General features: G+C 37.1%; 3 protein-coding genes and 1 pseudogene across 5 annotated transcripts; 1 reads left to right on the top strand and 3 right to left on the bottom strand.

The window, feature by feature from the left end:
- Positions 1 to 16,021: 16,021 nt before the first annotated feature.
- Positions 16,022 to 28,596, bottom strand: LOC110618036 (putative glucose-6-phosphate 1-epimerase). Of its 2 annotated transcripts, XM_043957526.1 has the most exons (9): positions 28,301 to 28,596; positions 26,271 to 26,345; positions 22,920 to 22,976; positions 22,680 to 22,840; positions 22,396 to 22,536; positions 17,826 to 17,928; positions 17,645 to 17,744; positions 16,351 to 16,568; positions 16,022 to 16,259 (listed from the first exon to the last, which is right to left on the bottom strand). In XM_043957526.1, exons 1-8 carry the CDS (start codon positions 28,397 to 28,399, stop codon positions 16,354 to 16,356), a joined length of 951 nt encoding a protein of 316 aa, XP_043813461.1. In that variant the 5' UTR covers positions 28,400 to 28,596; the 3' UTR covers positions 16,022 to 16,259; positions 16,351 to 16,353. The 2 variants fall into 2 exon arrangements, with proteins under 2 accessions (XP_043813461.1, XP_021616738.1); XM_021761046.2 differs by having other exon boundaries at positions 16,022 to 16,568.
- A 27,790-nt stretch (positions 28,597 to 56,386) lies between these two features.
- LOC110617366 lies at positions 56,387 to 57,713 on the bottom strand (annotated as a pseudogene).
- Positions 57,714 to 64,153: 6,440 nt separating this feature from the next.
- Positions 64,154 to 97,748, bottom strand: LOC110616976 (villin-4). 2 transcript variants are annotated; one of them, XM_021759527.2, is made up of 23 exons: positions 97,525 to 97,748; positions 95,557 to 95,678; positions 95,251 to 95,350; positions 87,177 to 87,245; positions 86,847 to 87,083; positions 86,566 to 86,743; positions 86,340 to 86,472; positions 86,008 to 86,170; positions 85,752 to 85,899; positions 85,484 to 85,584; positions 82,151 to 82,306; positions 80,609 to 80,677; positions 80,449 to 80,517; positions 80,149 to 80,286; positions 68,902 to 69,030; positions 67,229 to 67,376; positions 67,078 to 67,088; positions 66,680 to 66,820; positions 66,292 to 66,417; positions 66,145 to 66,210; positions 65,209 to 65,536; positions 64,896 to 65,113; positions 64,154 to 64,811 (listed from the first exon to the last, which is right to left on the bottom strand). In XM_021759527.2, the coding sequence occupies exons 2-23, from the start codon at positions 95,610 to 95,612 to the stop codon at positions 64,698 to 64,700; spliced, it is 2,898 nt and encodes a 965-aa protein (XP_021615219.1). In that variant the 5' UTR covers positions 95,613 to 95,678; positions 97,525 to 97,748; the 3' UTR covers positions 64,154 to 64,697. The 2 variants fall into 2 exon arrangements, with proteins under 2 accessions (XP_021615219.1, XP_021615218.1); XM_021759526.2 differs by having other exon boundaries at positions 95,557 to 95,689; positions 97,525 to 97,747.
- Positions 97,749 to 105,037: 7,289 nt separating this feature from the next.
- On the top strand, positions 105,038 to 111,590 carry LOC122723818. Its single transcript, XM_043957471.1, has 5 exons — positions 105,038 to 105,097; positions 106,529 to 106,773; positions 110,312 to 110,411; positions 110,482 to 111,303; positions 111,415 to 111,590. The coding sequence occupies exons 1-4, from the start codon at positions 105,038 to 105,040 to the stop codon at positions 111,295 to 111,297; spliced, it is 1,221 nt and encodes a 406-aa protein (XP_043813406.1). The 3' UTR covers positions 111,298 to 111,303; positions 111,415 to 111,590.
- Positions 111,591 to 144,179: the final 32,589 nt, after the last annotated feature.

Genomic DNA, 144,179 nt, shown 5'->3' with positions numbered 1-144,179 from the left:
ACATCATGTTCATAACACAAAAGGCCTCTTATACAACCATTAAGGAATAAATTTAAAAAAATTTAGAGAATTTTAGGTACTTACCTTCAATTTTTCTAAAAATATGCTCAAGAACTATCTCCTTCAAGTCTCCTTTTCCTTTCTTTTGGAAGACTCAACACCCAAATTTTTTGAACTTTGAAACAATAATACAATGTAAAGAAAACAACTTATTAATTCAAAAACATATTATTTAAATTGGAAGAAGGAAGAAAGAAATAGCTTTCTTAAACTATTTTTATGTTTTCCCTAACCATTTTCTCTCACTAGAAATTTTCTATTCATTTACCTTCCAATTCACAATTCATTGATTTTTCACCTTCTTTCTTCTATATCTAACTTAGGAGGGGTTTTGGGCGAAGAGGAAAATTGATTTAAGGTGGAAGATGATTGGAAGCAAAAGAAAATTTTTTATCCCTATGTCAATAGGAGTATCCGTCAAGAAAGAAAGATAGGAGGGCTTTTTGTCCTTTCCTCAAATTTTTTCTCATTTTAAACCTCTAATTCTATTTTTTTTTCACCACTATTTCTTCTTATTTTATCTTCATTATTATGTTACTATAATTTTATGTAATTCAAAAATTTATCTCTCTATTATTTCTGCATATATATTGTTAATTCTTGTCTAATAAAATTTTATCTCCATATTAAATTTTTACCCAAATCAATATTTATCTCTTTCAAGAGTTACTATTCATTTTTTTTTCTTCAAAATATGGATTAAGTCCGTATTCTGATTTTTTATTTCAGATTTTTCACTCGCCAAAATAATTATTTTTACTCAAATCAATATTCATCTCTTTAGGATTCTCTTGACCTTTACTTCATAGGTTAAACACTATTAATAAATTCCTTAGTGGCACTATTCATTATCAAAAAATTTGAGATGTTACAATATAGATAAGAAATTATAACAATAGGCATAGTGTAATACCCGGCTCGAGTCCGGCATCGGAATTCCTGTAGTCCGGTGGAATCTTGGGTGTCGGAACCCTCGAGAAGGGTAATGCATATGTTTTCCAAGGTATTTTCACTTGTTTTCATGTTTTGAAGTGTGAAAAGCATTGAGTTTTGAAAGAAAAGCAACAAGGGAGAAATGTAAAGGTTCGGCCGCCGAAGGTCACTTTCGGCCGCCGAACATTGCATGGTTGCGGCTTCACGTTCGGCTGCCGAAGGTGGTCTGGCCAGCCACCTATAAAAGGGCCAAAGGTCGGTGAGAGGAGGGTATTTTCTCCTCCACTTGCAGCCAGAGGTGAGTTTCAGCCTCTCCACGTTGACTTTCATGTTTTTCATGATTTTCATCAAATCTTTCAAGAGTTTTAAGAGTTTTGGTGATTTATGAAGGGTTTGAGAAAAAGAAACAAGTTTTGAAGCTTGGAGCTTTGGAAGAGCTTTTCTTCATATCTCCACGTTAGGACCCTTCATCCTTACGTTGTGTAAGAGGTAAGTGAAGATCCTGAGCTTCTTTGATGATTTTGCAAGGTTTTATAAAGTTTGTATGGGTAGTATGCATGTTTAGGTTTAGGTGAGGTTTTGGTGATTTGTGGTGTTCCAGCATGTGTAAGTGTTATGTGCTATGTTTGTTTGGGGTTTTAGGGTAGTTTGAGACCCCTTTGGGCATATCTATGTGTATATGCTAGTTGGGAGTAGTTGCTATGCATGTTTGTAGGTTTTTGGGCAAAGTTTGCATGAAACAGAGCAGGGTTCTGTCCTTCGGGCAAAACCAGGTTCGGCCGCCGAAGGAAGGTTCGGCCGCCGAACCCTTTGTGGAGGCAGTTCGGCTGCCAAAGGTTGCCCCCGAAAGCAAGGCTTTCGGTTTAGAAAGAGCCTTTCGGCCGCCGAAAGAGGGAGTTCGGCCGCCGAAAGTGTGTGAGTTTCGTCTCTGGACGAGACCTTCGGCCGCCGAAGGTGCCGCCGAACATGCATGAGTTTCGTCTCTGGAGTGGGGTTTCGGCCGCCGAACCTGCCGCCGAAAGTGCCCTGTCCAGCTTTCTTTTGCATGTTTTATGTGATGGTTTTAGGATTGTTTAGAGGGGTTTTGGGGCGTTTCTTAGAGATGTTCTTGAGTGAGTTTGGTCCCTCATTTGAGTCCACCTGTGTAGGTACGGACCAGAGGAATCAGGGAAATCAGCAGTGAGTCCAGTGTCAGAACCTGCAGTGTCAGTGCAAAGATAACCAGAGGTGAGTGGAATTTAACGTAATGTTTTAATATGATATGATAACTGATATTTTCTCATGCTTCATGCATCATGACTATGCTATAGGGTGAGTGCATTAGTGTACACAAAGATGATGCATTGCATTTATCCTTGTACTTGGCATTGCTCCTTGTACATTGCTTATGTGAGACGGCACGGACTTCGTGAGGATTCATTAGCCCTCAGAGGAAGACCTGGAACAGCCCTACGGGGACCAGGCACAACAGAAAAACCTGGAACAGCCCTACGGGGACCAGGCACATGGTACTTAGGTACCCCAGATTAGATAGAGGGATTTTTGATCCGTCCGGCCGAGGTGATGTGCTTATATGTTGCATTCCATGAGAGCATGTTTTATCACCTGTTATTTTATTATTCTACTCACTGGGCTATCGTAGCTCATCCCTCTCCCCTAACTCCAGTTGTGCAGGTTCAGAGGTCAGAAAGAACTCAGCAGGGTACAGGAAGAGTACAGAGTTTTGTAATAGCTAGCGTGGACATGTCATTGTATAGAGATAGTGTATATGTATAGAATGGTGTTTGATTTATAAGACTTGTAATCCCTTTGTAGCGTCACATGATCAGTTTATGTATGTTTCTTTATTGTTGTATGTTTATGAGCAAAACCAGGCTTAACATGATGAGTTTGATCCGCCTAGGGCCATGAGGAGCTCTAGTAGGGATTAGTAGAGAATAGAAAGATTGCATGCACATGTTAAGCCTTGGAATGAAGAAAAGTTTTATGTTTTTACAGCAAATGTATGATCATGTATGGGATTTCACAGGTATACAGACAGAATAGCAGGCTTACTACGGGTCCCGGCGACCTTAAGTCGATCTGGATCCTAGTGCCGGTGGCAGTTCGGTTTTCGGGCTGTTACAGATTGGTATCAGAGCCCTAGGTTCACATGGTCGGACCTATAGAGAGAGAGTTGGGCTCATAGAGAGGTTTAGTAGGTCAAGCACCATAGGAAAAACATGTCCACTAGGATAGGATGTTAGTCCTGTCTATATGCTGATGTGCCATGCCCTGAGTTATGCATGTGCATGTTTTTGATGTGTTGCTGATGTGTTATGTGATTTGTTGTTTGCCAGAGAGTGAAGATGCGAGGAACTCGTCGATCCGCGAGATTGACTGGAGTCCCACCTGTAAGTGAGGGTACAGCTGCTCGTCCACCTGCCTTGCCCTTGGCAAGATCTCACAGGTCAAGCAGGGAAGGAACGTCACGAGACCCTAGAAGGTCTTCTGACGAGAGCAGGAGAGGAGTAAACAGAGGGGGAAGGTCAGTAGAAGAAAGAGGTGTGATGGAAGAGGGTCAGAGTAGAGATGTAAGCATGGGTGTAGGAAGGTCAGAAGAAGGTATGGGGGAATCCCAGGGAGGCATGCAGGCCTCAGGATTTGGCTATCCACCCTTTCCACAGGGCCCAGAGTATCCGATGGGAGGCACGTCGGATTACTCCAGCTTTGCTCCATATCCACCCTACATGCCATATATGCCCTATCCTTCCTTTTATCCACCATATCACATGTATCCACCCCCACCTGTTCATCCAAGTCCAGTACAGCCTGAAGTGAGGGAACCAGTTCCTCCACCACCACCTCCTGAACCAGTAGCCACTGTTGTGGAAGCACAGCAACCCAGTTCTTCAGGGGGAAGTAAGGTGAAGATGACTGAGTACTTAAAGTTGGATGCTCCTAAATTCAATACAGGAGATGATCCCTTTGAGTATCTCAGTGCAGTGAGAATGATAACAAGTGAGTTGGGAGCAGATGATGGTAGAGCCATTGAGATGGCAGGGTTCACGTTAAAGTGTAAGAAAGCAAGAGAATGGTACAAGAACTATGTGGACCCGAGACTTGAGAGTATGACATGGGAAGAGTTCGCCAACGAATTTGCTGGATGGGCTTTTCCTGACAGTTCTAGGGAACTAAAGGTTGTGGAGTTTGAGCAGTTGCGACAGACGGAGGAGATGAGCGTTGATGCATATACAGATAAGTTCCTGGAATTGTTGCCATATGTCGGTCAGGCATATGAGACAGATCAGAAGAAGGCAAAGAGATATGCCACAAGGCTTCATCCCAGGTATTTCTCTTTGATTCTTCATGCGGAGAAGGAAAGTTTCCACTCTATTGTGGATGCTGCTAGAAAGATGGAGGCTAGTGCCATAAGTCAAGGTGTAGTCACGGCACAGTCTTCTGGTGTTAAACCAGGTTCCTCCTCACAGAGTACAGTAAGTGCAAGTAAGAAGAGATGGGAGAAATTCAGAGGAAAGAGAGGCAAGGTCTGGAACAGGCTTAAGTCGGGTCTGGGAATGAGTAGTAGTTTCAGTTCTGGCACAGAGTTTCCAGTATGCAAGAGGTGTGGCAAACAGCATAGAGGAGCTTGTCAGTTGGGATCCACAGCCTGCTATAGATGTGGGCAGGAGGGACATTATGCACGAGAATGTCCTCAGGCGACTTTGGTTGCACCATCCCAGCAGATGAGTACGGGCAGTGTAGTCCAGCCCGTAGTTTCAGCCATACCACCAAGCAGTGGTAGAGGAAGAGGAAGAGGGGCAGCCTCTTCATCAGGGATGGGTTCCCGAGGTGCAGGTCCGTCAGCCCCAGCACGGATTTTCACCCTGACTCAGCAGGAGGCAGACACGTCGAACACGGTGGTGTCAGGTAATCTCATCATTGGGTGTTCCGAGGTGTATGCTTTAATGGACCCCGGTGCTTCTCACTCTTTCATTTCTTCTAGAGCTGCAGAGAGGTTGGGTCTGATAGTGTCTGAGTTAGAGTGTCCTCTATGGGTCAGTGGACCCAAATGTGATCCATCTTTGGCAGAGTCAGTCTGTCGGTTCAGTCCCGTGTGCATAGAGGGTAGATACCTTCCAGCTGACCTGGTGGTTCTAGAGTTGACAGATTTTGATGTCATTCTAGGGATGGATTGGTTATCTACGTATGATGCTACCCTGAACTGTAGAGATAAGGTAGTCAGTGTCAGAGACCAGGATGGGTCAGAGTGTGTCTTCAGAGGAGACAGGAGAGGGACACCTAGGGGTTTGATATCAGCCCTCCAGGCTCGTAGAATGTTAAGGAAGGGGTGTCAGGGGTTCCTAGCTTATGTGAGAGAGCTAGACAGTCAGGTTAGGGAACCATCCTCAGTACCAGTTGTTAGAGACTTCCCAGATTTGTTTCCTGAAGAGCTTCCAGGACTACCGCCGGATAGGGAAATAGAGTTCGAGATTGAGTTGATGCCCAATGCCAGACCGATCTCTATTCCTCCCTATAGGATGGCACCAGCAGAGTTGCGAGAGTTGAAAGAACAGTTACAGGATTTGGTAGCTAAGGGTTTCATCCGCCCGAATACCTCACCCTGGGGTGCTCCAGTATTATTTGTCAGAAAGAAGGATGGACCTCTGAGACTTTGTGTCGACTACAGACAGTTGAACAAAGTCACTATCAAAAATAAGTATCCATTACCCAGGATCGATGATCTATTCGACCAGCTGGCAGGAGCAGGTTGTTTTTCAAAAATAGATCTGAGATCTGGATACCACCAGTTGAAGATCAGGGAAGGAGATGTATCCAAGACTGCTTTCAGAACCAGATATGGGCATTATGAGTTCCTTGTGATGCCGTTCGGGTTGACTAACGCCCCTGCAGCATTCATGGATCTCATGAACAGAGTTTTCAGGGAGTACTTGGATCGTTTTGTGATCGTCTTTATTGATGATATCTTGGTGTACTCCAGGAATGCAGAGGACCATGCCCAGCATCTGCGGATAGTGCTGCAAACCTTGAGAGAGCATGGCTTGTATGCCAAGTTCTCCAAGTGCGAGTTCTGGCTAAGGAGCATTTCCTTTTTGGGACATGTTGTATCAGAGGACGGTATATCAGTAGATCCCAAAAAGGTAGAGGCAGTAGCCAACTGGCCTACACCCACTACAGTGACAGAGATCAAGAGTTTTCTGGGTTTGGCAGGCTACTATCGGAGGTTCGTTCAGGACTTCTCGAAGATAGCTGCTCCTATGACCAGACTGACCAGAAAGAATCAGAAATTTGTGTGGTCAGAGGAATGTGATGAGAGTTTTGCGGAGTTGAAGCGACGGTTAACTTCAGCACCGGTGTTAGCTCTGCCGATCAGTGATGAAGATTTCACAGTGTTCTGTGATGCATCCCGAGTGGGATTAGGTTGTGTGTTGATGCAGAATGACCGAGTGATAGCTTATGCTTCTAGACAGCTGAAGAAGCACGAGCTGAATTACCCGACACACGATCTTGAGATGGCAGCTGTGATCTTTGCACTTAAGATGTGGAGGCATTACCTCTATGGGGTAAAATGTGAGATCTATACGGATCATAAGAGCCTGCAGCACATCTTAAGTCAGAGAGAGTTAAACTTGAGGCAGAGACGGTGGGTAGAATTGCTCAGTGATTATGATTGTAAAATCCAGTATCATCCGGGCAAGGCTAATGTTGTAGCTGATGCATTAAGCCGAAAGTCACTTGGCAGTTTATCCCACATTGCAGTAGAGAGAAGACCGGTGGTGAAGGATTTTTACAAGCTCGTGGAAGAAGGGTTACAGTTGCAGTTATCTGGTACAGGTGCGTTGATCGCACAGATGAGAGTAACACCAGTGTTTCTAGAGCAAGTGGCTCTGAAACAGCACGAAGACCCCGAGTTAGTAAAGATTGCCAGGACTGTTCAGTCGGGCAATAGTGCAGAGTTTAGATTTGACGGAGAGGGGATTCTTCGGCACGGTAAGAGGTTATGTGTACCAGATGATAGCAGTTTGAAAGCCGACATTATGAGGGAAGCTCATAATACGCGGTATAGTATTCACCCGGGAGCCACCAAGATGTATCAAGATCTGAGAAGGGTGTATTGGTGGCCAGCAATGAAGAGAGAAGTGGCACAGTTTGTGTCAGCCTGCGAGTCATGTCAAAGGGTGAAGCTAGAGCACCAGAAGCCGGCTGGAATGCTTAACCCACTGCCAATTCCAGAATGGAAATGGGAGAACATAGCTATGGATTTTGTAGTGGGGTTACCGGCGACGTCTAACAGACTAGACTCCATATGGGTGATTGTGGATAGACTCACTAAATCTGCTCACTTCATTCCAGTCAGGAGTAACTACTCTGTAAACAAGTTGGCGCAGGTGTATGTAGACGAGATAGTAAGGTTGCATGGAGTTCCAGTGTCGATAGTATCAGATCGAGGACCTCAGTTCACCTCCAAGTTTTGGCGGAGTCTGCAGAACGAAATGGGCACAAGGTTGGATTTCAGCACTGCTTTCCATCCACAGACAGACGGTCAGTCAGAGAGGACCATCCAGACCATTGAAGATATGCTGAGAATGTGTGTGTTAGACTTTGGCGGTTCTTGGAGGCAGCATCTACCTCTGGTGGAGTTTGCCTACAACAACAGCCATCATGCTAGCATAGGGATGGCTCCTTATGAAGCTTTGTATGGGAGGAAGTGCCGAACACCTGTTTGCTGGGAAGAGGTAGGAGAGAAAACTCTTGCAGGGCCAGAGTTAGTTGAGATAACCAGCAAGTTAGTGCCTATCATCAGAGAGAGGATCAGAACAGCTGTAAGCAGACAGAAAAGCTATGCAGACATCCGTAGGAAGCAGATAGAGTTCCAGGAGGGGGATATGGTATTGCTTAAGGTGTCTCCGATGAAGGGAGTGGTTCGCTTTGGAAGGAAGGGTAAGCTAGCCCCACGATACATTGGTCCCTTTGAGATCTTGCAGAGGATCGGGCCTGTATCGTATAAGCTAGATTTACCGGCTTCTATGGAAAGAATTCACCCGGTATTCCATGTTTCTCTGTTGCGAAAGTTTGTGTCAGATCCAGAGAAAGTTCTTAGTGAACCTGAGGTGGAAATCTTAAGTGATCTCACCTATGTAGAGCAGCCAGTGCGGATCCTTGACACCCAGATCAGAAAGCTGAGAAACAAGGAGATACCAATGGTGAAAGTTCTGTGGAACCACCACAACCTAGAAGAGTGCACTTGGGAGACTCGGGAGTCCATGCTCCAGCAATACCCATATCTGTTTTAAGGTTAGTTTTTCCCCTTTTCTATGTGTTTATGTTGTGTTAGGGACATTCGGGGACGAATGTTCTTAAGGGGGGGAGAATGTAATACCCGGCTCGAGTCCGGCATCGGAATTCCTGTAGTCCGGTGGAATCTTGGGTGTCGGAACCCTCGAGAAGGGTAATGCATATGTTTTCCAAGGTATTTTCACTTGTTTTCATGTTTTGAAGTGTGAAAAGCATTGAGTTTTGAAAGAAAAGCAACAAGGGAGAAATGTAAAGGTTCGGCCGCCGAAGGTCACTTTCGGCCGCCGAACATTGCATGGTTGCGGCTTCACGTTCGGCTGCCGAAGGTGGTCTGGCCAGCCACCTATAAAAGGGCCAAAGGTCGGTGAGAGGAGGGTATTTTCTCCTCCACTTGCAGCCAGAGGTGAGTTTCAGCCTCTCCACGTTGACTTTCATGTTTTTCATGATTTTCATCAAATCTTTCAAGAGTTTTAAGAGTTTTGGTGATTTATGAAGGGTTTGAGAAAAAGAAACAAGTTTTGAAGCTTGGAGCTTTGGAAGAGCTTTTCTTCATATCTCCACGTTAGGACCCTTCATCCTTACGTTGTGTAAGAGGTAAGTGAAGATCCTGAGCTTCTTTGATGATTTTGCAAGGTTTTATAAAGTTTGTATGGGTAGTATGCATGTTTAGGTTTAGGTGAGGTTTTGGTGATTTGTGGTGTTCCAGCATGTGTAAGTGTTATGTGCTATGTTTGTTTGGGGTTTTAGGGTAGTTTGAGACCCCTTTGGGCATATCTATGTGTATATGCTAGTTGGGAGTAGTTGCTATGCATGTTTGTAGGTTTTTGGGCAAAGTTTGCATGAAACAGAGCAGGGTTCTGTCCTTCGGGCAAAACCAGGTTCGGCCGCCGAAGGAAGGTTCGGCCGCCGAACCCTTTGTGGAGGCAGTTCGGCTGCCAAAGGTTGCCCCCGAAAGCAAGGCTTTCGGTTTAGAAAGAGCCTTTCGGCCGCCGAAAGAGGGAGTTCGGCCGCCGAAAGTGTGTGAGTTTCGTCTCTGGACGAGACCTTCGGCCGCCGAAGGTGCCGCCGAACATGCATGAGTTTCGTCTCTGGAGTGGGGTTTCGGCCGCCGAACCTGCCGCCGAAAGTGCCCTGTCCAGCTTTCTTTTGCATGTTTTATGTGATGGTTTTAGGATTGTTTAGAGGGGTTTTGGGGCGTTTCTTAGAGATGTTCTTGAGTGAGTTTGGTCCCTCATTTGAGTCCACCTGTGTAGGTACGGACCAGAGGAATCAGGGAAATCAGCAGTGAGTCCAGTGTCAGAACCTGCAGTGTCAGTGCAAAGATAACCAGAGGTGAGTGGAATTTAACGTAATGTTTTAATATGATATGATAACTGATATTTTCTCATGCTTCATGCATCATGACTATGCTATAGGGTGAGTGCATTAGTGTACACAAAGATGATGCATTGCATTTATCCTTGTACTTGGCATTGCTCCTTGTACATTGCTTATGTGAGACGGCACGGACTTCGTGAGGATTCATTAGCCCTCAGAGGAAGACCTGGAACAGCCCTACGGGGACCAGGCACAACAGAAAAACCTGGAACAGCCCTACGGGGACCAGGCACATGGTACTTAGGTACCCCAGATTAGATAGAGGGATTTTTGATCCGTCCGGCCGAGGTGATGTGCTTATATGTTGCATTCCATGAGAGCATGTTTTATCACCTGTTATTTTATTATTCTACTCACTGGGCTATCGTAGCTCATCCCTCTCCCCTAACTCCAGTTGTGCAGGTTCAGAGGTCAGAAAGAACTCAGCAGGGTACAGGAAGAGTACAGAGTTTTGTAATAGCTAGCGTGGACATGTCATTGTATAGAGATAGTGTATATGTATAGAATGGTGTTTGATTTATAAGACTTGTAATCCCTTTGTAGCGTCACATGATCAGTTTATGTATGTTTCTTTATTGTTGTATGTTTATGAGCAAAACCAGGCTTAACATGATGAGTTTGATCCGCCTAGGGCCATGAGGAGCTCTAGTAGGGATTAGTAGAGAATAGAAAGATTGCATGCACATGTTAAGCCTTGGAATGAAGAAAAGTTTTATGTTTTTACAGCAAATGTATGATCATGTATGGGATTTCACAGGTATACAGACAGAATAGCAGGCTTACTACGGGTCCCGGCGACCTTAAGTCGATCTGGATCCTAGTGCCGGTGGCAGTTCGGTTTTCGGGCTGTTACACATAGGGTACCAAATGAATACTTCATTAGGTTAAACAATATTAATAAATTCCTTAGTGGCACTATTCATTACCAAAAGATTTGAGATGTTACAATATAGATAAGAAATTATAACAGTAGGCATAGGGTACCAAATGAAAGGCTTGAAGACCAAAACTGTGTTTGCTCTATTGTAGTGCCTATAACGTACCTGATATATAATCTCATATATAAATTATGTACTGTGAACTCTGTATATATATATGGTATGTTATATCCTTAAACTAACATCGACTCCTATTAATTTTATCAGGGCCAAGTATCTTTAATTCAATAAATTAAATTCTTTAAAGTAAATACACTTATCATTTGAATCTATTTCAAGTCATTTCCTAAATACATATATTATATATCAATGTTAACAAGATGAGAAATTCATAGCAAATAGTGTACAATTTTATCGACTTAGCGTTTCAAATAATGTATCAAATTAATTTGGCTTTTACATTTCATATCACTAACAGGTATATAATAGTAAGTTTTATTCACCTCATAATGGACAATAAGTTTGGTTGGAAAACAAGTACATGTGTAAAGCAAGTACATCAAGTAAGCACACGCATAATTTTTTCCGAGTAAGCAAGCATGTTAATTTTCATTCATTCTACTTCAAAAGGGGTTGTATTCTACCCAATTTTGTATCAAATTTTCAAGTACCTTATAAAAAAAAAAATTAGACTTAAGTTTCTTAATAAAAAAATGTGTATTTCCAACAAGGCAAAATTCATACAATTCTAGTCATCTTAGCTCAAGTTATAAATTTTTCTTTACAAGCTGCTCAAAGTTGTTGTTAACAATCCATCTCAGGTTTCTAACTTTTAAATCTTTCAAATAATTAATTATGCATATAAATGAATATAGAATTAGATTTTTTATCCTTCTACAAAGCTTTACCCGTATTTCTCAAGGTTACTTTGGCATTGGTGTTACCTCATTTTATTAAATATACAATTAGTTATGACTTAAAAATTGCAAGTTGTTTAGGATGTACCTTCTCTGCATCAGTTTTATATTTCTATAAATTTTACACTAAATTAAGTTTAAAATCATAATTTGGTCTCCTTATAAAAGTTTTAGTATTATATTTTAGCTTTCATGGGTTTGTCAGTTTACATGACACAGTTGCCTGGTTTTGTTTATGCATCCAAACCGCATCATATATATATAAGTTTTATTGTTCTCTTTATGGGCTAAAACAAGTGCTATGAGAATGGCATAATTGTTTGAAAGATTCTCTCCTTTTATTTGGCTTCACTCAATCCAAGTTAGATCACTCACTGTTCATTTTTCGCTCAAATGAATATAGCCTATGTAGATGATCTTATCTTAACATGCAAGAGTTCTGATTTGGCGACATCCTTTTTGCTAAAGAACTTAGGGAAGTTTTGATACTTTCTTGGAATTCAAGGGCACTGGTCGAAAGATACTTTACTGATCACACAAACTAAGTATATTTTAGACTTATTGAAACGTGTCAACATGCATGCGTCCAAGCCAATTTCAACCCCAATTGCTTTACAAAAATCTAGTCTCAGTAAATTCAGTAAACTTGCTAATGTTACATTGTATCGTAGCACTATCGGCAGTCTTCAGTACCTATTCTTTATAAGGCCTGAAATTTCTTATTCGGTTAACAAGTTAGCATAGTATATGAAAGAACCAACTGAAGACTACTAGTCAGAGATCAAGTGTATTCTTCATTACTTGCAAGGGACTTCTACTTATGGACTACTGCTCAAACCAACAAACCCATCTCATATCTCGGCTTATAGTGGTGCGAATTGGGCTAGAAGTGTAGAGGATAAAAAATTCACTACTGGTTTTGCAATTTACCTTGGTTGTAATATTGTTTCTTAGAGTTTGAAAAAGCAAAATACAGTTTCTCGGTCCTCCACAGAGACAAAATATCATGTTGTAGCAAATACAACTGATATACTTTGGCTTCGTAATTTGTTGTGTGAGTTAGGTGTAAAACCAATAATTCCAGTTTTATGGTGTGATAATTTGGGAGCTAGGTCTCTTATAGTCAATCCAGTCTATCACAGTCTATAAAGCATGTACATATTGATCTTCAATTCGTGAGAAAGTTATAGCCAATGAAATTTAAGTTTGCTATATATCTACGAAAGATCATATTACAAACGTTCTTACCAAGCGCTTAACACGATACGGTTTCACGATCTCATAGACAAGTTGACTATCTTTCCTCTAGATAGTTCAACTTAATGGGAAATAATATGATAACTATTATATTTTAAATATAGTTAGTTTATTGTAAATAGAACTCTATACAGCTAAGAATCTTATCATCTATAAAGGTTATCTTATTATCTGTAAAGGTTATCTAACCTCTTTTAATACGTTTAATACAGTATGCTTCATCAGAGCTTTCAAATAAGAAGTAATGGTCGAAATTTTTTTGGATGAATTTGTAAATTTATCCTAAGAATAGACTGGATTATCTGCTATAAGATCATGTGACTACCAAATCTCTTTATTGCCGTGTTGATGCCAATAATAATCTACCTATATTGGTACCCACATCTATAAAAAAACATAATTGGAAAATCGTGCAAGACATGATACATTAGGATAGTAAAGTAAAACCAAGTAGATTTGTTTTTCTTGTCCAGTCTTATTCGTAAAAAGAATAAAATGGATTATGGCAATTTTATATGGACTCTTAGGAATTAAATGTTAAAACACAAAGGATGAATTTTCAATTTCAATAGTTTATAAATTACTAAATAAATTACACATATAAAATATTTACTAAATTAGATCTCAAATCCGATTATCATCAATTTTATATGGATGCAAAAACTTACACTTAGAACTCATTATAGACATTTTGAATTTCACATCATGCCCTTAGGCTTATCAAATGCTCCATCCACTTCGCAGGCTTTAATGTAGAAGGTTTTTTATTCCTATCTTCATAAATTTACCCTTATAAGATATAGTTGTTTATAGCAGGTCATGAAAAGAACACTTAAATGATATGTTATTGTTTTCTCCATTCTAGGATCTCATCAAGGATTTCCCAGAAAATCTAAATGGTCCATTATTCAAGTAATATAAGAATATCTTAGTGTCGTCCATCTACTTTAAAGTATATTATAGAACTCTATAAAATTTTAATTTGTATATTATTGAAGTCTATAAAACATGTTATCATTGATATAACACTTAATTGGGGTAAATAGTATTCGATTCAAAACGAAAAAATCGATCGAACCGAATTAATTTGAAAATTCAATTAAATTTTTTATTCGATTAAGTTTTTTATTCATTTTAGTTCGGTTTGGTTTTTACTTTTAAAATTTTCAGTTATTTCAGTTTGGTTCGATTTTAATAAAAAATTAAAAAAAATTGAACTGAACCGATTAGTGATAATAATATATTATTTTCAATAATATAGAGATTAGATCATATTAAGGTTAAAATATTCTAATTAAATTTTAAAATACTAAAAATAAAAAATTTATTTAAAATTCAAACCGATCAAACTGAACCGAATCAAATAGAATCAGATCGGTTCGATTTAATTTGATTTTTGACCAAAATTGATTTGGTTCGATTTTCATAAATACTAAAATTTCGATTTTCAATTTATTCGATTTGATTCGATTTTGAACCGAACTAACCCAATACTCACACCTACCGAGTTAATATATAACAAAATTACACTACTTATCTTTCAACTTAAATAATTATACTAAGAGCGTTCCTCAACTTTAACTTTATCATAAAAATTATAATATTTCAATATATAAATAATTTTTATACAAAATGCTTAAAAATAATATAAGATTTGATAAATTACTTCACTAATATAATTAAAAAATATAAATACAATATCAACCTATAAAAATCAACCATTAGATAGCATTTAAATATAATTAAAATAAAGTAAAATAGAATATTTTTATTTAAAACATAATCAATAAAATTAAAATTAATAATAAAAAGTATATAATTTCAATAAAAAATAAGATTATGGAATTTTAAGTTAGCTATAAATTTAAATAAATAAATAAATAAATTTTAATTTTAATTTCAAGGTAACTATAAGATTTGGAAAGAAAATTACATTATCATAATTTATAATTTATTATGAATATCTTATAAAAATTTTAAAGAAATATAAATTAAATTGAAATTTAAACATTGTTGTTATACAAATTAAATTTCAACGACAGCTATGATATTTATATATTTAAATTTAAACAGTAATTAAAATTTAGATATAAGTTCATCTATAAATCAATTCTTGTTATCCAAATAAAAATTAAGGAACAATTGTAATATGTACATTTAAATTTAGAAACAATTTTTAAATCAATAATAATAAGCCACACGAATTTTTATTATATAAATTAAAATCGACGTAACGATCTATACTGAGAGATGATAGTATAATTAATCCATCTTCTTGAGGTCCCTAATACAATCTTGTATTTTTTTTAAAAAAAATAAAATTTTAGTATTTATAAAAATTAAATTTAATTAATTTTAAATAAAAATTAAATTAAATAAAATCAATTTAATTTAACTCAATTTGATTAGATTGAATTTTAATAAATTTTTTATTTTTACAGTTTATTTTTAATATTTTAAAATTTAATTAAAATATTTCAATAAATATTTTATTTTTTATACTTTATTTTTAACATTTTAAAATTTAATTAAAATATTTTAATTTTAATTATAGTTTTATCTATCTATATTATAAAAAATAATATATTATTACCACTATATTAATTTATTTATTTTTTTAAAAAAAATTAAATTAAATTAAATTAATTAAAATTTTTAAAATTAAAAATCAAACTATAATAAATAAAAAATTTAACTGAATTTTTAAATTAATTTAATTTAACCATTTTTTTTTTTGAAATACTGGTCTCCCAAACACCCCACAGTTCAAGACTTTTGAACTGTGACAGTGATGAAAGGGTAGAAAATAGTCGATTCTTGAACTGTGGAAGTGATGAAAGGGTAGAAAACAGTCGAACCCACAAACAAGGGAATACCCCAATTGATTTCAATTAGTGACAAAATCAATACAATGAATTACCTTAAATTTTTAGAACTTAATAGAATATTCATAATCATTAATTACGTTGAAAATCCTTTTCATTCATTGATCTGTTAATAAGTTTTAATCCATTTACCAGAAATAAATAAATAAAAGTGCTAATAATGACAAAATTTAAAACCCAAATAACAAATAGATTTTAACTTATGTAATATGATGTATATACTTGTAAAATTAATGTAAAAACTAAGATGTCAAACAGAATCAGAACTTAAGAACATTTAATGAATTTTCAAAATACAAAAGTAAAAAAATTGGCAAAACTCAAGGACCATTTTGTAAATCACCATCCAAATCAATATTAGTGAAATAGTAATCCACTCCACATTAAAGAGAAAAAAATAAAAATAAAAAAAGTAAAATCATTCACAACTGATATTACATAGCTTTACTTATTATAATAATTAAAATAAGATTCATATGTTCACATATCCGCCATTAATACAACCCCACCACTCATGAAATAAACATCCCTTGAATACAAGGAAGGAACCCTTTCTTTTCACAATATTGTTGTATAAAAATTACAATATTCAATCTTACAACATCTTCTCAAGCAAAGCATACTTGAAACATCAACCAACAAGTGAAATTCCAATACTGAAATAAGGAATCCAAATATTTATGCCGTTTAATTTAAACTTCCAGCCAATGTAGCTGTACAGTACAGAATGTAGACCAAAATACTGACCTCTCAGCTGCTCAGAAGAACCTTCTGAGGATCAAGTTGGCCACTACAGTAACTGGAAGGAACAGCTGAGAGTTCAAGTCTTCCTCTCCATTCTTCACCAGGTTTTAACGTAATAGACTTTTCGACAGCAGCAGCTTCCACACACAACATATGCTTGTATTCATCATCTCCAAAATCCACCATAGCCTTTGCCTTCTTATCCCATGGATTCCACACCACTGCTCACAAGGGAACGTGGAAGTATATGTAACAATCTACAAATTGTAGTTCTTTTAAACAACTCTAAAGAAGAGATATTTACGGCTGAGTTATAGAAGCGAAAGTCACTTTGTTCCCAAGCTTAGTCCCACTTCCTATGAAGCATCATTTTTCTATATCCCATTTCTCTAAAAGGTGATCTTAAGTCATCAAATCTGCTTCAATAGGCAAGGAACTCCATGTTTCACCTTTTTTACCGCTTACGGGTAATAAAATTGCTTTTTATTTCATATGAATGGAAGGGTCAAATGTTTACCTTATCACAAAAGCTACATAGGGCTCTAAATGCAATGGACAATATGAGTAATATTAGCAATATTATACCAGGGCTTAAATTCTACAAGCACTGCAAGTGTTCTGGATACACAATCCCAACTATGCTGTACAGTGTGGAAATTGTGAAAGCCAAAAATTGAATTTAAAGGGTTTTATATATGACTTCTAACAGACATAAAATGTGCTACTATATAATTTGTGAAAAGAACAGACAGGTTGCTCTGATCGTTTGTGGTCCAACCACGAACGCCTACCACCCTGTCCCATACTTATTGCAGGAAATATAGGAGCTTAACCCTCAAGTAGCAAAAATTGTTCCCAAAACAAAGTGACTCTTGTGCAAACAAAAAGAAGAGAGAATTACTATCAAGTTTCTTAATTTTTGGAAAATTTACTAGTTCGTCCTATTTTAAAATTACCCAATTAAAATATCCCTCTATTTATAAAATCAAACATTTTAACCCTTTTGTCAAAGAAATTGTTAGCTGCCTTAAATATTTATATTGCTTAACCCTTGTAATTTTAACTGTACTATTATTTAGTCATGTAATTTTAAATATTTATATTATTTAATCAAAGGCTAAAATAAGTTGGCTAACTGAATTTTTGACGAAATGGACTAAACAAATTGACTTTACAAAATACATGGGGATTTTAACCTAGTGATTTTGAAATAGGAATGAACTAGTAAATTTTCTAAAAATTTAGAAACCTAATAATAATTCTCCCTAGAAAGAACAAAGAGAAATGTCAATCTCACCAGCATCTGGAAGTCCATCCTTGCGTAGAACAAATGTTCTCTTCTTTTCATGATCCAGAATTGCTATCTTAGTAGGAGTGCTGAGGTATATCTTGTCAATCTGTATGATGGTAAAAGAATAGATTAAAACAACACACCACATTACTAAAAATAAAGGGGGGGAATTCTATCCTTGACTCACTTCTGATTCAAAAGTAATAGCATCCCCTTGCTCAGTAAAACGCTCCTTATTCTGTAGGTTGTCAAGATAATCCAGTGTCTCCAAGCCTTCAACCCGAACTTCACTGCAAAATAAGCAACTAAGCGAATTTAAAACCAATTTAAACCCATAAATGCCAAGGTAATATGTCACTCCAAAATCAAGTGGCATAATTAAAGAATAACTATAACCAGTTTTCCCCTATAAAATAGCATCATAGTAAAAGAAAAGATAGACAAAGATCTATCACAAAATTGTAGGCTAGACATATCTCTACAACTGGTAAATTCATAAGCTTAATCATAATGGACTGTAAACATCACAAATTTCAACCAGTCTAATTTTCAGTGTTCTATTTCAGATCTGGCAAGTGATCTTTGATGTCTCATTGATTAGCTGCACATGAGAGCACCATCTAGGCCACCAAGGTCAAGACATTAAAGGATTTGAAAAGGGGAAAAATTAGAAGGAAAGGGATTTCGTTGTGAATTTAGCATCAGATATAAGTTGGACAATTTCACTTGAGAAAACCACAGTAGGAGATTTATTCAATATGCCATGAAAACATAAATTTGTAATAAGGAAACCGTAATCCACAAAAAATAAATAATGAGGAAACCATAAAACAATGGAAACCTTGCTTAAATAAAGCTGCTAATAGATGAAACTTCTAAAGTTCAGATAGTACCACACTCAAGCCGACAACATATATGCAGATGCCACAAACATAAATAACAAATTCATAATGAAATGTAAATTTTAACTTCCAAAATGAGTCTAAACCACTCAAGATAACAAAATAAACACTTGAAACAAAATCCATGATTTCAGGAACTATTTTAGTACACAAATGTACTGCTAAATTATTTATAACCGGACCACACTATAATATTCCTAAAACTCCACCATGAATTTAATGTTTATTCCTAGATCAGTTCTCATGTCCAATAGATCCTCCTCAAGCTCCATGTTGATTCTCCATGAGCTACCAGACTTTGAAGCAATAATATCTGTAATTCCCTATTTAGTTGTCTAATTTGAGACATCTCAGGACGTCATATAGCAACCTCAATTTCATCGTGATAAATCTTGCACAATAAATGCACACATGCAATTGTTCCTCTTTGTCCAACACTTGAGGATATATAAGTTCCTGATAACTGGTCCCCCGTTGTAACAAGTAGGCCATTTTTTATTGTCATAATTTGAGCTAACACCTCAACTAAATTTGAGTGTATTTGTTTCATTCTATTCATCAACATTTTCTTTGAAAAACAATGGGCATTGCACTTGTTAGGAATAAAAGATAAAATTGGTGCACCTAACAAAGTTATTCAACCACAACAGTGAAATTAGCTGGCTTTCTCTGAGTATGATAACTCTTACACACCTTATACAGCATCATTACTCAATTCTCAAAACACATCTCTTGATGCAAGATCACATGCAAATTCTCGGTGACATCCATCATATCTCCCTCAGTGGTCAACATTGACATTCCAATTCTTTTTTTTTTTTTTTAATAATTGGCCTTTGTATACTCAAGACTATGAGCTTATGCTTGTTGATTCTGATTTTAAATTCCTTGTTATTTTTATGGATAGTTACTTTCTTGAGAATATTCATGGCAATTTTAACTTTATTCCAAAAGAATAAAAAGGATATTTTTGTATTTTGTCCCACATTGGAAACAAGAGAGAGCCGTCGTACAAGCTCAATCACCTAAGCATGATCTGAGATGTTCAATTCACATTAGCTGCTTCATTACATGGTTTTCAATAACATGACAGCATTAAAGGAACTTAAGGCAGGTGTTATTGACACCACTGTTAAAGGATTTTTTTAAATCGCAACTATGAAGGTCGTTAATGGCCGTTGCCATTCTATTTTTGGTTGAGAATCTTTGACCATTTTTCAATACATTTTTATGAAGCTAAGGGGAGCAAAAGGAATATTTTCAAGGGCAAAAAGTGTATTGGTTTATTCATTAAGCTCTTCTTCATTTTATCTCCAGGCATTTTGCCATTTTCTTTCAACTTTCTCCACAACTAAGTGAAATCCACCATTTTCGGACAAATTTTGAGCTTTTTTTTGTAAGAACTGCAAATATTATATATTTACCGAGAGATGATCAATAGACAAGGTGGTTTTGAAGTGAAGGAAAACATGGGGCAATTTCTTTTTGTTTTTCAATTTTTTCTAGCTATATTTTGAATCATTTTAGGTAAATACATTTAGAAAATAATATCAAAGAAAGTTTAGCCTTTAATATATATTTGTTAGCACAACTTTTGGCTTTTGCAAGATAAAATTCAAAGAAAAAAGTTGAGATTAACTCTTGATATTAACTCTTCATTAAGTTAAATAGTATGTTTAAAACCTAATTTTGAATTAACAATGGGATCTAAGAACAATGGACTTAAAATTCTTATTTGATATGTTTATGCTTATAATCTAGTTGTATATCTTAGTTTTCATTAAATATTTTAATATACATTTGTTTTATGAACATTGCTGATTTTTTACAAAAAATTGTGTAGCAACAAGCTATAACCATTACATTACCGCTGTTACAAGCTTATTTCCGTTACTCATGACCATGGCTATGCATGCGACTGTAACCCTGATTTAATACCATGGTTCCACACTTGCATGATCAATTTTGGTTCCAGTTAATTGTGTAGCAACATGGGCTGAATGAAGTGGACTAAAACCATATTGCAAGTCAAAACCGGACCACATAGGCTGGTCAACCAAAATTTTCAGTTCAGTTTTTTGGTTTCTTGAGCTCACCCCTTACTTGTATCCCAACAGAAAAACAATCATCATCCCAAGAAAGTGATTATACTGCTTTTTTCAGACCATATTCTTGCAGATGAGCCTGACGATGAGATAGTACACTGATGCAACTGATTTGTCTCGGAGGAGGGAGGGGTAAGCATTATCCATAATAACCAACACTTAGTTACAAGACCCCACAAGGCCACAACAAATTACAAAACGTCAACTTGGATATTAAAACTACCACTTTCTAGCCTAAGGAGATGCATTACAGAAACTAGCAAAGAAAAAACAAGCACAAGGACATCATAAGCATAGTTGTCAAATCAAGATTTGAATTGAAAACTAAAATTTTTCATTTTGAAAACCGAGAATAAAATCGATTATAAGATATCATAAAAAAAAATCTCAAAATTAATTAAAAATTATATACCTTTTTAAAAATAAGAAAAGCAATTTCGATCACACATTTTGATAAATATAGAATTATCATTTAGCTAATTAGAAGCATATTTTATAATGAAATAATACTCCCTCCATTCCATAATTTTTATTCACTTTGCTTTTTCACACATATTAAGAAAAATAATTTTTCTATTAACTTTCTAATTATACTCCTCTTAAAAATATTAAATTTTATTAAATACTATGAGATTTTTTTTAGTACACATTTAGAAAAATAACAATTAATGAGAGGTTATTTTGAAAATAAGATAAAATTGAAATAGGATTATAATAGTCAATTTATATGTTAACCATAAAGTAAAAAGAGTAAGTAGACAATAATTTTAGGATAACTTAAAAAAGAAATATAGACAAAAATTATGGGACGGAGGGAGTAAGTTCTTATTAGGTTATATAGTTTCAAATTATAAATTATAAACTCTATCAATATGCATGCGCTGAAACTCCCATTTAAAATCTATCAAATAACTAAACAATAAAAAAGGTAACAAGTTAAAGTGAAAAGTCAAAATATGCTAATACAAAATGTCATAATCTTGACAGCTATAATTAAAGAAGCAAATTAGTAACCAAAACAAAAAGAAAAATAAATAGGGAGAGTAAACAGAATGGAAGTGGAAGAAAAATAGACCGGTAAAAATAAAGTGAAATCTTAAATTTCGAAATTATAGGATCCAACAACCCTAAAAAAACCCGACTCAATCATATGATTCAATTCGATTTGAATCGATTCATTTCACCCAATTTACTATTGATTCTTCCTATTTAGTCACAAGTAAGTGCTTTGGCAATTCACCCCACAGATATGAATTCCTAAGATGGGGAATTAAATCAAATAATACGATTCAAACACAAAATCGTGCAATTCTATAATAGTGGTCATGACTACTCTATGAGCAACTTAGGAAGCAAACCAAGAACATGCACTACATTCAGAAGCTTCATATGCAAGAACCAAAATCTCCTATCGCCAGAAACAAACAAGAGTAGTACATCCACAGCAGTTTCAGATTCCATGAACTTACACAAGCAAATTAAATATATAACCATCCAGATATTTTGAGAATCATTACCAAGAAAAATATTCTGGAGATATTATGAAATGTTTTTTAGCCAACCAATTTCCTATAGTTAGAAGAACTGACAGCTAAAGGCCTATAATATTTATTACTGACACACTGATGTAAGGATATCATGAATCCCACATAAAAGAAAATGCATGGATAAACAACATAAGGGTAATGCTAAAACTGAACAGCAAATTACTCACAGCAAAACAGAATAGACCAAGATAATTTTTTTTTACCTGATATCTGAAACAGAGAAGTAAGTATGGTATGCAAATGTGAATGAAAATGGCTTTCCATCAGCATTGGTATTCCTGATGCGTGATGTCAGCATCAGATCTCCACCAGGTCCCAAAGCCACCCTCAAACGGAATTCGAAACTATAAGAGGAGAGAGAGATGATTAGAGGGGGGGAAAAGAGTATTAAGCAAGTTCATCCCACATAAAAAATTGTTATGAAGATTCAACAAGCTTTGATAATAAATAAAGTGATGAAAGAGATACAAGATATCTGGTACTTCACCTGTGAGGCCAGATCTTCAAATCTTCTTCAGTGGGCTTAAGGATCAAATCAATAAAAGCCTTATTAGAAGAAACTGTTGGAAAAGGAGGTGGGTCTGTGTCAATGCTCCAAAATCTATTCCTTGCAAAGCCATGCTGCTCAAGACCACCATGACTCCCGAACTGCATGCATAGACCAAGCTCTCTTCACAAAGATGAACTTGATCAAAATAAGCAAGAAGATTAAGGAATAAGTATATACTTGAGGAAAACATATTGGAATACCACCACGGATCGCCTTTGGAGGTTTAAATATAGCCTGCACAAATACATTCAACAAATTCAGTTCATGTGTATTATGGAAAACAAAAATACAATTAGATATGAGGTACAAAAAGAGGATTGTCCTAGTGCACAGGGCTTCATCTAGGTAGGGCCAGAAACATACAGAATTCCCTGTACATAGCAAGAAGGTTGGCTCTAACACTTAACTCCTAAGTATCAAGGGACCAACCTACAATTACAGCAAGGTTCACCCTCCCAAATGAAGAAACACAAATAAAAAGGGAAAGAACCATGAAGAAATCATGTCAGTAACTACAGTTAGCCTGTCTTATCATTTTTGCAAGGCAGCAATAAGAAAAAGAAAATCAACAGCAATAAAAGCATAAGATGCACATATATATATATATATGTATGCACAGGTAAGAGAGAGAAAGACAGATTGTGGTGTTTAGCATTGTTGTTTAAGCTATCATTCAAAAAAAAAAGCACCATATTATTTATTTTAAATCACATGCCATTAAATTTTCTTTCAAGTCAAAAGTGACATGTTTTAATCATAAATCTCTAAAAGTAGTGAAAGAATAGTTTTCTTTTTTCAAACCACTTTTTCTAGCATCAGTGTCCATTTACCAATATGGTTTGAGGGGCAAACTAAGTTTTGGGTTGGGGGACACCATTTTAAATGTTGGAAAAGCTATTTTTTGTTTTAGAGTTCTTATGACTTAAAACTTATCAAATTTAATTTTAAATCTTTTTTAATGCTCTCTAACTAATATATTTAAAAAGTGTTTTTCTCTGCCGCAGCACCAACAATAATGGCAACAAACCCTAAAACGAGAGCTTTTCCCAACACCAGTTTTCGCTACTCCAAAAAGCAATACCAAACAGTTAATCAATAGGCTCAAAAGATTCAGCAAAAAAAAAGGGCTCAAATGAATGGTAATTAACATGATATCAAGAGGAAAAGAACCACATATCCAACCTCCATATGCTTTCTTAAAAACCTAAAGATGAGAAAAAGAGCACAAGAGAGTGATCTTCTATATTTTTTAATCATATATGTTAACCTGCCATGGTAAAATGTACATTTTATCTAAATATTCTATCAAGATTTTTTAATCCCCCTTTCGCCTAACACAATATGTGTGCATGTGTATCTAACAATATTGGGTGTCAAGGATTTGAGTTCATGACAACTCAATGTAACCGAGAAATTATTTAAACTAAAAGCTCAAACTTGTATGCAAGGAATTCACAAATAGTTCTCTATCTCTCGCACACCCTCCACACACAAATGCCCATTGGCTTTGAATGTAAATAAGCACAAACTCATTTTACCTTGTGATAAATTTTCTTAATTAACATATGGGAGCGGCCAAAATTCAACTTCTAGACCTTTTGGTCTAAGAGACTAATACTATAATATGCTACGAAATAACTCAACCTAAAAGCTCAAGCTTGTAGGTGAAGGATCTAGAATAGTTTAATATTTGCTACTCACACTAGAACAGCCGTTTACCAAACTTGGATTTGGATAACATCTGCAATGGATAAACCATTAAACGTAAACATAATGGCCTATGGCAATGGTTTTTACTTTTTTTTTGAAAAATACAAAGTTCATGAAATAAAGAGATATTTAATATACAAATACATAATAAGTATAAAAACATCAAAATGAAGACAGTCCATTATTCTTAGACATCATTAGTGTTAATCAATTAAAAGCTAAAATAATGATATAGAGAGGAAAGAAATATTTTCTTTACAAATAAGCAAAAAAACAACAAAAAGAAAAGTAAATAACTCACATTTTACAAGATATAGATATAGAACTAGAAGGATACTGGATGACCTTAGCTCAAAAGAGAAGAATTGAAAAATATGTAGAAAAAATAGTTCAGAAAGAAATTCAAGAAAGAATGTGAGACAAAGTAGTGAAGAACTCTAAAGATAAAAAAATAAAAATAAATAAAGAAGAAGAAGAAGCACCAAGAGTTAGCTATTCCAAAAGGCTTAAACATATAAGCAAGGTTACTGACTATTACAATTCTTTAACAGAAAATAACGGCCGTTATTGTTAGGTAACACCATAACAGGAACTTTTTTTAAAACATTTGAATAACAGCGTCATGATGATGAGAAAGCCAAAAGAAAACTGTAAACAATGACCATTACATTACGCAACAGCCATTATCTGATAGATCAATTGCAACAAACATCTTTTTTTCCCCTCAACTTCATGTCAAACTAATAACGAAAATGAAAAGAATAACAGAGCAAATATATAAACATACCTACCAATTAAACAGCTCAATTCAAAAAATTATCATACATAACATGCTCTATAATACCAAGAAGAGTGGACAATCACACCAACAAAAACCTGAAGAAAGTGAGGTTAAGGGTACTGCTTGATTAAGTGAAGACATCACTAACCATAATAATTGAACTCTTCTATTTATTAGGAACAAGGATAACAAATTTTCTTTCAGAAAAAACTTTACACCATCAATTGTCTAGGTGATATCAAAATCTATTAAATAGATTGTTAAATTTTGACAGGCTATGCTTGCACATGTACGAGTTTGCATAGAGTAGCACTGCCAATACTTAGAACCTTTCAAGGTAACTACTACATGCAAATATTTCTATACCTATTCACGTCTCTCTTACTAATTTGTTGCACACAAAAGCTAACGATGGGAACCACCATGTAGAACACCAGTTGGAAGAACTACAACTGAAAATTATCCACATGCATGTTAATTCTTCCTTTTTCTTTTAATCTCTTCCATTTCGTCTTGGTATAACAAACCTCATAAATAGCAATCGTATATTGCAATCACTTGTAGATAATCTTTATGAGACATACAATCACAAGAACCAGCCATTAACTACAGATGATAACTAAACAAACCGATTTTTGGGTTCAAAGCCAAGTAAATAGATCTAGCAGATTCACAGAAAATGTTAGAAGAGTGTGTGAATCAAAGAATGCATAGTACACTTATTACCAGCAAATAAATGTTTTCCCAATGCATCAACCCATAAAACAAACAAAGTTACACTATTTCTAACTCTCACAGGTTCGATCACTTAAAGTTAACAAGGAATAAATAAAACACAAAAAGAGAACAATACTTTAGAAGAGTGTATTAATTGCACTCACAAGCATCAAAAAATAAAAACACTTCCGTACATGTGAATGAAGTTTCAGTAAGGCATGTATTATAGGAAGTGTATCAAAAGTTTGCTAACAAACCTAAAAATATAAACATGTACATAATTATGAATCAACAGGAGTAACTATATTATTAAGACGCACCTTACTGCTAACAAAAAGCAACTCCTCCCCATGGTCATTTTTCCAAGATGTTACATGACCACCATACAAGTATACCTGGAGAAACAAAGTGTAAGTAAATACGAACAAAAATAATAACTTTGATTCCAGAAAATAATAGGGCTTGTGACTTTCAGCCTAAATTATAGAAACAAAAGATGTATACAAAAACAATATGATAAAAGGAGAAGACAAAACAATAAAACCATGGCTTTCAAATGCTAATCTAACTGACAAGGTTGCTTCAATTTTCTTAGACATCAATAATAAAAACTGGTCTAAATCAAGTTTCCCTTATTTCAATACATGATCACGAAGAAAAATTAGCTGTAATCACAGTTTTAATGTCCACTATGCAGGAAATAGTCCACCTTCATCCTTGGAAATATCTAAAAAAGATTTAAACATCAACTACATTGTAGAACAAGTGAACAACAAACTTTCAAAAACAAGATTACCCAAAATCTATGATAAAATAATCATCTTATACAAATTAGAGCTAAAACACAGTCAGAAACTAATGTTTGTGGATTCACAATCCACTGCCTTGATCCACAAGGCTACATCTGCCCCTACCCCCAGTTTCAGTCTCTATCTACTATCAGACCCTTTTTCAGCATATATGACAAAAAGAATTAGCAATAACAAAGTTCAATTAAGTTGAAAATAAAGGGCTTAAATTCATAACTTCGATTTTTTTTTAAAACTTCTTCACCTCTTTACTTTACCAAGGTACCCATATTGGATGAGGATACAGATATGGTGCTGATACTTCACATTAGTTAAACACATTCAATGCTCCAACAAAAGTGATATAATGCCAATTCAACTTCAAATTTTCCATTAATTCATAGGAGAGAATTAGGTTTTTCTTCCCTATAGGCAATGCATAATGCCAATTTCATTTGCCCCTACCCCAGGTTTCAGTCTCTATCTACGATCAGACCCTTTTTCAGCACATAAGACAAAAAGAATTCAATCATTAGCAATAAAAAAGTTCAATTAAGTTGAAAAAAACAAAAAAGCTTAAATTCATAACTTCTTCAATTTTTTTTTTAAACTTCTTCACCTCTTTACTTTACCAAGGTAACCATATTGGATAAGGATACAGATATGGTGCTGATACTTCACATTAGTTAAACACATTCAATCCTCCAACAAAAGTGATATATTGCAAAATTCAACTTCAAATTTTCCATTAATTCATAGGAGAGTATTAGGTTTTTTTTCCCTATAGGCAATGCATAATGCCAATTTCATTTCTTCATTCAAATGAACAAAAAAGAATAACTCCTATCCATCTGAAATCCTTCTGAATGCACATCAATCTAATGATTGACTAGAGTTGAGACTTAATACCATCTAAAGAAAAATAATTATTTAAGTTCAATCATAAGGACTGGGTTTAACGGAAACAAATGGCGATACAGGAAACTCAATATTTCCAAAATAAGTAAGAAGTAAAATTCAACAAGAAAGCTCCATAAGCTGCCCAGAAGAAGCGACTTATGTTCAAACCATGATTTCAATAACTCTTAGCACTAAATCTGAACGAACTCTTTATTGACAAAATTAAAACCAGTTTTAGTGTATATCCCACCAAGTAAACTTCTGGATTATTACATTGCAAGCAGTGATACATTCCATCAAAGATTGCAATTGCTAAAGTAAAAAAGAAAAAAGCACCAAAGAACAAAAAACTTTAATTTGAAAAAAAATATACTGATTATTAACGTATTCAATGTTATTTGACCATCACCCATAACATAAAACCAATAGTTACAGAGAAATAGAAGCATAAGTTTAGCAGCTATAACCTAGGTTTCCTTCACCCTAATTCTTACCCCGCATCCAGACAAAGGGCATATGATAAGTAAATACAATTCCTTGAAAAGATCTAATCTGGGTATATTCATAATCAGAAGCCAATTAAAGAGCAAAAGGAATTAGATCCTAGGAATCCAAAATCAGGGAAGTGATAATAACGAAACAACGCGTCGTAAAGAAGGTACCTCAGCAGAACTGCCACGAGATTCACGAAGAACAACTTTGTCGAGACCATTGATACCTTTACACAGCTCGACTGGTACCCTATCGCTGCCCGTAGCCATAAGTAAAGTGTCTCGGCCAAAGCTTCTTCTCCCTACGGAGTAAAATCAGGATACAAATCTGTGAAACCTTGTAAGTATGCAAATCACTCTCTGGCTCTGAGTGTGAATTTGATGATTCAATTAATTACTGTGTTTGTGAAATTTCGATTTTGTTTTCTTGTTTCCACTTCCCAAGCTCAGTGCTGAATGCTGATATTGCTTGTTAGGGTTTATAAATATATAATATTTTATTATTTTAATTGAAGAAAAAGACAAAAAGCAATGAAACTTAGATTTAGATTTCCAAAAACATAATTAAAGATAACTAAATTTTAATTTTATTGATAATAATATATTATTTTTAATAATATAAAAAAATTAAATTATATTAAATTTAAAATATTTTAATTAAATTTTAAAATATTAAAAATAAAATATAAAAAGAATTTATATAAATTTAATTTAATTGATTTAATTTAATTTAATTTTTTATTAAAATTAATTTAATTTAATTTTAATAAATATTAAAATTTTAATTTTTAATTTATTTAATTTAATTTAATTTTAAATCCAATCGATTAAATATTCGCTTCTACTTTGCAATATTTTCACTTTCCACTTTAATATTTTTGAAACCACTATCCGAAGCTAGTTTCAAACTTTCCAAGATAGTCCAAAGTTCTGCTGCTAGCCGTAGTACACCCAAAAGAGGAAATGAACCCTCCACGTTATTGACCTGTACAGTCTCGAAGTAAACCACCGCTGAAGGCTGAGTTTGTAGTTTGGTCTAAGGAACCGTTTGTTTTCAATTTGAGTACGTCATTAAAGGGACAGCTCCAATAAACCCACCTGACCTCTCGACCTCTTTATAATGAGAGACATTTCATCGAACACTTGCTGGGCATTTTCAATTCTTATGGCGAAATTAACAATATGGTGTTTCAAATTTCCACCACCTATGTAATTGTAAATCCTTATTTTTTTTATTAAGGTACATGCATATTTGAAATAGTGAGTCCAATAATAAAAATTGCATTAAAATTTTGACAAACTTAAAATTAATTTTTTACATCAAAATACTGACACTTAAAATTTTCTTTTTAATTTTAGTTTTATTTAAAATTTTAGTATTAATTTTAACTCATCGTCAACTTGAAATTAAAAATTGCTGATGTGGTAATTAACATAGCATAAATATTTAATATTTTATTTAATATTACTAACGTGTCTAAAAGTGTAATAATAAATAATTTAAAATTTTTGATATTTGTTAATTATAATCTAATTTTAAATTATTATAATTATAGTCAATTCACTAATTTTTACCTAAATTATTTAAAATTAATAAATATTAATATTTTTTTACTTAGTACAATAAAAAACTAATATATTTATTTATTTTACTCTATATAATTTATAAAATTTTTTCTCTTTTTATCTCTCATATTATATTTTTAATATATTTATAAATATTATTTGTGAAATATATATAATATTTTAAAATTAAAAATATTATATCATTTAAAGCAGTGTTTGAGATAATTTTTTTACTCTTTCTCAAATTATTTTTTTCTTAATATTTAAGTGACCATGCATAAATAATATTTTTAAAATATGAAATATTTCTTGAGTTTCAGTATAAACTGTAATTCTGTAAAAGGAAATTAATTTCTGTAGTAGCATAAAAATATCAAAGTAGATGTATATAACTGCCTTAATATTTTTACTTTTTTTTATTCTCTAAACAAATAGTAGAAATAATATACTTTTTATTATGGCTAGTTATTTAGTATTATTTATTATATTTTATATATATACTTTTTTCAGAAATATTGTCTGCGGCAATAACTATGATAATTTTAAAAACAATAAACCGGCACAACCCAGATAGGGATTAGTCTTTACCCTAAATAAGTTTCAACTTGTACTTAATTGTATAGACCACCTATGCACCACTTGAAATACTTATACTTTAATACTTACTAGAAGAATGAGGAGAAATTGTAACTATCGGTTAATATATGTTTTATCCGGAAAGAAAATATAATTGATCAGAGATATTATATTAAAATTGATTTGTACCGATATAAATAATTCATTACGTGAAAAATTATATTTACTTATATATTGATGTAGCTAGAAAATAGAGTTATACTGTGATTGGCTAGACCTGTAAGAAAGAGAATGTGAGATGGTGATGGGTGTCAACGGCAGTCACTTCAACGCTCAAGTCAGTATATTGGAGAGAGTGAATGTAATGAATTGCTTAGAACTTTGGTGTAATAGAATAACGCACATTTACCTCTGTGATTCTTCTTCTTTTATATTGTAAGAAAGTGGAGATAAATATAGCATTTTCTGATAATCCAGCGATGATGTGACCGACTGCTTGATAAGAGATATAACTAGCTAATAGGTTGGTGATCTCGCGATTACAAGTGTGATAGGGATACGCTAGATTGTACCTGATAACAGTAACTTTGTATCGAGACTCAACCCATTCAGGGGAGAATGAGTCTTGGTGATGAACCGGGTGTTAAGGTGTCCGGGTCTTTCTTTCCTCAGGCAAAACTATGTTACTTACTTATCGAGTCCTTGCCATGTGGACCTATTTATGTGGTAACAGCTCATAGCTTACTTTCGATGATTGTTATATAGCATCAAAGGTCTCTCGCTGGTCTTCGATTCTTCAGGTTCGAAGGTGACGATTTGTCTTTTCGGCTTGGGACACGTGGCATGATTTGGCTGGTCTTTACTGTTTGCATCATTTTTCCTGCCTTTGATTATGACGGTTGTCTTATTTCTCGAGCCATCTTTAAAACTTTGCCGACTATGCTACTGTATAAGAACCCTCCTTTCTCTTCCTTTGTTTACGACCGTCATCTATGGAAAAAACGAATGGAAGCATTTTCTTTTCTTTTCCTAAGGATAACTAGATCCGTATGGAGGATAACATCATGGTCTACGAAGAGCAGATGAAGGCGGGTCTTCATAAAGAGACAAGCACATTGCTCAGCTTTGTGTATTGGCTGAGGACTATAACCAATCCGACTATGATAGCTTTTCAGTGCCACGACCCCTGGGAGGGGGTTGGATTGTGCAAGTTTGATTATGAGGGCTAGGCTGGGAAAACAGTTAGAGAAAATGGTCACCTTTAGGTGGTGTTTCCTAGACATATGACATCTTCCCAGAGGATGAGGTCAAGTGAAAGGCTGAGGAGAACCCTACTAACCAGGTCTCTACTAATGACGTAATAGATATTTTAGAAAACTCTTATATAATAGAGACTTGCAAGGGATATTGAAGTCCTCCTTCTCCCTTTGTGATCTTTTATAATGAAAATACATATTTTGCATATCTAGTCTTAGATGTTTGTTTGTTACGTGTGCACCCTTGTTGCTACCAACGATTTAAATAATTAGCCAATGGGCCTCCTCCCAAGCAAACTGTGAATATGGTGACTGCCATTTTTTGCCCAAAGAAGGGGACTAACGCCCATTCACTTTCCAGGGCTTAATGCTAGTTAACAATCATACAATAATTTAGAGAATTTTTGCAAAACAGGATTAATACCTAAGCATGTGGCCTGGCGGGCTCCTGCCTTCTAATCATAAAATGCCTTGGAAAAATTTTGCAATAAGGGACTTTCACTCGGTCACTCGTCTTAAGACTTGGTCATAAGATTCTCCTCCTCGACATTAATCTTTGACACCTTCGCCTTTTGGGGATTGGTATACCCACCTTGTGGCCTGGCATAAATGACTTGTTTGGCGAGACCAACGCCTAGATTATGGTTTGGCAGAACCTGTCTTATGACCTGACCTGATTAAACTCACCTTATGGCCTTGTTTAGTGGGACCAATGCCCATATTGTGATCTTGTGGCACCCGCCTTATGACCTAGCCTAGCAGAACCCGTCTTGTGGCCTTGTTTAGTGGGACCAATGGCTAGATTGTGGCCTGGAGGAACCTGCCTTATGACCTGACTTTGTGGAACCTGCCTTGTGGCCTTGTTTAGTAGGACCAACACCCAGATTGTGGTCTGGCAGAACCCATCTTGTGACCTAGCCTAGCAGAACCCGCGTTGTGGCCTTATTTAGTGGGACCAACACCCAGATTGTGGTCTGGTGGAATCCGCCTTGTGACCTCGCTTGACAGAACCCGCCTTGTGGCCTCTTGTTGTCTCAAACTTTTTGAGGAAGACAATCCTATCATTCCTTGTCACTAAAGAATACAACATGTAAAAAAATATATCGTTAACTTGTTATTGATAAAATTTTCTCAGATTATAGATATTCCAAGAATGGGGAATGACTTGACCATCTAGCTTGGCTAGCTTATAAGACCTGGGGGAATGACCTTCGAGACCCTAAACGGTCCTTTTCAGTTCTCGCCCAACTTACCAGACTCGGCACTGCCATTTATTACATCTGTTCTTTTAAGGACTAGGTCCCCAACATTAAAAGCATGCGGCTTAACCTTACTGTTAAACATTCTGGACATCTTATTTCTGTAAACTACCATTCTAATTGAGGCCTTTTCTTGTAGGAATTTGGCTTGGTCCAAATTGAATTGCATTTCTTCAGGATTTTCTGAAATCTCAAGGTGTTGTGTCCTGAAGCTACTTACTTGGATTTCTACGGGGATGACTTCCTCGACCTTATACACAAGAGAAAAGGGCATTTTTCCTATAGTTGTCCTGAGGGTGGTCCTGTATGCCCACAGTATGTGAGGTAACTCCTCGGGCCAGTTGCCCTCAGTTTGATTGGGCCTTTTTTTTAGCCCTTGTATAATGGTCCTGTTTGTCACCTCAGTCATTCCATTGGTCTATGGGTGATAGGCTGAGCTGAACCTCAAGTCAATTTCCTATTTCTTATAGAAGTCTTTAAACCTGGAGCTTGCAAACTGAGTTTCATTATCAGTGATCACTATCTTTGAGATTCCGAATCGAGTGAAGATGTTTTTGCTGATGAAGGAGATTGCTTGTTGGGTAGTGATGGATGGTACTGTCTCAGCCTTGGTCCACTTACTGAAATGATCTACTACCACGATTACAAACTTCTTTGACCCGGATGCCTTAGAGAACGGGCCAAGGATATCTATCCCTCACTAAAAGAAGGGTTAAGAGCTTCCAATTGCTGCTTGCATTTCTCCCAGAGTCCTTGGGATGTTTGCATGTACTTGACATCTTTGACACTTTTTGGATGAGCTACTTCGCATCTTGCATTATTATCGGCCAGTAATATTCTTGTCTGAATGCTTTCCGGGCGATTGTCTGAGCTCCTTCATGGCTCCCGCAATCATTTTTATATATATCCTTTAAGATTTCCTAGCCTTTCTCCTTTTAACACAATGCAACCATGGACCTCCTGTACAACCAACTATAAATTATTGCATATTTAAAGGACTTTCTTATTACCTATTTGGCTGATAACTTATCAACTGGAAGATCATCTTGCATAAAAAATTTGTATACAGGTGTCATCCATGATTTCCCCTCCTCTATGAAAAAAGACTCTTCCACGTTCGTTGATCTAGTGTGCAGTTCCTCAAACTGAAACAGTTGAGTCAGGTGTTGTTCACCTGCCGCTACCATCTTGGCTAGAATATCTGTCTCTTCATTGTTGCCTTTGGCCACCTGGCAAAGCTCGCAGCTGCCTTGCCCATCTTTGATCCTCTCCATTAGAGATTGAATCTTTTCCTCATATTTGACAAGATTCAATTCTCAGACTTTAAATTGTTCCTGGCACTTTTAGTAGATTTTTTTATACCTAATTTCTTGATGATTCTTAGAGCCATTATTATAGTCTCGTACTCAGCTACACTGTTAGTGGCATTAAAGGCGAGCTTAGCCACATATCAAAGCTTTATACCAGTTTGAGACGACAACAGAATCCCGATTTTGGAACCCTCGATCCCGCAAGCTCCATTTGCCCAAACTTCCACTCCTCTATGGTTGATTTAGGAGACCTCGAAGGCTCTAATGGCAGAGTCATTTCTGCAACGAAATCGACTAGTATCTAGGCTTTCATGGAATCTCTTGGAACATACCTGATATTATAGGCTAATAATATTATCACCTAGGTGGATAATTGCCCTGACAACTTCAGCCTGTGTAGAACCTTTCATAGAGGATAATCTTTTCTGACTCCTATGGTGTGTGATTCGAGTATGGTCGTAGCTTTGTGGCTGATACTAGAACTGCAAATGCCAACTTTTTGAGAGGACGATAATTCAGCTTTGCCCTCTTCAAAACTTGGCTGGCATAGTATACTAGGCTTTGTTCCCCATTGTTTTCATGAACGAGTACCGAGCAAATTTTTTTCTATGTCATAAACAAGTATAGAAACAAAACTTCACCTTTGAAAGACGGTTTTAGCAACGGAGGAGATGATAAAAAAAGTTTTCAGACTTTCAAAAGCCTCTGCACATTCTCCCTTCCATTCAAACTTACCTTTGCCTTTTAAGGCTTTGAAGAACAGAAGACACCTTTGATCAAGCATGATATGAAACGACCTAGGGCGGTGACTCGCCCATTCAACCTCTATATTTCATTAATGGTTTTAGGTACTTCCATGTTTTGGATGGTGCTGATCTTCTTAGGGTTTACCTCTATGCCTCTTTCTAATATTATATACCCCAGAAACTTCCCAGTTTTTACCCTGAAAGTACACTTTTCAGGGTTCAGCTTCATACTTGCCTTTTCTAGTACGTCAAAGACTTTTTGAATAGCTTCTGAATGGTCTTCTAAGGATTGGTTCTTTACTACCATATCATCCACGTACACTTCGACTATTGACCCCACCATGTCTTTAAAGATTCCTGATATCAGCCTTTGGGAAGTCGGCCCCACGTTTTTTAATCCAAATGGCATTACCTTGTAGCAGTAAACTCCTTCATCTGTTATGAATGCAGTCTTCTCTACGTCTACGGTGTCCATCATGATTTGGTGGTAACCTGAAATGGCATCAAGAAAGGAAATCACTGCATGGCCCGAAGTCGAGTTTACTAAACTGTCAATAGATGGTAATAGGTAATGATCTTTTGGACATGCTTTATTCAGGTTAATAAAATTCACGCACATTCTCTATTTTCCATTAGCTTTCTTCACTAGGACTACATTAGTGAGCCATGTGGGTTACTAGACTTCCTTTATCAACTCTACACTCAGAAGCTTTCGAACCTCTACTTTGATCACTTGCTGCCTCTCTGGTGCAAACCTTCTTTTCTTTTGTTGGACCAGTTTAACAGTTTTATCAACAGATAGCTCATAGGTGATAAGAGCCATGACTACACCTGTTATATTTTTTGGAGATCACGCAAAAGTGGTCACTCGATTCTTTAGAAATTCTATTAAATGAGTCTTCGTTTCACCGATTAACACAAGACCGAACCGTACCTTTTATTGCTTACCTAGTTGGACCTTCTCTATTGGGTTTATTGGCTCTAGCTTTATATGAGATTTCGACTTCTCTGGCAAGTCGGTGGGCATTTTTGCTTTCCCAAGACTTTTTGCTGGGTGTCTGTAACCTTCTTTGGCCAATCTCAGATTGCCTCAGACCATGGCTATTCCTCATGGAGCTAGTAGCTTAAGACACATAGCACCCATATTAATAACAATATTGTGGCAGTTTAGGATTGGGCGACTGAGTATCAATTGTACGCAAATGGGATATCTACCACCGCAAACTCTACATACAACTCTTGTCTATATTTTTTGTCACTCAACACTAGGAGGAGGTAGTCGTTGGCATCTTAAAGTTGCACTGTGATTCTGAAGATAGCTAGATGGTTCATCGTCCTGTCATACTTGTGCAAATTGGATAGCTTGAATTTTGAAGGGAACGTTTCTGCCAATATTTCTTCTTACAAGAGTGAGGCATTGTCTAGACCATAGTCTTCTTCTTGTTCTTTCTAGTATCTTTGGACACAATGTACTAGCTTCCAATCTACGTCCCTTGGAGCTTCATCCGATGATTCTTCATCTTCAACCTGAGCCTTCCCTTTAGATAGAGTATGAAGCATATCCGATCAAGTCTTTGGTGTTTCAAAAGAAGCTTTTTCCCTCATCCTAGGGGCCATGAAAGAGGCCTCCTTCTGAGCCTTATGCTACTCAAGAGCTGCCTATAGTCTTTTGATGTAATGCATCATCTGCTCATTATTCAGGTTGTTAAGGTCTGTCTCAGCTATCGTAGAGAAGTATCTTGTCCACTCCCTAGCGTGGAAGAGACGATTGCTCCCCTGTTGGCAACGAACTTGACTACTGTATGCTTGTGAGTTTTCAGCCATTTGAAACATGAGTTTAAAAGGTAGAAAAAGAATTTGAATGAGAAAAAAAAAAGAAAGATTAATTGGCCAGACCTATCCCAAATGAGCAAGAGAATCAATGGGATCCTAGTAATAAAACCAAATGATGTTGTCGAAAATGATCCTTACATGACCTGGCAATTTATAAAAGAAAAGATGAGGTGGTTGGTTTATAGAGGCAACCATTCTGACGCTCAAGTTAGTGATTTTCTCATGCAGGCGAGTGTAAATGATAACTAGAACTAGTAGAATTGAGTAATAGAATGCGTACCTTGAACCATTGGATTGCTTTGCTTTTATATTGTAATAAGATTGGATTAGTTAGTGATTTCTCCTGAGAATCCGACTTGTTCCGGCTTGTGAAAGAAATTAAAGTGCATAAAATTAAAAAATCAACTTCAACCTTGAGTTTAGAGGTTAGAAGTAGGAACATAAAATGAAATTGGACTTTGAGACCAGAAGTTAATACTAAGAAATTAAATTACAGAAAATTAAAATTAATTTGAATCTTGAATTCAGAGGTTGAGAGTAAAAAATAAAATTAACTTAGACCTTGAGACTAAAGATTGATGGTAAAAAATTAAAGTGCGAAAAATTAAAATCAACTTGAGTTCAGAAATTGAGCGTAGAAAATAAAATCAACTTGGACCTTAAGACTAGAGATTGATAGTAAGAAATTAAAATCAAGGGAGACAAGGCGACTTACCTACTTGCTGAATGAAGATGTTGAATTTGGAAGCTACAAACAAATCTAATTGTTAAGGAAGAATCAAATAAGTAATGCTATGGATAAATATTTTTAGCATTGGTAAAAAATTTTAATAATATGAAAAAGTAATTATATAAAGAAATACATTAATTTTATTAATGATTTCAAAGAGAATCTGAAAAGGAATTTTGCCTTTACCTAGAATTTATTTAGTTCCTAACTCAAATCATATATATCAAAAGAATAACCACCAACCTTAAACTTATAAGGTGTTGCCTCTTTTCTTATTTTGTTTGAGGATGCCCTTTCAGATTGTCATCCTTATTTTTTTTTCATTTTCTTTCTTTTTATTTTTTTATTTTTTTTCTCAAATACATCCCTTAGAAATTCTACACTGAAATTGAAAAAATTTAGAGACTTATGCATACTCATTTCTTTTTACCTCAATTTAGTTTCAATTCTTATCCCTTCTCTACATAATAAAGTTAGTAGGATATTATATACGATTTCAATTTGTCGTACTTTGTCGATGTGAGATTCTCACAAGCAGACATGTGATCGTCACATTTTCCTCTGCTAAATTTGCGATGTCCTCGTCAGTCCATGCCAAACTGATTCAAATAATTTTTCAACATACTTTTCACTTGATCCAAAATAATTAATTCAAGTTATTTTAGTAATTTCGTTACTAGCTATTATATATAATTTTAATTTACCGTATTTTACCGATATCAGATTTCCCCATGGTCACACCTAAGTGGGTAATTCTGATTTGATAACAAAACATTAATAAGAAAATAAAGCAGATTTTTAAATCAGAAGGAAAGTGGATGAGGTGTCAAAATAGAAATACAAGGTCATTTTATTTGGTTTAGGGAATTTAATAAACAGTGAAGACATTATGTTTGAAAAAAAAAGAAACAGTCAAATAAATTTCTCAAACTAATTTTTAAGGACCTTCCTTGCCATGAATGTCAGCGGCTGTCTTAGAGATTTCTAGTCATTGAAAGGAAGAACTATGTCCCTTGGAGAATTTTCTAAGAATCTCAACCTTAACTTTTGAATGAACATCCTTATCTCTTCCAATTTCAAGCTTTCTGAAGATGCCCTGTCGGGTTCCAATCTTTATTTTCCTATTTTCTCTCTTTCTCTTTATTTTTTCTTTTTTGGCTTTACTCATGCTTATTAATTACGCTCTCTCAGGTTTTATTCTTCATTTTGCTGAGAATGCTCTTTCAGGTTTTCGCTCTCACTCTCTCATTTTGCTGAGAATCTCTCTTTAGGTTGTCATCCTTACTTTTCTTTTTTATTTTTTTTCTTCTTTTTTTTTTCTTTTTTCTTTTGTACTTTTTTTCGTAGAAATTGTATGCATAAAACTATCAACTCTATTTGTCCGAACAAATATCCTTGAAAGTGGGTACAAATATTTCATGTCGTAACTTCAATAATTCCATCAATCCCCATTTGAATGTAATACTCTGTTCGAGGAATTTCCCAATGGTCTTTTGTGCACCATGATCATATAAAAGAATCTTGATCCACTTATGAACATATGAGCACATGACAACTTGTCCAACTAATTTTGGTTGCCCAAACTATCCTTTGTACTAATAAATACTCATCTTCTTTACTGAAATTATTGACTTCCACAGCAATGATAGGTCTATTAGCTATTTTCAGGAAAAAAAAAAAAAAAGAGCAATGAAGAAAAGAGGCAAGGGTATGAATTATATGGACAAAGGAGTGTGAAAGAAAACTGCATAATTGACTTACAAATGTTAAATTATAAAATGAGATCTATTTATTTACTACTCAACTTGACATTATGGACTGAGTGATCAAGAAATCAATAACATGTTATATATTATTTGATGACCGTTGAGCCACTGGAGTCAAATTTTTATAGAAGAGTCGAGTCCAAAACCTATCAGAGGGCCATTATGTCCGTTGACCTGTCAGCACACAATTCCGCCCACAGTTGAAGCAGATCGAGCTGACCTGGGGCCCTTGATAATAGTTAGGTCTCAAGCACTCCGGTCCTTACTAAACTCATAAGAAAAGGGAGGTCACAACCTCATGACAGTCCAACGCACCGGTTTATGGTCATGATTCGAAAGGTCAAAGTCCGGCTTACTCGATTGGATGGACTATCAGAGCTACAGGCCCCTATGCATCCAAAACCGAGCCTATGTAAGTACAAGAAGGGATTAAATAGCCGTTTGATGACAAAAAAAGAGAGAACATTCGTACGTATGGACTTGAACGATTGGGACGCGTCACTGGAAGATAAAAGAGAAGAGATATATGGAAAAAAAAAAAGGAATCAGGGATTAAGCTAACCCACTCTGAAATTTTATTTTCTCTGAATTTCATAACATCGTTATTAAAAAAAAAAAAGAATTAAGATATCTTTATCCAATCACTGAACTCTTCATTCTGCCCCATTAATGTGAGCTACTATTATAATCTATGCTTGGTCCCGAAATATTAATGAACTACCCAACAAAGGATCTCTCACCTTTTAACAATCTCATAACTGACCAGGAAAGAATAGACATTCAGCAGGCTAAGTGATTGAATGTCATGGAGAGTTATAAGTTGAATGAACCAAGTTTCTAGGACATGTCATGGGTGTTTTAGAGCAGTGAAGGACTTTTACTAGTAGCTGAAAGAATGAGAAATTCAAGTGATGCTGGTATATTGTAAAGGGATGGGCAAGGGTGGATATACTCTTTCATTTGATGGCCTGAGACGTGGATCTCATTACATGAGGATCAAATCATAAAAGATATTTTGATGAGAAAGCAGTTAATGGATTTGAGTTATAGTCTGAGCAAGAGCACCATCCCTAAAGAATGTTGGAGCATGAAGAGCGACTTGAAAGACAATTCAAGTGTTGGAAATGTCATTATGATCATATGATTGGGTACAAAACATGAGTTCAGTGCAAGTTGTAGAAAATTATGTCTGGGGATTTTCAAATAGTCAAGTCTTTAGGATTTTCAAACAGTTACGTCTCTGTTACAAGTGGGTGCATCATGAAAGAACTCCATAAACCCTAGAGAGATATTTTTACTTTCAAAGTCATTTCTCTCTCCTTATCTTCGATGTTATAATCACCTTATCTCAGTATAAAATCATAAGTTGTAACGACCCGAAAATCGGACCGCTACCGGCGCTAGGATCCAGATCGACTTAAGGTCGCCGGGACCCATAGCAAGCCTGCTATACTCTCTGTGTACCTGTAAAATCCCATACATGATCATACATTTTCTGTAAAAACATAAAACTTTGCTCTGTACCAAGGCTCAACCTGAGCATGCACTATCTCTATACAACAGAACCCCTTAGCCAGTATCTGGATCACTTTGTTATTGTCTCCATCGATGATATCTTAGTGTATTCCAGAGATGCAGAGGAGCATGCCCATCATCTGAGGACAGTTCTGCAGACTCTGAGAGAGCATGGCTTGTATGCCAAGTTCTCTAAGTGTGAGTTTTGGTTGAGGAGCATTTCATTCTTAGGGCATGTGGTATCAGCAGAAGGTATTGAGGTAGACCCCAAGAAGATAGAAGCTGTAGCTAACTGGCCCAGACCCACTACAGTGACAGAGATTAAAAGCTTTTTGGGTTTGACAGGTTACTACAGGAGGTTCGTTCAGGACTTCTCAAAAATTGCTGCTCCTATGACCAAACTGATCAAGAAGAACCAGAGGTTCATTTAGACGGACCAATGTGAAGAGAGCTTTGAAGAGCTAAAGAGAAGATTAACATCAGCACTGGTGTTAGCTCTGCCCGCCAGTAATGAAGACTTCACAGTGTTCTGTGATGCATCTCGAGTGGGACTGGGTTGTGTTTTGATGCAGAACGACAGGGTGATTGCTTATGCTTCTAGACAGCTGAAGAAGCATGAGTTGAATTACCCCACACATGACCTAGAGATGGCGGCAGTTATCTTTGCACTCAAGATGTGGAGGCATTACCTTTATGGGGTTAAATGCGAGATCTTCACAGATCATAAGAGTTTACAGTACATCTTGAGTCAGAAAGAGCTGAATTTGAGGCAGAGAAGATGGGTAGAACTGCTCAGTGACTATGATTGCAAGATCCAGTACCATCCGGGTAAGGCGAATGTTGTGGCAGACGCCCTAAGCTGGAAATCACTTGGCAATTTATCCCATATAGCAGCAGAGAGAAGACCAGTGGTGATGGAGTTTTATAAGCTCATCGACGACGGGCTACAGCTTGAATTGTCTGGTACGGGTGCGTTAATAGCACAGATGAGAGTGACACCCATGTTTCTGGAACAGGTAGCTCAGAAACAGCATGAGGACCCTGAGTTAGTAAAAATTGCCAGGACTGTTCAGTCAGGCAACAGTGTAGAGTTCAGATTTGACAGCAAAGGGATCCTTCGCTATAGGAATCGCCTATGTGTACCAGATGACATAAGTCTGAAAGGAGACATTATGAGGGAAGCTCATAATGCAAGGTACAATGTTCACCCTGGAGCCACCAAGATGTATCAGGATCTGAAAAGAGTGTATTGGTGGCCAGCTATGAAGAAAGAAGTGGCACAGTTTGTGTCCGCCTGTGAGGTTTGCCAGAGGGTGAAACTGGAACATCAGAAGCCGGCTGGGATGCTTAACCCACTGCCGATTCTAGAGTGAAAATGGGAGAATATAGCTATGAATTTTGTAGTGGGCTTACCGGCAGCGTCCAACAGGTTAGACTCCATATGGGTGATCATGGACAGACTGACTAAATCTGCTCACTTCATCCCTGTGAGGAGTAATTACTCTGTGGATAAATTGGCACAGGTTTATGTGGAAGAGATAGTAAGGTTGCATGGGGTTCCAGTGTCTATAGTGTCAGATAGAGGACTTCAGTTCACCTCCAGGTTTTGGCGGAGTCTGCAGAGTGCAATGGGCACAAGGTTGGATTTTAGTACTGCTTTCCATCCACAGACTGACGGACAGTCAGAGAGGACCATCCAGACCATAGAGGATATGCTCAGAATGTGTGTGTTAGATTTTGGCGGTTCTTGGAGGCAGCATCTACCTTTGGTGGAGTTTGCCTACAATAACAGCCATCATGCTAGCATCGAGATGGCTCCTTATGAAGCTTTGTATGGGAGGAAGTGCAGATCACCTGTTTGCTGGGAAGAGGTGGGAGAGAAGGCTCTTGCAGGGCCTGAACTAGTAGAGATCACCAGCAGAGTGGTGCCCATTATCCGAGAGAGAATCCGAACTGCTGTGAGCAGGCATAAAAGTTATGCAGATGTCCGCAGGAAGCAGATAGAGTTTCAGGAGGGTGATATGGTATTGCTGAAGGTGTCTCCAATGAAGGGAGTGGTTCATTTTGGGAAAAAGGGTAAACTAGCTCCACAATACATTGGACCCTTTGAGATCTTGCAAAAGATCGGAAATGTGTCGTATAAGCTGGATTTACCTGTTTCTATGGAGAGAATTCACCCGTTGTTTCATGTTTCTATGCTACGAAGTTCGTGTCAGATCCGAGTAAGGTTCTTAGTGAGCCTGATGTAGAGATCCTTGGAGATCTCACCTTGTAGAGCAGCCAGTGCGGATTCTAGACACGCAGATCAGAAAGCTGAGGAACAAGGAAATTCCGATGGTAAAAGTCCTTTGGAACCACCACAATCTAGAAGAGTGCACCTGAGAGACACGGGAGTCTATGCTCCAGCAATATCCATATCTGTTTTGAGGTTTTATGTGTTGAATTGTTTGAGGAACATTTGGGGATGAATGTTCTTAAGGGAGGGAGAATGTAATATCCGGCTAGAGTTTGGCATCGAAATTCTACTATCCGGTGGAATCCAGGATGTTAGAAGCCTCGAGAAGGGTAATAGATATGTTTTTCTAAAGAGTGTTAGTATGTTTTAATGCTTTAAGTATAAAAGAACATGAGTTTTTGAAAGAAAAGAACCAAGGAAGAAATGCCAGGTTCGGCCGCCGAAGGTGAGGTTCGGCCGCCGAATATGAAGTTCGACCGCCGAACATGCATGAGTTTGGAATCACATTAGACCGCCGAAGGTGGTCTGGCCAGCCACCTATAAAAGGCCATAGGTCGGTGAATGGATAAGTTTTCTTTCCATTTTCACGGACAGAGGTGAGACCATGATCTTCCTTGGGTGATCTTCATGTTTTCTTTAAATCTTTCAAAGTTTTAATGAGTTTTCATGTTGTTTTGAAGCTTTTGAGCTAAAAACCAAAGTTTTGAAGCTTGGAGACTTTGAGAGAGAGTTGCTCCATATCTCCACGTTAGGATCACCTATCCTCTAGATCTTCAAGAGGTAAGTGTAGATCCTTAACTTCTTTTCATGATTTATGAAGGTTTAGGTTAAGTTGAGTTTTTGGTTGATGATTGGTCAAAGCATGTTTATGTGTTGAGTTGTGATGTTTGTTGGGGTTTTAAGGTAGTTTTGGACCCCTTTGTGCATATACTTGAGTATATGTGTGTTGTGGAGTTATGGTTTGCATGTTTGAGAAGTTTGGAGGAAGTTTTGCATGAAGCAGAGCAGGGTTCTGCCTTACTGGAGAACCCAGTTTTGGCCGCCGAAGGAAGGTTCGGCCGCCGAACATGCTAAGGAGGTGGTTTCGGCTGCCTAAGCTCGCCCCCAAAAGTTTAGACTTTCGACTCTGGAGGGAGTTTCGGCCGCCGAATGTGCCGCCGAAGGTTAGGGACTTTCGTCTCTGAAGAGGACTTTTGGCAGCCGCAGGTGCCGCCGAAAGTAGCTGAGTTTCGGCTCTGGAGGAACTTTCGGCCGCCGAACCTGCCGCCGAAAGTGCCCTATCTAGCCTTCTTTTGCATGTTTTCCTTGATTATTTTAGGATGTTTTAGGGGGTTTTTGGAGAGTATTATAGAGTTGTTCTTGAGTTCGTTTGGTCCCTCATTTGAGTCCACCTGTGTAGGAACGGACCAGAGAAACCGAAGAGATCAACAGTGAGCACTGCTTCAGAGTTTTCAGAGTCAGTTCAGAGTTAGCCAGAGGTGAGTGGAACTAAACTTAATCCTTTTAATTGAGAAATCAAATACTTTTAGCATGTTTCATGCATCATGATTATGCAATAGATTGAGTGTGTAACAGCCCGGAAACCGGTACCCTCTCTTGTAACGGCCCAAACTGCTCGGCACTAGGATCCAGATCGGCATAAGGCCGCCTAGACCCGTAGTAAGCCTGCTATGAACTCTGTGTACCTGTTAAAATCCCATACATGATCCGACTGGACTATTAACTGTTAAAACTTTACTTTAAAACTACCAGACTTAACCTTTAAAACACTCTCTGTAGGTCCTAGCATATGAACCAAACTACTCAGATATACTAATCTGAGCTAGCCCTCAGGCTATCTATAACACACCAGTGATGCTTTACCAAGTAACCTCCATACCCTATGCGCTCTGCAGCATAGAACCCACTCTGTACGGGTCAGTATATCATAAGTTAACTTGGCTACCATAGAGTCACAGGAATCAAACCTGGTCTTCTCTAATGGTCTACTCTGTGGATCACAGGAATCAAACCTGGTCTTTCCTTTGCACTGGTCTTGGGTCAAAGGAACTAATCCCTGTCTTCCCTCACAGTTATAATTCACTGGGTTTTCGAAACACAACATTTATTAAGCCTGGCTCGACTCATTTCTCATCAAGAAACTGAAAACAGGATACATGCATATACAAGGGATAAACATACTATAGGCAAGGCACATTCTAAACCACAAGCACACTATCTGACTGTCTATTACATCTGTAATACATATCTCCTTACTTTACATCATGTCCACACTAAACTATGACACACATACTGAAGCCAACACTCTGATGCTTCTGACTTCCCCAGCTAACCCTGTACCTGCAAAACTGGGATTAAGGGAATGGGATGAGCTATAAAGCCCAGTGAGTAGAAACACTGAAAATAGTTCATTCATACACATCCTTTATGAAAATGCAACACAACACATACATTCCACATCATGGATTGGACATGACAGCAAAACTCCCTCGACGGGCTATTGATGTCGCCTGGGTCCAACCATCTGGAATTAGACATGACCTCAAAACTCCCTCTAAGGGCTATTGATGTCGCCTTGGTCTAATTCCCACTATCACTGAATAAAGCAATGCACCAACTTCGTGATTCTAATGCAAGCATCCTAATACATAGCATGGCATCCATGATGCATGACCTATGCTACAAGCATTCTGTTTCTTTAAGAAAAGGATTAAGTTTAGTTCTACTCACCTCTGCTCTTCTAGCAGAAACCTGACTGACTCTGCAACTGCTAATCCTGACGACCTCCCTGAACTGTCGGGTCCAATCCTACACAAATGGACTCGAATGAGGTGTCAAACATACGCTAAACGACGCATAAACAACTTCCCAAAACCCCTCTAAAAGCTCCTGAAACAAGCATACAAAACATGCAAAAGAACCGCTAAACAGAACACATTCGGCGGCAGGTTCGGCGGCCGAATGTTCTGTCCAGAGACGAAACTCGCATACCTTCGGCGGCCGAATCTCCTCTTTCGGCGGCCGAAGCCTTCGGGGGCAAGCTTCGGGGGCCAAACCATACTCCAGAGACGAAAGTCTCTAACCTTCGGCGGCACCTTCGGCGGCCGAACCTTCCCTCCAGAGACGAAAGTCCAATCCTTCGGGGGCAGGTTTAGGCAGCCGAAACCACCTCCTCAACACGTTCGGCGGCCGAACCCTCTTTCGGCGGCCGAAGCTGGGTTCTCCAGTTAGGCAGAACCTCGCTCACCTCATGCACAACTTCCCCCAAACCTCACTCAACATGCATCTCAACACTCATAACAAGCATATACTCAAAGATATGCACAAAGGGGTCCAAAACTACCTAAAAACCCCAACAAACAACACCCATAACACATAAACATACTCATGCATAAAAACCCTCAAAAACCTCCTTTTACACTTCACCATGCAACGCTTCCCTTTCCCTCCATAAAACTTGCTGAAAACACTATAAAACATAAGGATCAACACTTACCTCTTGGCTGGTGTGATCCTAGCTTCAAAACATGGAGAAACCAAGCTCCTCAAGCTTCAAGCTCCACACCTTCCTCTTGTTACTCAAAACCTTCAAACCCAAGTAAAAACTCATGAAAACCTTACAAGATTTGAGGAAAACACCATGAAAACCTCCCCAGAAGAGCATAACCTCACCTTTGCCTACCAAGAGAGCGTCCAACACCCTCCATGGCCGGTCAAAGGGGCTTAAATAGGTGGCCAACCGCCTTTCCTTCGGCTGCCGAAACTGCATGCAAAACCATGCAACCTTCGGCGGCCTAACGTGAAGTTTAGGAAGCCGAACCTATAGCCTTTTCGGCGGCCGAACATGACCTTCGGCGGCCGAACCTGCAGGCTGCCTCATTGGTCTTTTCTCTTCAAAACTCCTTCCCTTTCCTTTCAAAACCATAAAACACGTAAAACCATTTTCGAAAACCTTGCTAAAACCTTGTAAAACCGTCAGTGTCCCGTGCAATGCCCCGCCAACCGAATCCGACATCCGAGATTCCACCTGACGGGAGGAAGTCCGATGCCTGAACGAGCCGGGTATTACAATCTACCCCCCTTATAACAACATTCGTCCCCGAATGTTCACAAACACAACAAACAAATAACAGGCAAGTAAAGCCTAACACGTCTCGTCAAAAAGAGAAATTCTGAAACTCTGCTTTCCTAATCTGAGTCCATACTAAGATCCTAATTTTTCTCTGAACTCCACAGCTTTCGCTGCGCTACTCTGATCCTTACTCTTCTTCCTTCTTGTCTGCTTTTACTCTTCTTTTCTCCCTTTACTCTACTCTTCTAACTTCCCATCTCTCACTCTCAATAGGTAGTACGCCAAATCTCTGATCGCACGACCACCATAACTAGCTTTTACTAGCTGCTTTCATAGATCATCAATCCAAACTGGAAAAAAACCTATCCTTCGTAGTGACCCTGTTAACCGCGTACAGTTAGAACAAAGTCGCAAGGATCTATCCTTCGTTTCCCACAACAACACTGGTACATTCCAGGGTAAGGTACTAGGTCGGATAAAACCTTTTCCCACGAAGCTGCTATACTATTCTGTCTATACTCTCAACTCTCTGCAGGTGCCATCCGATAGGGTAGAAGGAAAGAAATGGTTCCGCGTCCAGACACCACTCCTATTCCAACCTCTAACTCCTGAACAGATGGTAAACCTGACAGTATGCTAGTACCCACTAGCAATGGCACTGAGGCTGATTCCCTACCCTGACAAACTTACGCACAAGAGCGAAAACAACCCTCTGATCACCTTTCCTGAATACCTGTGAGCCTGTAGGGCTGACATCAACTTCTAGGCACCTCTATACACTGTCCTTCTAAAGGACTACCACCGCTCCATCCTATATCCTGAACTCTCCTACCTTGTCGCTGCTGACACAGGTAGTACTGTGAGTAACTAGCCAATCCGCCCTAGAATGACATCACACAGTCAACTCTAGAACCATAAGGTCAGCTGGATTGCATCTACTCACCACAAACTCTACCTCAGATGGATCACACTCTCAGGTCCACTGACCCAAGGAAAACACGCTAAGCCCCGAAGTCATCAAACCCATCCTATCAACAGCTCACAACAACAAGGAAAGCGAAACACTGGGGTCCAACACAAACAGCATACACATCCGAATACTTACAAACGAACGTACCTAACGTTGCCGTATTCACTGTTACGTCAGGGTGAAGAGCCACACTAAAGCTAATGGAACTTCCCTCGGGAATCTTTCAAGAAAAGACTGACCCTTTTCTCTGCCTCACTGCCTCAACGACCACTCAATCTCAGACTGGCTCTAACCTCTTTCTGAACTTATGCTTCCTCTTATGTATTCTTTTCTGCTTGATCTTACGTACTTTTATCACATAACTGATATCCTACTATAGTTCACATAAACACATATCAGATCACTCAATCATGAGCATACCTGGCACAGAGGTGTCAGATGTGTCAGCCTCTCCTCCTTGCCTATCAGCCTGAGCTGCTCTATCTGTATCTGCCCCCTGAGACTGAACCAACTGGGGCGCAAAAGGACACTCACGCATCACATGTCCCTCCTGTCCACACCTATAACATCCTGTTATCCCTACACGACAGACTCCCTTATGCAACCTTCCACACCTCAGACATTTTGGTCTACCTATACCAACACTCGGATCAGCACCACTATACACACTAGGTCTTACCCTATTCCAGAACTCCTTTTTCTTTGACCCTTTAAGGCCTCTGACTTTTTGCTTACTAGTGCTTCCCCATTGCACTCCTTTTGAGGTAGCTGTACTCTAAGTAGAGGGATCATTCTCTCCTATAACTGAAAGTCTGGCATCCTTGGCATATCCTCTAAAGATTCGGTGTCCATATTCACCTGCAAACCTATATCCCTTCTTTGCACATCCACTTCCTTCTCTCTCCTGTTTCCTGACATTCTTCCTAGATCTATTCCTTCTCTAATTTCCTCAAAAGACTCTTCAGACGGATCTGATTCCACAAGGTAACCAGCATCACTCATCTTAGCTCCCCTGAAGAACAACACACAAGAAACAATCATTAGCACACATAGAGTTCATATGAAAACACATGAACCTACAATAGATACATGCATACACAGTACAATATATATACACATGCATATCTTCATGGCATATCACATCATCCTCAAAACAAAACTTAACTTGCTTCGTCTAGTGGACATGAGTTTACTTATTGTGCTTGCCTTCCTAGAACATCCAAACCAACCTCTTTCCGATGTGGGATATCTCTAATCCTTGAACAAAAATGCCCAACACACCGTACTTAAGAGGCCCTATGCTCTGATACCATCTGTAACAGCCCGGAAACCGGTACCCTTCTGTAACGGCTCCAAACTGCTCGGCACTAGGATCCAGATCGGCTTAAGGCCGCCTAGACCCGTAGTAAGCCTGCTATGAACTCTGTGCACCTGTTAAAATCCCATACATGATCCGACTGGACTATTAACTGTTAAGAAAAACAACCAGACTTAACCTTTAAAACACTCTCTGTAGGTCCATGCATATGAACCAAAATACTCAGATATACTAATCTGAGCTAGCCCTCAGGCTATCTATAATACACCAGTGATGCTTTACCAAGTAACCTCCATACCCTATGCGCTCTGCAGCATAGAACCCACTCTGTAAGGGTCAGTATATCATAAGTTAACTTGGCTACCATAGAGTCACAGGAATCAAACCTGGTCTTCTCTATTGGCCTCTCTATGGATCACAGGAATCAAACCTGGTCTTTCCTCTGCACTGGTCTTGGGTCAAAGGAATTCATCCCTGTCTTCCCTCACAGTTATAATTCACTGGGTTTTCGAAACACAACACTTATTAAGCCTGGCTCGACTCATTTCTCAGCAAGAAGTAAAACTGGATACATGCATATACAAGGGATAAACATACTATAGGCAAGGCACATTCTAAACCACAAGCACACTATCTGACTGTCTATTACATCTGTAATACATATCTCCTTACTTTACATCATGTCCACACTAAACTATTACACACATACTGAAGCCAACACTCTGATGCTTCTGACTTCCCAGCTAACCCTGTACCTGCAAAACTGGGATTAAGGGAATGGGATGAGCTATAAAGCCCAGTGAGTAGAAACACTGAAAATCGTTCATTCATACACATCCTTTATGAAAATGCATCACAACACATACATTCCACATCATGGATTGGACATGACAGCAAAACTCCCTCGACGGGCTATTGATGTCGCCTGGGTCCAACCATCTGGAATTAGACATGACCTCAAAACTCCCTCTAAGGGCTATTGATGTCGCCTTGGTCTAATTCCCACTATCACTGAATAAAGCAATGCACCAACTTCGTGATTCTAATGCAAGCATCCTAATACATAGCATGGCATCCATGATGCATGACCTATGCTACAAGCATTCTGTTTCTTTAAGAAAAGGATTAAGTTTAGTTCTACTCACCTCTGCTCTTCTAGCAGAAACCTGACTGACTCTGCAACTGCTAATCCTGACGACCTCCCTGAACTGTCGGGTCCAATCCTACACAAATGGACTCGAATGAGGTGTCAAACATACGCTAAACGACGCATAAACAACTTCCCAAAACCCCTCTAAAAGCTCCTGAAACAAGCATACAAAACATGCAAAAGAACCGCTAAACAGAACACATTCGGCGGCAGGTTCGGCGGCCGAATGTTCTGTCCAGAGACGAAACTCGCATACCTTCGGCGGCCGAATCTCCTCTTTCGGCGGCCGAAGCCTTCGGGGGCAAGCTTCGGGGGCCAAACCATACTCCAGAGACGAAAGTCTCTAACCTTCGGCGGCACCTTCGGCGGCCGAACCTTCCCTCCAGAGACGAAAGTCCAATCCTTCGGGGGCAGGTTTAGGCAGCCGAAACCACCTCCTCAACACGTTCGGCGGCCGAACCCTCTTTCGGCGGCCGAAGCTGGGTTCTCCAGTTAGGCAGAACCTCGCTCACCTCATGCACAACTTCCCCCAAACCTCACTCAACATGCATCTCAACACTCATAACAAGCATATACTCAAAGATATGCACAAAGGGGTCCAAAACTACCTAAAAACCCCAACAAACAACACCCATAACACATAAACATACTCATGCATAAAAACCCTCAAAAACCTCCTTTTACACTTCACCATGCAACGCTTCCCTTTCCCTCCATAAAACTTGCTGAAAACACTATAAAACATAAGGATCAACACTTACCTCTTGGCTGGTGTGATCCTAGCTTCAAAACATGGAGAAACCAAGCTCCTCAAGCTTCAAGCTCCACACCTTCCTCTTGTTACTCAAAACCTTCAAACCCAAGTAAAAACTCATGAAAACCTTACAAGATTTGAGGAAAACACCATGAAAACCTCCCCAGAAGAGCATAACCTCACCTTTGCCTACCAAGAGAGCGTCCAACACCCTCCATGGCCGGTCAAAGGGGCTTAAATAGGTGGCCAACCGCCTTTCCTTCGGCTGCCGAAACTGCATGCAAAACCATGCAACCTTCGGCGGCCTAACGTGAAGTTTAGGAAGCCGAACCTATAGCCTTTTCGGCGGCCGAACATGACCTTCGGCGGCCGAACCTGCAGGCTGCCTCATTGGTCTTTTCTCTTCAAAACTCCTTCCCTTTCCTTTCAAAACCATAAAACACGTAAAACCATTTTCGAAAACCTTGCTAAAACCTTGTAAAACCGTCAATGTCCCGTGCAATGCCCCGCCAACCGAATCCGACATCCGAGATTCCACCTGACGGGAGGAAGTCCGATGCCTGAACGAGCCGGGTATTACAGAGTGCATTAGAATTCACGATTATATGCATTGCATTATTTCATGAAGATGCGAACGGACATAGTGTTTATTTCATTAGCCCTCCCAGTAAAGTCCTGAGGAGCCCCATTGAGGGCCGGGCACAGTAAAGTCCTGAGGAGCCCCGAGAGGGCCGGGCATAGGGTACTTCGGTACTATTGATTGACTAATAAAGTCCTGAGGAGCTCCTTCGCGGGCCGGGCACTGAGGGATTTTTTATTCAGTCCATTCGGTATGTGATTACTTGTGCTGTGATGCATTTCATGAGAGCATGTTTATTAACATGTTTTATTATTCTACTCACTGGGCTAGTATAGCTCACCCCTCTCCCTTAACCCCAGTCTTGCAGGATTAGAGTACAGGGGGAGTTAGAAGAGTACAGGAAGAGTAAAGAGTTGTAATAGCGTAGTGTGGACATGTACTATTTGTAAAGAGATGTGTTAGTATTGTATAGAGTTCCGTAGTGTGCTTGACCCATATGTATTGTAAATCCCTTTTTGTATACATGGTTGGTTTATGTAAATGTGTTTTCTTGATGAGTATGAGAACCAGGCTTAACATAGTATGAGTCTTAACCCGTCTAGAGCAATAATAAGGGCTCTAGTAACCCTGTTCATGAGGTCCATGAATGCTGCAGGGGTGTTAGTCAACCCGAACGGCATTACTAAGAACTCATAATGCCCATATCTAGTCCTGAAAGCTGTCTTTGGCACATATGCTTCTCTAACTCTCAACCGATGGTACCTGGACCTCAGATCTATTTTTGAGAAACAACCTGCTCCAGCTAGCTGGTCAAATAGATCATCGATCCTAGGTAGGGGATACTTATTCTTGGTAGTGATCTTGTTCAACTGCCTGTAGTCGATACAAAGTCTGAGGGATCCATCCTTCTTTCTGACAAACAGTACTGGAGCACCCCAAGGTGAGGTACTAGGGCGGATGAAACCCTTATCTACCAACTCCTGCAACTGCTCTTTCAGCTCTTTTAACTCTGCTAGAGCCATCCTGTAGGGAGGAATAGAGATCGGTTTGGTACCAGGCAGCAATTCTATCTCAAACTCTATCTCCCTATCAGGTGGTAATCCTGGAAGCTCGTTTGGGAAGACGTCTGGAAATTCTCGGACTATTGGTACTGAGGCTGGTTCCCTAACCTGATTATCTAGCTCTCTCACATGAGCTAGAAACCCCTGACAATCCCTCCTGAGCAACCTACGAGCCTGAAGGGCTGAGATCAAACCTCTAGGTGTACCCCTCCTGTCTCCTCTGAAGACACACTCTAACCCATCCTGATCTCTGAGACTGACTACCTTGTCTCTGTAGTTCAAGGTAGCTCCATGTGTAGATAGCCAATCCATCCCTAGAATGACATCAAAATCCGTCAAATCTAGAACCACTAGGTCAGCTGGAAGGCATCTACCCTCTACGAACACTGGACTGAAACGACAGACTAACTCTGCCACTGATGGGTCACATTTGGGTCCACTGACCCAGAGAGGACACTCTAACCCAGAGACTATCAGACCCAATCTCTCCACGGCTCTCGAAGCAATAAAAGAGTGAGAAGCACCGGGGTCCATCAAAGCATGCACATCAGAACACCCAATGATGAGATTACCTGACACCACTGTATTCGACATGTTTGCCTCCTCCTGTGTCACAGTGAAGATCCGTGCTGAGGCTACCGGACCTTCACCTCGGGAACCTGTTGCTGAAAAAGAGGCTGACCCTCTCCCTCTGCCTCTGCCACTGCTCTGAGTCATGGCTGGTGTTGCTGGCTGAGCCACACTAACTGAGGTCATCTGCTGGGATGGTGCCATAAAGGCTCCTCCAGGACACTCCCGAGCAAAATGCCCTTCCTGCCCACACTTAAAGCAGGCTGTAGATCCCAACCGACAAACTCTTCTGTGCGGTCTCCCACATCTCATACAAACTGAGCTGCCTGTGCTAGAGCTTGAGCCACTACCCATTCTCAGACTAGACTTGATCTTGTTCCAGAACTTGCCCTTCTTGGACTTAACCTTTTCTCCCTTCTTGCTGCCAGAAGTTGCTGCACTGGGGGTCTTAGAACCCGAAGGCTGTGCCACTTGCTGTTTTACTGTTTCCTGAATGATGGCACTCGCCTCTATCTTCCTGGCGGCATCCACTATAGAGTGGAAACTCTCTTTCTCTGCTGGAGGAATCAAGGAGGAATACCTGGGATGAAGTCTCATAGTATATCTCCTTGCCTTCTTCTGGTTAGTGTCATAAGCCTGACCTACATACTGTAGCAGATCCAGGAACTTGTCTGTATATTCACCTACACTCATCTCTTCAGTCTGCCTCAACTGTTTAAATTCTATCACTTTCATCTCTCTGGAACTGTCAGAAAAAGCCTACCCGGCAAATTCATTGGCGAACTCTTCCCATGACATGCTGTCCAACCTGGGGTCCACATAATTCTTGAACCACTCTCGAGCTTTCTTGCATTTCAGTGTGAACCCCGCCATCTCAATGGCTCTACTATCGTCAGCTCCTAACTCATCGGTTATCATCTTAACCGATCTGAGGTACTCAAATGGATCATCTCCCGTATTGAATTTGGGAGCATCCAACTTCAAGTACTTTGTCATTTTCACTTTACTTCCCCCAGATGAGCTAGGTTGAGGTACTTGGACAATAGGGGCTACTGGTTCTGGTGGTGGAGGAGGTGTTGTATCACTTGGATTAGGGTATGCTGTACTTGGATGAAAAGGTGAAGGTGGATACATGGAATATGGTGGGTAAAATGGAGGATAAGGCATATAAGGCATGTAGGTAGGATATGGGGCAAAGCTAGAGTAATCCGACGTACCCCCCATCGGATACCCCAGGCCCTGTGGAAAGGGTGGATAGTGGGGTGGATAACCAAACCCCGAGGCCTGAGCACCTCCTTGAGACTCTCCCATACCCTCTTCAGATCTATCCATACCCATGCTTTCCTCTCCTCTCTGATCCACATCTATAGCCTCCCTCACTTCATCTGACCTCCCTCCTCTATCTGTTCCTCTTCTGCTCTCGTCAAAAGACCTTCTAGGGTCCCTTGACGTACCCTCCCTGCTTGATCTCTGAGACATCGCCCTTGGCAACGCAAGAGGACGAGCATCTGAACCCGCACTCACCGGTGGGACTTCAGTCAATCGTGCAGATCGACGAGTTCCTCGCATCTTAACTCTCTGGAAAAAAACACATAACACATCACATTAGCATCATATGGTCCGTGTGAAAACACATGAACCCTCAAGCATACATCATATATCAAAACTGCACATGCATAATCATGGCATTACACATCATCATATAGACAGGACTCAACATCCTATCCTAGTGGACATGATTTCCTATTGTGCTTGACCTACTATAACCTCTATGAACCCGACACTCTCTAGGTCCGACCATATGAACCTAGGGCTCTGATACCCATCTGTAACGACCCGAAAATCGGACCGCTATCGGCGCTAGGATCCAGATTGACTTAAGGTCGCCGGGACCCGTAGCAAGCCTGCTATACTCTCTGTGTACCTGTAAAATCCCATACATGATCATACATTTTCTATAAAAACATAAAAACTTTGCTCTGTACTAAGGCTCAACCTGAGCATGCACTATCTCTGTACAACAGAACCCCTTACTAGAGCCCTCATCATTGCTCTAGACGGGTTAAGACTCATGTATACAAAAAGGGATTTACAATACATATGGGTCAAGCACACTACGGAACTCTATACAATACTAACACATCTCTTTACAAATAGTACATGTCCAGACTACGCTATTACAACTCTTTACACTTCATGTACTCTTCTAACTCCCCCTGTACTCTGATCCTGCAAGACTGGGGTTAAGGGAGAGGGGTGAGCTATACTAGCCCAGTGAGTAGAATAATAAAACATGTTAATAAACATGCTCTCATGAAATGCATCACAGCACAAGTAATCACATACCGAACGAACTGAATAAAAAATCCCTCAGTGCCCGGCCCGCGAAGGAGCTCCTCAGGACTTTATTAGTCAATCAATAGTACCGAAGTACCCTATGCCCGGCCCTCTCGGGGCTCCTCAGGACTTTACTGTGCCCGGCCCTCAATGGGGCTCCTCAGGACTTTACTGGGAGGGCTAATGAAATAAACACTATGTCCGTTCGCATCTTCATGAAATAATGCAATGCATATAATCGTGAATTCTAATGCACTCAATCTATTGCATAATCATGATGCATGAAACATGCTAAAAGCATTTGATTTCTCAATTAAAAGGATTAAGTTTAGTTCCACTCACCTCTGGCTAACTCTGAACTGACTCTGAAAACTCTAAAGCAGTGCTCACTGTTGATCTCTTCGGTTCCTCTGGTCCGTTCCTACACAGGTGGACTCAAATGAGGGACCAAACGAACTCAAGAACAACTCTATAATACTCTCCAAAAACCCCCTAAAACATCCTAAAATAATCAAGGAAAACATGCAAAAGAAGGCTAGATAGGGCACTTTCGGCGGCAGGTTCGGCGGCCGAAAGTTCCTCCAGAGCCGAAACTCAGCTACTTTCGGCGGCACCTGCGGCTGCCAAAAGTCCTCTCCAGAGACGAAAGTCCCTAACCTTCGGCGGCACATTCGGCTAAAAATTGTTCAAATCGAGTAGTTTCATCGATAGCAATTTCAACAGTTGGAGCTGAAAATTCTCTACCGTCTTCAATAGGTGCACTAAGGTCACGTTCATCCTCGATTATCACATTATGCATGATAATACATGTAGTTAAAATATCATGCAACACTTCTTTTTTTCAAAAACGTGATGGCCCTACAACTATTGCAAAACGTGATTATAACACTCCGAAAGCACGTTCAACATCTTTTCGACATGATTCTTGTTTCATTGCAAAATACTTCTTCTTCCTTGTTTGTGGTTCACGAATAGTTTGCACAATAGTTTACCATTTCGGATATATACCATCAGCTGAATAATAACCCGTATTATATACGTTTCCTTGAATAATATATTGAACGGGAGGAGCAATACCTTTAGCAAGGTCGGAAAATAAATGTGATGACTCCAAAACATTAATATCGTCATTAGAGCCAGGCATTCCAAAATATGCATGCCATATCCAAAGGTCATAATCAGCTACAGTTTCTAAAATAATTGTTGGCGATCCACTACGACTTGTATATTGGCCAGCCCATGCAGTAGGGCAATTTTTTCATTTCCAATGCATGCAATCGAGACTACCTAACATTCCAGGAAAGCCACGTTGCTCACCAATATAAAAAAACCTTGCAACATCCTCGGCAGTTGGTGATCTCAGATACTGCTCACCAAATACCTCAACGGTGGCTCGACAAAATCTCTTTAGACTTTCAATTGCAGTGGACTCCCCAATTTTCATATATTCGTCTGTAGCATCCGCCGGCAAATCATACGCTAACATTCGAAACACAGCTGTGATTTTTAGAAGAGTAGATAATCCAATTTTACGTACTGCATCTCTTTGTTGTTCAAAGTACGTATCATGCGCTTTTATTGCATCGACAATACGAAGAAATAAATTTTGAGACATTCTATATCGTCGACGAAACATTACATCATTGAAACATGGATTATCTGAAAAATAATCCAGAAATAAATTACGATCAGCCACTTCACGATCTCGATTGATTACTACATGACCTAGAACAGAGCCACCTCTAGAAACTCGATGTTGATCTTGTATTTGCTGCAAAACCATCTTATTTCTAAGAAATTGTTGATGAACTGCTTGTGTTTCCACTACAAACTCATTATCATCTGAAATATAATCATCAATATCTGAAGAAGATGATGATGAATTTTCAGCATCATTATGTGATGTATCTCCAACATAGAAATCCATTTTAAGTAACGATCTGTAGAATTTTCTTGACTCGAATTTAAGATGAACTGAAAAATATGAGTTATGTTTATATCTTTAAAGAATACATGATTTAATAGGAAAAATGTGGGGATAGGGATGCATACTATCTGAAGGTCGAGATCGAAATGAAATCCATCCAACGGTCGATTTTTGGATAAGATCTATCAGAATACTGTTGGTGTAATTATTATTTGAGATTTCATCTGACTTCATTGAAAAATGTGGGGATAGGGATACATACTATCTGAAGGTCGAAATCGAAATGAAATCTATCCAACGGTCGATTTTTAGATAAGATCTATCAGAATACTGTTGGTGTAATTATTATATGAGGTTCCATCTCACTTATATATATTGGAATGCCAACATCTACAACTTACCATAAGTTAGCCATATTCTTCAATATTTAATCACTTTGTAAACGATGACTTTAAGATCTGCAGGATATTCTACCAATGAAGATGTGCTATTGTGCGGAGTTTATCTAGATGTTTCACAAGATCCCATTATAGGTAAACAACAATCTAGTCAACGTTTTTGGAGTCGGGTGGCAGAAGCATATGAAATTGCAAAGAATGAGTGTTGGGAGTCTCGCAACCCACGATCTTTGCAATGTCGATTGCAAGTTATTGAGAAGGCTATAAGAAAATTGAATAGTTGTTATCAACAAATTGAAAACTTAAATCTTAGTGGTGCTTCAAAGCAAGATCTGGTGAGTATTTTTTTGGTAATTACTTTGTACATATATCTTAGAATTTTTCTTAATATTTTCTTAATTATGCTGCTCAATCAAGCGAAAACTTTACTAATGCAAGATTCAAGCTACAAAAAAGGATTCAAATTTGACCATGTTTGGAGCATGATGAAAGATGCTGAGAAGTTTAAAGATAGTAGCTCTAAAAAAAAATAGTTCAAAATCAAAGCTCCTCTTATGTGTTCTCAGAGTCGGACAATCCTACTCCTGACTCACCTATGGTACCATCTTCAAACTTATCATTTTTTTCAATCCATTTAAATGAGGATATTGCAGGAGATTATACATTATCGGATCGACCTCTTGGTGTCAAAAAAGCAAAATTGAAGAAAAAACTTGACGAATCTTTTTCATTCGCTCTGAAATGCTTACATGCTGATAATGAAAAGCTTGTGGAATCGTTGGCGAATGCAACTGCAGAAAGGGAGAAGGGAAGACTAATGAAAAGTAGAGCTTTGGACTTAAAGGAATTTAAAGAAGAAAATAAAATTTTATTGCTTGATTTAAATTTTATTTCCGATCCAATTGCTCGTGAAACGTTTCGCCAAGAAAAAATTCGAATATCACAGAAAAGAGCTCAGCGTCAACAACCACCACCGTCATCCGCATCTAATGTATATGGTCAATATCTCAATGATATTGTTGGATCTGGGTCTGACCTTCCGGAATATTAAATATTTAATGTACGGTGAATAATTGTATTTTGAATTAATATATATTGTTCAATTATAATATATGTGTCACTTTACTTATTCTATATAATATATTATAAATAAATAAATTTATTTATATTATTCTACATAATATATTATAAATAAATTAATTTATTATAAATATTATTTATAATCGTGAATATATTAATTTAAATTAAATTTCAATAATTATAAAAATATAAAATAAATTAAAAATATAATAAATTATGAGAGTGAAAAAAAAATAAACTTAATTGAAAATATATATAAATTTTGAATTATACTATAAATTAAAAAAAATAGAAAAAGAAATAAATTTTGAATTATATTATAAATTATTTGGCGTGACACTGTAGCGCAACGCCAAAATCCCATGGATTTTAGCGCTGCATTGGAGGGTCATCTCCAATGCCAAAATAAAATTTGGCACAGCATTGGAGATGTCCTAACAAAGAATTTAGTTGTTCATATTTAAGAATTCAATAATAAATTCTATAGAGAAATTATTCAAAATTATTTTAAAATAATTGTGAATAACAAATCAAAAAAAATAAGAGAAGAAAGAAAAATTCTAGATATATGAATTTCTCCTTCTAGATCTTTTAAGTCTTACTCTTTGAATTTTTCGCGATTTCCGCTGTACATATATGTTTAAAGTAAGCAAAAAGTTCTTTTAGTCTCTCAATTATGAGACTCCTGGTCCGTGGCCTTAGAAAAAATCTAGAGAGTTAAAAAATCTAGAGATTTATGATTTCTTATAAAAAGATAGGGTCTAACATATAAAAAGAAGCCAAACACAGGATAGACCATGAAAACATGAGTCTACACTATGTTTTTCACTATGAATTTTGGGTTTAATTTCCATCCAATGAATATGAGAAACAGAGGTAAAACACGGGGTAAAGATAAAAACATGAGGTTACTCCCTGTTTCTGTTTATTTCTTCAGAATCTCTCTACATTTTTTTTTATTTCTTTCTAGAGTGTCTCATTCATTCCTTAACTTGTTTTGGTCCATAGAAATACTAAAATTTAAGTGAAAAAATTAAAATTAAAAATTCTATAATTAAATATAAAAGTCTAATAAAATTTTAAAAAAAATGATCAAAATAGGTGAATATGGTATAAAAAATATATAAATGATTGTATAAAATTTCACCAAAAAAAATTACTGAATATATTTGATGGATTAAATATGAAAATGAGATAAAATTTGAAATTGTGCTATATTATGAAAAGTGAAGCCATGTCTTTTAAAAAGATTGTATCTTAATTTTTATTCATCGCATGTGATTTTACTGAAAATAAAATTCTAAAGAGATGATAATTTAGAAAAATGAGAACACTAATGCATTGACTTAAAAGGATGGAATTGTAAATTTGCAATAATTTAACTATTTCACAATACTTAAACAGTAAAACAAAACAAATACTTATTTGGATTCGATCTATCAAGATAAAGACAAGTGGATTCTTTCACGAGAAAAACAAATAGGACTCGGCGAAATAGGTTCAAAACAAACAGTAAAACAAAACAAATACTTAAGTAACTAAATTTTATGCTTACCACATCAAAACGACGAAAGAGGCAGAAATTCATTAAGACAATCAAGCTCATATAAATTGATTTTGTACTTATACTGCTGTGAATAATCTAGAACAAGGGTGAGAGTTGCAATAGCGAGAGTAAAAGTCGCAATAGTGAGTAACTGCGGTTCCTCTATCTGATGTGACAAAACCATGTTAGTTATATGTTCTATAGTAATCTGTTTATTGTAGTTAGATATTAACTTTCATATATTTTTAAGTATTTAATATATTTTAATAAAGATATTTATTTATCTTTAACATAAAGATAAAGTCCATAAAATTATATTATTATGCAAAGGAAATTATAATATAGTTATAATTGTGTGATTCTTATTGCATTTAAGTAAAGTCTTTTAATGTTTCTGATCAATGTTATTATTATTGGACAATGATTAGAGTTGTTGAGACTGATATGTATTATATTATTTCTTTTTAGATGAAACAACTAATTTCTTAGGTTAAAATATGTTAGATATCTAAAATTAATATGTAGGTATTTATTTTATAAATAAGTACATTGCCTATTTGATGAATAAGTATACTAAACTGATCCGCTTGATAAATTCATATAGAGAATTATTTGTTATTATAGTTGTATAAATGATCATTTGACTTGAAATCAATAAATCATCTTATATAGGGACTAACACTCGGCCATTAAGCTTAATGGGTACCTACCTTTCAACTTTCGGCCTCACATGAATGCCTTGATTTAGTGGGACTAGTGCTTGATCTTTCGGCCTGGCTTATACTCACTCTATGGCCTTGGACATCCCATGCCTTAGAACTTTCTATAGGGGATTAACATCTGTATTATGGTTTAGCAGAACTAGTCTTGTGACCTGACTTGACTGAACCTACATTTTTGCCTTGTCTAGTAGGACTAAAGCCCTGATTGTAGTCTGGCGGAACTCGCTTTGTGACCTGACCTGGCGAAACCAGCCTTGTAGCCTTATTTAGTGGGACCAACGCCTTAATTATAGTTTGGCAAAACCCGCTTTGTGACTTGACCTGGCGAAACTCGCCTTGTAGCCTTATTTAGTGGGACCAACGTCCGGATTGTGGTCTGACGAATTCTTGACTTATGGTCTTGTCTAGTAGAACTAACACCCAGTCTTCTAGCCTAACGAATTCTCGACTTATGGCTTTGTGTAGTGAGACTAACACCCGTTCTTCTGGCCTGACGAATTTTGCCTTGTGGCCTGGCATATGAGTTGCCTTGATTATGTGAGATCCATGTCCAGATAGCCTTGTAGCCTTATTATGTGGGACCGATACCTAAATGGCCTTATGGCCTTGTTATATGGGACTCATGCTCGAATGGCGTTGTGACCTTTTATGAATGTTTGTTTCCGCGGACCAATGTCCGAAATATGGCTTGCCGACTGCCTTATAACTTGGCATGAATTCTCGACTTATGGCTTTGTGTAGTGAGACTAACACCCGTTCTTCTGGCCTGACGAATTTTGCCTTGTGGCCTGGCATATGAGTTGCCTTGATTATGTGAGATCCATGTCCAGATGGCCTTGTAGCCTTATTATGTGGGACCGATACCTAAATGGCCTTATGGCCTTGTTATATAGGACTCATGCTCGAATGGCGTTGTGACCTTTTATGAATGTTTGTTTCCGCGGACCAATGTCCAAAATATGGCTTGCCGACTGCCTTATAACTTAGCATGAGATGTCTTGCTATGCGGGACTAACGCCCGGATGGCATTATAGCCCTTTATTGGGGCTAACGCCCAAATGACCTGTTGGATTCCCGCATTGTGACTTGGCATGAAATGTCTTGCTATGCAGGATCGATGGTCTTGTGGCCCTTTATTGGGGCTAATGCCTGAATTCCCTGGCGGATTTTTGCCTTGTGGCCTTTGTTCTTATCTCCATGCTTTCATCCATCCAACATTTCTGATTTTTCTATAAAAAAAAAAAGTTTTTAAGAATATATCCTAATTTTATAACATTTTCATAAATCTCAAATATTTTAATAAGGATAAAATAAAAAAACTCGATCATCTGACTTGACCAATTTCAAAATTCAGAGTTTAACTTATGAGCTGAACATCCGTGACATTTTCTATATTGTTACCCCTATCAAAACTCGGTCCTCCTACAATTATTTGAATAATCCCACAAGTTTAGTGCGGAGAAGCCGACCCAGAAGTAGCTCTATGCGGAGAGACTGACTTAAGCAGACTTGTGCAGAAAGATCGACCTTCTTCTTCTTCTTCTTTTTTTTTTTAATTTTATATTATTATTTCTTCTTTTCTTATTAGCCGGCACCAAACATTAATCTTTTCTACTCTTTTTGATGAACTTCAAAAGTGTCATTTTTTATTAGCTCTTGATCTTGTCTTTTAACTGTCGTCACTCGTCCGTTGTGTGTCCATGGTCTTCATGAAAACGATAATACTTAGTTTTATCTCGGTTTCAGCTTTCATAGGATTGAGTTTAAAAGGCCACCTAACTTCCTTGTCATTTTTCCTTTTTCCTTATCCACACTAAAATATGCGTCCGTGAGTTATTCAGTAAAGTGTAATTCTTATACTTAACTCCGTCATTCCTTCCTCGAGAGACTAGGTAACTCTTGTATTCTCTCCCATATCCTTGTCTCTCTGACTTTTGGTATTACTTTTATCTCGTCTTCTTATCCTTCTCAGTACCTTTGAGCAGCCCATACCCGCTTCCAGCCAGCGTCTTTCAAAACATCATCTAATAGCTCCTCGAATTGCATCTAGATTGCTTTTGTCCGAGTCCTTGAAATATCCACGGGGCTTCCTCCCATCCCCTGAGAACTATAAGTGACATCTTTTCCTGAGTTTTGTATTGCTCAAAAATAACTTGTAATTTTCGGACATACTAGAGTATTTACTCAGTGCTCAAATTGTTGAGATCTGCTTCGTTAACCATAAAAGATGCGTTTTATCCATGGCCAAGAGTGAAAGAAATGATAACCCCCTCATCAGTAATAATCTTAGCAGCAGTTTGAGTTACTGAACATTTCGAAAAATAAAAGAGAGATTTCTTTTTAAGAGAGAAAAAAAAAATCAATCTTAATCTAAATGAATAGAGAGAATTTAATGAATTTTTCAGTAATGAAACCAAATGATATAATCGAAAAACAGAATTGTGCCGTGATTGGCTAAATATGAAATGACATGTAAAATACCCAAAGCACTATAAAAATGTACAATCTATTTGACATTACTGTTAAAAAAAATAAAAAGTTATTTTAAATACACCATTAAGAAAATGTTAAAAAATAATTTAAAATAATTTTAATTATTTTGACAAAATTTAATTAAACAAACTAAAATAAAATCTAAAATAGGGTTCAATCCCAAATGTGCTCGTATTTTGTTATTCCCTCGACATTTCCCCATGCAAAAATTTGAAGCCAAGAAGATAGATGATAAAATACCTCAAACAAAAAATAAAAATAAAAGCACACTTTTATTAAAAACAAATTAAATGATGAGTGGACGGGTTTTTACACTCTGCTGTACACACTTTCCATCCTCAGTTGTACAATACATTCTAAGCTGTCTGCATTCACAATCACCTAATCACTACAGAAATCAATTCAATAGAAAAATGAAAAACAAAAATGCAATCTCACAACAAACCTGTGACCATAAAGAATTCCAAACAACTAACTCAACCAAAAAGGAGGGGAAAATTTAATAAACCTAGACTTTCAAACCACCAGCTGGAAAAAAGAATGGGAAAAAAAATCCCTGGTTGTGTCCATCAGTCAAGAAAACAAGCTTCCTGGGAGCAGAAGCAGCTAAAAATGCACTGATGCTGTCCCTTTCACTTTTGAGAAACTGAGCTCCTCCCACTATGGGAAGAAATAGAGCTAAGCATTTAGAATACTCGATAGCAATTAAAGACACTAAAAATGTACAGATTCACAAACAAGCTTTCTTCCACCTGCAGCTCAGGCTGCAGGAAGCTGAAGGAAGGTATGAAGGAAACTCAGAACAATTGAAGGGCCATTTTAAGCTTGTTCTGTTTCCATTTTGGCATCTTATAGAAGGCATCCTTTGCCATCCCAAATTTCTCTTTGAACTCTGCTGATGAGAGGTAAGTCTGCAGGCAATAAACACAAATATCTAAGAACAGTTCCATAAATGTCTGCTTTGTATAATGTATTGCCAATTGTTTACAGTTTACCTCTCGCTTTGTCACGTCAATTTCAGTAACAGGATCTGTTGAGTTAGTTTTAAGGCGTTCATATGGATATATTGGAAGCCCTTCCTCATCTCCAGCTTCACCCTCCTTCACATCCTCCTTTATGGTGAGGGATTCTATTCTGCTGCTCATAGAGTTCTCTTTATTGTTCAACTCTGGTGTTGATTTTTCAGGAGTTGATTTTGGTACTTCAGGGCTCACTTCATAGAAAAAAAGTAGTCATGTCGAATTAATGCATCAGGAAGGTTGTAGAAAGTAAGTCAAAAGCCTTAAACTAGCTTAAGTAACAAAATACCTTTCACAGATCGGGGCATGATAACTTGTCGTGCTGGTGGTGGTTTTTCAAAAGTTGCAGTAAGTGCTGCTATAGCTGTAGATTTGGAAGCCATTTTTGCAGAATCTGGGCTCCCAGATTTTGGATAAATCTTTCTAACAACTGGTGGTGGGGTTGAAAGATTCCTGGCATTAGGGTTCTCAAAATTAGCAGCTAGTGCATTGAAAGCTGGTGACCTGCCCCTCACTCGAACACGCTCAGGGCTGAAAGACATGCTTCTGGAACGCTGAGATTTGTCTGGCACACTAGATCTTCCCCCATAGGATACAGGTGTTCTTCGTTTGGGTTTCTAATCATGGAAGATATATGTAATCAGAAACAACTGTTAAACTGTACAGTGGCTGCAACAGCTTATGCGCAAAATGGGATTTAATGGCTGTACAAACTAGAGTTCATATGCTCTTGAATTATTTCACAATCATACAATGCACCCAGAAGTTGTATATTTACTTGTAACTCAGATAGACAAATCTCAAATATTTTGAAGGTTGGCATTCTGTTTTTCAAGTAACAAAGCCACTTCTGGAGCTTTTCAACCTAAAACCAAGATATAAATAGACAGATAAGGATTAACTATAAATGCATCACATCAGATTAGACGTTCCATTTCTTCCACTATAGCTTTTCTTAGCGTGATATTTCAGTAGGCTGTCCGCATATTATTTATCTAAACTTTTCTCTCCTTTATTATTTTCCAAGTCATAAGAGAAATCAACAGCGTGGTGCTTCAATTACCCAAGCAGCGTAATTTCAACTTTTTGAAATTGAATCGAAGATCCAACAAATCAAAACAATATGATGAAAGATAAAAAGATGTACACACTCAATTAGTGTGAAAATTAGAAAGGTACTACTAATTGTCTTCTGAAACTTCAAATGCAAATTAAAATGTCTTACATCTAAAATAGGAGCACTCCCACTTTTGACAACTGCAAGTTTTCTTTGGAATGAACTTCCATGCATCTGCATCCAAATGAAAACATTAAAATCTACTAGAAATCAAAGCCATACTAACTGCTTTACAATAATTATAATTTATCTTACAGCAGATTTTGCAGAGTCCCATTCAAAGAAACGTGTGAAGAAAGGTGGCTCACTCCCTTCCATAACAATATATATTGGAGCTTCACGAGATAACTTTTCCAACAGAAAATCATTTTCTAGAAATTTCTGTGGGAGAGAAAAAAGAAATCAACACAGATGGCAATATGCATAGTAAATTATTTTCATCTAACATCCATATGAATCAACGGGCCTAGCCATTATAAATTTCATCAAAGTTTAAGGATCAAATAACAAAATTATTTGTGGCATCCCACTTCAATCAACCATCAGGCAAAAAATAAATAGTAATGCAGTACTTCAATGCAAGCTTTTATGGAAAGAAAATATAATGTTTTTGGCACTCAGCTAAGATCTGGCAAAATCATACCTCTCCGATAGTTAAAGCATCCATTTTGCTCTTGGAGTCAACCTGTTGCCCCACCCAGACAAAGATCTCTGAGTGACAATCGAGGACAAATATGTCTTCCGTCATCAAATCATCCTGGGTAAAGTTGTATATCTCAGCCACCTGCAATAACAAACGAAGACACAACAATGGAGTAAAATCGCAACATGGTTTCTTTCACATAAAAAGCTGTGTTATAAAATTTAATATATTGGAAGCCATCCGAATGATACAGATTCCAGAATCCATGAACACATGAATGCATACAAAGTAAATTTCTTTTCAAAGAAACCACAGGTTGAAAACAAGCACAAGTGCATAATTTGAGAATATATCCAGATATTATTATGAAGAAATGATAAACTAGAATGAATACACACCTTCAGATTTCCTGCAGATCAGCATGCATTTTGGCAGTAATTAAGACCAAGAAAGAGAAAGGATTAGGAATCTGATATTTACAATTTAAACAAGACAAAAACAGAACTAGAAGATAATAGCATCCACCCGCGGAAAAGGCAATTTCCCTACCCTTTGAGAATGTGCAAGAGAAAAGGTGAGGATCCCTTTCCGCTTCCCTTCCAATTTTTTGGCTGGGGTACTCAGTTTTCCCGCCTAACAGATCCCAAAACTGTTCAGATTCTGAACCTTCCTTTTGTGGCTTGGACTGTACATTTGGCTGCAGAATTTTCATGAGAATACAATGACGTCTCATTAACAAGAGATTAAACAAGCAATAAATTGAGCAAGGAGCTTATGTATGCACAAGAAATCAATTTGAAAAACGTAATTCAAGGATTTGATTACTCAATGCAGTTGAATTAACCAGCAAAGACAACAAATGTGGAGCTTTCTGCACTAAGAAATCCTTCTATGTACAGTAATTTAATTCTGGCTTTTTGTTTGTCACTCAGGTTTCCCAGAAAAAAGCACGATCAGGTGACATTTATGAAATCAATGCTCTCTAATTGAGGAGCTTATCGTTTCTATTAAAGCTAAAAGTTTGATATTATATCTCTAAACCCTAAATGCTATGTTAAATAATTTATACTTTACTATTTTTTCTTGGTAGCAATTGTAAAAGTCTGGAATATTATTGTGAACTTGGTGTCCAATAGAGCTGAATAGTGACAAAGAATCCATCTAGCTGACCCAACTAGTTTGGAATCAAGGCTAAGAGCGTGTTCGGTTTACTGTTTTTATATAGTTAATAGCTTATCAGCTTTCAAATAGTTAGTTTGTGTGTTTGATGAACTCTTTAAAAAGGCAACTGCTGGTTGATATGTATCTTATTAACTGCTTTTTTTTTTCTCATCGATTATCAGCTGATGAGACATTATTTTTTATTTAGACCATATTATCATTTTAGTAATTATTAATTATAAAATTTTCATATTAAAATTTATTTTAATATATATTAATAAATTATTTATACTCATAAAATAAATATAAATATTATAAAAATAACTATATTAGTTACAATGTTTATTTATTTTTATATAATAAAAATACCTACATACATACATTAAAAAACAAATAATTAATAATCATATTTTTAAGTCTTATATAAATTATATAATAAATTATTAATTTTATATTTATTTTAATAATAAATAAATAATATGATATATATATACCTTCATTTTTCATTCTATATATCAACAATAATAGCAATATATAGTTTACTAAAGGCTTAATATGTTTCGATTGCAATTAGCAATAAGCTATCAGTTATCATCTATGAATTGTATCTAACATTTAAACCAAACAAGTCCTAAATTGTTGTAGTAGCAACTGTAGTAGTTATTATTATATGAGAGTTGTGCATCCTTCTATGTGATTTTTATTAATACATGCATGTATTTTTGCAAAGAAGTCTGGTAAATCAATTAGAAAAAATAAAGCAATGATAGAACTAAAATTTTTTATGCAAATTGAATTTTCTTGTGGAATAGACCTTAATGACATCTTTGTAAATGAAAGATGGATGATAGTAGATTCATAAAATATTGACATATTTTTTTAATCTTGATTCCTCAAGTTCATCCATTGGATTATATAAAAAAAATTTTCATTCTTACTTTTTCTTTATACATTGAAAAAGCTTTTATTTTTTTGAAAAAAAAAAGGAAAAAGAAAAAAACTTTGACCAACTCAATTACACACCTATGAGAAAATATTATTGCTTAGAAGATTCATCAAACCTTTATCAGATCCAACTGCCTTTCCAGAAGTTCCTGGTCATCTGAAGTCGTAAGGTTTCCAGACCATGTAAAGACGGTGGATTCGGTGGCCAATATGTAACAGTAAGAGGAATTCAGAGACGACGCAATCTGATACAAGTTCAATTAAAAAGGAAATAAATAATAAAACAGTGCATATAAAAGTCAATTAAAAAGGAAATAAGTAATAAAATAGTGCATATGAAAGAACCTAGATCCATATCCAACATGTAGCTTGAGATAAAACTCTAAATTGCATGCAGGACTGCTAGCGTGTGGCAGACCACAGACTGGAAACATTTCTATATAGTAGTTGTATAAACTACATACGGATGAGATCTCTTATGTTGCTATTGAAATAATGAACACAACATGTCGAGCATCGCTATGAGAGGACATCTTATCATCCTCAAATTATCCCCTTCTTGCATTTTAGAAATAAATCTCTCAGGAAAATAAATAAATAAATAACAATATGGCTACATATTCTATATTGCAAATTAATATTCAGTTGAAAGTAAAAAATATGACTGTTTGTTCCTGAGAAAAAATATCCATTCACATTCACACACACATGAACAGTTTTAGTGGAATTGCAGAACCCTCAACATTGAATGGATTCAAGAAAATTATATAAACAAAGACATTTATGGCATCCAAAATTCCAAATACCAAAACAATTGATGAACATAACTCAAGTAGAAAACCAATGTTATGCTTACAAGCCTTCACAAGGAAATTTAATCCAAATCACCAGTACATAATTTGTCGTGGCCTACTTAATTTCATCATTGTCCCTCAACTTTGAGGATTGTTTCTTTAAATAACTTAAATGATTTTGTATAAAGTAAATTTAAATTTAAGTTAATTTGCACATTAATTTAATAATATATTTTTTGTTTTACAGTATGTTATTTGATAATTTGAAAATGCCGAGAAGGGATCTGATAAACTAACTCAAGATATTTGATGGAATTTTATCATTCTTAATGAAGAAAAAAGGAGAAATGAACTGTAATTTTTGTGGTAAAAAAATAACTAGAGGAATAACTCGCTTGAAGCAGCATTTGGCAAATATATCAGGGCAAGTTGCCGGTTGTCAAAAAGTTTATGTGCAAGTAAAAAAAGACATGGAAAATACGTTAAGGGGTTTTGAAACTACAAAAAAAGGATAAAGCAAAGAGAGCAAGGGAGTTGGAAGATGAATTCATGAAGATGACAGAAGTTGAGGGTACTTAGATTCAGACGAAGAAAATATTGAACTAGAAATTGCGAGACACAAAAGTATGCAGCTGAAGTTGAGGAATTTGAGCAGAAAGAGTCAGCATGAGCTACAAAAGAGTTATAATCCAATTAATTTGGTTTACATTTTCGAGGAAGATGATCCACTAAATCCTTGGTTGAAGGAAAGGAAAAATATTGTGCTTGATGGTGAAGAAAACCTTTGGCTAGAGAAGGATGAGGTTGTTCCATCACAATCACAACAAGCTAATGCTCCAACTCATGGACAGAATATTGAAGGCGCTGGTGATGTTGAACTTGAAGATTCTTTTACACTATCTAGTTCTAGTGATGATGATGATGGTGGTAGTGGTCTGGGTGAAAGAGATGAAGGTCGTGGAGCTACTAGTTCATTACAATCACATGATCAGAGGCATAGTCCATCTCCAGCTCCATCTTTGCAACATACATATCACAGATCCCATGGTTCTGGTAGTACCGGTGGTAAGGGAAAAAGTGTTACACATGAAGAGTGTTCTATGGATACAGATAATTATAGATATTGAACTTATAGTACAAGTGAATTTTCAATGGAAACAACCTCTACTGGTGATTATGGATATGGAGAAAATTCTCAATGGGAATACTCAAATCCATATCCATATCCATATCCATATAAGCCTCCTCCATCGTATTCTAATTTTTCATCGTCAGACCAATCATTCTCTCACACCCAAACCCAGTCCAATCCTAGTAATCAATTTGGTATGGTTTATTCTTCAGCTTTGATCCATATAACAATACTATCAATATCATCAAAATCAAAGCTCTCAATCACAAGATGAAGGCAGTGGATCTACTCAAGAACCTGCTAGACGCTCATTCTGGTGGTAATTGAGGTAAGTTACTACATATGTATTTTATGTTTATTTGATATATTTTTACTTTTAATAAGTTGTATAACTTACTTTTCATTATATCTTTCAATATATTTTAATTTCATGAACTTTACAAATTTTCTAAAAAAATTTGCACAGGACATACCGTTACCGTTACATTGTGACCGTTACAAGCCTGTTTCCGTTACCCGCGACCGCGACCGTGATTTGAAACCATTTTTAGGACCTCACCGAAGATTATTTCATAGAACTGTCAATAATTAGAGTTGAGCCCAAAGGTTAACTACTTGATTTTCTTGATAAGAAAACATTGACCAAGAAACCAAAATTTTCAAGAATTTCAAATAATTTAAAACGTAAGCAAATGAATTAAAACCTACTCAGAATGTCTCTCTATCTGGTAACCACTAGTTTGTTACTTTTATTGATTGTTGAACTCAAATGACTTGGGTTTATATGATAAAGACAAAGAATGAGGTGTTTTCTTGTTTTTAATCTTTTCACAGGATGATTTATACTCAATTTGATGCTAAGATAAGAGTTTTGAGAACCAATAATGGCACAGACATGGTTTTAAATAACGGCCATTATTTATAGGTTTTCGAGCCTACCGTGGTTGTTAAGGCCTGTAAATAATGGTTGGAAAATTTTGTTGTCGTCACGGCCGTTACGCAAAGGTAATGGCCGTTATCGACCGTGATGTAACGGCCATAACGGCCGCTACTTTCCTTACCAGTAGTCCAGCACCAGCCTTTGTATGCATTATTGAAGGGGAAAAAAACCGATTTCTACACTTCTTCTCTTTGGCCTTTTGTCTTTCTTTACTCTTTACTACTTTGTGTTTTCGCCACAACCAGCAAGCCAAGCAGTCCTCCATCTAGCACTCTCTCCCCTTCTCCAGAGTCCAGACTCTGTCTCTAGACTCCAGCGTTCTTCCATACTTATTTCCAACCTCCATTTCAACTTTTCAAGCCAAAAACTACCGTATTTCTCTTAAATTTTTTGATAGCAGCTTATATACTTAAATTTCTACTCAAAAACCTACCCTAAACGATCATTCTGGTAGTATTAATTGAGGTAAGTTACTATATATACTGTTTAAAATTTATGTATTTTATGTTTATTTGATATATTTGTACTTATTATTAAGTTGTATAACTTAATTTTCATTATATCTTTCAATATATTTTAATTTCTTGAACTTTACAAATTTTTCCAAAAAATTTGCCGCGACAGGTCGTTACTGTTACGTTATGACCCTTACAGGCCTGTTTCCGTTACATACGGCCACGACCGCAAAAGCGATCGCAACTGCGATTTGAAACCATGGGCACAAGAGTACATGGGTAGTCGTTTTTCTACCTATCTGGACTCCCATGGGATATTACATTAAACTAATTGTCCTCGTACTAGTGCTTGTAATGGTGTTGCTGAACGAAAATATAAGCACCTTTTGGAGGTAGCCAGATCTCTTCTTTTCACAATGAATCTTCCAAAAACCTATTAAGGAGATGCGTTCTTAGCCGCAGCTTATCTCATTAATACAATGCCCCTTAAAGCTCTTGCCTTTAAAAGCCCTTTAGAGTCCTACAAGGGAAAAATATTTATTTTGTTCCACCAAAAATGTTTGAATATAAATGTTTTATTTATTCTAAGGCAATTGAAAAACTTGATCTGAGAGCTCTTAAGTGTGTGTTTGTTGGGTACTCTCCCACACAGAAGAGTTACAAATGTTATCACCCTCCATGTAAAAAATACCTTGTCAGTATGTATGTTACGTTTAGAAAAATTGAATCTTACTTCAGTACTACCCAATCAGGGGAGAAGAGATGGTTACTGGTTCTGTGACTTTAGAGAATTTTACTCAGGGAGAGTCTATACAAGGAGAGACTACTGTTGATCGGGGAGAGATAACTGGATGGTTGGATAAACCATATTTAAGGAGATACTCAAGAAGAGACAAAACAGAAACAGGAAAAGTCATTGTGCAGCCCACTCAATGTCAAGAATCTTCCTCTTCTCCATCTAGTGAGTTATCTCTAACCCTTGAGCCCATTAATGATCTGAATAAACTAATTGCTCAAAAAAAAAAGATTTTTTATCTCCATCCTATAAAGCATTTGCCTTATCTATTTCTTGTGTCTATCCCACAGGATTGGAAGGAAGCTCTCAGAGATTTTAAATAGAAGGGAGCAATAGTTAAAGAAATAAAAGCCTTAGCTAAAAATGAAAGCTAGGAGTTGATATCTCTCTCACCTGAAAAAGAAAAAATCAGTTGGCCGCAAATGGGTGTCCACTGTAAAACACAAAGCAGATGGGTCAATTGAAAGATTCAAGATCAGACTAGTTGCCAAGAGATACACTTACACCTATGGAGTGGACTACCAGGAGACATTCACTCCAGTTGCCAAAATGAATTCAATTTGAGTATTATTATCTTGTGTTGCCAACCTTGACTGAGACCTACAACAATTTGATGTGAAAAATGCATTCTTCCATGGAGACTTAGAAGAGGAAGTATATATGGAAATTCCTCCTAGATTTGTTGATGAGAAAACACAAAAATAAAAAGTGTGTAGATTGAAAAAGGCTTTGTATGGATTGAAACAGTCACTTAGAGTTTGGTTTGACCGATTCAGCGAAATTATGATTTCCTTTGATTATCAACGAAACAATGTTGACCATACCCTGTTTATCAGACATTATAGAAGTAAAATTATAGTAAAGTCAAGAGATGACAAAGAAGAGATGGCTTGATTGAAGAAGCTTCTGGCTCGTGAATGCGAAATTAAAGATCTAGGAGAACTTCAGTATTTCCTGGGAAAAGAGGTTGCTAGATCGAAGAAGGGAAATTTTATCTCTCAAAGGAAATATATTTTGGATCTCTTGGAAGAAACTGATTTGTTAGGTTGCAAACCAACATAAACTCCTATTGAGAGCAATCACAAGTTATAAGTAGATGACAAGTAGGGACTGGTGAAACAGTAGATATCGGCAGATATAAGAGATTGGTAGGCAGATTGATTTCTCTCTCATACTTGACTAGATATAGTATATGCAGTCCACTTAGTCAATTTATACATGATCCTCGTGAACCTCACATACAAACTGTCTTTCGCATTTTACGATACTTGAAGTCTTTCCCTAGAAAAGGTCTTTTGTTCTCCAAACACTGTCATCTCCATATAAACGCATTCATCGATGCAGATTGAGCTAGATCTCTTGATAATAGAAAGTCAATTACTGGTTACTGCACATTTATGGGAGGAAACCTTATTACTTGGAGAAGCAAGAAGCAAAGTGTCATTGCTAGATCTAAAGCTGAGTATAGAGCTATGGCATAGGGTTTATGTGAACTCTTGTGGTTGCAAAAATTGTTGAAGAAATTAAAATTATTTAAAAAAGACAAATTGATTTTGTATTGTGACAACAAAGCCGCCATTAATATAGCTCACAATCCAATTCAACGTGACCAAAAAAAGCAAATAGAGATTGATCAATATTTCATCAAACAGAAGTTATTAAATGTTGTCTTAAGATTAGATTATGTGACTTCCGATAAACAGCTAACTGATGTGTTTAGCAAGGGACTCAGTAACAAGACCTATCACACTTCGATTTGCAAGTTGAACATACATGTGTGATATCTATGCATCAACTTGAGGAAGAGTGTTGACCAATGCAAATCTTGCTATTTTGGAAGATTCAACTACTAAATGAGCAGACCCTTTGGATTCTAATTAGGCTTGATTGTGGGGATTTTATTCACTCTCATAATATAAATATTCCTAATTAGGTTTGTAAAAAGATAATATTTGTTGTTGTATCACAGTAAAGATTACAACCTATTTATACATGAGAGACAATATCTAAACAGGAAGGAAAATCAAGCCTATGATTATACAATCCCTAAGATTAAGTAACTAACCCGTCTATCAATATTTACTTCCTATAACATATAACACTCCCCCTCAAGTTGGTTAATCATGCCCAACTTGTTACATATATAATCAACTCGAGTTCCATTTAGAGCTTTAGTGAAGATATCTCCTAATTGTTCTCCAGTTCGGATATGTCCTGTTGATATTATCTTTTGTTTGACCTTTTCACGAACAAAATGACAATCAATCTCGATGTGTTTAGTCCTCTCGTGAAATACTAGATTAGAGGCAATGTGGATAGCTGCTTGATTATCACACCACAACTTAGCAAGTACCAAATTTGTGAACCCAACTTCTTCTAATAGTTGACGTATCCACAAGACTTCACAAATAACTTGTGTCATGGCTCGATATTCAGATTCAGCACTAGAACGGGAGACCACATTTTGCTTCTTACTTTTCCATGAGACCAAGTTACCTCCCACAAAAACACAATACCCAGTAGTTGACCTCCTATCAACCTTCGAGCCTGCCCAATCAGCATCAGAAAAGCATTCAATATTTGAGTGCCCATGGTTACCATAGAATAGCCCTCGCCCTGGGGCCCCTTTAAGGTAACAAAGAATCTGTCTCAAAGCATCCCACTGGGCAACAGTAGGAGAGGACATAAACTGACTTACCACATTCACTGAATATGCAATATCAGGACGAGTCACCGTCAAATAATTCAGCTTGCCAACTAATCGTCTATACCTTTCAGGATCTGCAAATGGCTCACTGTCTTCTGTGGTAAGTTGAAGGTTAGAGGTCATTGGAGCACTACAAGGCTTAGCACCCAATTTTCCTGTTTCTGCTAACAAATCAAGAACATATTTTCTTTGAGACAAGAAGATGCCTTTCTTACACCGCATAACTTTGATTCCCAAGAAATATTTCAATGAACCCAAATTCTTTGTATGAAACTGTGTTTTAAGAAATTCTTTTAGGGATGTGATGTCAGCAATGTCACTTCCTGTGATAACGATACCATCCACATATACTACAAGCAGAATTACTCCACTATCATAATTTCTATAAAACAGAGTGATCACATTTACTCATCTTCATTCCAAACTATTGGACTACCTCACTAAACCTGTCAAACCATGCCCGAGGACTCTTTCAAGCCATAAAGGAATTCTCGAAGTCTACAAACCTTGCCTGACTCCCCCTGAGCAACAAAACCAGGTGGTTGCTCAATATAAACCTCCTCCTGAAGATCACCATGAAGAAAAACATTTTTAGTATCCAGTTAATGCAAAGGCCAATCATGTGTAGCTGCCAAGGAAATAAACAATCGAACATATGCGAGCTTGACAATTGGGGAAAATGTATCAGAATAGTCAACTCCATAAGTTTGTGCATAACCTTTGGCCACTATACGGGCCTTGAGACGAGCAACAGATCCATCAGGATTTACTTTCACGGCAAACACCCATTTGCACCCAATAGCCCGCTTTCCTGGGGACAAGGACATCAACTCTCAAGTACCATTAGTGTCAAGGGCCATTATTTCCTCTTCTATTGTAGCACGCCAACCAGGATGGGACAAAGCCTCAATAACAGTTTTGGGAACTGAAATAGAATCTAAAGCAGTGGCAAAACAACGAAAAGAAGATGATAATTGATCATAAGAGACACAAGCTGAAATAGAATAAGTGCAAATACACATACCTTTGCGAAGAGCAATAGGCAAATCCAAATCAGACAGTGAAGGATCAGTGGGAGCAGGATCTGTCAACGAAGAAGCGGGTAGTGGAGCAGAGTCAGAGTCCTCTAAGCGTCTGGAATACACATGAAAGATGGGAGGGCGACCTGGCACATGAGCGAAAGGTGTAGTAGTCTAAGGAGACAGAGAGCGAATAGTGTATAACAAGAGGTCATCTTCCTCTCCTTGAGTGTTATAAACAGATGATGGCGGAAAAAATGGAGTGGACTCAAAGAATGTTACATCCGCAGACACAAAATACCGATTCAAATCAGGAGAAAAACAACGATACCCTTTATGACATCGAGAGTAGCCAAAGAAGACACATTTGAGTGATTTGGAATCCAATTTAGTAACTTGTGGACGAACATCACGAACAAAACAAGTACACCCAAAGATGCGTGGCCCAATAGGAAACAAAGATTTAGTGGGAAACAAAATATTATAAGGAATATCACCATGATAGAGGAAGGCATGCGATTGATCAAAAAACAAGCCGTGGATACAGCATCAACCCAAAAATATTTAGGTACTTTCATTTGAAATAAGAGGGCTCTGGCTACTTCAAGAGGATGTCGATTTTTTCTTTCGGCAACTCCATTTTGTGAAGCAGTGTCAACACAAGAGGACTGATGAAGAATCCCTTTTTATAACAAATAAGATTGAAATTCCCCAGAGAGATACTCTTTAGCATTATCACTTTGCAATATACGAATGGGAATATTGAATTGGGTTTGGATTTCAGCATGAAACGCACAAAAGATAGAAAATAATTCTGAACGACTCTTCATTAGAAAAAACCAAGTAGTACGAGAGAAGTCATCAACAAAAGTAACAAAGTACTTAAAGCCAGATTTAGACACAGTAGGACAAGGACCCCAAACATCTGAATGTACTAACTCAAAGGGGAACGAAGCCTGTTTATTGACTCGAGACACTGAAGGTAAACGATGATGTTTGGCAAATTGACAAGACTCACAATCTAAAACAGACAAAGAATGAAACTGTGAATATAATCTCTTCAAAACTAAGAGAGAAGGATGCCCCAAACGACAATGAACATCAAAAGGTGTTAAATGCATGGAACATGCAAGAGATCTAGGTAGTTTCTGATCCAAGACGTAGAGACCCTCTGACTCACGCCCTCTACCAATAATATGCTTCGTCGAAAGATCCTAAAAAATACAGTGATCAGGAAAGAATAAGACACAACAATTCAATGCACGAGTGAGTTTACTAACAGAAAGTAAATTAAATGCGAACTTAGGGAGACATAACACAGAGGATATTGAAAGAGAAGGGATTAAGTTGACATGACCAGAACCCATGACAAAATATTTAGTACCATCAATAAGAGTAACATAAGAAGGCGATGCATGAGACTCGAGATTGGACAAAAGGGTAGAATTAACTAACATATGATCGGTAGTACCATAATCAATAACCCATTTGGAGGATGAAGATACAAGACATGCAGTAGAATTACCTGACTCGGTAATTGCAGTGATAGAGGAGGAATTAGGGGATTTCAGAAATGTCTGATATTGGATGAATTGTGCATACTCATCTACAGATATTAAAATTCCCTGATCTGAAGGGCCTCAACTGTCATATGCGCCATTTGTGTGCGCTGATTCTTATTCTGTAGAACAGTGCCTGTGAACAGTATCGATGAACAGCACCCGTGAACAGTATCGATGAACAGTAATCCGTGAACAGTACTTATGAACAGTACCCGTGAACAGTACCGGGAAAAAAAAAAAAACACCTCCGCCCAACACCCGAACGGCAAACAAACCTCAGATCTGACAAGGGGACGGTGTGGCAACTCCAGCGACGGTGAGGCAACTCCAGCGACGGTGAGATCCAAATGTTACCCTTTATGGATAACCCAAATGAACAGAGCTCTAAGTCTCTAAAAAAAAAATTTAAAACTTGACGGGAGAAAAAAAAATAAATCTCTATGAGAAAGGCTCTGATACCATGTAGAAAGATAATATTTATTGTATCACAATAAATATTACAATCTATTTATACATGAGAGACAGTATATAAACAGGAAGGAAAATCAAGCCTATGATTATACAATCCTTAAGATAAATAACTAATTCATATATCAATATTTACTTCCTATATTAACATATTTACTTCCTATAACCTATAACAAGGTTGACTCTTTGTGCATAAATGTCCAAAACTTGTAAAGCTCAAATACAATCGAAATTTACACACAAAATTTGTCCTAAAATTTTTCGATTACACTTCTCCACTTTACCCATCCTACTGCAAACCTATATAGTCAACCTCCTTACTTATCCCTCTCTTCACATAATGAAGCCTACGCATCTAACTGTGTGCTTCATGAGACGACTTGTACACCATCTAGGCTCTCCAATCACTTCCCCTTCCATTGCTAAAATTGAAAACATATATTTGTTTTAGTTATGCTTAACTTAAAATCCGTAAACTCCAGCTTCAAGTTAACACCATTTCAATTTCATCTATCCTCCTTGCAAGCATCTGCAAAGGAGATAACTTAACTACTATGTTTAAATCTCTACTAAAGACCAGACTCGGTCATAATGTTATCTAATCCTCCTTTTCAGTTATCGGAAGTGAACTAACAATTATAAGTGCATGTCTTTTACAAGAAAATTCAGCCATAAAGTGGGTATTCACGCATGATAATAAGGCAATTATTTTTAAGAGCGGATGTTAAAGTAGTTATGCATAGTAGAGTGCAAGTAATAGACTCATGACGGTTGAAAAGAATCAGGGCTTAATGTTAATAAAACCTAAGCTGGACAATAATGACCAAATGCATGTTTTGGTGTCACATATGGTCCAAATAAATTATAAAGTTTAAAACTTTATGATTACATTACAAACTTAACAAGAAGGGAAGGATAATACAGGTCATGTCGAATCTATCCTCATTTAACTCCAAAAACTTGAAAGCTAACAAAACAGATTCACTGTACACAAGGAAGTCAAGCTGTAGGCTCAACTTATACCACTGGACATATCCACTGGCGCAAATGATTTGTATATGCAAGGTGTATCCTTTTACCCCTTCATCTTTTTCACAAAAGCACATGACGTTCTAACAACGCTATAAAATTTTAGTTGAGTCAACAAGAAGTGAAGGTATTTTCAGGTAATTCATCACTTCCTTATTTTCAGTCTTCTTTCAAGTTCTAAACCCCAATTGGAGAGTTCACACAAGTCAGCACAGGAATTCCATTTATTAGGAAATGCATCAACAAAATCCTAGTCACTTCTACCGCAATCCAATACCAATGATGACATGAATGCACATGCACTCTGAATCCTGCATGTAATCAGATTGTCTGGTATTGAAGTAAGCAATCAGACTTATAGTACAAATTTTCCTGATTCTAAGCTAAGAGTTCTAACATCAACATTGAAAATCTCATAACAAAAAAGTTCAATTCGATGATAATAAAAGAGAATGACATACTGGTTCAACTTGTATTGCCTGCATATTATCTGGCCCAGTACCCTGAACCCTGAACAATGCAATGCTGCCCTCCTTGTATGTGTCATCTGGGAGTTCCTTCTCCACAATATAATTCTTGTATCCAGTACTAAGACCACCCTGATAAACTTTTAGATTAGCTGAATTGATGATAAGTATGGAAAAGGTCAAGGCTAAACCATAAAAAATGAATGAAAATGGAAAAGGTCAAGGCTAAACTATAAAAGATGAATGAACCTCTTACTTGAAGATTGTTTCATTATATCTAAAAGTCTCACAAACCTTAAAAACAATGAAGCTTTGCAAGATTGTAAAGAACTGAATTGTTTCATTTCCTTCATAGAATCGAGCCTAAAAAATAGTTATAAAATAAGGTCAGAAAGAGATCCAGAAAATACATATTATCCATCTGATAACAGTGATCAGTGGCAAGATAAACCACCTGAGAAGGCAGAAATTTTAATGATTCAACCATCTTGCTTGCCATTGAAATAGCAGAAGCTCTTTCCTCCTATAAATCAATCAGGAACGCATCATAAGAGAATAATTGAAAAGCATGCCATCATTTAAATATTAATACTTGTATAGTTTTACAAAATAATATATAAAGCAGGAGAAATTCACATATCAAGTTTGTCAATCACGATGCTGAATATGCTGCATTACCAGATGTTGGTTTCTTTACTGCTGTAATCCAATAAAAATCAACACATTCAAACCCAATTATTTGACGTGTTAGAATTTAGAAGGTTAGATCACATGACTGAGCTTAATTTCTTTAGTTTTACTTTACATGTTAAAGAATGAGCATCAATTTAACTACAAGAGTGCCATTTTTTCTTTTGTGCCAATTTTCCCTTCCCACAATTAGCAAGACAGCCCAAAGAATGCTCATGGGGACTAAGAGAAGGGGAAAAAAAAACAACAACAAGACATTACACCATGAAGCCAGCTAATTAGACATAGACATCAAATATATTAATGTCCATATTAAAAGAGACAGTACGAGGAAGAGGGGAGATGTGAAATCTTCACTCCGAGGAATCAAGATTGATATCCAACAAAACAATGGAGTAGATGAATCACATGTGCTCTAAAAGCCAAAATAAAAAGTAAGCGGAAAAAAGGGTCGAGATAAACATCTAACAATATGAAGAAAACAGATATAAATAGATAATGTCAAAAATATTTGTCTTCGAGAATATACTAGCCCAAATGACATGAACAAAAAAAGGAGAGAGATACAAGCCTTGTATATCAAATTTGTGCCATCTACTTTTACTTGCTAAACTTTAGAAGCCACATCAACTAGAAAATAGCTGAACTTTGCACAGTGCTAGACAGTAGAACCGCGTTTGCACACAAAAGATAACCATAAAGAAATATATATATTTATAAGATCTCAGAGCTCATAATAATGAGGCAGTGAAAGGATAGACATCCATAGATAATTTTGAATATTAAAGATGCAAATATCAATGGAAATATTAATGGCTTGCTTCTCTGCTCTTCCTAGTGTAGACACTGGATGCCCCAACTGTTTCTTGCAACATTTTCCTAAGGCTTTGTTGAACTTAAGGGTCAACAAGTAATAAACAGCCAGGTCCCATGCCAAACTGGGCTCTCTGTCACCAACACTAAACCATTTTGGTTCGGTTCGGTTCCGTTCGGTTCCGTTCTGTTCCGTTCCGTTCCGTTCCGTTCCGTTCCGTTAAGTTAACACTTGTATGCCCTTTAATTTTCTTGTATGCTGTTGATGTGGGACTTATTCCCACAAGCCATATTCCAACAGTTATTAATGACAGCACCATTTTACTCGCACAGGCCAACCAATTCCCAAGCCATATCAAGGAATAAGCATGCATAGGATTTTTCTAACGCTTACATTACCGATCAAGCCTCTTCCAAGACAGGGATATCAGAGCATAACAACAGGGAGAAGGATAAAGGAAAAATAAAACTAGTAGAAGTGCAAGTAATTCACCTCAACACTCTTCTTCCCAAACCATGTGCCTATAAGATATTCTTCCTTGTCTTCTCCTTGATATGAATACTGAAAAATATAGCAATCTCCACTATAAAATTTTGACTGATCAGAAGCTTGAAGGAGAACCTTTTCCTGGCCATCCACACGCCAAACCTGTTCAATCAAGTTTGGAGATTCAGTTAGCAACTTGATCAAAGGATATGCACACGTGTCGTTGATTTCGAAGAACAATCACAAAATCAAAAGGGTAATTTTCATTTGCAGTCCCTCAACTTTATTATATTTTTAATTTGATCACATAACTTCAATTTCTTCAATTTCTTTCTTAAAACTCCTTCAACTTTGATTTAAATATCATTAAACTCCCTCTTACCTTCTATTGGAGGTTTTCAGGTTAATTCAATTAAAATATTATTTCTCTTTTCTCACTTCTTATATAATTTCATCTTTTCCAATCAAAATTTAATAGATTTTAGATATTTTAGCTAACAATAATATATTTACACTAACAAAAATATATATAAAATTAATTTTTATTATTTCTGATTATTAAATATAAACTTTGTAATTCTTTTAAATAGAATTAAAAATTTTTTACTCTTCTTATTAATTTATTTTTTTATGAAATTAAGTAGTAAGTAAATAATCAAATATTAACTAAATTGTAGCAATTCATATTTTTAAATATTACAATAAATATTACTAATTTTAATTTCGATTTTATTTTGTTAAATATTATTATTATTTTAATATTATAATTATTATAAGTTACCATTATTAAAAATAATTCAAATATTTTATCTAGTTGAAATATTTATTTAATATTAATATTTAAAATAAAATAAATAACAATATTATAATATAGTAAATAATAATAAATGAATTCATTTACTGCCTTAACTTTTTTTTTTTTGCTTTTTCTTTTATTTGCATGCTTTACTAAATGTTAGCAATAACATGATTGTATATTGAAATTTGGTCAGAATAAACAAATCTCTCATCAATAATAATAATATTAATAATAATAATGAGTCCTTAAAATTAATAATATATTTAATAAATAATAATTTTTGGTCTTAAAACTATTATTATGTATTTTTTTGAAAGAGAAAAATTATTTGAACAAAGTTATGGAAGAAAAGAGAAAGATCTTTTTTTTATTTCTTTAAATCTGGAAACCTACAATAACAGGAGTTTTATGATAACAAAATCAAAGTTGTATGAGTTTTAAAAAAGAAACTAAAGTTGAGTGATTAAATTGAAAACACGATCAAAGTTGAAGGACTATGGGTGAAAATTACCCCAAAATCACAACAAGTTCTACACAGACAAAGAAGCAAATAAAATTGATTATAGAGACAGAAAATACAATGATGCATTTACAAAATAACCAAGATGCAAGTCATACACAGAAACTGAACCTGTAACCATTTATCAAACTCACAGAAAAAGAAGATTTATATGGTTATGCTTGCACATATTTGCTTACTGATATATGCATTCATATAAGTAGCACATCTCACACAATACATTTATTGACACACGATGCTCTGACATTTCAACAACATTTCTAGAATATTTTGAGCACTTCCAAAAAAATTCATGTTCCTGAAGTATTCTCACGACCCTACTTTATACAATTTGAAATGAATTCCAACGAAACTCTGTTAGGACAAAGTCCATTTGTCCCTATACTTCTTGAGGACGTTCAAATAAGCCAAAAATAACCTTTGGTTTGTCAAAGTTAGAACAGTAAAAGAAGAAAAATAATAAGAGAAGTTTTGCATAGTTCAACTATAAGAGTCTGCGTCCATGGGGACAAAACCTCAGAGGAATACATCTTTATTCAATTGTATTTTATGTCTCGTAATACATAAGTTTTCCTATTCATAATGGAAGAACAAAGACTTATAGCATGATATCATAAATTAAGGAATTTTCCAATTAATTAGAAATCCCTCAAAATAGGAACATATAGAATACAAATTGACTTTACAAAAAAACTCTCCTCACGTTGAAGCATAAAATCACATTAATTCCAACATAGTCCGAATTAACCCAAAACTTTTTAATTAAGACCCAAAAAATCTATGTTTTGACAAAGACTAAAATTCAAAATTTTTATTAATAAAATATTAATTTATATTTTTATTACAGTAAAATTTTTATTATTGTTAAGTAAATCAAAAATAAAAAATTTTAACAAACTAACCCCCAAAAGCCAAAATCAAGAAAAGCCATTAACCCCTAAACTGAAATCAACAACAGAATCACAAACCCAAATCATCTTCTTCTCGTAAATCTCAGATCTATGTTTTGAATCTCCTTCTTCGATCTTCGTTTCCTTGCTCGCTTCTCCTTCTTCCTCTTATTCTTTTTCTTCAATCTCTATTCCCCCAACCTCCCAAATTGGGTCATGAGAGTCCACAGCAAGGGATTTCTACTTGGTTTTTACATGTACAAAGATCAAAATATGGGTGAAACTTGTGTCTGCAATCTTTATAGGTACTGTATCCCACTGCAGTAGATCTCTACTTGGGATTAAATTATATTCCCTCTCATACCCAAACCTAGCGCTTGCTTGGTTGTGCTCCTTTTTTTTCACCAAAGTTGTTGACTTTTAAGACTTGAAATTACTTAAGTTGTCCCAAATGTTGCTGTTCAAGTAATTGCAACGCAGATTAAGTTCTTTCAAACTTGAAACATCCTCTACTGATTTTGGGAATGGACCCGAAAACCAGTTTGAAGAAAGGCCGAGATATTTCCAGCTAGGCCTCTTGTGTTCTTGATTTGCTTTTTGTAAAAAAAAATTGTAATAAAATAATATATAGTTTAAAATTAGAAAAATAATAGTGTTACTAAGTATTTTTATTATGTTTAGGGTTAATTTTACCTGGACAGTTATTTTGGGCTTAGAACATCCCTATACTTTTAAGGGGCAAATTGCACTTTATTCTAATTATGTTTCATGTATTCCATATGTCTATTACAAAACATCTCCCACTTCTGCTACCTATATATAAACATACAGCAATTCCTGCATTACCTTGCAATTCTGGTAAAAACAGGAGACGGAACAGGAAGCAGATAGTGGATATTGGATCTAAGGGAAGCAAAATATATGTACAGCACCATTGTTGAAAAAGGAATGCGAAAAACAGGACCCTTAGACCAACTTGTAACATTCTACTTTGTTTTATGTGGGAATTTTCAAGATTCCTAATATAAGTTGCACAATCAAGAGAGGAAAATAAATCAGAACCAGCCTCCTAGAAACCTAGAATCCCAAGTTGAAAAAATTATTAGCAATAGGAAAAATACATACAGCACCTGCAGATTTCCTGTGACATCAATGTACGGTTGAGGTTCTTCCTTTGCTGGAGCAGCTTTCATAAGACCCTTGACATTTACCCCCTGCCGTCTTAGAAGTGCTGTAGAATCACCAACAAATAAGGAACTAAACTTCAACATGCTACTGAAAAAATACCAGCACCAAAGATAGTAGAACTCATGAAAAATAATGATGAGTATGTGAGATTCTTAGGTAGAAAACGGAAATGCAAGAGTATTAAAACCTCTAAAACATTGAGTTACTGACCTGCAACTTTGCTTCTACCATCCTCAGACACAGCTAAATTAGCAGTCTGCGGCCATGATTCAAACTTTGACCGGAACATCACTGTCTCAAAACCCTCAATTACGCGAATAATGTGGGAGTTTGGTCGATCAGCTACATGGACTATCTCCTGATTAGCAAGATCAACAATAAGCAAGGATGACTGAGAATTTACATTGAAGTAAATATTATAAATTGTCCGTACTCCATAGAGAATATGGGAAGAACTAAGCAATACCTCTGCAGCTCCACTTGCAGCCTTCCTTTCATCAAGTGAGGTATTTCTCCCCATCCATACAAACACTTCCAATCCACAATCTAGAATATAGCATTTATTTGTGTCTAGTAATTCCCTTCTCAACGGATCTGCATCAACAGGTTCTGACTTCCCCTTCTCAAGGCTAGAAAGGAAAACATGTCAAACAAAATTGCTACACCACTCTGATTATTCTCATCTCAAAATACATAAGACAAAATTATTGGCATTGCTATCTAATTTGGCATTAAATATGGCGTGCAGAAAAATAGAATTAGAACAAAAAACAAAGGGAATTCAGACTAGAACATTACCAAAACAGCTTAGTAGGATGAGAATCAGCAGTCTTATCCTCATCAATGGTTATTTTCCTAGGAAGTGGAGCAAAACCGCCAAAGAAACCCCAGAATTCTCCAGTTTCAGCATCAGCCATCAATTTCCCATCCTCTGTAAAATGGATATTATTTTCTTTTCTTGGAAAAAAGAGGCAAGAGCCAGTTCAGTATAATATTTGACTTTCCAATGTAATGCTCCACTTACCAATGGCAGCTACCTCGCATTTTCCGTCATGATAAGTATCCTTAATGTACTGGACTACTTCCAAAGCTTTAGCTCTCTCTTGGATGGATGAATTTGAACCATTAAATTGAAAAATTTTTGACTTGGTATCAAGAATAAAAATGTCATCATGGTTGAGTGAGGATCGAGCAAACAGAACCTATCACCAGCACCAAAATAAAACCTTAAAATAGAGACAAATATACATAATGATTGATGATAACAATTCTTCATCATTGGAAAAGTTAAACTAATAGACTTGCCTCTTTTACATGGACAACATGTTTTCCTTTGCAGACAAACAAGCGGGTTTGGTGCTCTTTGGCATCAGCATGTTTGAACCCAGATGCAATCCCACCTTCTTGAGGTATGATGCATGGTTTAAAATAAGATAGGAATCTCTCTGTTTCATGGCCTTGTACTTCACGGTACTGTACAGCACGACCTCCAAGGGCTGCATCAAGTTCAACAGTTCTGATGGCAGCCGCACCTGCTTCATCCTATTTTTAAAAGAGTTATGGTCAAACGACCTAAAGCAAAGCACAAGACACTAATAGGGACAAATACCAAAAATATATGAAAAATAGTCTCACCTGAGAGGTATCTTTACCCAGCCAATAATGAATATCATGGCGTAAGGCACCACTTTTTAGGGAAGTTGTCTGCAAAGGGAAAAGTAGCATCAAGCCATCAACATATTTAATGAAAGAAAGGGTGGAATCATCGGTAGTAGTCTAGCAGAGAAAAGAAATGTCAACCAATGAACCAAAAATACAGTCATCCATAGATCGATAGTTATCATATTGATATTGTTAAAAATTGATGAGATTTTCCTTAAATTAAGGAGAAATTACAATTAAGGAATTAATTGTATCTTAATTCAAGGGACATGTCTTCCTTAATTTAAGAATTCAAATCTTGGTAGTTTTAGTGTTACAAATATGCAATATGTAAAATGTGAAGGGGTGTGATAATTGAGTAAAGAATAAAAGATGTAGCCTATATAGTTTTTCCTTCTACTCCTTTCCTCCTCTCTTTTTCTTCTTAAAAATTCATAAGATATTAGAGCCATCAAAATTTCTGGGTCTCTTTTTTTGTTCTTATTCTTCACATTTTCATTTTTATTTATATAAATTATAATTAAATTCATCATGTATACTATCCATGTTATTAATAAAGAATTATCATAATAATTATTTTGTACTCAATTAAAATATTCAAATAATATAAAGATATTTTTATTTAATAAATAATTATTTATGTAAACAATATTGTTTACATAATTATATATTATGAACTTAAACATTTAAATAGTATTTTAATTAGACAATTATATATTATATTGAATTATAACAAATAAATACATAATATTTACATATATAATAAAATTATTTAAATATAAAATTTGAACGGATGTACCATCTTGTTAACAAAATAAAACTTGAGGAATGTAATTGTTTCAAATTAAAAAGAGGGTAAGGAAATTAACGGTAAATTTGATAGATGGACCATTTTGTTGATGGAATCAAATTTCTGGAACTATTATTTCTCAACAAAAACATAGCAACTACCTTCTGGTTTTTGACATACCTCAAGAACTAATTTTTAGTTTACCCTATATCTAAATCCATATAAATAAAACTCTATAAGGACTAGAATGTATTCTATAATTTCCCCAATAAACTTTACATTAATATTGAACTATAATCCTAAGCATGTTGATTGAATTTTCTCGAATACCTTAGATGCATCATTCTCCCTCAGTAGGAGAAAACTCAACCTCGAGTTTTGAAATGCCTAAATAGCAAAAATGAAAATTTCTTTAACAAACCATCCTGCTTAATTGGTCCTCAAAAACAATATAAACACTTGAAAGCTGCCTTTGGATTTATTCATGACTTTAGTTAGAATAATGAATACAGTCTCCTTTATTCCTTTTATTCTTTTGTTCAATAGCATTCTTGAGAGAAGATTCCTATTGTTGAAACTCAATCTACTTCTGATGCAAATAAGGGAGCAAGTTTTATTGTTGAAGCTTTAAGGAAAACATTTTCTAGCATGTTTCGTTCTTGTTCTAGCTTATCATCCTATTACAATTGGCTCTTCTAGTTCCTTCCTCTTCTATTCCACCTTTTCTAGTTGTTGACCTGTAGTTATATTATACCACACACCGAGAGATGTGAAAAAATTCTAGAATGTAATTGTTGCTTATATTTTTTCTTTGCTATAAGTTTGACCCCAGGGACTCCTGTGTATTTCTTTGTTGAGTGGCTTTGAATGCTTGGCTTTTCATAATAGTCAACAATGGATATGCTGCCCCTTTTAGAAGTATACACCACATTGTGCACCTTTCCAAGCAATAGGGTGGCAAATACTTCTCTTGTAACATAGCTTTCATCTCTCACCATGTTACAATTGGCAATTTTCTCAATCTTGCCATGTCTAGCTCAACACTGTACTACCATATTTTTGCTAATACAATGAATTTGACATTCCCCCATGCTATACTTATCAAAGTATGATCAAGAGAATTAGCCAATAACAACACAGAGGGATCTAACAAAACCTTCAAAATTAGGAATCTCTACTTTGCCTCAATACTTCAAATATATTTTGGTTTCCCTACATCATGCCTAGGTTTAACTTGAGGATCTTAACTAGTTGTTGCTTGCCAGAGTTAGATTACATTATCCATTTACCTTAAGCATCCTATCCAGCTTAGCTTCCTTTGAGTCTAAGAGTTTGTGAAAGGATAGCATTAAGAAGCCAATTTAAAAACAAAGAGAAAATTTGCAAATTGTGAATAGTACAAAAAAGGTTTAGACTCCTTAACTTCCTTGAGCATTACACCCAAGGTTCCATAAGCACCACACCTTGGGTTTAATTGCATCATACAACTTGAAGCATAATTGCTAGAATTTGTATTGATCAATTTCCAAACAAACAGCAAGACTCAAACATAACACTTGAAGAATATGGAAACCAAAAAGTAATCATTAACCAACATGGACTCTAGTACAGACTCCTAAAGAAATCAAGACCTTTCAAGAAATATGAAGTTACAATATTATCCCTGCAATTTGACTAAAGGAACAACAACTAATATATTGGATAATTCATAATATAGTCCCTGAGATTTAATAAGACCTAGAACTTGGTCCTTACCATTTTAGTGAGAAACAATTTAGTCTTACTTTCATAATGTAAACAAAATAGCTATTCTGTTAACATTCAATATTAAACTATAATAATTTAGTTCTTTAAATTTCATTTTTTATAACAGTTTAGTCCTTTTAATTTTCACAATTTGTAACAATTTACTCCTTATAATTTAATATTTATAATAATCCAATCCCTTTAATTTGAATTCACTTCTTCAATAATTAACAGTTGACTAATGATAAATTTAATGGAGTAACTATTTTGTTAATAAAACAAAAACTCAAAACTAAATTTTTTACTATTAAAAAGGCAAAGACTAAATTGTGGGTTTTGCTAAATTTTGAGGACTATACTGTAAATTATCCAAATATATTTAAATGCAAGTAATCAAGTAAACCTTTAACTCTAGCTAGGAAGATGTAGGATAAAATAAGGATTTTAAAATAAGATTTTTCATGATTTTAAATCTTATAATGTTTGGTAAGTTGAAATATAGCAAAAGTCATAGGTCAATGCTTAGTTATTTTTTAAATGACAATTGATCCTCAAATTCTAACAAATTAGTCCTTGTCAATAACTACTTTTCAATAAAATTTTAGTCCCTACAATTGTGTTTATTTAACAAAATAATTCATATATCTAAATTTTATATTTTAAATAATTATTTATTTTATATCTAAAGATTATATATTTATAAAATTTTATTATATTCTTTTTCAAACAAGTAATATAAATGAAGATTTAATTTAAAATGTAAAAGCTCAAAACATTTATAAATTAAAAACAAATAATAACCTTGAACGCTATATGTATGATTGTGTATTATCAAAATAAATTATATTAGATCATAAAAATATAAAATTTTACATATTTTTTTCCCGATAATCATTTCACAAGAATTTTTACAATTATTCATTTCTTAAAAATACTACTATAAATTAGAAAAAAAGAACTTTATAAAATTATATGCCATAATATAAAAAAAATAGAGTTAAGCATTTGCTCAAGCATATTATGTCTTATGAACTATTTTTTACTATTTCATACTTAAATAATAATAAATATAAAATGTTGAATCCCACATCGGTTTGAAATAAGGATAATGTGTTAAAGGTCTTAGACACTCCTCCCCCTTGAAATAGTTTTTGGAGTGAGTTAGATATGACTCAAATTTAACATGGTATCAGAGTCTTGCCACTTTAATTGGCATAAGTTTCAAATCTGCCACAAAAAATTAAGGTTAACTAATAGGTCAAACTTCTAAGCAACTATATCAAGGGAGTTGTTCGACACCACCCGTCTCGAAAGAAAGCCCATCAAATTTTTGGCTAGATCCCTGGCAACGCAGCCCCGCTCGAGCACGCGCGTGTCCTCATGGGCCACCAGAGCATTATGTGTCTCCTTCCACGCATCGGCACATGAGCCTTTCTCCGAAGTCCTTTTCTATCGACGCTCCTTTCCAGCTCTCTTTCCAACATATCGTGCCTCTGACCGGCCCTGTTTCGTAACCGGATTCTCCTTTGAGCTTTTCAAGGTGTTCTAACAGTAACTTAGTTGTTTTTGCCTCTTTGTGTTGCTAGCCCTTTTTTACCTTTAAAATGTTAGATAAGGCACTAATAGAGGTGATGTACTGTCCGATTCTGGTGCAAATAGACACATAATGAGTTTCTCTAAACGCTTCCTTAATTACCTTCCGTGTCTACAAAAGGAAACGGTCAGAATAGCCGATGGTTCTTTTGTTCCTATCTCTGGAATCAAAATGATTGTTTGTACTTCCAATATTAAGATATACTCTGTTCTCCATGTTCCTCATTTCCTTATTAATCTTTTATCTGTTAGTGCTCTTACCAAAATTCTTAACTGTAAAATTGAGTTTTTTTCCTTCAAACTGGAAAGAGGACGGACTATAGTAAACTGCACAATGGCTTATATATATTAGAAGAGAATCTGGGTTTGAATTCACCTCGGGTTCTTTTTGGAAGAAATCAATATGTCAACCATGAAATCATACAGTGGTATTGACGGTTAGGACACTTATCCTTCTTTGTTTTAGAGAAACTTTACCATAATTTATTTTCCAAAGAGAAACTTTACCATAATTTATTTTCCAAGGCTCAGTGTGGTTCTTTAGTTTGTTATGCTTGTGAGTATGCTAAGCATACAATAACCTCTTATCACTCTAGTAACAATAAGAGTACAATCCTTTTGTGGCCATCCTTTCTGACGTTTGGGAACCTATTCAAACGGTCTCACTATCTGTTAATCATTGGTTTGTTATTTTAATCGATTGTTGCACTAGCATGACTTAGATTTATTAGATAAAGGCAAAAAGTGATGTGATTTCTTGCTTTCAAGATGATTTGTACTCAATTTGATGCTAAGATAAAAGTTTTGAGAATTCATAATAGTACAGAATACATGGATGGTCGTTTTTCTGCTTAGGCATCCGTTGAAAGTAGCCTAATCTCTCCTTTTCACCATGAACCTTCCAAAAACTTATTGGGGAGATGCAGTTTTAACCGCAGCTTATCTCATTAATAGAATGTCTCTCCAAACTCTTGCCTTTAAAAATCCTTTAGAGGTGCTACAAGGGAAAAATGCTTATATTGTTCCACCAAAGGTATTTGGATGCACGTGTTTTATTCATATTAGGACAGGTGGAAAGCTTGATCCGAGAGCTCTTAAACGTGTATTTGTTGGGTACTCTCCCACACGGATTACAAGTGTTACCACCCTCCATCTAGAAAATACTTTGTCAGTATGGATGTTACGTTTAGAGAGACTGAACATTACTTCAATATTACACCATCACCTCCTCAGAGGAAGAACAATAAGAGAGAAAAGATGATTCCTAATCCTATAACTCTAGAGCATTTTACTCTAGAGGAGACTACTGTATAGGGAGAGACTATTGGTGATCAGGAAAAGATAACTGGGCATTTGGATAAACAAGATTTAAGGAGATACTCAATAAGAGACACAACAGAAGCAGAAAAAGCTATTGTGTAGCCTACTTAGTGTCATAAATCTTCCTCTTCTCCATCTGGTGAACCTTGAGCTCATTGATGATCTAAATAAACCAAATGCTCAAAGAAAAGACGTTAGGTCTTACACAAAATACTCTATTTTTAATTTTCTCTCTTATGATCCTTTGTCTCCATCCTATAAAGCCGTTACTTTGTCTATTTTTTGTGTCTAATATTCTAATCGAAAGAGAGCAATGATTGAAAAAATGAAAGCCTTAACTAAAAATGAGACTTGAGAGTGATGTCTCTTTCACCTTAAAAAAAATCAGTTGGCTGCAAATGGGTGTTCACTATGAAACACAAAGCAAAGGGATCAATTGAAAGATTCAAGGCCAAACTAGTTATAACTCAAGGATTTGACCCTATAAATTTTGTTATTTGAGAGGAAATAAAGGTTTATCAAGGTATTTGTATGCTTTGAATAGAAAAACTTAACCACTAATTTAAATTTTGTTAATCTTGCTTGTAGTATATGTGTATAATGTAATTATCACAGGGAGTGATGTTGCAAGCATCACATCTCTAAAAGAGCTTCTTAAGTCACAGTTTTGACAGGAAAAATTTGAGCTCCTTGATTTCTTGGGCATTGAGATATGTATTGCAAGAAAGGCATTTTCTTCTTCCAAAAGAAATATGTTCTTGATCTTTTGGCTAAGACAGGAAAGTTGGATGGGAAACCTTATAGTGCACCAATAACCTCGAATAATTGGAAAGCTGAATTATTTGACGGTAACTCATCCCAACATTACATATTTAGTTAGTGTAGCGAGTCAATTACGTCTTCCTCTACTGTTGCTCGTTGGGAAGCTTTGGAACAGATTCTTTGCTAATTGAAAGGAGCTATTTGAAAAGAGCTCCAAGACGTGGTCTGCTCTATGGTAATCATGGACACTCGAATATTGAAAATTTTTCTAATACAGACTAGGCAGGACAGGAATTGTGTTTTCGTGGGAAGTAACATAGTCTCGTGGAAAAGTAAAAAAGCAAAATATGATATTTCGTTCTAGTGTTGAATCAGAGTATCAAGCAATGGCACAAGCCATATGTGAAGCCTTGTGGATGCATCAACGGTTAAAAGAGATTGCTTTCAAGAACTTGATCCCTACTAAATGGTAGTGTGAAAATCAAGCAACTATCCACATACTTTATTTGTGAAAAGATCCATCAGAAAATAATTAATTTGATCTTAGGCTTGAACATAGTTTGATATAGGGATTTACCTTCCTTTCTTAATTAGGTCTCAGTGTATAAATATGTTATAATTCCTATTGTGAAAGATACACTAAAATTATTCACCACATTCTCTACAATAAGAAAGATTTTCAAAAACCAACTAAAACATTGCATAGAAAAACATGGGTGTCTTGCATATGGGAAATCATTCAATGGTCTAAAAAATTAACCGACTAAACCAATCTAGTTCAATTTTTTGGTTCAGTTACTCTGATTTCTCAGTTCAGTTCAATTTAAAATTTTAGAAAAATTCAATTTTTGGTTCAGTTTAATTCAAATTTTAATAAAAAATACATTAAAAACAACGAACCAACCAAATTATTGGGCCTTTTCAAGTTTAACTAAAGTTTTAACCCTAGACCGCATACCCTGCATGCGATAACCTCAAATCCGACCTAAAACCTTCTCCCACGAATTTTCTAACCCTAGCCAACCACCCCTCATCATCCCATCTATCTCTTTCTTGTTTTCTTTCTTCCGTTGCATCTCACTCACAGCCCATCGCCAATGTTGACTCTCACGCCCATCCATGCAAGGATCATCTCGGCTAGAGCTTGTCACTTTCCTCTCAATCTCTCAAACTCTTAAATCATTGATGGTAAAGGATCTCTGTTTTGCTCATTTATGCTTCAATTGAGACACTTCACATAATATGCTTCACAAGATCATGAATGTTCCATCTTCATGAATTATCTTGAATTATCAGATCACTTATCAGAAAATAAAGCACAGTTTTAAATTTGCAGTTTTTGTTATACATAACACCAACAAAGAAAACAAAACATAAGCAAAAGCAACAGTACAGTAAAAGCATGAAATTATCTTGAATTATCAGATCACTTATCAGAAAATAAAGCACAGTTTTACATTTGCAGTTTTTGTAATACATAAAACCAACAAAGAAAACAAAACATAAGCAAGAGCAACAGTACAGTAAAAGCATGAAAATCAAGATGTAGAAATTCAAATATTGCTAGAAAAATGTGCAAGAAATTCCTAACAATCAAGTTGAAATTTAATGTTGGTTCTTTTCCAAAATACTTCTGAAAGCACACAAGACCCTCCACAATGGTATATCTAATGGAAGTCCACACTCATTCTTATGAGTGTCACTGTCCCATCACCAAAATAAATGTCAACATTATAGCTGATGATATCAAGGGTATCCCTTTGAAATCCAAGTAGACCATGTATGCAATAAAATACAATAAATAAAAAAACAAATGGATGATAAGACACAACTAACCTTCAAAACAACATAGGAGTCGCCCATGAAAAATTTCCCATAAGAGGACTTTGGGACGGGAACAGGACAAAAGTTTTCGATCCGCCATATTTCAAGTCCACTATATATTGGTTAAGGGCAATATTACATGAAAAGGTTAATAAAAGCTTAAAAGCAGCAATAGCAAAAACCCTAGTCCTTTGATTTATTATGAAACTACTGTATGCAACCCTTCACAGCAACTGAAACCACAAGAAAAGAAATTCAGAATATTACATCATAGGAGAACATGGTACAACAAAGATGATGTATATTCATCAAGGATACGCCTTCTGTCCAGCTCCTTGGAAAGCTGGATCAAGATCTCTCATGGAAACAGCCATATTGTTTCTGCTCTTCAATTCTTTGTACTTCCTAAACTTTGGCTTGAATACAGACACAAGAGTGGCCTGAAATAGAACTGGCAACATCATTTTAGACATGGAATTCAAAATAAGATATAAATCACGGCAGTTACCAGGTAGCATATAAACAAATAGTTCCAAGGCCATAACTCCATAAAATGGAGATCAGATGATACACCCAGTTAAGAGGGACAAAAAAATAGCATTGAACCTAGCACGCATGAGAGACATGTCAAACATGATTAGTACAAACCTAATAGTTATAAAAAAAATTCATCAGTACTTCTAGGCACATTTAACACAACTCATTATCATCCCACATCTATCACAATGGAGAAATTGTTCCAAATAAAGAGAGGGTGGGTGGCAACTTAACTTCCACCGAAATTATTCACTAAGACTTGCAAAAACCCCTGAAACTGTCCTTTTAGAATTATCTCATCAGCAGCTAATAGGTACCATATTATTCCTTCCGAGGGAAAGCCCTAAATAATTCCAGAATTCAGAATATGAATATAATTTATTGGAATGCTTCAAAGCCGGTTTGACAGTTTATGCTTAGAATTTTGTACAGCCAATTTGACATTTTGTGATCAGAATTTTCAATCTCATCATTCCACAAGCTCTTAAGCTCACAGATCTCCAGTTTTTTTCCTATTCCTGCATCACAGCCTCTCAGGCTGAGGATTACAGCACATTGAAAATATCAAACTAGAGAACTACAGAATTCAAAATACTATTCAGTTGTATTCTGACAGATTCAGTAAGACTCCAATAATGTATTTATGTTCAGCCAGAATTAATTACTCACGGAAGTTGTTACCTCCAACACCAATAGATAATGCAACCAACTAAAATCAAATTCTAGAACTGCATAGGTTTAGTAAAATGGGCTAGCAGGAAAACACAATTCATCAACAATATGGAGTCAGAAATTAGCCTCAAATAATTGCCAGTTGTTTCCATCTACCATCTGTTTGTTCAGTCATCCCCATTAAACCTGATGACATTTCTGCCCATCTAAGTAAGACATTTCATCATATGCAAGTTTTGGAATATCAATAACCGCACATGGTGGGGTAAAGATGGGCAACTGACCCTGACCCTTACCAAGACCAACAAATGACAAATTACAGGCACAGCAAACTAAGGAAGATTCCTGGAAAAGAAGAAAATGAAGTTAACTAAAACCTACTAACCCGGGTAATGTTTGAATCAATGGACGAAGTCACAGACAAAAAACACTTGAGAAATGAGACATCAGCTAGTTATCAGAACCAAAAGTATAAAACATTTTGGAAAGGTAATAAAATATTAGTAGAAAGAAAGCTAGGCAAAATTCCATAGGAATAAGGAATAATAATAACAATAATAATATAAGAACTAATCCCATATTGGATATCCAACATTCTAAAACCAGATACTTCCAATTTCCCAAACATCGAAATCCGATTGCATCTTATACCTCGCAAAGTACCACCCCTAATAAAATTCACATTAAAAAAAAAAAAGAATATCAGCTAGATCATGTTGCCCACCACTTTCTTTGAGCCAAATCTCATAACAAAATCAAACCAACACACCCCAGATCAATCAGAATTCATTACTAAAAGAGTTTCTAGGAAGACAAAGCTTTCAAAAATACCAGATCAAACACCCAAAAACAGACAAAACAAACCATAAATAACAAAGATTTTGCTACTTCCAGTAGCAATTCATAGAAAAATAATAAAAGGTTAGAAAATCCCACGTTCTTCCACCACCTCACCAAACAGTCTACTTGTAACGACTTAATTGGATTTAGTAAAGGAACTTTAATTTAAAACCCATATGTTAAAAGCATTAAAAATGACTGAAACCATAAAAATTCTCAATTTTGAAGCCAAGATACCTGTTATTTGGAGGAGATACTACAAAAAAGAAGCAACCCAGATCCAATCTAATTACCAAAATCAGAAGAGAACCCTTTTTTTTATTTTCCTGGACTGTCAGAGTTGGAAAATAGCTGGTACAGGGAGAAAGAAAAAGGTGTGTGTTCGTGAGAGAGAGAGAGAGAGAGAGAGAGAGAGTAGGGTGGGGCTAATAAGAAGTATAGCTAATGAAGTTTAGAGAGAACAAAGCTAGAGAGAGGAAAGAAGGAAAATGGGGAGAGAGAGAGAGAGAGAAGGGTTGAGGTTTGGAGGGAATGATGAATGCCAAGGCGTGCTTATCACTAACGGCAGCAACAAAACAAAGGGCCACCCCACAAGAAATGAACTGTTATTAACATTTAAAAAATATTTATATTTTTTAAATGGAAATTGAAAACAGGAGATTAAGAGTGAAATATAAGATGTTTCTTATTTATTTAAATGTATATATTATTAAATTAAATTTATTAATATAAAAAAATATTTATATTTATATTTAAAAAATTAATCACAGTTAAAATTTAAAAATATAAAGACTAATCTCGTTGTAAATCTCAATTTTCTATAGACAGTTAAAAAAAAAAGGATATTTTTACTTGAAGGTAGATTGATAGTTTTCTTGTCAATTGCAGTTGTTGTATTGAGGCATTGCTTGCTGTAGTTTGCTTCAGTTTGCAAAGCCCATTTTAAGGAAATTTAACATTATTAGATTAACAATATAATTATGAATAATATAAAGTTAAAAACCTTTATTACCTGCAACTTTGTTTCATTTTCATTTTTCACTGGGAAAAAGATTTTTTTTTTTTTAAAAAAAAAGGAAAGGGGAATCTAACAGTCTCATCGTTATAAAAAAGAATAATTCCAAAAAAGATAAATAAAAAAAAAAAACTCAAAATTGATGGTTCCGTTATCTCCATCAACCTTTTGCAGACAGAATTTGTTGTTGATCTTGCTGTAATCGAGATTCCTTTTGAATGCGTGTCTGTCATTAGGATTTTTTTATTTTATTATAAAATTTAAAAATAATAATAATAATAATAATAATAATAATAATTTGAATGAAATTGAGAAGGAAGAGAAGAAGTCCAAGTATATGGGTTTATGGTGAGTGAAGTCTTTGACTTTCAAAGGGAAAATAAGGGAAAGGGAAGGAAGAAGGATGCCACTTCATGCCATGAGTTGGATCCGACAAGGCATTGGTCTGAATTCAATTTTTATTTTGATTTTGCAATTCATGATGAAATCCAACTGAAAAGAAGACCACATGAGAGAAAGACAAGGACGATTTGAGTTTCTCCGGGGAGCAAGGCGGCAATGGAAGGCCGCCAAGTCTTTTTATTTAAAAAAAATTATTGTTTAATCTTTAAAAAAATTTATTAATTAATTTTTATTTTAAAAAATATATCGAAATATTTCTAATATTTTAAAAATATAATAATAAATTTATTTGTCAATTTTAATTATTAAATATTATAAAAAATTTTAAATATGAATTAAAGAAATCTATTAATAAATTTTTAAAATTATAAAATATTTAATAATTAAAATTAATTTAATAAATATTTTAGAACAGTAAACAAACTTTTATTTTATTTTTTTCAAAACTTAAAAATTAAGTAATAAATTTTTTTTTTTGTAAAATAAAAATTGAATAAGAATTATTTTCCTTAAAGAAGAATAAGTCCAAGTTGAATGATGGCCATTTGGCTGCGGGTCTGTCTTTGCGAGGACAGGAACAGAGTAAAAGTTAAAAGAAATTAATAGTAAATTCCACTCATACATTTCTCTGGAAAGTTCAATTTTTTTTATATTCAAATTTTTTATTTAAAAAAGTTATTATTTAATCGTTATCAAAATTAATTAATATTATTTTTTATTTTTAAAAATATATTAAATAATATATTTAATTTTAAAAATTTAATTAAAATATTTTTTTCATTAAAGTTTAGATAAACTGCAATTTAATCCTTCTGATTTAGTGAAATACAACCTTTCGTCCCTCTATTTTAAAAAACCTTCAATTTAATCTTTTACATTTAAAAGAACTACAAAATAGTTCCTACTATCAAATTTTCAGTTAACCTTCTATTTATTTTAATAAAAATTACTAAATTACCCTTTAAGTAAAAAAACACAGAAGGAGGAGGAGGAGGAGGAGATCGGGAAGAAGAAGATCGAGAAGAAGAAGAATGACGTCAAAATGGGTCTTCATCTCATCCTCTATCTCCTTCTCTGGCTTTGCCATTAATGGACAAAACTATCATCACATATTCAAACCACAGAACCATACACAAACTATTATTTCCTCTGTTTTTTTCTTTTCTCCTTCTCTTTCCAAGAAAACTTAATTGATTCATTGATATAATATAATATTAGTATATTATATATTTATTTTGTGAAATTAAGCTGCAGCTACAGTTCCTGTACGAGAAGGGTAGTCTCGATTTCTGATTGGGGAGATGGATTTCTTCTGGTCTTTTTTCCTTATAGCTTTCTTCAAAGCAGAAAGATTCCAATTCTTTTTTTTTTTGCTTCATCTATCTCTATTTGCTCTTGTCTACACTCTTCACTACAGAATGGTGTGTCCCCTCTGCATCAATTAATTTCACCATTAATCTAAACAGTTCTCAGATTTATAATTAAAGAAGTGAAATTCCAGAAACCGTAAAATTAGAGAGAAAATAAGGGGAGAAAAAAAAAGTACCTATACATGAAGATGTCTCTGTTGTTACCCAGTGGTCTCTTGCAAAGAAAACAAGCTTCTAAGAAGAAGAAGAAGAAGAAAAGAATAATAAGAAGAAGAAAAAGATCGGGAAGGAGAGAGAATGGGTATTTTGGTCTTTTAATTAAAATTAACGGTGACTTAACTGAAAATCTAACGGGAGGGACTAATGGCATAATTTTTAAAAATCACAGTGACTAAGTTAAAGGTTTTTTAAAACAGAGAGACGAAAGGTTGTATTTCACTAAATCAGATGGACTAAATTACAGTTTACCCTTAAATTTTAATACAGCTACCATTAGTTTTGCTCTATTAACCATATATAAAAATTTAATAAAAAAGACTTTTTAGTAAAAATTATATTTTTCAAATAAAAGGAGCAATTAATTAATTTATCATATTATAAAAATTAAATAATATTTTTTAAATATTTCTAAAATAATTGTTTGTTTTTAATTATGAGATAGTATATTATAATTTTTACCATAGAAAGGCATTGTTTTCTATTTGAAACGGAATTTTTTAAAAAATTAAAAAATAAAACTTTAATACAATGGAAAACTGGGAAAATTTAAAAGTATTTTAGTTTTTCATTTGAAAATTTGATATTTGCATGAAGAAAATTTCTTTTTCCAGTTTTTTTTTAAATAAAAAATTAGAAAACAGCTCAAATTTTCTATAAGTGAAAGGGCCTTTAATTTTTTGGCTAAATTTCTTATTAAGCTAAAAAATGAAGAAAATTCAATAAATTGAACCTCGAGATGTTTAAGCTAAATTATGAATTTTAACCTAAAAATCAAAGTACTAAACTTTTTATTTTTATATAAATCTAGGAATTTTAGATGCAAAATTTTTATTTTTAAAATAAATTAAGCTTAAATTGAATTTTCTGGACTAATTTAAACAATAAATTAAGGATATGCTTACATTAAAATGGGTGAAATATGAAAAATATTAAAATAGATAACAAAAATATTTACAAAATTAATAGTAAAATAAAATATTTACCTTTTATATCATGTCAACTATCCAAATTGATAATATTTTCATTGATACTTCTACTTATTTCATAATTTGTAAATATTGAAAAATTAAAAAAAAAACTCAATATTAATCGAGCATCAAACTTATATATCAATACTAACATAGTAAAATAAATGAAATTTTTGCATATCTTCTTCAAAATATTTCAACATTTGCTATATTTTCTTCAATATAGTTGCAATAATGAAATTTTTGCGGCCAATTTTATATATATATTAAGGCTTCAACAATTTTAGAAGTTAAAAAAACTCCTAAAAAAATTTAGTATTATACCCTGATGACCGCTGAATTTCTCCATCCAATTATGAGGTCGGGCCGATAGTAGCAGCCCACAATCAGGAGGCTCCTAAACCCCCGAATAAACCAGACCCAACCCGTTCATCCTCCTGATCGGACTCCTATTTAAGTCACTCAATCAGACCGGCCCGGCCCATTTCAGCCTTAAAGCCAGCCATTTCCTAGGTTTCGGTCATTTTCCCTCAAATCCGGTCACAAGAAGAAAAGATTGCGGGTCCAGTCATTTTGCAGTCCTGTCCACTCACGCGCCGCCAAAGGGAATTAAATGTTTGCCTGACACAGGGAATGTCTTGGGGTTATCCATACGTACGGACCTGCACCAAGGGGTAGGTGGTCCTATAGCGGAGAGGTCATCTCGCGTGAGGGAGAAGAAAGAGGATAAAAGGGAGGAAATACTCTCCTCTAGAAAAAAAAGCCTTTTTTTAAGTTTACAGAACCCTTGTAAAACCCTATTTTCTGTATCTCAGATCATCATACCCCAATGCGAAAAGCTGGCCTAAATGTACAGTAGAAATAAGAATTATCAAAATATCTCCAGCCATATGGGAAAGAATGGAAAACCTAATAAAATTTTCTACTACTGGGGAACCAGCTTCGATACCAGTAGTCCGAGAGTTTCCAGATGTGTTCCCAGACGAACTTCCAGGACTACCACCTGATAGGAAGATAGAGTTTGAAATTGAATTGCTGCCTGATATCAGACCTATCTCTATTCCTCCCTACAGGATGGCGCCAGCAGAGTTAAAGGAGTTGAAAGAACAGTTACAGGATTTGGTAGGTTTTGAGCTAAAAACACAAAGTTGTGAAGTTTGGAGAGTTTGAAGGAGAGTTGCTCCAAAACTCCACGTTAGGATCGTTCATCTTCTTGGTTTCAAGAGGTAAGTGAAGATCCTGAGCTTGTTTTCATGATTTATGGAAGATTTTGGAGGTTTTGGGGGAGAGTTGCATGATTAGGGTAAAAGAGAGTTTTCAGAAGTGAAAAGATAAACTCATTCTTATCCTTTCAACCGACTGAGGGCCTTTTATAGGTGGCTGGTCAGACCACCTTCGGCGGCCTATCGTGAAACCGAAAGCCATGCAAGTTCGGCGGCCGAATGTCACCTTCGGCGGCCGAACCTGGCTTTTCTGCCTTGGTTCTTTTCTTACAAAAACTCTTTTCATTTTAGCGTAAAAACAGTAAAATATACTACATTACTTTAGAAAAACATAACTCTTACCCTTCTAGAGAATTTCGACATCCTGGATGCCACCGGACGACAGGAATTCCGATGCCAGACTCTAGCCGGGTATTACATTCTCCCCCCTTAAGAACATTCGTCCCTGAATGGTCCTAAAACAAACATATAAACATATAAAAAGGAGGAAACTAACCTCAAAACAGATATGGATACTGCTGGAGCATAAACTCCCGCGTCTCCCAGGTACACTCTTCTAGATTATGGTGGTTCCACAGGACTTTCACCATAGGAATAAAACAGTAAAACATACTACATTACTTTAGAAAAACATAACTCTTACCCTTCTAGAGAATTCCGACATCTTGGATTCCACCGGACGACAAGAATTCCGACATCTTGGATTCCACCGGACGACAAGAATTCCGATGCCGGACTCTAGCCGGGTATTACAGTAATATTTCAAATTCTTCATCGTCATCCACTACTAGAATACTTTTATTAAAATAGCAATCCAAATTAGACTTACTTATAGCTTCTTCAATCTCAATTTAATGATTTAAGAATTGACTATCTAACTTCGTTTTTAATTTCTTTTTTAATCCTTCCCTATCAAAATTTTCTTTTACACTTTGAAATTATATTATCTTCATTTCTATTTGCATTTTGAGTAGCAAATATTTTTTTGTATTCATTAAACAACTTATAAACAACCGATTTAATTTCTTGTATTAACTCTAAATCATTTTTGTTCCTATACATAATAGAAAAAAGTATTAATGGTTAAGAAAATAAATAATTAAAAAACATTTTGTTGCTTAAAAGTATAAATATTTTATATTATTTTATACCTTAAATAATAGTAATTAAAGTTGAATTATTTTTCAGCAGCTAAGCACCTACCTATCTGCATAATGAATGAACGTTATGAGAATGAATAGGAATATTAATGAATGCTCAGTGTATTTCCAACAGTTAAAGAGTAAAATTGAAATGACTTCTGGAGAAGAAAAGTGAATGCTAATTAAATATTTAAACAACTTCATCAACTAATAATTAATGAAGTTATATATTAAATTTTTAAGAACAAGTGTAGATGAACAAATTTCGGTCTCTCCGAGAGTGAGCACTGTTCAGTTCAAACTAAAAAAATCGATCGAACTGAATTAATTTTAAAATTCGATTCGGTTTTTTATTCAATTTGGTTCGGTTCGATTTTAAAATTCAGAAATTTCGATTATTTCAATTCGATTCAGTTTTGATTAGAAAAAAATCGAAAAAACTGAATCGAACTTATTAGTGATAATAATATATTATTTTTAATAATATAGAGAAATTAAATTATATTAAAATTAAAATATTTTAATTAAACTAAAAATAAAGTATAAAAAATAAAAAATTTATTAAAAATCGAAACCGATCAAATCGAATCAGACCGGTTCGGTTCAGTTCGGTTCGTGACCAAAATCAATCGATTCAGTTTTCATAAATACTAAAATTTCGGTTTTCGATTTATTCAGTTCGGTTCGTAACCAAAATCAATTCGATTCAGTTTTCATAAATACTAAAATTTCGATTTTCGATTTATTCAGTTCGATTCGGTTTTAAACTAAGCCGACCGAATGCTCAGCCCTAGTCTCTCCTGTATTATTCTAACAAAGAAATTTTTACAAGGTTAGTTTCTCTTTTAATATTTATATATAATCTTTTGTCAATAGTTATATTTGTTTCCCTTCTCATTTATATATAATCTTTGATCAATAGTTATATGTAAAATTATTGTGATATAATTTTTAAATATTTTCTATTTAAACAATAACTTAAATTTTGAGTTTATTATTATGCATTATTTTTGTAAGTTTATATTTATATTTTTTTCATTTATTTATAATATTCAGGAAGTATAATCAACTTTGACATAAATGCATTAGCAACTTTGATTGCATATGGTGGATATTTAATTTTTTTGCTTTGTTTTTATTATTATCTTGAGATATTATTTACGGATTCTATTTATGATAAATATAACGTTAGGCAAGAATTACCGTGATAAATAGACAAACAAAATTTTTCATAATATTATAGAATGGAACCACAAGCATTTAGAGGCTTAGTTAATATTTTAAAATAAAAAAGTTTATTAAAGGATAACGTATTTAGTTGTATTAAGAAACAAATAGCAAAACATTTATACATTTTGAATCGTAATAAAAAAATCATATTGTGAATTTTCTTCTTCAGAGTGAAGATGCAATGAATCGTTATTTTCAAATTGTATTAAGAGCAATTATCTCATTAGAGGATGAGTTTTTGGTGCAACCAGATAGTTTTATTATTTCTTCAGAAATATTATATATTGAAGAAATATTTTATATTTATTTTTACGTTAGTAACTTTGGAATTATGAGCTTAATTTTTTATTTATTATATTAATTTTATTAGCATTTTATACAATTAGTTTTGTGACATAGAATTATATTAGTGTCATCGATGGAACTCCCATGTGTGTTAAAATTTCAAAAGTAAATGTGTCAAGATACGGAAAGGAAAGAATTTCCCACTATGAACATATTAGCAGCTTGCACATTTGATTTAAGATTCACTTATGTGTTACTGGATTGGGATGGATCAACTTTAAATTTACGCATATTATAAAATGCTTTGATTACGGAAAATAGATTGAAAATCCATAAGGTAAATATTGAATAAAATTTAATAAATTTATTTGTTCAAATGTTGTAAATTAAATAAATATTTTTACTTTATTGTGTAAGTAGATTTTATGTAGTAGATGTTAGTTATCCATTGAGTTTAGTCTCATAACTTTTGAAGGGATATTCAAGTTGTGCTCCCGAAAATACACAAGAATTATTCAATATTCCACATTCATCATTACGTAATATATTAAAAGAGTTTTCGTAGTGCTTAAAAAAGAGATTTTCCATTATAACTAGTGGAACATAAGTATATTACGATGTTGATACAGTTTCAAAAATTGTGTTTGCATGTTGCATTTTACATAATTATTTTATGATGTATGATTCAGATGAATATATTTTATACTAAATTGATCATGAATTGATGCAAAATCCTATTGAAATTCATGGTGTTGAACGCATGGCCTAAGGAAATGGATCAACTTTTGTTTTATCTTTTAAAAGAATAAAAAATAAAAAAAATAAAAATGAGAAAAAATTTAATAGAAAAACTTAGAATACTATTATTATCTCTCTTAGCAATGAGTTTTAAAATATTTGACAAGACAAAATCAGTTATAAACTATCCAAAAGCCAATGGGTTTAGTTATTGAATAAAAAAAAATGGTTTTGGATGGAATGATATAACCAAAAAAATTAAGCTATGCCAACTATGTGGGAAAGTGTTATTTAAGTGTTACATATTTATTTAATTTAATAAAATTAAATTGTAGAATTTATATAGAAATATAGATAAACATGGTATAAATGTAATTATGTCGTTGAAATTAATACAAATATCACCACAAAAAAACAGGCTATTAGTGACGGATTTAGCGACGGAAATTACTTCCGTCGGAAAAAAAAATTTAGCGACGGAATTAGCGACGGATCAGCGACGAACACTAAAGCTTTATATTTCTGACGGATTTGCGACGGATTTTTAAAATATTAGCGACGGAATTTATTCCGTCGCTAATCTGTCAGAAAATGCAAAAAAATATTTAAAAATCTAATCCATCTCTTTCGGGACTCTTTTTGATTTCAGCCACCATTTTCCTCTCCTCTCTTCTCCTCTCTTCTCCTTATCGCTCCATCCTTCTTCTTGCCGCCGTCGCCGTCGCCGCCTCCGTCGCCGCCGCCACTGTCGTTCCCGGGCTATCGCGCGTTGCTGCGCCTCTCTGTAGCTGTTGCTGTTGCCGCGGCTGTGCCGCCATTACTGGAGCTGCCACCGCTGCCACCACCACCGTTGCCACTCACCGCCGTTGCAACTGCCGATCGTCGCCACTCCATGTAAGTTATTGAAGGAATGATTGGTTGATCCTAATGTATGCTTGTTATACTAATTTTTAATTTTATATTAATTATTAAAATAATAATTTTGAAAAATATTAGGTGATTACTTAGCCATTGAGTTTGATGGGTTTATTGCTTAATTGTTTGTTTTTATATTTTTTATTTATTTATTTGGGGTTTTGAGATTACATGATTATTATGTTACTAATTTTTATAAATTATGAAATATATATTATAATATGTTAAAAATAATGTGAAAATAAATTCATTAGTTATAAAAAAAAAAATAATGTGGAATTATGAAATATAGCTTGTGCAGCAGCAAGCTTGCTGCTGCCTTGCTTGTGCAGCAGCAAGCATGCTGCTGCACAAGCAAGGCAAGCTGCAGCGCAGCAGCTGCTGCTGTGCAGCGCAGCAGCTGCTGCTGTGCTGCAGCAGCTGCTGTGCTGCACAGTAGGTTGCTGCTGTGCTGCAGCAGCTGCTGCTGCACAGCAGCTTGCTGCCTTTTAAAAAATGACCTTTTAAAAAATATATATATATTTTTAATTTTAAGAGAATAAGTCATTTTATAAATTTCAAAATAATAATAATAATAATATATAATTTTATTAATATATATATGTATTGTTAAATTGATTACTTTATGTGCCTTTATTCAACTTTTCTTTGATATGTATTGTTAAATTGATTAGTGTGTTTGATTTGTTAAATTAGTATATAATTAAAGTTGAATTTGTTTATATTTCAGAATATATTTATCATGTCGGTAGATCGTAGATGGATGTATGAGCGACTAGATGAAAATAGCTTTCTTAATTCTGAATTTGAGATTGGGGTGGAGACATTTCTAAACTTTGCCTATGCACAAGTACAGTTTATATGCCAAGATAAAATTCGTTGTCCATGTTCTAAGTGTCAGAATAGGAATTTTCAGAATAGGCAAGATGTTACTTATCACCTTTGCAAAAGTGGATTTGTTGGAGGATATACTAAGTGGATTGCGCATGGTGAATCTATCACTCATGAAATAAATTCTGAACAACTTGAGGAACAATCTACTGATTATCTTGCTACAACCAACAATGTCAATGATTATAGAAGCATGGTCATGGAAGCAATGGATATAAATTATGGTACAGTTGGAGTTGGTAGTTCTGAAATGGGCAATCGAACCATGGAGCCGAACTTAGAAGTTTCAAAATTCTATGAATTATTACATGGTGCGGATGTGCCATTATGGGAAGGCTGCAATAATCATACCAAGTTATCTGCTGTATCTCAATTGCTGAACTTAATGTCAGAATTTCACATTAGTCATAGTTGTTTTAATAAGTTTATGGGAACGGTAAAAAGTATGCTACCAGAAGGAAACCTCTTACCAGATAATTTTTATAATACGAAGAAGATGATGTCCACTCTAGGCCTTGGTTATACAAAAATCGATGTTTGTGTAAACAATTGTATGTTGTACTTTCAAGAAAATATCAACAGAACATCATGTACAATATGTGGTCACCCTCGATATAAACCAATACAATCATTTATGGGGCGACGAAAAAAGAGACCATTTAAAGTGTTGCGATATCTACCTTTGATTTCTAGACTCCAAAGACTTTTTATGTCATCCAAAACTGCTCTGCATATGGTTTGGCATGCTTCTAACCAACATGTAGATGGTAGTATGGTGCATCCTGTTGATAGTGAGGCATGGAAACATTTTGATCGCACCCACTCTTGGTTTGCATCTGATCCAAGAAATGTTCGGCTTGGATTATGTACTGATGGATTCAATCCTTTTGGGCAACGGTCTAAACCGTATTCTTGTTGGCCCGTAATTGTTGTAGTTTACAATTTACCTCCATGGATGGCAATGAAAAAACCTTACATGTTTCTGAATATGGTAATTCCAGGTCCTAAAAGCCCTGGAAAAAGCTTGGATGTTTTTTTTAGGCCTTTGATTGATGAGCTGAAATTGTTGTGGCATGAAGGAGTTTGGACTCATGATGCTAATTCTAACCAAAACTTTCAAATGAAAGCAGCATTGTTATGGACAATAAGTGATTTTCCTGCATATGGTATGTTATCTGGATGGAGCACACATGGTAGAATGTCATGTCCATATTGTATGGAAAATAGTAAGGCCTTTATACTTCAGCATGGTGGGAAGCCATCTTTTTTTGATTGTCATCGTCAATTCCTTCCTATTAACCATCCATATCGAAGACAGAAAGATAAATTTAGAAAAGGCTTCATAGAAAAAACTCCTCCACCTTCTCGTATGGCAGGTGATGTTATACAACATCGGGTTAATTTGTTGAGTGATGTTGTGTTTGGAACAACTGCTGGCAAGCAAACAATACCGGGGTTTGGAGTACAGCATAACTGGGTGAAAAAGAGTATATTTTGGGAGCTTCCATATTGGCAATCAAATTTACTTCGACATAATTTGGATGTTATGCATATAGAGAAGAATGTATTTGATAACATATTCTACACAGTTATGGATGTGAATGGCAAATCAAAGGACAATATCAAGGCAAGACAAGATTTGAAAGTCTATTGCAATCGTCCCGAGTTAGAATTGTTGTATAATAATGGTAAAGTGTACAAACCTAAAGCCACTTATTCTTTGAATAAAGAACAGAAACGGTCAATTTGTCAATGGCTTAAGGATTTGAGGTTGCCTGACGGTTATGCTTCGAACATTGCTCAGTCTGTTAGTGTGAATGATTGTAAATTTTATGGATTAAAAAGCCATGATTGCCACATATTGATGCAAAGACTGATACCAATTGCATTTCGTGACATATTGCCTAAAGCAGTTTGGGATGCTTTGACTGAGTTGAGTCATTTTTTTAGAGACATAACTGCAACCACACTCACAGAAGAAAATTTGAATATCTTAGAAAAAAATATTGTTGAGAGCATTTGCAAGATGGAGAAGATATTCCCACCCGGTTTCTTTGACTCAATGGAGCATTTACCTATTCACTTGGCATACGAGGCAAAAGTAGGTGGACCTGTGCAATATCGTTGGATGTATCCCTTTGAACGGTAAATGCAATACTAAATATTTACATATGGTGTATTGTAAATAAATGTCAAATAACCAACTAACAGTCTAATTTTTCTTTTACTAGATACCTCTTTGACTTGAAGAAAAAAGTCAAAAATAATGCTTCTGTTGAGGGTTCAATTGTTGAGGCATATCTTATTGAGGAAATTTCATCTTTTTGCTCACATTACTTTGAGCCATCTATCTCGACAAGACTAAATAGAGTCCCAAGAAATGATGATGGTGGACATGTAGAACCTATGGGACGCCTTTCGATTTTCACTCATGCAGGTCGACCTTTTGGGCAGTTGGAACATGGCAGAATGTTGTCAAATGAAGAGTACTGTGCAGCACATTTATATGTGTTATTGAATTGTCCTGAAATTGATCCGTTTATTGAGTAAGTGATTTAAATTAAGTATTAACATTTTAATCATATAAAATAAAATATGTTACAAAAAAATTAATTTTTTTGTGTAGGATTTTTGATTCTCATTTTCGAGAAACAATACCAAATATCAGCGATCAACAAATTGAGCAAATGCGAGAGCGAGAACTGGCTAATTGGTTAAAAGACTATGTAAGTATTGCAAGTGATGATTTGAGCTTTAGCATTATTGTTGACTTCTAACTTAATATTTCAACATTAGGTGGGAAGGAACGAAGTTGATAACTGCATTTATCAAATAGCTCAAGGGCCCAGCCGAAAAGTACAATCATATAAAGGATATTTTGTGAATGGATTTAAATTTCATCGACATGATTATGGCAGAGAGCGAAAAACATTAAATAGTGGTGTATGGGTCAAAGGAAGTTGTTATAATGAATATGAAAGTGATTACTATGGCTTGCTGAATGATGTATTAGAATTAGAGTACTTTGGAGAGAAAAACAAGATAATCCTTTTCAAGTGTGAATGGTTTGACACTAATAGAGGGGTAAGGGTCCATCCTCAACATGGTCTTGTGGAAATCAATGTCAAATTAAGGCTAGCATCATCTGATCCATTTATTTTAGCTCAACAAGCTCATCAAGTTTGCTATATTAAATATCCTAAAATCAATAAAGTCAGAGTTGACTGGTGTGCGGTTTTCAAAACCAAAGCTAGGAGCACTTACAATATTGGACCTTCCATGGTTAACAACAATTCAAATGAGCAAAACTCCAATGATGTTGCTTATCAAGAGGATGATGTCTCAAGACCTCAAGAAATTGTACCAACAACCGAACTTGATGATCCCACAATGTTACTTGATTCAAGTAGTATGGTTGAGGTGGATGTTAATGAATTGCAACAAGTGCAACAACCACTTGAAGTGGTGGAAGATGAAGATGAGGATGTAGAGGAAGAGGAAGAGGGAGAGGATGAAGAAGAGGAAGAAGACACTGAAGAGTCAGATGACGATTTAGAAGTTGATGGTATTGATAGTGATGATGATGTCAACTTAGAAGATGATTCTGAATGATACATTGTAAAGTATATCATATTTTTATATATATTCATAGACTTAATATTTGATTATTATTTTTTCTATTGTTTGTCTTTATTGTTAATTAAAACTAATGGACAATTATTTTTTCAGATGCCTCGAAGAGCAGTATCATCTAGAGGTAGAGGACATAGCCAGCAGCTCTCTATGAATGAAACAAATAATCCAACTGCAGATTGTACTTCTCTATCAGATGATTCAACAAATTCATAGATTAGTTTTTAGTTTTATGAACATTGTTAAGTATTATTCATTTATTTTAAATTTTATGACGATTGTTAAGTATTATTATGAACATTGTTAAATATTATGGATTTATTTTATATATTCTGAATATTGTTAAGTATTATGAACATTACTTATAATTATTATGAATGATATTTGATTTATATTCAATATGATTCTTAATTATAAATTATTTGATTATACAGGGAATATCTAAATAAAAACAGGGAACTATTTTTTGTGATTGAATTTTAGCATATTAGCGACGGATTAGCGAGAATTTTTTTTTAAATTGTGTTAATATTTCCGACGGATTTCCGACGGAAAATTTCCGTCGCTAATTATTTCCGACGGATTAGCGACGGAATGTTCATCGGATGAATTGGAATTTCCGACGGATTTAGCGACAAAAGTTTTTCGTCGCTAAATTTTTCTGACTGAATTTTCCGTCGGAAAACCGTCGGAAATTTTTCCGACGGAGTTAAAATCCGTCGGAAATCCGTCGGAAAAAATTAGCGACATGACTTTAAGCGACGGACTTGAGTCCGTCGCAAATCCGTCGCTGAAAGTTTCAGCGACGGATTTTTTACTTTCAGCGACGGAAAAATCCGTCACTGATACCCTGTTTTTTTGTAGTGTATAATGTGTAAACTAATTAATTGGACTCAATTAATTAATTAAAAAATCAACACTAATAAAGAGTTGTATTAGAATTAAACTAGGAAAAGAGTTTTCTTAAGATTAAACAATGAGAATAATATGCCAAAAAAATTATAAATAACACTTTAGCCAAATATTGGGACGTGAAAAAATAAAAACGGAAATTATTCTCCTCTCTTTTTCATTCACTTTTAGCTAGAAGTGAGTAATATTCGGTTTAAATTAAAAAAACGATGTAATTGAATTAATTTAAAAATTCAGTTTGATTTTTTATTCATTTTAGTTCGGTTTGATTTTTAATTTTAAAAATTTTGATTATTTCGGTTCGGTTCGATTTTAGTCAGAAAAAATAAAAAAAATAAACTGAATTAATTAGTGATAATACTATATTATTTTTAATAATATAAAGATATTAGATCATATTAAGGTTAAAATATTCCAATTAAATTTTAAAATACTAAAAATAAAATGTAAAAAATAAAAAATTTATTAAAAATTTAAATCGATCAAATCGAACTGAATTAAACAAATTCAGACTAATTTGATTCGATTTGATTTCTAATCAAAATCAATTTGATTCGATTTCTATAAATACTAAACTTTTGATTTTTAGTTTATTTGATTCAATTCAATTTTAAATCGAACCGAACGAATGCTCACCTCTACTGACTAAATCTCTCATCAGCCTCAAGAGAAATTTTCGATCATGATTTAGTGCTTCGAAAGTTTTTAGCTTCTCATCCTAACTTAGATTACTATTGGAGATAATCAATTTGAATTAAAATTCAAAAAAATAAAGGAACAAACAATTTCAAAAGTAAAAAGTTTATACTTTTAATTAAGAATTTAAATTTTTAATGATTTTTTTTTTATGATTGTGACTTTCAAGATTTTATTTTCCACTGCAATTATTTTATTTATAATTTTAAATATTTTTTAAGAATTTAAATAGAAAAGAACTTATCATGTATTGTTTGTAAGTTCAAACACTTCATTGATAAATATTAATATTGTAGATGATAAATAAACGTTGGATAATTTATTTTACTGACTACTTTTTTACATAATTTAATTGATAAATTTCATTTTTTTTACTTATAAGTGTAATTAGTAATTTTATTATTTAAAATTTAATTTTTAAAAAATGATAATTTTATTTTCCAAATTACTTTTATAATTACTTTAAAAAATCTCAAAGAATATATAAAAATATAATAAAATGGTCATTTTTAAAACAATAATATTTTTAAACTAGGTGATAAATTTATTATTTAAATTATTTTTATTAAAATAAAATTTAAAGGATATATAAAAATACAAAAAAAATTAATTTTCAAAATAAAAATTATTAAAATATATGATACCTTTCATAACTAGTTAAATAATGATAATATTTGATAATCTTTTAATTATTTATTTTATTATAATAATACAATACACAATTCATTACAATTGCATGGTATTAGAGTCTACACAACCTTATTATCATAAGAAATGATATGCTTCTATCTACTTATGTGACAAACTAAATTTATCTCAACTTTTTTAGTATTTTAATATTTTATTTTTTTCATTTTAATTATTTATCTATTTATTTATTAAATAAATTTGTCGTTATCCATTATAGAATGAAACACTTGGCAAAGCATAAAACCATTGACATAGTAGTCTTGAGCTAAATGGCTCCTTCGATTAGTAGTCCCATTGTACTTGCTCAGTAACTTGAACTTTGAAGGAAATTCTCCGCCCAAGATTCCTTTAAATAAGGGTGAGGTATCTCCCTAACTCAAAATCATCCTTCTATTTCAATCCACGTTTCACGGTATCTCATCTTCAGACTCCTCATCTCACCTTCCAACTTGCTTTGACCTTTGGAGTTAACGTTCTCAATTCTTGCAGTCTCGTGGGGAGCCTCTCCCTCAGTCTTGGTGGTTCCCTAAGATGTCTCCTCTCTTGTTTTAACAATTCTCTAAGAAACCTCTTTCTTAGCCTTGTATTATTCCAACATTGTTTGCAATCTCTTAACATACTGAACCATCTAATCAATGCTCATGGTATTGAGGTCCATCTCCATTGAAGCTGGGGTATTCTGTCTACTTCTTATTAGAGTGGAGATAGTGGCAGTCCTGATTGCAATAGATTTGGGAATAGCTCGTAAGTTTTCATTCGTTGGAAATGATAAAAAAATATGCAGAAAAGGCAAAAAAAAAAAAAAAGAAATTTAGGCCAGATTCTCCAAATGAGAAGATACTCTTTGGATCCAGACAATAGAGTTGTTAAATTTGGATCAAGCCTAACTCACCCAAAAACTAGCTCAAGGGAGAGGATGACCTATGGTCCATATAAATGGCACATTGCCCCTTTCCACAACCGATGTGGGATTTAATATACCCCTCACGCCCAACAAATGTGCCCTTTATATGGGTCATAGGTAATCCTCCCCCTTGAGCTAGCTTTTGGAGTGAGTTAGGCGTAGCCCAAATTTAATATGGCATCAGAGCCTCTCATCCGATGTTGGGCACCCCATAAATATGCCACGCACCAGTAGGAATTCTGGGCGTGAGGGGTGATGATCTGAGATCCAGAGAAATAAAGTTTTTACAATGGGCTCTGTAAAACTTAGAAAAATCTTAAACCTAGAAGAAAGCATTTCTCCTGTTGTCCCTTGAAGCAACCCAAGAGGGGGGGTGAATTGGGTTTATAAAAAATTTAAAGGAAAAAGCACAAATTAGAAGGCAATAAAGAAGAAGATAATCAACACAAGAATTTATAGAGGTTCAGCTATCCCAAGCCTACGTCCTCTCCTCAAGGTCCACCTTGAGAGTTCAACTCCACTATCAACTCTTCTTTGGGTGAAGAATAAAACCCTTACAATCTTTGTAATACCCGGCTAGACTCCGGTATCGAAATCCCTACCGTCCGGTGGGATCTCGAACGTCGAAAATCTCTAGAAGGGTAAGAACGTGTTTTATAAAAATGTTTTCATGTATTTTAATGTTTTAAGTATAAAAGAAAATGAGTTTTTACATGAAAATAGCATTGGAGGAAAACCCAGGTTCGGCCGCCGAAAGGCAAGTTCGGCCGCCGAACATGCATGCGTTTTGGAGGCACGTTAGGCCCCCGAAAGCATAGGCGAGGGAAGTCCAGGTTCGGCCGCCGAAACTCACGTTCGGCCGCCGAACATTTGCATGGATGCGGAGGCATGTTCGGCCCCCGAACGTGGCCTGGCCAGCCACCTATAAAAGGGGCACTTAGCCGAAATGGGCGAGCTTTCTCCCATTTTCGGCCACAGCAAGCTTCCAACCTTCCCTTTACAAATCTTGTGCTCTTCCTCCAAATCTCTTCCATTTTTCTTGAGTTTTAAACTCACATTGCAAGTTTTGAGCATTCAAACCAAGTTTTGGAGCTTTGGGAACTCAGGAGCTCATTTTCGTGGATCTCCAAGTTTAGGTCGTCTCCCTCTCGATCTTCAAGAGGTAAGAGCCGATCTTAAACTCCTTATGTGTTTTAACTAAGTTTTATGCAAGATCTATGGGTAGAAATGCATGTTAGGGTATATGATGAGTTTATGGGTTTTGATGCTTTGATGAACAATGTAGCTTGTTTATGTGTTGTTGGAAGTGTTGTAGTTGGGGTATATGCTAGTTTGAGACCCCTAGGTGTGATGTATGTGAAGTATGCATGTTGTAGAGCAAGTTTTTGCATGATTTGAGCTTGGGAGGCGAAATGGGCATAAAAGAGCTGAGTTTCTGCCCTTCGGGAGAAGCTCAGGTTCGGCAGCCGAAGTGACCTTCGGCCGCCGAACCCCCTTTGTGGAGGCAGCATTCGGCTGCCGAAGTTGCCCCCGAAAAGAGACTTCCGTCTCTGTCTGGGACTTTCGGCCGCCGAAGGTGCCGCCGAAAGTGCCCGACTTTCGGATCTGTCCAGGACTTTCGGCCGCCGAAGGTGCCGCCGAAAGTGCCCTGTTCAGCCATTTCATGCATATTTCTATGTAATGTTTCAGGATGTTTTAGGGGGTTTTTGGGGAAGTTTATTAGAGTTATGTTTATGTATGTTTGGTCCCTCATTGGAGTCCACCCGTGTAGGTTCGGACCCGAGGAACCGAGGACCTCAGCAATGAGATAGCTGCTTCAGAGTCTGTAGAGCTTCAGCCAGAGGTGAGTGGAATGAACCTTAAGTTTTTAAATAAATGAAATATAACTTTTTGGAGCATGTTCATGCATCATATATGCCATGATATATTTTAGGTTGTTTACATTAGTATTCACGAATATGTTGCATTGCATAATATGATGTGGATGCGGATTGGCTATTGAATGATCCTCTAGTCCTCCTATGGTATGATATGATGATGATACGGTATGGATTGCCAGTGAGGCCCATTCTACGCCCCTGGACTATGTTAAGAGAAAGACCAGTGAGGCCCATTCTACGCCCCTGGCATATTGGAATGTTATGTTATGTTATGTATGTAAGAGAAAGACCAGTGATGCCCATTCTACGCCCCTGGCACGATTGGACTATGTTGAGGACTATAGGTGACAATACCATCCTTATGTGATATGTTTGTGATGTGTTGCATTTCATGGAAGCATGAAATATTTAATATATGTTTTTCTCTATTCTGCTCACTGGGCTTTATAGCTCACCCCTCTCCCCTAACCCCAGATGTACAGGTACAGGGTAGACCAGGAGGTTAGCCAGAGTATGAAGTGATGTTATGTAATAGTTAGATTGTGGACATGAAAATTGTATTATGATGTAATGTAAAAGAGTTTTAAGTTATGTTATGTAATTTGAATATTGAGGATAGAATTGTGCTTGACCAATACAGATTGTTAATCCCACTTGTATGTACATGGTCTTTATGATATGAGATATGAGGTTATGTTTCAACCAAGCTTATGTATGATGAGATACCCCATTGGAGCATTTGATGAGGGCTCCAGTGGAGGTTTATGTTATGTTTATGTTTATGTACAGGTTGAGCTTGGTTGTTATATGAAAATGTTTACAGGTTTATGAGTATTGTTGATCATGTATGGGATTAAGCAGGATTACAGGTTATGTCAGGCTTGCTACGGTTCCCGGCGGCCTTATGCCGATCTGGATCCTAGCGCCGGTAGCGGTCTGGATTTTCGGGCTGTTACAGAGTGGTATCAGAGCCCTAGGTTCATATGGTCGGACCTAGAGTGTCGGGCTCATAGATGTATAGAAGGTCAAGCACAATAGGAAAGGTCATGTCCACTAGGATAGGATGTTGAGTCCTGTCTTGCATGATGATGTGAAATGCCATGATTTTGTACATGTGCATTGATGATATGCTATGCTATGTGATGCATGTGATGAGGGTTCATGTGTGCCCACATGAACCATATGATGCTGATGTTTGTACTATGTGTGGTTTTTCAGAAGACAGGATGAGAGGAACTCGTCGATCTGCAAGATTGACTGGAGTGCCACTTGAGGATGAGGGCATGAGCGCCCGTCCTCCAGCATTGCCTAGGGCAATGTCTAGCAGGTCCAACAGGGACCGAGCAATGAGAGACCCTAGAAGGTCTTTGGATTTGGACAGAAGCAGATCTGTGAGGGGAACTGTACAAGGGAGAATGTCAGTGGATGTGGAGGACAGTGTGGATGTAGAGCAGAGGAGGGATGGCAGTTTAGGGGTTAGTATGTCAGAAGAGGGAATGGGAGAGTCCCAAGGAGGCACTCAGGCCTCGGGATTTGTTCAGCCACCCCACTACCCACATTTCTCGCAACACCCCGGGTATTCGATGGGAGGCACGTCGGATTACCCTAGTTTTAGCCCTTACCCCACACAGATGCCATACCCACCATACTACCCACCATACCCACAGTATCCTATGTATCCACCACCACCCTATCACCCAAATCCAGAAAACCCTACCACAGAAAATGTTGCACCTCCTCCACCACCTACAGAACCAGCAGCCCCAGTTACTCAACCTCCTAACCCTAGCTCATCCAGAGGGAGCAAGGTCAAGATGACCGACTACATGAAGCTGGGTGCTCCCCAATATGATAATGGTGATGACCCATTTATGTATCTGGAAAGGGTCAAAATGATAACAGACGAGATAGGGGCGGATGACAGTAGAGCCATTCAGATGGCTGGGTTCACCCTAAAATGCAAGAAGGCCCGTGAGTGGTTCAAGAACTACATCAAACCGAGGGTGGACAGTCTTCCATGGGAGGATTTCGCAAATGAGTTTGCAGGATGGGCTTTCCCTGATAGTTCAAGGGAATTGAAGATAATAGAATTCGAGCAGTTGAGGCAGACTGATGACATGAGTGTAGACGAATATACTGACAGGTTTATGGAGTTGCTGCCATTTGCTGGGCAGGACCTTAGCACAGACCAGAAGAAGTCGAGGAGGTATATCATGAAGCTCCATCCCAGGTATTCCTCCTTGGTACAGTCAGCAGATAGAGAGAGTTTTCACACCATAGTCGATATGGCTAGGAGAATGGAGGCTAGTGCTATCATCGAGGGAAAAGTCAAGCAGTCAGTGGTACAGCCTTCCGGTTCCAAAACCCCAGGTAGGGGAAAAGTGGATCCTTCTTCCTTAAATTCAGGTAGTAAGAGGTGGAGCAGTACCACCAAGAAGCAGAAGAAGAACAAGTTCTAGAGCAAGATCAAGTCAGGTCTGGGATTAGGAAGTGGCTCGAGCTCAGGTGCAGACAATGTAGCATGTGTGAAGTGTGGTAAGCCACACAGGGGAGTGTGCCTCTATGGGTCCAGAGCCTGCTTCAGATGTGGGCAAGAGGGACATATGGCTCGGGATTGTCCTAGAGCAGCTGTTATGGCACAGTCCCAGCAGACAGGTTCAGGCAGTGTAGCTCAGCCAGTAGCTCCAGCACCAACTCAAGCCAGCGGCAGAGGTAGAGGGAGAGGAGCAGCCTCTTCTTCAGCGGGTTTCAGAGGTGAAGGTCCGTCAGCTCCAACGAGGATCTTCACAATGACACAGCAAGAGGCAAACACATCCAACACCGTGGTGGCAGGTAATCTCATCATTGGTTGTTCTGATCTGTATGCATTGATGGACCCTGGTGCATCTCATTCTTTCATCGCTCCGAGAGCCGTGCTGAGGTTAGGGTTGATGGTCTCTGAGTTAGAGTGTCCCCTCTGGGTCAGTGGACCCAAGTGTGACCCGTCAGTGGCAGAGTCAGTCTGTCAATGTAGTCCAGTTTTTGTGGAGGGAAGATGCATGTCCGCCGACCTTGTGGTTCTAGAGTTGACTGATTTTGACGTCATTCTAGGGGTGGACTGGTTATCTACCCATGGTGCTACCTTGGACTGCAGGGACAAGGTAGTTAAGTTCAGATGTCAGGATGGGTCAGAAGTCGTCTTCAGAGGAGACAAAAGGGGTACGCCTAGAGGTATGATATCGGCCCTACAGACTCGTAGGCTGCTCAGGAGGGGTTGTCAGGGTTATCTAGCTCACGTGAGAGAGCTAGACAGTCAGGTTGGAGAGCCCGCCTCAGTGCCGGTGGTCAGAGAGTTCTTAGACGTGTTCCCAGACGAGCTTCCAGGTTTACCACCTGCTAGGGAGATAGAGTTCGAGATAGAGTTAATGCCTGGAACGAGACCGATCTCTATCCCTCCCTACAGGATGGCCCCAGCTGAGTTGAAAGAGTTGAAAGAACAGTTGCAAGATCTAGTAGACAAGGGCTTCATCCGACCGAGTACCTCACCTTGGGGTGCTCCAGTACTCTTTGTAAAGAAGAAGGATGGATCCCTTAGACTTTGTATCGACTACAGACAGTTGAACAAAGTCACTACTAAGAATAAGTACCCATTGCCAAGGATCGACGATCTATTCGACCAGCTAGCAGGAGCGGGTTGTTTCTCCAAGATAGATCTGAGATCAGGGTACCATCAGCTGAGAATAAGGGAAGAAGACACACCAAAGACAGCTTTCAGGACCAGATATGGGCACTATGAGTTCCTTGTGATGCCGTTCGGGTTAACCAACGCCCCTGCAGCATTCATGGACCTCATGAACAGAGTGTTTAGACAGTACCTGGACCACTTTGTTATTGTCTTCATAGATGATATCTTAGTGTATTCCAGGAATGCAGAGGAGCATGCCCATCATCTGAGGATAGTTCTGCAGACCTTGAGGGAACATGGCTTGTATGCCAAGTTCTCCAAGTGTGAATTCTGGTTGAGGAGCATTTCGTTCTTGGGGCACGTAGTATCAGAGAATGGAATTGAGGTGGACCCCAAGAAGACAGAAACTGTGGCTAACTGGCCTAGACCCACTTCAGTAACAGAGATCAGGAGTTTCTTGGGTTTGGCAGGTTACTACAGGAGGTTCGTTCAGGACTTCTCAAAGATAGCAGCTCCTCTGACCAGACTAACCAGGAAGAATCAAAAGTTTCTGTGGACCGACCAGTGTGAGGAGAGTTTTGAAGAGCTCAAGAAGAGGTTGACTTCAGCACCAGTTTTAGCTCTGCCGGCTAGTGATGAAGACTTTACGGTCTTTTGTGATGCGTCCCGTGTGGGACTGGGTTGTGTGCTTATGCAGGATGAGAGGGTGATTGCTTATGCTTCTAGGCAGCTGAAGAAGCATGAGTTGAATTACCCCACACATGACCTTGAGATGGCAGCAGTAATCTTTGCACTCAAGATGTGGAGGCACTACCTCTACGGGGTTAAATGTGAGATCTTTACGGATCATAAGAGCCTGCAATACATCTTGAGTCAAAGAGATTTGAATTTGAGACAGAGGAGGTGGGTAAAGCTGCTGAGTGACTATGATTGCAAGATTCAGTATCATCCGGGTAAGGCGAATGTTGTGGCAGACGCCCTAAGCCGGAAGTCACTAGGCAGTCTATCCCACATCACGGCAGAGAGGAGACCAGTGGTGAAGGAGTTTTACAAGCTCATTGAGGAAGGTCTACAGTTGGAGTTATCTGGTACAGGTGCCTTAGTTGCTCAGATGAAAGTGACACCCGTGTTTCTGGAGCAGGTGGCTCAGAAACAGCATGAGGACCCAGAGTTAGTGAAGATTGCCAGGACTGTTCAGTCAGGCAAAAATGAAGAGTTTAGATTTGACAGTAAGGGGATCCTCTGCTATGGGAACAGATTATGTGTATCAGATGACATAGGGCTTAAAGGAGACATTATGAGGGAGGCTCATAATGCAAGATACAGCGTTCACCCCGGAGCCACCAAGATGTATCAGGATTTGAAGAAGGTTTATTGGTGGCCAGCGATGAAGAAAGAAGTGGCACAGTTTGTGTCCGCCTGCGAAGTATGTCAGAGGGTGAAGCTGGAACATCAGAAGCCGGCTGGAATGCTGAACCTGCTACCTATTCTAGAGTGGAAATGGGAGAATATAGCTATGGACTTCGTAGTGGGGTTACCGGCGACGTCCAACAGATTGGACTCCATATGGGTGATTGTGGACAGACTCACCAAATCTGCTCACTTCATCCCTGTCAGGAGTGGCTATTCTGTGGACAAGTTGGCGCAGGTATATGTAGATGAGATAGTCAGACTGCATGGGGTTCCTGTTTCAATAGTGTCAGATAGAGGGCCCCAGTTCACCTCCAGGTTTTGGCGGAGTCTGCAGGATGCCATGGGTACCAGGTTGGATTTCAGTACTGCCTTCCATCCACAGACGGACGGACAGTCAGAAAGGACCATCCAGACCATAGAGGATATGCTCAGAATGTGTGTGTTGGACTTTGGCGGTTCTTGGAGGCAGCATCTACCTTTGGTGGAGTTTGCCTACAATAACAGCCATCATGCTAGCATCGGGATGGCTCCATATGAAGCTTTGTATGGAAGGAAGTGCAGGTCCCCTGTTTGCTGGGAGGAAGTTGGAGAGAAGGCTTTAGCAGGGCCTGAGTTAGTTGAGATCACCAGCAGGGTGGTACCCATCATCAGAGAGAGAATCAAGACTGCTGCAAGCAGACAGAAGAGTTATGCAGACGTCCGCAGGAGACAGTTAGAGTTTCAGGAGGGGGATCTGGTATTGCTCAAGGTGTCTCCAATGAAGGGAGTGGTTCGTTTCGGGAAGAAAGGTAAACTAGCTCCGCGGTACATCGGACCCTTTGAAGTCTTGCAAAAGATTGGGAATGTATCGTACAGGCTGGATTTACCTGCTTCAATGGGGAGAATCCATCCGGTTTTCCATGTTTCTATGTTGAGAAAATTCGTGTCAGATCCGGGCAAGGTTCTTAGTGAGCCTGATGTGGAGATCCAAGAGGATCTCACCTACGTTGAACAGCCAGTACGGATCTTAGACACCCAGATCAGAAAGTTAAGAAACAAGGAAATCCCGATGGTGAAAGTCCTGTGGAACCACCACAATTTGGAGGAATGTACCTAGGAGACACGGGAGTCCATGCTCCGGCAATATCCCCACCTCTTTTAAGGTTAGTCCCTATGTGTTTTATATGTATGTATGTATGTTATGTTGTTTGTTATGCTATGTACTAGTCGAGGAACATTCGGGGACGAATGTTCTTAAGGGGGGGAGAATGTAATACCCGGCTAGACTCCGGTATCGAAATCCCTACCGTCCGGTGGGATCTCGAACGTCGGAAATCTCTAGAAGGGTAAGAACGTGTTTTATAAAAATGTTTTCATGTATTTTAATGTTTTAAGTATAAAAGAAAATGAGTTTTTACATGAAAATAGCATTGGAGGAAAACCCAGGTTCGGCCGCCGAACATGCATGCGTTTTGGAGGCACGTTAGGCCCCCGAAAGCATAGGCGAGGGAAGTCCAGGTTCGGCCGCCGAAACTCACGTTCGGCCGCCGAACATTTGCATGGATGCGGAGGCATGTTCGGCCCCCGAACGTGGCCTGGCCAGCCACCTATAAAAGGGGCACTTAGCCGAAATGGGCGAGCTTTCTCCCATTTTCGGCCACAGCAAGCTTCCAACCTTCCCTTTACAAATCTTGTGCTCTTCCTCCAAATCTCTTCCATTTTTCTTGAGTTTTAAACTCACATTGCAAGTTTTGAGCATTCAAACCAAGTTTTGGAGCTTTGGGAACTCAGGAGCTCATTTTCGTGGATCTCCAAGTTTAGGTCGTCTCCCTCTCGATCTTCAAGAGGTAAGAGCCGATCTTAAACTCCTTATGTGTTTTAACTAAGTTTTATGCAAGATCTATGGGTAGAAATGCATGTTAGGGTATATGATGAGTTTATGGGTTTTGATGCTTTGATGAACAATGTAGCTTGTTTATGTGTTGTTGGAAGTGTTGTAGTTGGGGTATATGCTAGTTTGAGACCCCTAGGTGTGATGTATGTGAAGTATGCATGTTGTAGAGCAAGTTTTTGCATGATTTGAGCTTGGGAGGCGAAATGGGCATAAAAGAGCTGAGTTTCTGCCCTTCGGGAGAAGCTCAGGTTCGGCAGCCGAAGTGACCTTCGGCCGCCGAACCCCCTTTGTGGAGGCAGCATTCGGCTGCCGAAGTTGCCCCCGAAAAGAGACTTCCGTCTCTGTCTGGGACTTTCGGCCGCCGAAGGTGCCGCCGAAAGTGCCCGACTTTCGGATCTGTCCAGGACTTTCGGCCGCCGAAGGTGCCGCCGAAAGTGCCCTGTTCAGCCATTTCATGCATATTTCTATGTAATGTTTCAGGATGTTTTAGGGGGTTTTTGGGGAAGTTTATTAGAGTTATGTTTATGTATGTTTGGTCCCTCATTGGAGTCCACCCGTGTAGGTTCGGACCCGAGGAACCGAGGACCTCAGCAATGAGATAGCTGCTTCAGAGTCTGTAGAGCTTCAGCCAGAGGTGAGTGGAATGAACCTTAAGTTTTTAAATAAATGAAATATAACTTTTTGGAGCATGTTCATGCATCATATATGCCATGATATATTTTAGGTTGTTTACATTAGTATTCACGAATATGTTGCATTGCATAATATGATGTGGATGCGGATTGGCTATTGAATGATCCTCTAGTCCTCCTATGGTATGATATGATGATGATACGGTATGGATTGCCAGTGAGGCCCATTCTACGCCCCTGGACTATGTTAAGAGAAAGACCAGTGAGGCCCATTCTACGCCCCTGGCATATTGGAATGTTATGTTATGTTATGTATGTAAGAGAAAGACCAGTGATGCCCATTCTACGCCCCTGGCACGATTGGACTATGTTGAGGACTATAGGTGACAATACCATCCTTATGTGATATGTTTGTGATGTGTTGCATTTCATGGAAGCATGAAATATTTAATATATGTTTTTCTCTATTCTGCTCACTGGGCTTTATAGCTCACCCCTCTCCCCTAACCCCAGATGTACAGGTACAGGGTAGACCAGGAGGTTAGCCAGAGTATGAAGTGATGTTATGTAATAGTTAGATTGTGGACATGAAAATTGTATTATGATGTAATGTAAAAGAGTTTTAAGTTATGTTATGTAATTTGAATATTGAGGATAGAATTGTGCTTGACCAATACAGATTGTTAATCCCACTTGTATGTACATGGTCTTTATGATATGAGATATGAGGTTATGTTTCAACCAAGCTTATGTATGATGAGATACCCCATTGGAGCATTTGATGGGGGCTCCAGTGGAGGTTTATGTTATGTTTATGTTTATGTACAGGTTGAGCTTGGTTGTTATATGAAAATGTTTACAGGTTTATGAGTATTGTTGATCATGTATGGGATTAAGCAGGATTACAGGTTATGTCAGGCTTGCTACGGTTCCCGGCGGCCTTATGCCGATCTGGATCCTAGCGCCGGTAGCGGTCTGGATTTTCGGGCTGTTACAATCTTAGAGCAAGCCTTTGCTCTTTACAAATCTCTTTTTCACTCAAGAGCAATTCTTTGCTCAATGCCACACTCACAACAACAGAATCTCTCAACAACCTTTACTCACTCTGAAAAGCCAACCAATTACAACTCAAAATAAGCTTTCAAGAAATCAATGCTTTGGCTCAAGGTTTTGAGAGAGAGAGAATGAAAAATGCTGTGATCTCAATAAATATTTGCTTAGATGGTTGTTGTAACCTCTTCACATCAAAAACTCATTGTATTTATAGTTCAGTCATAAATATGGCCATTGGGGATGCATTAAATGCAAATAGAGCCGTTCATGTTCAGAAATAACGGTTATATCGTTCTCAGAAAAAATTCAGGTTCGGCGGCCTAAGCTAAAGTTCGGCGGCCGAACCTCTTGAGCTGAAGAACATCACTCTTTGAAAAAGGACTTTCGGCGGCCTAAAGTCCAAGTTCGGCGGCCGAACATGTGGGACTTTCGTCTCTGTCCCTCTCTTTCGGAAGCCGAACTTTAGGCTTCGGAGGCTGACTTAAAAGCACACTTTCGGCGGCCGAAAGTAATGTTCGGCGGCCGAACATAGGTGACTTTAGCCTCTGTCCTTCACTTTCGAAAGCCAAACATTTAGCTTAGGGGGCAAACCACCTTCGGCGGCCGAAAGCCAATGTTCAGCGGCCGAACATACAGGACTTTCGTCTCTGTTCCTCACTTTCGGAAGCCGAAGGATGCACTTTGGGGGGCTGGCTGAAAACACACTTTCGGCGGCCGAAAGTCCATGTTCGGCGGCCGAACATGTGAGACTTTCGTCTCTGTCCCTGACTTTCGGAAGTCGAAGGTTGGCTTTAGGGGGCAAAAAATATTTCATTAAATTCTTTGAAAAATCATAACTTAGGCTATAAAAATCCATTTTTCAATCCGTTTGAATTTTTGTAACCCATATTTTTAGATCTTTGATTTTGATAAAAAATAATTTCAAAATCATTACTTTTGGAAAATATCATTTTAGTCCCTAAAAGACAATTTCTTAAAATTTGGCCATATCTAGAAAAACTTTTAGAGATGAAAGCAACCTTGAGCCATCACAATTAATTAGTTGAAATTCACAATGAATAGAATTAAACAAAGTATAAATAAAAATACTTTCTTATCCCTTTCTTGTGGTATGCTTCCAAAATAGGCACTTTTCTCTTTTGAGATAGAAGCAATTTCATTCTTGTTAGTAAGGAACCTACAAGCTCAACACAAACACCTTTGAAGATAATCAGTAGCATACCAATTGTTTATTAATCATCAAAACAAGGATTAGAACATTTAGGTTCAACAATCTCCCCCTTTTTGATGATGACAAACAATTGGTAAACAATAAAATAATAATCATAAGTGTAGTGCGTGCATTTTAAAAATTTCTCCCCCTTAATGTGCTCCCCCTGTCAAAAATAATTTATGCCATATTTAAAATGAGAGAAGGCACATAAGGGAGGTTTTGACTCAATGCAATGAGATGCAATGGATCCTATATGAATGAATGAGTGGATCCTATATGAATGAATGAGTGCTAACAAGGAATGCATCTCAAGAAGAGCTATAATTAAGCACAATAATCATGAGTCAAATAGATCCATAAAACCAAAAGAATAGATCCATAAAACCAAAAGAGTTAAACTAATATAGCCAATATCCAAAACATCAAATATATACATATATGATACCATTATACCATTCTCCCCCTTTTGACATCATCAAAAACAAAAAAAATTGCAATACCAAAAGAAAGAGAAAAAAAGAGTAACTAAATAAACAAAAAATCATTGAGGAGGCTGAGGAGGTGGCACTCCAGATGACTGCTGAAGAAGGTGCAAAATCTGGCTCTGCTGCTCAATCAGGGTCTGCTGTTGGTCTGTAAGTCGTGCTAACTGCTGCTCCATCTGAGTCTGGCGATCAGATATCTGAGTTTGGTGATCAGACATCTGAGCCTGGCGATCAAACATCTGAGCAACCTGCAGCTCCAGACGACCCATGGCATCATACAGATCAGATGCAGTCCGTGAAGATGTACCCTGCTCGGTGGACCGCCCGGTACTAGCATCGCCTCGGGGAGCTCGCTCTGTCTTAAGATCAGCAGGAGAAGCATCATCTGACTCCTCATCAGAACCATCATGTGCCTGTGCTGCTGCATGTGCTGCTCTGCGGGCTGCAAAATCTCTCCTAGAATTATAAAATTCATTGCCTCTCCTAGTCAGACTCATGTGGTGGAGGGTAGCCTCAGTATAGGGGGTGTACTCACTAGACAAAGGTAAGGCCGACTCGGTACCTGGGTCAACACTTAGGGCTCGGAGAAGAAGAGTAAGATGACGACCAAAGGGGAGACAGCCTCGACTCAGCCTAAGGGAGTCTGCTATAGAGTGAATCATAATATGTGGCAGGTTAAGGGCTCGACCCTCTAGCAGACAAGACACTACAAACATGTCAGAGTAGGAGAATGCAGTCCTATGACCCGATCTAGGGAGAATCTCATAGGTGACTATGTGGTGAACAACTTTAGGGAGAGTGTTGAGGTCACAGGCCTTAAGCCTAGAGGGCTCCTCACGATCTACGTCTCCTGAAACAATCCTAGTCTGGTGAAGGGAAGAGACCTCACCAGTGATCCACTTATGAGTGGTAGAGACAACAGCCCCAGAGTTGGAGACACCTAGATGCCGAGCAATGATGTCAGGAGTGAGGAAAACTCTCTGACCATTTACAAAGCTGACCAGGTGGGGGGGAGTGTGACGGGTAAAGGTGTGTAGGTTTGCATAGAACTCCCTAACAATCCTAGGATGGGTGTCTGATGGAGTGATAAGAAGGTGCTCCCAACCCTGGACTCTGAAGGGCTTAAGGAATCCCTGAGAGCGAAAGAGCTGAACACTATTAGCATGAATAGTTCTCCCAGGATGAACAAACCTGAGAGAAAAAGGCTGAAAAGCCGGATCCTCCTCTCTAACTACAGGAAACTCAAAGGGGGGAGAGGCAGGAGGGTCTGGAGAGGGGGACCTAGGAAGCTCAGACTGCCTACTTGACTGACCTCTAAAGTATGAGTGTCTACGGGCTGTGGTTTTTCTACCCATTTTTAGACAGACAAACTACAGAGGCAAATGATAGACAAAAGGACAATAAAATACCAATCCATAAGCAAATATATATCACAAAATACAACCCGGAAACAACACAAAAGCCAACCAATAAACATCACAGTCTCATATTTAAAAACAGGCATTGATATATATATATATATCTAGCTAACAGTAGGATAACCCAGCTAACCATGCCCATATTCAAACCAGAACAAAAAAAAGAAAACAGAGTGCTTTCTAATTTGCAGAACCACAAGAAAATATGTAAACCACCAACTAACATAACCCAGCTAACATGTATAAAAAAAATTTCATATGTCAAAAAAAAATTATCAGAACCACAGCTAATCAACAAAGTAACCCATAACAATAAAACAACCCAGCTAAAAAAAAACAGGCAGGTTATATATATATACCCAGCTATCAATCACATAACCCAGCTAACCAGTTATTGCATCATGCCCATATTAAAAAACAGAGCAAAAAAAAATATCTGAGTGCTTCATAATATGCAAAAACACAAACAAATCAACCCAGCTACCAAAATGCATTATAAAGAGAGCCAAAAAAAAATTTTTATACATAAACATAGCGGTCAATAAAATAACCCAGCTAACAGAGAGCAACAAAAAAAAATTCAGCAGATTTTACATACCCATATCAACAAAACCCAATAAAAAAGATAATCCTAATCATATTAGGAGCTGAAAACAGGATAAAATCAACAGAAAATAAATAAAAAACGTATAAAAAAAGAGAGAAAACAGAAAACTTACCCAAATGGAAAAAGCTCGAAATGGGTTCTATGTGGAGAAAAGGAACTGTTTTCGTGCTTTTGAGGGAAGAGAAGGAAGAAAAATGGAGGTTTTGGGGGGAAAAGAGGCTCAAAAATGCAGATTTTTGAGAGGGAGACGAAGGGAGCTTCGGGGAGAGAGAGAGTCGCGCGAGGAAGACGATGAGCTGTCGCGGGGGTTTTTAAGGGACGCGCATTTTCGGCGGCCGAACTAATCTTCGGCGGCCGAAACTGGGCAAGTTTAGGAGGCCGAACTTAAACTTCGGCGGCCGAACTTCACAATGTTCGGCGGCCGAATAGAATGTTAGGCGGCCGAAAAGGATAAAAAAAAAAGAAAAATTCCCGCTTTTCATATTGCCCTTGAAATTGAAGGTTAGGGGGCCGAAAGTGCCTCCGAACCTGGAATTTTTGGGCTTCCCCTCCCCCTTTTTTTTTTTTAAAAAAAAAAAAATTTTAAAAAAATAATTAAAACTATATCAAACAATTTGACAAACTATCAAAGAGATATAAACACACATAAAAAATAAAAACACTCAACAAGCAACACCATCTAGCATTCCCAATTCCCTTTTAATGAAGTTAAATCTTTCTTCATTTAAAGGTTTAGTGAAAATATCAGCTAGTTGGTTGTTTGAATCCACAAATTCAAGAACAACATCACCATTTAACACATGATCACGAATGAAATGATGTCTAATGTCAATATGCTTAGTTCTAGAATGTTGAATGGGGTTCTTGGTTAGATTGATTGCACTTGTATTATCACATTTAATAGGAATGTGATCAAAAGACACTTCAAAGTCTCTTAATTGTTGCTTAATCCAAAGGATTTGACTACAACAAAGACCCGCCGCCACATATTCGGCTTCGGCGGTTGAAAGTGCAACCGAATTTTGTTTCTTGCTACACCAAGAAACAAGAGATTGTCCTACAAGTTGACAAGTACCCGAGGTACTTTTCCTATCAAGAATGCTTCCGGCAAAATCGGCATCCGAGTAGGAACATAAACTAAAGGATGTACTTCTAGGATACCATAACCCCAAATGCAATGAACCATTTAAATATCTAAGAATGCGTTTAACGGCATGCAAATGAGACTCTTTAGGACATGATTGAAAACGTGCACATAAGCATACGAAAAACATGATATCCGGTCTAGATGCGGTGAGATATAAAAGGCTTCCGATCATACCTCTATAGAGCTTTTCATCAATTGGCTTACCCTTTTCATCCTTGTCAAGCTTGGTGTTTGTGCTCATTGGAGTTCTACTTGGCTTGCTATTCTCCATTCCAAACCTTTTGATTAGCTCCTTTGTGTATTTGGCTTGGTTGATAAAGATGCCATCCTTAGCTTGTTTGATTTGAAGCCCAAGGAAGAATTTGAGTTCTCCCATCATGCTCATCTCAAACTCACTTTTCATAACTTTTGAGAACTCTTCACACAAACACACATTAGTAGCACCAAATATAATATCATCAACATATATTTGTACTACAAGGATGTCATTTTCATGATTTTTTACAAAGAGTGTTGTATCCACTTTACCTTTTGAAAAACCATTTTGCAAAAGAAAATTGCTTAGTCTTTCATACCAAGCTCTTGGAGCTTGTTTTAAACCATATAAAGCTTTAGACAATTTAAAAACATGATTAGGAAGGTCATGATTTTCAAACCCCGGAGGTTGCTCAACATAAACCTCCTCCTCAATAAAACCATTTAAAAAAGCACTTTTCACATCCATTTGAAAGAGATTAAAATTCATGTATGATGCATATGCAAGTAAGATTCTAATGGCTTCTAATCTAGCTACGGGGGCAAATGTTTCATCATAGTCTATGCCCTCCTCTTGGTTATAGCCTTTAGCTACCAACCTAGCTTTGTTTCTAATGATATTGCCATCTTCATCAAACTTATTTCTAAACACCCATTTGGTGCCTATGGTGGGGTGATGTTTTGGTCTAGAAACTAAGGTCCAAACCTTGTTTCTTTCAAATTGGTTGAGTTCTTCTTGCATAGCAAGAACCCAACTCTCATCACAAATAGCCTCATCTATAGATTTAGGTTCTATATGAGATATGAATGCAATATTATTACATACATGTCTAATAGAAGATCTAGTAGTTACCCCTTGTGATGCATCACCAATTATTTGATCCTTGGGATGATCCTTCTTGTAGGCCCAATCCCTTGGCAAGTCATGTTGGACTCCTTGACTTTGTGTACTTTGCATTTGTTGCTCTTGAAGTCCAACTTCATCTTCCTTTGCCTCTATTGAATCCTCCTTGGGTTGACTTTGATCTCCATGAGGTTGAGGATCTTCAAAGGTCAACTCATCAAGGTTACCTACAAGATCATCATCACAAGATACCTCCTTTCTAGGAGCAAAGGGATTAGATTCATCAAAAACAACATGCATTGACTCTTCAAATATCAAGGTTCTTTTATTAAATACTCTATATGATTTACTAGAAATAGAGTATCCCAAGAAGATACCTTCATCGGTTTTGGAGTCAAATTTGCCTAGATTATCCTTATTGTTTAATATGAAGCATTTACAACCAAAAACTCTAAAATAACTAACTCTAGGTTTCCTTCCATTCCAAAGCTCATAAGGAGTCTTATTTAAGAGAGGTCTAATTAAAACTCTATTTGAAACATAACAAGCCGTATTTATGGCTTCCGCCCAAAAATAAGTAGGTAAATTATATTCTCTTAACATAGTCCTCCCCATATCTAAAAGAGTTCTATTTTTTCTTTCAACAACACCATTTTGTTGGGGAGTCCTGGGAGATGAAAAATTATGAGTGATCCCTAACTTATTACAAAAGACTTCAAATTTTTCATTTTCAAATTCTCTACCATGATCACTCCTTATTGAAGAAATTTGAAAACCCTTTTCATTTTGAACTTTCTTTGTAAAACTTTTAAAAGCATCAAAACAATCATCCTTATGAGCAAAGAACACAACCCAAGTATACCTAAAGTAGTCATCAACTATAACAAAACCATAATGCATGCCACCAAGACTAGCTACTCTAGTTGGACCAAATAAATCCATATGCAAGAGTTGCAAAGGTCTAGAAGAGATTACCTTATTAATAGCTTTAAAGGAACTCTTAACTTGCTTACCCATTTAACATGCATCACATACTTTGTCCTTTTCATATTTGATCTTTGGAAGGCCATCAACCAGCTCATCTTTGCTTAAATTTTTGAGGAGATCCATGCTAGCATGAGAAAGCCTTCTATGCCAAATCCAAGAGTTATCACTAATAGACACAAAGCACTTCATATCTTGGTTAGTCATAGCTTGTAAGTCAATAAGATAAATATTTTCAACTCTTTCACCAACAAACAATATTTTGTTATCCGACATTCTAGAAACAAAACATGATTTTGGTTCAAAGATAACTCTACAACCTTTATCACATAATTGACTTACACTTAATAAATTATGCTTCAAACCATCAACTAATAGAACTTTATCAAGAATAGGAGAGTTTTCCTTACCGACTTTACCTATGCCAACAATTTTACCTTTTCCATTGTATCCAAAAGTTACTTGTCCACTTCCGTCTTTCTTTTCAAGAGAGATGAAGTGGCTTGAATTTCCGGTCATGTGCCTTGAACATCCACTATCTAGATACCATTTGCTTTCAATTTTTGAGGATTTCAAGCACACTTAGAAAAAGGAATTCAAACACTTTTAGGTACCCAAATGTACTTGGGTCCTTGGGGGTTAGTCATTCCACTATCCAATCTCCATATACTACCATATCCAAGATGCAATTTTCTAATAGTGCACTTATAATTGGTATGACCAAACTTGCCACAATAGTGACAATGACCATTGAACCTTCTCATTCTTGGTCCATAGGTGAGTGAGTGTGTTTGAGTTCTCATATGGCCATTTCTCCTTTGTTTATTAAAAGCATGTGAGCAAGAGATATGAGAGTGGTGATTTTGTGAACTAGAAGTGTGTGTTCTATAATGATCATTTCTCTTATATGCAAATTGCCTAGGTGTGTGTCTTATATGAGTGTTGTAACTAGTGGATTGGTGTACATGTGCATTTCTCATAGACATATTACTAGTAGAGGCTTTAGGCACATTTGCATTTGAGCTAGAAACCTTAGGTTCATGTGAGTTAGTAGCTTTAACAAAAACGGTTTTAGAAAAATTTGCTTGAGTTGATTTATCATAGCCAAGGCCATACTTGATGCTAGGAGACCTTTGAGAGTCTAAAATTTCATCAAGTTTGTCCTTGCCTTTTAAAAATTTTGAAAGAGAATTTTTCAACTCAAGGACTTCATTTTTCAACTTTTTATTTTCTAATGAGAGCTCATCTAAGGATTTTTGTAAAGGATCATTTAAGGGTAAAGGTTCCTTAGGTGAGTTCTCACTTTCCTTTTTCAAGCTAGCTAACTCACATTTCAAAAACTTGTTTTTCTTATGACTCTTTTCAAGCTCATCATTCATCAATTTTAAAGCACCTACAAGTTCATCATATGAAAACTCAACAACATCATCACATAAAGTAGAGTCATCAAGTATAGTTACCTCATCGGAGCTTTCCTCTAGAGCCATGAAGCACATGTTGGCAATTTCATCACCAACCTCCTCCTCTTCGGTATCACTTGACTCATCCCATGTTGCTTTGAAGGCCTTCTTCTTGAACTTCTTGATAGGCTTCTTCAACTTGGGACAATCCACTTTGTAGTGACCCGGCTTATTACACTCATAGCAAATGACAACTTCCTTTTTGCTTGATTCACCCTTTTCCTTTCTAAAATTCTTCCTTGGGATGAACTTTTTATTTTGAAGAAGCAACTTCCTTATTCTCCTAGTTACCAAGGCTAGTTCTTCCTCACTTATCTCTTCTTCTTCCTCACTAGTATCTTCGGAGGCTACCCTTAGAGCAATGTTCTTTTTCATCTTGCTAGGTTCCTCCACTTGCTCTCTCTTTAGAGTCATCTCATAGTCAATGAGATTTCCCAAGAGTTCATCCAATTGCACTTTGCTCAAGTCTTTGGCATCCTTTAAAGAAGTTACCTTTGGTAGCCATTCTTTAGGTAGACATCTAAGGATTTTCTTTACCAACTCTTCATTTGTGAATGTCTTCCCAAGAGATTTCATCCCTCCAATGATCTCAATGAATCTATCATACATTTGACTAATAGTTTCATCGGATTTCATCTTGAACAACTCATATTGATAGATGAGGGATTCCATCTTGTTTTCCTTGACTTGATTGGTGCCTTCATGAGTGACAACCAAAGCATCCCAAATTTCCTTGGCGGTGGATTTCATGCATACTTTGTTGTACTCACTTCTACTAAGAGCACAAAACAAGATGTGAATGGCTTTGTCATTGAGGGCTACTCTTCTCTTCTCTAGCTCACTCCATTCACTCTTAGGTTTTTGCTCTTAGTTTCCATCTATCACTCTTGTGGGAAAGAAGGGGCCATTCTCCACAATGTCCCACAAATCAACTCCTTCCGATTTAAGGAAATAATACATTCTATTTTTCCAATATAGAAAGTCATTTCCATCAAAGAAAGGTGGTCTCACAACCGATTGACCTTCTTGAGAATTGAGGGTTGCCATTCGATCTTTACTCCAAGATAGTTATATCTTCAAGATGGGGAGACTTAGCTCTGATACCACTTGTTGTCCCTTAAAGCAACCCAAGAGGGGGGGTGAATTGGGTTTATAAAAAATTTAAAGGAAAAAGCACAAATTAGAAGGCAATAAAGAAGAAGATAATCAACACAAGAATTTATAGAGGTTCAGCTATCCCAAGCCTACGTCCTCTCCTCAAGGTCCACCTTGAGAGTTCAACTCCACTATCAACTCTTCTTTGGGTGAAGAATAAAACCCTTACAATCTTAGAGCAAGCCTTTGCTCTTTACAAATCTCTTTTTCACTCAAGAGCAATTCTTTGCTCAATGCCACACTCACAACAACAGAATCTCTCAACAACCTTTACTCACTCTGAAAAGCCAACCAATTACAACTCAAAATAAGCTTTCAAGAAATCAATGCTTTGGCTCAAGGTTTTGAGAGAGAGAGAATGAAAAATGCTGTGATCTCAATAAATATTTGCTTAGATGGTTGTTGTAACCTCTTCACATCAAAAACTCATTGTATTTATAGTTCAGTCATAAATATGGCCGTTGGGGATGCATTAAATGCAAATAGAGCCGTTCATGTTCAGAAATAACGGTTATATCGTTCTCAGAAAAAATTCAGGTTCGGCGGCCTAAGCTAAAGTTCGGCGGCCGAACCTCTTGAGCTGAAGAACATCACTCTTTGAAAAAGGACTTTCGGCGGCCGAACATGTGGGACTTTCGTCTCTGTCTCTCTCTTTCGGAAGCCGAACTTTAGGCTTCGGAGGCTGACTTAAAAGCACACTTTCGGCGGCTGAAAGTAATGTTCGACGGCCGAACATAGGTGACTTTAGCCTCTGTCCTTCACTTTCGGAAGCCAAACATTTAGCTTAGGGGGCAAACCACCTTCGGCGGCCGAAAGCCAATGTTTGGCGGCCGAACATACAGGACTTTCGTCTCTGTTCCTCACTTTCGGAAGCCGAAGGATGCACTTTGGGGGGCTGGCTGAAAACACACTTTCGGCGGCCGAAAGTCCATGTTCGGCGGCCGAATATGTGAGACTTTCGTCTCTGTCCCTGACTTTCGGAAGCCGAAGGTTGGCTTTAGGGGGCAAAAAATATTTCATTAAATTCTTTGAAAAATCATAACTTAGGCTATAAAAATCCATTTTTCAATCCGTTTGAATTTTTGTAACCCATATTTTTAGATCTTTGATTTTGATAAAAAATAATTTCAAAATCATTACTTTTGGAAAATATCATTTTAGTCCCTAAAAGACAATTTCTTAAAATTTGGCCATATCTAGAAAAACTTTTAGAGATGAAAGCAACCTTGAGCCATCACAATTAATTAGTTGAAATTCACAATGAATAGAATTAAACAAAGTATAAATAAAAATACTTTCTTATCCCTTTCTTGTGGTATGCTTCCAAAATAGGCACTTTTCTCTTTTGAGATAGAAGCAATTTCATTCTTGTTGGTAAGGAACCTACAAGCTCAACACAAACACCTTTAAAGATAATCAGTAGCATACCAATTGTTTATTAATCATCAAAACAAGGATTAGAACATTTAGGTTCAACATCTCCTTTTATAGGTTTCCTTTTATCCGCTAGTGACGTGCCGATAGAACGAATATCAGTAGACCACCTGTCCCTGCCACGCTGATACGGACGTATGAAGGAATCAGATCTCTGCCCCATGCATAACGGCCTCTGATCCTCTCCAGGATCGGGTAGGCGGGTCTACAAGATGAGTGGACGGATCCTCTTTCGGGTTTTGGGCTGGGCCGGAGAGTGAGAGTAGAGCAGGGTCTAAATGGAATCGGCCTAAGGAGTAGAGGTAGCGTGTCCGGCCTGATGAGTGGAGCCAGATGAACCTGGTCATGAGGCTTAGTGGGTTGAACCCAATTGGCGTGGATGGCTTGAGGATCTCTGGGCAGTGGACTATTTTCATGGGCCTAGCCCTAGACGGGGATGAGGTGAACTCAGGGGTCATCAATTGCCCCTTTACCTTCTCGGCAGTTATGGCTCCAACTGTCGAGGGGGTAAACCCCTAGAATCATTATGACTGCGTCTGTTGAAATTCGGCTTGCCCTTTCATCTTATTGCCACTTGCAGCTTTAAATCTTCTCTGCCTTTTTCTATATTTAGCTTCCCTCTGCCATTTGTGCGTGCTGTTACCCTTGTTTTCTTACTTTTATCTTCCCGATACATTTTCTTTCCTTTTTGGTGAATAACCTTTAAGGATTCTGATGCTACTGACCTAGAGTATGAAGTCGCTCTGTCTCACATTAAAGGGTTAGCCTCTGATTATATATTACTAACCTTTCCTTCTTATCTTTGGGATTGTTAGCAAAACAGCAAGATTTCTCTTCTCGATGGTTTGCTCTTCCCTTGCTCCAGCTCGGGCCTCCATGCCGAGCTCTCGAGGCTTCGAATCTTCAAGACTATACACCTGTGTCGAGTCAGTCTTAATTTTTTCGATCGTTTGAACTTTTAGGTCCTCTCAGACTTTGAGATCGATCGCGAATTTCAGGTCAACAGGATCAAAGTTTGCCCTATCTCCTGATGATGTCTTTCCGCATATGTTTTACAATGTTGGAAGTTCAACTTGTTCCATTGCTCTTCAGAATGTTTCGCTAATTTTTTGGTGTTGCCTTCACTTGTTCCATTGCCCTTCAGAATACCTTGCTGGTTTTTTGTTGGTGCTTCGGGCAGGTGGACGGGTAATGGTGCCGATCTCCCTGGGACTTTAACTCGAAGACTTATGTTTTTCATGAGATCGGCATATAATATCTGAGCTCGTTCGTATGTTCCGCAAATCACATCTCGAGGCGGAGCTTAGTTGGTTTACGAAGTCGATTTTCTGAACTATAAGAATTCCTTGGAACCACAAGCTAAGATAGTAGGGTAGGCGATAGTGATGTAAACGTAGATGATGATGTATCTGGGCGTGTAAATCTTTTAAGGATAACCTTTTAGTCCGTAGTGTTGGTATTTGTGACATGCTGTAATGTGTTTTTCTTTTAATGAAATTTTTGTTTTGCGTTCATACTTGAACTGTTCTTTCTTTATCATAATTGAAATACTTAGATTGCTTACTTCACAACTTTTCCCAAGGGATCTGCCGTATTGCTTTCTCCTTCTTGCCCCTTTAATCGTTTAGAACTAGAGTTTATTCGGCCAACTAAGCTTTTGACTTACTTCTTTCCGAGCTAGACTAGTCGTACACGCGAGCTCTATTTTAATCCTGTGAGCCGAGCTCCTGACCTTCTTAGGTAATAAGCAAGGCTGGTCTTTATCGTACTTTCATCTGTTATGTGTCTGACTAGTCGTACACGTGAGCTCTGTTTTAATCCTGTGAGCTGAGCTCCTGACCTTCTTAGGTAATAAGCAGGGCTAGTCTTTATCGTCGGGTGAGAGGTCCAAGTGGAGCCCGGTCTTACGGTTTGAGCGAGTTGGATTTGTTCTATGCAGATGGCATGTGGGCTTTTGGGCCTGTCCGTCAATTGATGGGCTATTGCCGTGGGCCCAACCCTTAATAGAGGTGGCGAAGTCCAGCGGCCGTCGGTTATTGCCCCTTTACCTTCGATTATTTCCCCTTTACCTTCGCGTCAGTTATTGTATAACTGAGGAGGGGGTAAACTTCGAGAGTAATTAATGACCGCGCCGCTCCAAGACAAAACTGTTCAGAGTGACATTGCGTTTCATTATTGCCTTTCCTTCTGAATTCTCTTTGTCTCTCGAAGAAACTTGTTCTCGTCTGCTCTCTGTTTTCCTTCGACTTCTTCTGCCTTCTCAACCTTATTGATTTTCAGGTACGCTCTTTTACTTTTCCATGGAGGATTCTAAACTTCCCGATGTTATTAATCTCGAGTCGCACATTACTCCTTCCTCCATAACCAAGTATATTTCTCGGAGTTATTTAGATACTCCTCTTTACCTTATTCGCGCTCCTTTCCGGAATGAAAGGATAGTTCTTCCAAAACCTGCCTCTCCTGGTTTGGTAGATCCCCAGAGGGGTCTTCGCATAGTCTTCTTTCTTAAACAGAGGGATTTCGGTCTGACCTTCCCCTTCACCCCTTTCTTCATCGAGGTTTTTTAATATTTTGGGATAACCCCCCGGATGTTGTCCCCGAACTCTATTTTGTTTATGGCTTCTTTTGAGTCCATTTGCCTGAGTTGGGGTTTTACACCCACAGCGTGTCTATTTGTCACTTTCTTCCGCCTTGTTAGGGCAACTCAAAAATTTTACTATTTTTCTCCTCGTGGTGGATTGTCTCTTTTCACGGGCTACAAGGATTCAATAAAGGGATGGGTAGAGAATTTCCTTGTGGCGGAGCTGAGAAAAGATGTCGGCGTGTCGTGGGGAGTGGGGCTAGACTGGGAGGATGTCCCTCCGGGCATCAACGACCTGCCCCGACTAAGCCTCACCGAGCAGGTGGGGTATCTCCGACTGACTTCTGTCGACAAGAAGTATGACGTCGAGAGGTGTATGTTCGTGTCTAATCTTAGGGATATCCGGGACACGGGTATAATGCCTTGCTTAGCAACTCCGCTTTTCTTCGTAAGTGATATTAGAAAGTACGCTAACTCTTTCTGACTTTGTGTTTTTTGGCAGCTTCGAACGTTAAAATGGATGAGATCAAGCCTCCGAAGAACTTAGTTCTGTCTCGGGAGAGCATGAACGCTGCTTTAGATGCTCTTCTGGCTGGGCACCCCGTGCCTGAGGTCGCTGCAGAGGTGGCCCGGGTTGTTTCTACCAGGAAGGTTAACCGGCCTCTAGCTAGAGCTCCTTCTCAGGCTCCAAAGTCGAGCTCCCATGGTGCCAGACCTTCTCGATCATCTCGTCAGGGTAGGTCGGCCTCTGCCTTGAAACCTGTTGAGGAGGCTAAATCTGGTCAGGGTTCTGTAGAGGATGTGGAAGGAGCTCCCTTAACTGTTGTGAAGCAAGCTGTGGATATTGGACAGATGAGGATGGATCTTGCTCCTTCTGTTGAGGAGGCACCAGGGGGGAGGCTTAAATCCCCTATTATTGAAGAGGAGGCTCCTAGGACAGGACTGGAGATCGTTCTTGTTGACGATAGTGCTCCAGAGGTTCCTACCAGGGATGCCCCTGAGGAGGCGAGGTCTGACCTTGCCAAGGACGAGGAGGTCATAGAGAAGGTAGGGGACAAACGTCCTGCCTCCCTCGAGGTGCCATCCCCAGCTCCAGCTCAAGCTCAAAAGAGATCCAAGGTTGTTAAGGGATCAGCTCCAGCTCTCCCTCCCATTGGGAAAGAGAAAGAAGTCCCTGTGATACCACTGCTGTCGGCTCCTGATAACGACATTCTGAACGCAAAGGATATCACTCCTCAGTCCCCAGCTAGCGTGGTTGCTGAGATTGTCAAGGAACGGATGTTTGGTGGCGTCTTGGAGGCTTCGGATCCGCGCTTGCTTGCTCTCACTGGTCTTTTGGCCAGCTCTACTAGGGAGCAAGCAGCGTTCCGCTCCTGACCTCGCGAGGAACTCGGAGATACGATCAGGGAGATGCTCCTTATGGTAAGCTAAACTACCTCCTCTGCTTTTATTATGGTTTTCTTTGTTTTAACAATTTTTTCCTTTGTTTTAGGTGATGGGCCTCTTCATGGAAGTGGATGCCCGCGATCACTCTCCCCGGGAATCTGTGGACCGCCGGGTAGAAGAGGCGTGTCTGGAGGAGAATTTGTCTGCCACTAGTGATGCCAGGGGCAACCTTGCCGCAGCTCGAGCTCATACTGAGTCCCTCCAAGCGAAGCTGCATTCTGCCTTGGAGGCCCTCAAAAGAGCCGACGAGAGAACGGCTGAGGCACAAGAGCGTATTAAGTCCCTGGAGGCAGAGTTGTCTCATACTCGCAAGGTTCTCAAGGAGTCTGATGAGAGGGCGGCTGCAGCAGAGATTCGAAGTGAAGAAGTTTTGAAGCAGCTGTCCTCCCTGGTGGAGACCCTTCGTGAAAGGGATGAGGCGATAAGCCAAAAGGAGGAGGTCCAGCGCCAGTATGAGGCCTTGAAGGCTGATTTTGAAGGGCTTCAGGTTCACCTAAATAAGGTGAATATTCAAAAAGAGAGGGCCTTGGTTCGGGTGGAGGTCCTTGAGCAGGAGCTGAGCACGAGTTCTGCGCGTATCAGAGACCTGGTTTCATCGGCCGAGGAGTCTACGCTTCGCAACCAACAGCTTAGCCATGAAGTTAGGGCTGCAGAGCGTAAATGTTCAGCCCTGCTCAAGGTGGTTAAACATTCCGAGGAGAAGATCCAGCGTGAATGTGAGAGGCGGCTGGAGGAGTATCAGGAGTCGGAGGAGCTGAAAAGAAAGATTGAGCAGGCCTGTGAAGCTCACCTCCAAGACTATAAGGATTCTTCTAAATTGAAGGCAGTTATAGCTGAGGCCTGCGAGGTGCATCTGGATGAGTATAAAACCTCCGAGGAGATGAAGACTGCTATTTGGAAAAAAGCCTTTCGTATGTTTAGATCTGGCTATAATAGGGGTTTAAGGGAAGCCAGACGTGCTCCTGATACTCCTCTGATAAAACTTCGAGCTAGAGAAATGGATTCTGATGGAGAAGAGGTTCTGTATGGGGAGGATGATTTCCCCTTGCCTAGGGGGACCTCTCGCATTGCGGCTGGGTCTCCTGGAGAAGAGTCCGAGCAATGGGGGGACAATATGGAGGACTCCGGGACTGAAAGCGAAGGCCTCGAGCCTGAGACGGGAGGCCCGGACCCAGGGTTGGAGGGTGCCAGATCTCCTCTGGATGTAAATGTGGATAGAGATACTATAGGTGATGGTATTCTGAGAGATGTAAGTCCTTTGAGGACTGTTTTTCCTTCAAATGTATCAGATAAATAAGTTGTACTATCTTCTCCTTCTAATGAGAGTTTACTTTCTTTTACTTGAACTATTGTTGCGTTTATTTTCTTCTTGAACTTATCTTTTCTTATCGTAATTGGAGCACTTAACCTTCATATCTCGTAATTTATATTTGACTGAGATATTTCACTAAGAAACTTCAGATCGCATACCTTTGAATGGTAAATAACAGGGCTGATTGTAGCTGAGGTATTCTCTGTTTGATGCTAAATTTTCCTCGGGTTGCCCCTTTACTTCCGTAATATTTATTACATGAGTAGTGAGGAAGTAAATTTCTGTATTTTATTTGCGCTCGCATGGCCTCCCCTTAGGCGATTTTATTTTGCCTTTTTTGGTTGTGAGATCGGCTGTCTGGCGCTTTCCTTTCTGTATGTTCCACGGGGAGGTCGGCTTTTGTCGTTTGTGCTTCTTGTTTGGGTTGTTCTTGTTAAATGTTTGCTTATGACCAATTGGCTTGAACTAGGAACGCACTCTTTTGCCTGTATCCATCCTTCTGAATGTCACATATTGCGAAACTATCCGGGCTAGGAGATCGGTTCTTTGCTTTTTGCTTCAGGCTTTTATTCCTGCAATCTGCAGCTCGTCCTATACTTCTGAGTATTGCCCGGACGCGTTGCAGTTCGGACCTCTTTCTAGGCTAGCGAACTCAGCACTAGAAGTTGATTTGTGAGGTTAATGTTGTGCCGAGCTCACTTTTTGGAGATTGGCCTGGGGCTATGACGCTCTTGGCTATTTTTCCCCGAACTATTCTGGGAGGTCGGAATTTGATTTTTCATTAGTAACTTAGGATTTGTCTTCTTTGTTTTCCCGGGAGTTCTAGGGGATCCCGGTCTTCTTTGTTTTTCCGGGAGTTCTAGGGGATCCCTGTCTTCTTTGTTTTCCCAGGAGTTCTAGGGGATCCCGGTCTTCATGCTCCGGGAGGTCTTTTAAGATCCTCACCGGCCGTTTTTGTTTTGTTTTCCCGGGAGTTCTTAGGGATTCCGGTCTTCTTTGTTTTTTCGGGAGTTCTAGGGGATCCCGGTCTTCATGCTCCGGGAGGTCTTTTAAGATCCTCACCGGCCGTTTTTGTTTTGTTTTCCCGGGAGTTCTAGGGGATCCCGGTCTTCATGCTCAGAGAGGTCTTTTAAGATCCTCACCGGCCGTTTTTGTTTTGTTTTTCCGGGAGTTCTTAGGGATCCCGGTCTTCTTTGTTTTTCCGGGAGTTCTAAGGGATCCCGGTCTTCATGCTCCGGGAGGTCTTTTAAGATCCTCACCGGCCGTTTTTGTTTTGTTTTCCCGGGAGTTCTTAGGGATCCCGATCTTCTTTGTTTTCCCGGGAGTTCTAGGGATCCCGGTCTTCATGTGCTGTTTTTCTTTTTGAAAAGTGACATTCATAATAGAAATGACAGTATCGTATAAAGAATGTCATCATTTTGTTCAATTGTGTTTTTCAAAGTATAATAGCACTGTTCTTTACAAATGTTTCAAGGGAAATACCTCTTCAAGTGTTGGATATTCCAAGCATGGGGCTCGGGGTTTCCCTTCATATCTTCAATTCGATATACTCCTGGTTTGACTACTTTTGTTACCCGGAATGGGCCTTCCCAGGTCGGTGCCAACTTGCCTACAGCCGCTCTTTTTCCCGTAGCCTCCAGGTTTCTCAAGGCTAGGTCTCCTACTTTCAAGTTTCTTTCTCTGACCTTTTGGTTGTAATATCGTGCTGCCCGCTGCTGATAAGCGGCAGTTCGGATTTGAGCCTCTTCTCTAATTTCTTCGAGAGCATCCAGGTTGCTCCTTAACTTATCATCATTAGTGTTCTCACTGACGAATTGGACTCGATGAGTGGGGATCTGCAACTCCACTGGGACTACAGCCTCTGTGCCGTAGGCAAGTGCAAAAGGTGTTTCTTTAGTGGACGTTCTGGGGGTAGTCCGAAGTGCCCACAGGATACTGTTGAGCTCTTCCGCCCAGTTTACTTTTGCTCCATCCAGCCGCTTCTTTAATCCCTGGAGGATAGCCCTGTTAGTAACCTCTGTTTGGCCATTAGTCTAGGGATGGGCCACGGAAGAGAATTTGTGCCATATGCCTATGTTTGCTGTAAATACTTTGAAGGTATTACAGTCGAACTGTCTGCCGTTGTCTGAGATAAGCACTCTTGGTATACCAAATCTGCAGATGATGTTTCCCCATACAAAGTCTATCATCTTGCGAGCTGTGATTGTGGCTATTGCTTCTGCCTCTAGCCATTTTGAGAAGTATTCTACGGCCACTACTACGAACTTTTTCTGCCCCGTGGTCTTGGGGAAAGGTCCCAGGATGTCTATTCCCCATTGTGAAAACGGCCATGGGCTGGATATGTTGGCTTGTGGAGTGGCTGGAACCTTGATGGTGTTAGCGAATCTTTGGCATACGTCACAACTTCGGACGAAATCTTCCGCTTCCCTTTTAACGGTGGGCCAGTAGTATCCTTGCTTGAATATTTTATGGGCTAACGTCTCTGCCCCTTCGTGAGCTCCACATACTCCCCTATGTATCTCTTCCATCACCCTTATAGCCTCCTCCGGGCTCACACACCGGAGCCATGGACTGGACTTGCCTTTTCTGTAAAAGGTCCCTCTTACTGCTTGGTAGTTGGCAGCACGAGTTGCTATCTTCTTGGCTTCTTCTTTATCCTCAGGGAGCTTTCCCTTCTCCAGGTACTCTAGGTATGGGGTCATCCAAGTTGGGCTTTGTTCCACCTGCAACACCGTGTTAGTTTTACTAAAAGCAGGCATGAGAACGTGTTGTATGTATACTTCATCAGGGAGCTGTTCTAGCT

This window comes from Manihot esculenta, chromosome 6 (assembly GCF_001659605.2).
Source record: "Manihot esculenta cultivar AM560-2 chromosome 6, M.esculenta_v8, whole genome shotgun sequence".
Classification (NCBI taxonomy): domain Eukaryota; kingdom Viridiplantae; phylum Streptophyta; class Magnoliopsida; order Malpighiales; family Euphorbiaceae; genus Manihot; species Manihot esculenta.
This window is presented reverse-complemented; position numbering and strand designations above follow the sequence as displayed.

What these genes read in the sequence shown, in the direction of transcription:
- LOC110618036 (XM_021761046.2), bottom strand. Translation starts at nt 28,399, where the DNA reads ATGGCTACGGGCAGCGATAGGGTACCAGTCGAGCTGTGTAAAGGTATC. An exon ending in CTCGTGGCAGTTCTGCTGAG is followed by an intron (nt 26,346 to 28,300) that starts GTACCTTCTTTA and finishes TTGTTTCTCCAG; the next exon opens with GTATACTTGTATGGTGGTCA. An exon ending in TTCTCTGTTTCAGATATCAG is followed by an intron (nt 17,929 to 22,395) that starts GTAAAAAAAAAT and finishes CTTATTTTGCAG; the next exon opens with TGAAGTTCGGGTTGAAGGCT.
- LOC110616976 (XM_021759527.2), bottom strand. Translation starts at nt 95,612, where the DNA reads ATGGCTGTTTCCATGAGAGATCTTGATCCAGCTTTCCAAGGAGCTGGA. An exon ending in AAAGCTTCATTGTTTTTAAG is followed by an intron (nt 80,287 to 80,448) that starts GTTTGTGAGACT and finishes AAAGTTTATCAG; the next exon opens with GGTGGTCTTAGTACTGGATA. An exon ending in AGGCAATACAAGTTGAACCA is followed by an intron (nt 69,031 to 80,148) that starts GTATGTCATTCT and finishes AACTTGTATCAG; the next exon opens with ATTGCGTCGTCTCTGAATTC.
- LOC122723818 (XM_043957471.1), top strand. Translation starts at nt 105,038, where the DNA reads ATGAATCGTTATTTTCAAATTGTATTAAGAGCAATTATCTCATTAGAG. An exon ending in GCCGATCGTCGCCACTCCAT is followed by an intron (nt 106,774 to 110,311) that starts GTAAGTTATTGA and finishes TTTTTTGTGTAG; the next exon opens with GATTTTTGATTCTCATTTTC. An exon ending in CTAATTGGTTAAAAGACTAT is followed by an intron (nt 110,412 to 110,481) that starts GTAAGTATTGCA and finishes TTTCAACATTAG; the next exon opens with GTGGGAAGGAACGAAGTTGA.